The following is a 144179-nucleotide window of genomic DNA, read 5'->3' as shown; positions in this document are numbered from 1 at the left end:
TTGTATTGTAAAGATATCTGATCTAAGGAATAGGATAGTGAGGCTTAATTAGGAGTTAAGAGAAGTTATTCATGGTGATGGTCATAATGATCGACTGCTGGTGTTATTCTAAGTTGTGGTGTTAGTCCTAGTCCTTTTATTTGTCTTAATACAAGTTTATGTTCTAAGGTTGTAGTGGTAGTGTTGCTGTAATTAGAGTTACTCTTGGTTTAGTGTTTGTTTTAGTGATAGTGATAGTGTTGGTATGGTGATAGTTTTGGTCTTTGTGTTAAAGTAAGTTCTGGTCTTTGTTTTAGACTTAGTGCATGTGTTCTAGTTTATTTTATGTTTGTTTTGACAAAAATGAAGGGAGGGGCGGAGAATAGTGGCGGATCCATACTACATCAAAAAAAATAACTCCAGCTCATTTTACGTAAATTTACATTTCTAAACACCTTAGAGGCTAATCCATTGGTAAAATTATATTCTTTAGAAATTAAAAACCAATAGTGCTTTTCTAAATATAATTTGCATTTATAATTGAGGAGCTATAATTTATATTGACCTACACTGTATCTACCACCAGTCGGGTACATTGATGTACTGTATTTTTAACAAAATTTATGCATGGGAGTGGAGGGAAGTATGAACAGATCATTATGAAATTGGTAGAAACACCAGTGTAGCTCTGTTGCGTTTATCAAGTATAAAACTATAAATACTGTATTTGTAGTTAGTCTTAGTATAGTTTGATAATGGTCAAGGATCGTCGTTTTGTTGTAGATAAAAAACTATTTTAGGCATTTGTTTTAAAAATTTTGGACGACAATATCAAAACAGATGAACTTGGTTTAGCAGAAATGAAATGGAGATCAAAATCAAATAATTTACAAAGAAGCTATAGAAATCAAGCTATAAAATTGGATGAAAGAGAAAATGAGAATTGTTGATTTAAAAGTTTATGTAAACAAACAAGGGGGAGATGGGAAGAGACAGAGGAAATTTATAAAAAATAAAACTTTTCTGCAAATATTAACACTGCATGAGTATAAAATGATTAAATTAATGTATAAAAAATCTTTTCGTGCTCTAAATACTCCGAGTTTTTGTTCCTGACGAAGTTTTAGAATTATTAATTGAAAATGAAAAGGATTTTTTCTTTATGCTTATCACGCCAATAAAGAGATAAAGAAAGAAAATATTGAACTTACCAGGGAAAGTTTGAACGCTTAGTCTCTCTTCGTTTGAGTGGTTTCTACAAGAATGAATTTAATCGAGTAAAAATATTATAACAGAAAAGTTTAAAAAAACGCCCATTAATTATTTGGTTGACAAGAATTTCAGGAAATTATTTTGGCATGTTAGTAACCTGTCCTGATATTTTGCCTCGTATGTTGGTATTTGAGTGTTTAGATTTTCCTGACGATATCAATTTCGAAGATATAGTTAAATTCATTGAAATGATATCTCAAATTTTGCAAGTTTACGATGATTGTTTATCAGTGTATCACAAGTCTCTCAATGATTGGTGGAAACCAGATGTCACAGTCTATACTAAACTGACATCAGTTATTTTGGCGTGCTTGTGATAGTAAGTTTCAACGATAAATATTTTTAAAGATGAAAATGAACTCTGCTATGACTAAATATGCTTTGAAGAACGGACTTTATCATATTAATGAATGTGATGAAAACATCGACTTTAGTTGGGCTGTAGATGTTAAAAACGTGCATGCTACGTTAAAAAAGGTACCTGGTTTATCTGCACTCAAGGCTTTGCAAAACCAGTGGAACAAAATATTCAAGAAAAGAGACACTTTGTGGTGTAACCATGGATGGTTTGCTCGTGATACGCGAGAAACAGTAAATGAGAGAGTTAAATTAGAAAGATATAAACCAATTAAAATTGTATAAAACATGTTTAAGGTTGTCTTAAGTTTTAAGTGCAAGAAAAAGGCACAAGAAGTTATTGAAACATTGCTTGGTTTATTTTATGAACGTTGGTTTATTTTGTAAACAAAAAGATAAAATTCGTAGCGAAAATTCCCGTTTTCGGTCCATGCTTCCCGATACCTTCTTAAGCGTAAGGCACTAGAACACCGCATGTTAACGTTTCGGTAAGAGATTTCGGCTCCTCCACGCTATCCTACTTGGGGATGCCAATACGTAGCAAGCTTCCGCCCATCAGACCTCGAGATCACCTGCGATAGGCTTTGCTCGGGGATGTGCAGGGAGAGTGCGGTCGCGACCGAAGTCTGGGCTCCTAAGCCACTGCATACTATATCGCACCAGCTTCAACTGCTAGTTGACATCTACTATATAAAGTTTTTACTTTATGTATATTTATATATATATACTGCGCATGCTCAAGAAGACTACGCAAGAGGAGATGATTTATCTGAAAATTTTTGTTAGAGCGAGCTAATTACTCCATAATCGGTACTAGTACATACAGTTGGTCTTTGCCATAACCATGAACATAAAGAGTTGGTGCAGTAGACTACGCACCAAAGAAGTGAGGTCTGAAATTGTTGCTTATAAATGCGCTTAGCTATTTTCAATCAAATATTTTTGACACGCTGTTTATCTTCTTAAGCTTGTTTTGACAATTACATATCAAAGTCATAAACACTTTGTTACGCCACTCGTTTATATTCTTGACAATGTTAGAAATGTTTTTATTTTCTCTTTAAATTTGCATCTGCATATTTTGTGCATAGACAATGCCTTAATATTTATGACAGATATTATTATTCGTGGATTGAGGCAGAAGAAAAAATTGAAAATGAAACTTCCAGCAGTGAAACAAAATCAAGAGTGACAGAGCAGAAACAAAGACGCCTGGTTATAGATAGCTTGATAAAATTGAAATTAGTTGAAGTACCCAGCGTACATTCGAGAGTTTAGGATGTGGACTCGTGGACCAATGAAAACACGAATAATTCAAAACATGTTGACGACGATAATAGCTCTAACGAGGACAAGGCTCCAATACAAAAACAACCATTAATATCACCGTTTGTTTTAAAGATAAGTTCAAAAGAAATATCGATGAATCACATATACAGTTTTGAATTTCGTTGGTTCAAGTGTTATAAAGTAGTGGAAATAACTACCTGCGTCTTTCCTTTAGGACGAGGAATCTGATTTCGAAAGTGAACAGGAAACATACACCACAAGAGATTTGCTAGAAGATTCAAAGTTCACTGTAATGTCATTATATACTTTCACCATTAGTTTATATTTGATTAAAACTAGTTTTTCGATTTGATAAACTGTAAAACTCGTTTCCAAAAAAATTTTTGGGCGTTCTCTACTAAAATTTTCTTTATTTTTATATATTTAAACATCTTCCGATGTCAAATTGCCCGTATAACATCGATTTTTCAAATCAGCCCACCAATATTGACCAAAAGAAGCTGGTCGTGATCTGATCTAACAAATTCCCCCCTGTGGGACATACCATTGGACGACACCCCCCTTTCTCCGCCTGGTCTATATTGGCGGAATCTCACGATATATATCCCCACGTGGAAATCGGGTGGAAGACAATTCGTAGTAGTTCAAGATGAATTTCCAATATTTCGGACTCGTCTTTTTCCTTTAAAATGGTCTTAACAAAATCGTATCTGCGTTACGTCGAAGCTGGAATATTTGGCGTAGTGGGAAGTGCTAGAGCTAATGTGTGTCTTGTTCAAAGTGGCGAGAAAAGACGTGAAATTTGCCTCGCGATTGTTCCCGCACTAGAAAATGTATATATTTGGGACGCTAGACTTGGCGAAAAAGTATTTGAAGCGAACTGTTGAAACTTTTAAACAATGTTAGATTTTCCACTATTTAAAAATTGTTTTTATGATATGCTTATCTAAATGTCTAGGTGAATGTCTTACAAGGTAACAAGAGCGAAGTGACATGTCTCTGCCTCAGTCCTGACTCTGAACATCTTGCTGTTGGGTGAGTAAAACAACTTATCTAATTAAATAATATAGCATATCATTATGTCTAGTAAATGATGCCGGATATTTACTTCATTGTGGCTAATCATAACTTTCAACAGTAAAAGTATGGTTGTAAGAAACACAAGGTTAGGCAATGGAAGGGGGCTTGACCCCCCTGCTTACAAAAGCCAGATCCTGGGCCTCCTAACTTATAAAAGCCAGATCCTACCCTTCCCCTTGTATTCTGAAAGATTTTGATATCCAGGAAAAAAATGTCAGTCAACCTGTACAGTATGTAATGTTAACAAAAATGAAAATCATTGGTGTACATTCCCCTCGAGCCTAAACTATTTTAATTTCTACATTTTTGTTAGACTTGATAAATTATATCCATTTGACAACAGGTAATAAGATTTGCCCATATAAAATAATTTTCCTTGCTTTTGAAAACTGAACAGCTTTTGATCTTAATGTACATAATAAATTTGCAACTTCTTACAGGGAGAAGAATGTAAAGCTTAACCTGCATACATGCACCTCCACCTGCAGTTTATTTTTAAATTTTAGGTATGGCGATGGTGTCATCAGAATTTGGAATATAAATAATGGTACATCCTCAGTGACATTTAGGTACATTTCCTGTCATGGAATATATTTTTCAATTTAGTCTATGCTCAAGCATTTGTTTACCTTCAGTACTTCTGATTTCCAATTACTAAACGGTCCAAAACTCATTTCAAAATTTTTTTCGATAAACAAACCGTAAATATAACTCAGCATGCTATTATAATATATGTGCTAGGCACATCAACCAAAAATTTTCCAACTTCAAGACCCACAATGCATGCAACAAGGTATAAGAGGTATCCTGGAGAGGGTTACAACTTGTACAGATGTTGCTGATGGTGCATTTTGCCCTATTTATCCTTTTGTTTGCCATTGAAACTTCTGTGTTCCAATCACAAAGCAGTTGAAAACTCACTTAAGAAAATTTGCCAGTAAACAAGTTACTACTTGAAGACATTTTTACACGCTCTCAACCAAGAGGAACAAGGAAAGTTTTCAAATTTCAGTATATAAAATCAATGAAAGATAAATGAACCTTGAATGCCTTGTAAATTTGCACGGCAACTTCTGAAACTATAAGAATAGTCATTACAAACAGTGTTGTCCCTAAAAATATAGTATCGAGCAGTGACATAGTCAATGTCGCACTAATGCATTACTGTGGAGTGAAGTGTAGACTTGTGTTTTTGTGTAAAAATTATTAATTCTGGTAAATGGATGTGTATCAGCACTAATGTTTTCAAAGATGCCAAAGCAACCATCTTCATTAGGCATTTTCTATTCTTGCCATATCTTGAATGAAAGATTAAAAAATTATTTCATCTTTTGTTTCATTGAATTTCTTCTAGTGGTCACAAGACAGCAGTTACAGCTCTTAACTATGATTATACTGGTGTCAAATTGGTGTCTGGATCAAAGGTATTCTTTAATTGTGATTTTTATGACACTTAAATCAATTGCTATAAATGGTGAAGGGTAGTTTATAAAATGTAAACAATTCATTTGTGTTGTTTTCTGCCACTACTATAGGATACAGATGTGATTGTTTGGGATATAATTAATGACTCAGGAATGTTCAGGTATGATTATGATCATTTAATGTTATATGACAAGTTTTTTAAAATAAATATGTTTCAACATCTTATGATGCCATCTTCAGTATAATAAAGAGTATTATGTATGTGATGAATATAAATAAGGAAAATATGATACAGTGATACAATTTATACAATTATGAGTAGATTATATATAAATATTACAATGAAATATTGATTAGAATAAATGATGAGTGTATTTATATGAAGGTGGCATCATGAGATGTTGAAACATTTTTGCTTTAAAAAAACTTGTGGTATTCATTAAATGTGCATTATCAATACTGCTTCAGTTATGATGATTATGTTGATATTCAAAGTAAGGTATTTCTCTTTACATGTTTTTATGTTATTGACTTTCTAAAAGTGTTGGTATGGGTTACTAACAGAGTGGAAGTATGACTTACTAAATAAAGTGGGAGTATGACTTACAAACTGAGAATGGGGGTATGACTTACTAAATAAAAGTGGGAGTATGACTTACAAACTGAGAGTGGGGTATGACTTACTAAATAAAAGTGGGAGTATGACTTACAAACTGAGGTGGGAGTATGACTTACTAAATAAAAGTGGGGTATGACTTACAAACTGAGAGTGGGAAGTATGACTTACTAAATAAAGTGGGGTATGACTTACAAACTGAGAGTGGGAGTATGACTTACTAAATAAAAGTGGGTATGATTACACAAACTGAGAGTGGGGTATGACACTATAAATAAAATGAAGTATGACTTACAAACTTAGAGTGGGAATGACTTACTAAATAAAAGTGGGGTATGACTTACAAACTGAGAGTGGGGAGTATGACTTACTAAATAAAAGTGGAGTATGACTTACTAAATAAAAGTGGAAGTATGACTTACTAAATAAAAGTGGGGTATGACTTACAAAATAAAAGTGAAAGTATGACTTACAAACTGAAAGTGGGGAGTATGACATAAATAAAAGTCATGTAAACTCTTAATATGAACTGAGGTATGACTTACTGACTTACGGTGGAATATTTAAACTGAGGTCTTGCCACCTACATACATACTGTACGTATGTTGTAAAGCTTAGAAGCTACATATCATATGACAGAATTGTCAAAGTTAGCGAGTTCTTTGTTATATAGCAATGTTTGTTAAGAAAGAGATAAATGATGTGTATGTATGTATGACGACAATGTTCTTAAATTTGTTATTTCTTCAGACTTAAAGGTCATAAAGGAATGGTGACTTGTTGTCGGTTTCTTCATTTTCAAAATGTTCTTATAACTAGGTAAATATAGAAGATCTATTTTCATCTTAAATGGCTTTGCTAGTTTATATTTAATGGTTTTGTCTTTCCTAGTTCCAAAGACACTTTCGTGAAATTTTGGGATCTTGATTCACAGCATTGTTTTCTTACCTTGGTTGGTCATAAAACAGAGGTGAATGGAACCTATGAATTTGTTGTTATGATAGGATGTAGGAGTTGTCTACCCTTCACTCTCGTAAAAGAATAAGGATGCATACTTTGCTAGAAACAGGGATTTAGGAACAGTAATAAAGTCACCGTAATGTACATTTTTTTAAGGTTTGGGGCTTTGTCGTCGTCAAGAATGAAACAAAGTTAATTACTGGTTGTGCTGATAGCGAATTGAGAGTTTGGAAAATTGAGTACAAAGATGATAGAACAGAAAGACGCGAAGAAACGAGAAAACGAAAAACAGCAACGCAATCTAGCGAGGATGGTGTAGGGGAAATAGAGGTACATAAGAGGTGTTTGGTGGTCATTTCTCTGCGTTGTCTTGCATGATGCATGAGGGATAATAGTGGATGCTACTTAAATTCAGAAAACCAAAGGGAAAATAAGCGTTTTTAAGATGTTTAGTTACAATGAGGTAGTACTAGGATTGTTGGTGGATATTTGTGGGTGTATTAGGAACGTTGATGGATATTTGTGAGGTCCATTAGGACTATGGGTGAATATTTGTTAGGTATACAGTATTAGGAATGTTGGTTGATATTTGTGCATAGGATTGTTTGTCGATTTTTGTGAATATTACTATGTTAGGTTAAACAAATAAAATTTCTAATAAACTTTGTGTTTATAATTTGGCCATCTGCATTAGACCTGTCGCCACTGCATCAACCATTTAGTCTAGTTTTTAAATTCATATATAAGCATTTAGTTCTAGTTTCAACTCGGATTTCAACTTCTTTATTTCGAATTTCAATAGGAATTGCTTTCGTGTACAATGATTGGCTCTGTCATGAGAAGCTCAACTGATCGCGTAGTGTCGCTGTATTGCGATCTTTCACGAACTTATATTGGTTGTCATGTACGTACGTTATGTAAGAAGTTTTTATTTGGGATTTGGATATTAAAAAATTGCTATGGAGATGATGAACATTATGTGGCTATTGCTCAGCTTTATGTTACAACCTACTATCAACTATAAATGGCTTTTCTGATTGGATTAATCAGACACTAATGATAAACATTAAGTTTTCGTTCTTTATAATTCTATAGCTAATGGTATTTCATTGTACTATTTAAAACCCTTAGACAATAGCAACGCACAGCTTTCTAAGAAATGGGTTTGGTATTCAATTATGGAAAAAAAATATTTCATTTACATATCAATTTTGCTGCGGTCACCGAGAGTCGTGTTGACATCGTGAGGGAATATTCATTATAAAAGCAACTGTCTGAGTGATTTTCGTGTAATTTTTACAAACCCAGCAGAAATTCTTGCAGTAGCAAATATTGCTCAGTTTTCAATGGAAAAACTCCATTCTAATGTCGACCATAGGTTGTCATTATTCATTTCATGATAACCAAGTTGAGAATGTAGTATTTTACGTATGTCAATAACATTCACGGTTATGAATGAATTTTACAAAATATAATCAATATTTCTTGTTTCACGAGAGAACTAAAGAAAAGATGTGGTTATGTGAAGATAATTTTTATTTGTTTAGGGTGCTAATTCTACGTTAGAAATGTTTCGTCTTGCATCAGAAGACGAAATAAAAAAACGCTTGGCAAAAAGACGAAAAAAGATTTTAAAGAAGCAAAGGTTGTTGACTTTGAAATTTTAAAACTATATTCAAGCTTTTTTATTCTCATACATGTGATATTTTTACCATTATTTATTCCTAGATCACAAGGATTGGAAGCCGACGAGCTGACGGTTAGATAATTTTTGTTACGTGAAATTTGTGTGCAAAGAATTTTGACGAATCAAAATATACGTAGTTTACGCTAAGACATCACAATCTTGCCTCGTTTCTGTAACATTGTGATATTTCTCTTTATTTGTGAATAGTTCTTATATATATTATGTCAAAATACTGGAGCATATTTGGTTTTGTTTCTTGAAATGAAATAGATTTTGAAAACGTAGAAACAGAAATACATAGGAAGAATCAAATATGCGTTGTTCCAACATTTTAATTGTGTATTTGCGCACTATTTGTCTTATTTTCGAAACATGTTTTAACATTACTTTTATTTTATCAGGTTTCTGAAAACGTCTTAGCCACCGTCGAAGACGAGATTATAAAATTACCCGATGTTAAAGCGACCTCAAAGATAAGGTAAAATGATGTATGGAGTACAAACATTGTAATTCGCTTGTGGAAGTCAAGCGTTTTGTGTAGAGAGATTTTTCTAGACGTGCTTTTCTCAACGGATGTTTTTTCTTAAATATAATTATTAATCAATGTTGGTTTCTAATACTTTCATACGCAATATTTTTAAGCAGTTTTACAATGTCAATTTTAAAATTGCTTGTTCAAAATGGCTGAATAAAAAGTTATTTTAAACGATATTTATGATGCAAAAGTCGTTTCTAGTCCTCCTCGTACATACGTACTTGGTTCATTCACTTGTCTTGCTTTCCCGCCATTATAAAATACAAATAATTTTTTTATTCTTGTTAGGTCATTTGACTTTGCATTGAATTCAAATAATGATCTAAAGGTATCTCATTATTTTTGTCCGCGATTTTATTTTATATTTGAGAAGTATGGATGTGTTAAATTGATGTTTCTGTATATTTCCAAGTGTTGTTGAATAGTCATTTAGGACGATGAGAAAGAGTCTTTCGTCATTTTTTATCATCTTATTTGATTGTACATGTAAAGAATGCGTAGGATACTGGATACTATGGAATTGGTTGCATCCACTTGAAATAAGAAGTATTTTAAATTTCTACAGATTTCATTATTACTACACAACAACAGCGTAGAGTTTCATGTCTTCAGTGAAGAAAAGAAAGATTCAACTAATATACTTTCCATAAAGACACCTGGTCATCGTAGTGATGTAAGGTATGTGGCTACGTAGATCTCAATAAATCTGGAATATGAGACAATAAGTTAAAGTCTTAAATCTTATGTGCCTTTGAAGCGTCATACTGTAACAGCTCACTTCATCTGATTGACCCCTTAGACAAATGTATTTTTTTTACATGATTCAATGGTTAGAAATAATTGCATTTCAGAAAATGATTAATTTTGTTGTGTTGTTGTTATTTCCTTAATCCGCATTTTGTAGTATTTCACTTTATGAAATCTTGAATAAAATGGATGACGCATTTTTATTTATGAACTTCACCTTGATTTAGTTGATTTGTAGCTAGCTTTGTTACTTTAGGACTTTGTCATTCAATTCTGACGATTCCTGCATCCTCTCTGGTGCAGCTGAAAGTGTTAAATTGTGGAACAGGTACAATAAGCAGATTTTTAAAGTTGTGTATGTGTAATTGCTTGTAATTTCTTTAACTAAAACGTACAATGATTCATATTTTTAAAGTTTTATCAAGTTGTACCAACAGGATAATCATTTTCCTGTTAGGAATAACGTTGGAGTAATTTCGAATAGGGGTGGGAATGAAAAAATCAAAGTTTACTAAAAAACATTATGCAAGAAATTAAAATAGCATCACGGATGTAATATTACCGTAACAGACTTACGTACTCTACGCTATCATTGTTTGTGGGTCGAAAGAGTGACTGTGTCTATGTCAACCTGTGATGATATTTCTAACAAATTTGTAGATCGACTCAGAAATGCATCAGAACAATGTCTTCTGGTTATTGTCTAATTTCGTTTTTTGTCCCTGGTGACAGACACATTGTTGTTGGTACTAAGGTATTCAGGATTAGTGAATGTGACTTGATAAAGTAGTAAGCTATTGTAGGGTCATGTGACAGACCCTTTGTTGTTATTACTAAGGTATACAACATTAGTGAATATGACTTTATAAAGTTGTGAGTTAATGTAAGGTCATGTGACAGAAACGTGGTTGTTGGTACTAAGGTATTCAGCATTAGTGAATATGACTTTTTAAAGTAGTGAGACAATGTAAGGTCATGTGACAGACACGTCATTGTTGGTACTAAGGTATTCAGCATTAGTGAATATGACTTTATAAAGTAGTGAGACAATGTAAGGTCATGTGACAGACACGTTGTTGGTACTATGGTATTCAGGATTAATGAATATGAGACTTTATAGTAGTGAACAATGTAAGGTCATGTGACAGACACGTTGTTATTGGTACTAAGGTATTCAGGATTGATGATGTGACTTTATAAAGTAGTGAGCCAATGTAAGGTCATGTGACAGACACGTTGTTGGTACTAAGGTATTCAGCATTAGTGAATATGACTTTATAAAGTAGTGAGACAATGTAAGGTCATGTGACAGACACGTTGTTGGTACTAAGGTATACAACAATAGTGAATATTTTATAAAGTAGTGAGACAATGTAAGGTCATGTGACAGACACGTTGTTGGTACTAAGGTATTCAGCATTAGTGATATGACTATAAAGTAGTGAGACAATGGTCATGTGACAGACACGTTGTTGGTACTAAGGTATTCAACAATAGTGAAGATGACTTTATAAAGTAGGAGCCAATGTAAGGTCATGTGACAGACACGTTGTTGTTGGTACTAAGGTATACAACATTAGTGAATATGACTTTATAAAGTAGTGAGACAATGTAAGATCATGTGACAGACACCTTGTTGTTGGTACTAAGGTATACAACAATAGTGAAGATGACTTTATAAAGTAGTGAGACAATGTAAATGTTGACCTCTAAATTTCCTTTACAGGCTGGCAAACTCCAAATATTTGACGTTTCGTCTGGTTCATTGCTTGAAAATGTGGACGCACACGATGGTGCTATTTGGTCGTTGTGTTTAGCTCCCGATAATGTAAGGGACTTTACTTCATTTTAAAAACATATTTTTGGTGTGGTCGTTGGAAAGTAACATTTTTTACAAAATTTGTGGACTGCCATGCCTTCTTTTGCTTTCTTTCGATTATTTCTCTAACAGAAATAGCAGAGATCTTTTTGTTGGCAAAGTTATTCTGCTGCTTGTCATTTTGTAACTCCTTGAAGAGACAAGTGACGTATGCTTCACTTTCTCCCACGTCCTCATATATTCTTTCAGTGAATTGTTCAGAGGGAGCTCAAGACTGCGCACATCTAGAAATGATGATTTTATCAATTTCTAGACGCTATTCGCCTCAGGAAGTGGTGACAAGGTGTAAAAGGGAATTTGATTTGATTACGGATGAGAACTATTCAACGACCAGGTATTAAATAATTTGCATGTAAAGCAACGTTTGCACTCAACGTGATTTTCTCACTTTATCATTTAAGACGAAAAATGTCCATTGTCTGTCGGAGAAAAACAACAATGTACTAATTCTGTTGAAGCTTGTGTTGTAAAGTTTTTTCTCTTGTTTTTCTTGTGCATTTTATGATGTTTGTAAAGAAAAGTGGTTAAATGTGACCATCCACTTTTTGTTTGTTCAATCTTTGTTGAAGCTTGTGTTCTAAAGTTTTTTCTCTTGTTTTTCTTGTGCATTTCATGATGTTTGTAAAGAAATGTGGTTAAATGTGACCATCCGTTTTTTGTTTGTTCAATCCTCAGTTTAACATTTTCTAATTGTATGATTCAATATTGTCTAATTGGATTTTGTATTTCATTGTACAATTGAGTGATTCATGTTGTATTATTTTGTTTAGTCAAAGATTAAGTATTTGTCATGCACGAACATTAAAGATGAATGATGACGTAATGTGTATAAAGTTCAGGTTAGTTGTTGATATATTCGTCTGGGGAGGGTATACATTTATGATCTTTCATTTAATCACGAGCCTACCTTCGTTGCAGTCCAAATCAAAGTTTATTGCCGTGGCTTTGTGATTACAATGAAAATTTTCTTCACTGATACATTGAAAGGTAAGTTGTTAAGCGTTGGATGAATTGATGGTTGATGGACGGATGGTGAAGGGATGGGGATGTATGGATTAGTTGATGATATTGGGGTGTGGTATGGACAGGGGCAGTGTTGGGTGTGATTGATGATATTGGATAGCAGTTGATGATATTGGATAGCAGTTGATGATATTGGATAGCAGTTGATGATATATTGGATAACAGCTGATGGTATTGGATAGCAGTTGATGGTATTGGATAGCAGTTAATAGTGTTTGATAGCAGTTGATGTTGGATAGCAGTAGTTAGAATATTTTCATTTGTTGCTGTAGATCACTCTAAAGATGACTCCTTGTACGAAATTCTCCCATTTGTTTTTCTATGAATCACGATAAAAATGCACTTTGAGTTAGAACTGTTTCCTTTTCCTACAAAAAAATTCATTAAAAAAATCCACTCTTGTAAAAAGAAGGCGATATTTTTGACTTTAAGCTAGTTACGTAACATTGGATTAATCTATGCTTTCCATAAACGTTATAATTTGATTTCAGAAGTCTCAAAATTTAACTGAATAAACATTTTCCTGTCCATTTATCCTAATTACTTTTGTATTCATTTTTAAATGTGGTTACTTTTCGTCGTTATTTAGTTCTTCCTATCCCTCTATGGTCATAAATTACCTGTTGTTACCATGGATATATCAACGGTACGTTTTATTCATATGACGTGTGTTTCAAAGTATCAACGTTTGACTGTCGTTTTGATAGTAGTGGATTGTGTTTGTGAGAAGATCATAGCTTACGTCACATCCGTTTTAGCTGTCGCTTAAATTATACTGTTTTTTTCAAGCTTACAGGAACGGCTTTCAACTCTGTTTTGATATCATGTTTTATAATATGTTTTTTATTTTTGGTCGAAAGAACTTTACCACATAAAATGAAGAAAAATACGTATACACAAAGATACATTACCAAGCTGTAAATAAGTCATTTCGCAATAGCTTTTCGATTAGATATTTTCGAAATTAAATTTTAAAGTGAATCAATTTTAAATAATGCATTAATAATTTATGCTACAGTTCAAAAGAATGTAAATTTTGCTGGGTAAGCTTTTCTTCAATGTTGCTTTAAAACCCAAACGAGGAAGTTTAGTTTGTGACGTAAACTAAAATTATAAAATGAGAGATGATTATGAGAATGTAATGAAAATTGATTTGAAACTTTGAAAAGACGTACATAATGTCAACTACGTATGACCGTGTAAATTTTTACCAATCCTCTGTTGTGAAAGTGTAGAGCGTGTAGCGGTCCATCTCTTGACCACTTTGTATTAGTGAACGCTTTTCAATGGCGTCTTTATTTATTTTGAAACTTTTCTCTGTCTTTGGATTCGTATTTTGTCATCCTGATTCATTTTTACAGGATAACGTTCTCCTCGTTTCTGGTGGCGTTGACAAGAACATTAAGATTTGGGGTTTGGATTTTGGTGATTGTCGAAAATCAATATTCGCCCATGATGACAGGTACGCACAATGTAATTTTAAATGACAGATACACAATTTTATGATAGTAATATATGATAGCCTAAACAGTCGATTATATCCCTACTATACACTCGTATCCTATGCATCTTCATTTTACCCTGTAAACCCTCTTACCCTGGTTACATCATTGTTTCGTCATCACCATACCTTGTACGTCTATAACATACTAGTAAACCACGTCCTCAATTGTTTTATACGTAAATTTCCTGTATTTTTACCCATGTTATCAACATTACACTAGCAATACCTACATGTACTTTCATTTTATACCTTATATTTTCATGTTATCAACATTACACCTAGTAATACCTACATGTATATTCCTTCTGTTATATTATATGGCTTTCATCTTCTTTTAGTGTCATGGCCATGCAGTTCATTACTTAAAAACTCATTATTTCTTCAGTGCAAGTAAAGATAAAACGTAAAATATTGGGACGTGACAGATTTCTTCATGTTACGACAGAGGTCATCATTCAAATATGGAGTCTTGCAATCAGCCATGACGGCGAGTGTGTTGTAAGTGTCAAGTATGGAAGGTTTTAGATAATGTCGGGTTTGTTGTAAGTGTCAAGTATGGAAGGTTTTAGATAATGTCGAGTTTGTTGTAAGTTTCAAGTATGGAAGGTTTTAGATAATGTCGAGTTTGTTGTAAGATTTCAAGTATGGAAGGTTTTAGATAATGTCAGAGTTTGTTGTAAGTGTCAAGTATGGAAGGTTTTAGATAATGTCGAGTTTGTTGTAAGTTTCAAGTATGGAAGGTTTTAGATAATGTCGAGTTTGTTGTAAGTGTCAAGTATGGAGTTTTAGATAATGTCGAGTTTGTTGTAAGTTTCAAGTATGGAAGGTTTTAGATAATGTCGAGTTTGTTGTAAGTGTCAAGTATGGAAGGTTTTAGATAATGTCGAGTTTGTTGTAAGTGTCAAGTATGGAAGGTTTAGATAATGTCGAGTTTGTTGTAAGTGTCAAGTATGGAAGGTTTTAGATAATATCGAGTTTGTTGTAAGTGTCAAGTATGGAAGGTTTTAGATAATGTCGAGTTTGTTGTAAGTGTCAAGTATGGAAGGTTTTAGATAATGGCGAGTTTGTTGTAAGTGTCAAGTATGGAAGGTTTTAGATAATGTCGAGTTTGTTGTAAGTATCAAGTATGGAAGGTTTAGATAATGGCGAGTTTGTTGTAAGTGTCAAGTATGGAAGATTTTAGATAATGTCAGTTTGTTGAAAGATCAAACACTTATTCTTAACACTCCAGTTCCACAAGCATTGTATTTTATCTTATAGATCAGTGGGTCACATGATAAATCGTTAAGACTCTGGGAACGAACGGACGAAACGTTGTTTGTCGAGAGGAGAGAAATGGTACTATACATAGATCTGTTGCTGGAGCTGCAAAATATGCATATAGTACCTGTACTTTCAATGTTTATTTTAAGTTTTCTATTTGGGAGAAGCAGCTTACGAAAGCGCCGTAACAGGAGTTGAAAAACATTGTAAGATTCTTTTTACTATGTAACATGAGATATGTGTTCCATCTTGAGCCCAACTACTCTGTATTTGTTGTATACTTTCACTATGGAAAATATCTTGTGGAAGTTGCATTTATTGCACTAAATAAATTCATTTATTTAAACCATGATGTTGTTTAGATTCCAGGTGAACAAGACACAGAAGCTGTTAAAGCTGGCAAGAAAACTATCGAGACGATCAAAGGAGTTAGTTTTGTTGTTGTATTAGCATTGCAAGTTAATTTTATTTGTTTTGTGCCCAGTCCCCCCTGCAGTACCTGAAAGATACCTCAAAATCATACATATATATCGAAAACTGTAGTACACCAAAGACATGTGAAGACTGTGCATATCTGAAGCCATGTGTTTAAGCTGACATTGAGACGGAGTACTTGGAGGATATTATAGTAGAATATAGATACTTGGACGATAATACAGTATGATTGGGATGCTTGGAGGATATTATAGTAGAATATATAGATGTTGGAGGATATTACAGTATGCTTGGGATACTTGGAGGATATTACAGTATAATATATGATATACGCAGTTTACTATGTTGATGTTTGTTCTTTTCATTAGCTGAAAGAATCATGGAGGCCATTGAATTGTATAAAAGAAAGACAGAAAGAACTTGAACACAAAGCGAGTCAAGTGACAAAAGACAAAACGGTTGGTTTGTTATTTCTTGCTCTGCACATCTACAAAATGTTTATGTTATACGTATAGACAATCTTAAATCTTAAATGCAAGGTTTGTTATTTCTTGCTCTGCACACCTACAAAATGTTTATGTTCTATGTATAGACAATCTTAAATCTTAAATGAAAGGTTTGTTATTTCTTTCCCTACACATCTACAAAATGTTTATGTTATACGTATAGACAATCTTAAATCTTAAATGAAAGGTTTGTTATTTCTTGCTCTGCACATCTACAAAATGTTTATATTATACGTATAGACAATCTTAAATCTTAAATGAAAGTTTTGTTATTTCTTGCTCTGTACATCTACAAAATGTTTATGTTATACGTATAGATAATCTTAAATCTTAAATGAACAATCTTAAATAACCATGACCGGCAACATCACAAAACTTTTCTAGACGAAACACCCTAATTGGGGCAACGCCCTACACTGTTATTAAACTCTACATGTGAAACCACCGCCAATATTTTCTTACTCTCTAATTTGGAACACGCCCTGCATCGTTGTTTAACTCTACCAATGAAACCACCAGTAATATTTTCTTACTCTCTAAATGGGGCAACGCCCTACACTGTTATTTAACCTTGCCTGTGAAACCACCGCCAATATTTTCATACTGTTTAATTGGGACCACGCCCTGCATCGTTATTTAGACCTACCCATGTAACCACCAATAATATTTTCTTACTCTCTAATTGGGAAAATGCCCTACACTGTTATTAAACTCTACCAATAAAACCACCATTATTTTCATACTGTCTAATTGGGACCACGCTCTGCACTGACCTACCCATGAAACTACTACCAATATTTCCTCACTCTCTAATTGGAACCACGCTCTTCACCCTTCACTATTGTTTGATTTATACAGAAAATCCCAATTTCGTTTATTACACAAGTTCTTTTTGTTCTCACATACATTTTCTTTTCTTTGAACAGCTTCCAAAGCGCGTCATTCATCCGATTCTTGCTGCCTTTGGTAATGTCAGTGTAAGTTTACTATATTTTCAATGTTTCCATTTAAGAACAGCATGAAGGCCACGTGATACAAGGTGAAAGTCACGTGCATGTTGAACATGATTAATGTAAATATTAATGTAATGGTAAGATTGCAAGATTTACATACGTACGTACGTAGATAAGGGGAAAATGGATGAAATGGCTTTACATTTATAATAACTCTAGAAAAAATGAGAGTTAAATGTTAAATACACAGGATTTGTAATAATGAAATAAAATATTTTGAGCACGAAGATGGAGGCCATAAATATTGTTGTTCTACGATTGAATGCCTGTCTATGTCAACCTCCTTTTCCCGGACCATATACTAACGACGTTTGTAAAATATTTTTTCTTTTCACAGCCTTTACAGTATGTACTTCTAGTGGTGAAAAAAGTAAAGTCAAGGTAAGGTTGAAGTATTATAAAGAGCAGCAAATTATCCCGTGAAGAAACGTTGTTTGTACTAGAAGTTAATTTAGAGCATTTTAAAGATAAAGTATGGCAAAGTGTCTCGTTGAAGTTACTAAAGGAATTAATTCTTAAGTGTTATTAGAATACAGTAGAGAGGTATCTAATGAAGCAAGTGTTTTTCTACAAAACACTTAAATTATTTACTTTCAGTGAACTTGAAGAATCATTGCTTGTGTTACCGTTTGACTATGTTATTGATGTACTGAAACTTCTTCTTGAGTGGATTAAGGTAAAGTGAAATGTATTTTGACTCCTGTGTCCTTACTTCACATGGTACAGGTTTCGTTTTCAAATTTTGCTCATCCCAGATGTACTTGATTGTTTAGAATGGTTGGGAAACAGAGTTAAGTTGTCGATGTCTGTTCTTTCTGCTGCGGTAAGATTAAGACGTAATTTTGTTTTGGTTTCGATCGATATTTTTTCAATACGTCTGTCTTTAAATCATTCCCTAAGAATATCATCACGTTCCTTCAGTATTGCTGAACATTTGATACAATTGGTGAGATACCTGTACAGTGCTGGATATTTTCATTTTTCGTATTTTGTTACGATAGAATACATCACAACAAGATCATATCCACTCCTGAACTACTGCCAGTAATAGACTCTATCAGATCACATTGTCGTAGCCGAGTTCGCGAAATGAAGGTAGGAAGTTGTACGTTCAATAAACCGCAAATATCGCCAAATTTCTCTCGTAATTTTATCCTGCGCTATATGACCGATAATTTATTCGTGTTAAATTTTGTCAACACTTTAATGACTGTAAGCTTAACACGAAAAAGTCATCAATTTTGATTGGTTAAGAGCAACTAAGGCTTTCTTTCACATTACAGTGCCAATGTTAATACAGAGTTTGGCTTTGTATTAAAAAGGTTCATAGAATATTCTTTTGTGTATTAACAACAGAAAAAAGTATGTATTTAGAAACAAAAATATCGTTTGAACTAAACCTTTACAAATCATCTGAACTGAACAAATGACTTTTCAAATCATTTAAACTAAAGAAATATTTTTTCAAATCATCTGAAGTGAACAATAAATTTTCAAATCATTTGAACTGAACAAATGACTTTTCAAATCATTTGAACTGAACAAATGACTTTACAAATCATCTGAACTTTCATAAATGACTTTACTAATCATTTGAACTGAACAAATGACTTTTCAAATCGTATGAACTAAACAAATGGCTCTACAAATCAAATGAATTGAACAAAGTTTCTTGAATTTTTACATCGACGACGATAAAACTATGGCACACATGTAATGAGTGCTTTATCTTTAGGATACTGTTGGATTCAATTTGGCGGGACTACAGTTTATTCAAAGACAGCTTGAAAATCGTGACGTCACATTCTTTGGCGAAACACGCGAGAGACTGGGACAAATACGAAAAAAGAAGAAGACGATTTTGAGGAAATTTCGATGAAGGTTGTTTTGCAGTTTAATACTCTGACAACTAAAACGACTGTCTCCCAAAGTACACAATGGCTGAGGTTTGATGACATTTGTGAACTTCCAGATTTGGTCAGAAGGGATAAAAATATTGATTCAAGTCAAATTTGTTGATTACGAATCTTTGTCGTGGGAATTTGAGATTGACGTTGAAGGAAGCGATTGTGTTTTGTGGAGTTGTCTTTACGGTTGCTGAGACTGGGACGAGAGGATTAAAATGGGATCATAGTGTCGGTCTAAGGAAACTGGGAAGGTTGAAATGGAACTGGGAGCGAAGTGATTATAATGGACCGGGAAATATAAGACTGAAATTCAACAAAAACCACAAGTGAATGGGTTATAATGTATCCTAATGGATATAAGAGAATAGAGGTGTAAATTTAATGTCTAATGTTGTAGATTAAATGTCTTTGACTTTCGTTGACGTGATGAAGAAATATTAAGTTGAGGAGAGAAGTCTATTTTTTATCGTATTCATCTGTTAGCAAATAGTGGAGTGTGCATCGGAAAATTATAAAAAACATGATCAATGGAAAATGATCTACTGTTGATTGCTGTACATAACTATCCTCAAAGATCCCTAACCCAAATTGTATCCTTAGAGGTACAAGTAAAGTCTCCATGTGCCCCTTTGAAATATATGATGCAACAATAAAATGTAACTTTTGCAATCAGCCGACTTTTAAAATTCACATGATTCAGCATTAGTTGATCCTGGAGAAAGCTTAAACGCTACAAAAAGGAATTTCATACTTTGTATTTTTATAATTAATTATTGGGCTAGCCAGACATTGACAGTCAAACGAGACTTTCACTTATATGACGTTGAAATGCGTTTTTTGCGCAACAGATTCTAGCTTGCAGTTACATAAATAATTTACTGCAAAGTGATCTAAAAAAAGTCAAATTTAAATTAAGAATGATATCACCACATTCACCATCAACACGTTAAGTCAATACCTGCATCGAAAGAGAAAATAGAATTGAAATCGGTTTTACATTTAGTCGGATATTTCCCAGTTATAAAAAAGAAGAGTGTCACAAAAATTAAGGAGTAATTGCAACTATAAACAGGAAGAAATAATGAATCGATTAACAATTATCAAGCAATTCGCCATCTACAATACTTATAAACAAAAAATGTATTTTATGAGTTACCAAAATGAATACAGAAAAAACTGCATCTTTATATGGCAAAGTAGTCTTCTGGTCATTTCAGCGTTCAACAAAGGGATGTAAAATTGTCATGGTTCCACTAAGATATGGATTTACTCTCATGAAAATGACCCAACAAACATTCCACTCATTTTAAGGAGCTTTACAACTTCAGACTAGATAGATTGCAAACGTACTAATCTCATATACACTGTAAAAAGTGACAGAACATTGTATTTTATTAAATATTCATTATAATCCATTAGACGGTCGAAAAAGCCTATAAATCTGTAGGAACCTATTTACTTAGTATAAGGGACACTGAGTGGGAACCTAGCACTTGAGGGAAATTATTAAATATGAAAGCGCTGGCTGAAAAATAGAATATAGTTAGAGATTTAGTTTAGTGACCTTATTCAACTGGGTACTAATTACAATTGTTGACGCACCTAGAAACTGACCAATCAAAACAAAACACTTCAACTCAACTTTTGCCATAGATCAAAATTAACACATGTACAGTTTGAGAAGTTGTGATTTAAATCAGTTTCTCAGCTCGTACACTATGGTTATTCGGCAAAATTTGAATATCTCGTTGAAATCAAGTTCGGGTATGTCTTTTGAAGTTTCTTTTAACAGAGAACTTTATCTTTGATCGTAGTGTTAAATGTTTACGGTATTTTGATCTTTATTCATGCAAAATATAAAGTCCAAATTTGTCTTTCCTTAAAGTTTCCTTTTTGGTAACTAATATTTGTTGTTCTAAGCTTGATTTTAGACTTGAACTTATTTCTTTACAACAACAAATGATCATCAAACGCCTTCGAGATACATTGAACAAACCATGGTGGTTTATATTCAAAACGATAGTGGACACGTATAACTTAGTCATTCTTCACAATGAAGATGGATTTAGCTTTTCCTAATAGTTCCCGTGAGGCTAAGCTACATACAATAACGAACAATTTGTGCTATGCAGCTGAAGATTCTGTAATTTTGGTTGAAATTTTACTTCCTTTGATATGCTTGAACACTGAATAAACTTCATAGTAAGTACCTTTTTTCTTCCTTAACATTTTTGTCAGAATTTTTGCGAAAAGTATACATTGTACACTGCATATATTAACTGTGATTGTGCTATTCCTTTTATAAACCCTCTGAACAATAATTAAGAATTGACAATATATTCACTGACAAATTTTAAAGTTCGCGAACGTTTTTGTCATGACAAACTTCGAAAGCAAACACGAAATACTTCACAAGCACAAATGTGTCCCTTAGCTCGATAAAGAATCAACGTTTTTATTTTTTTAAAAAAAAACATTTTGGGCATCTATGTGATTTTACATGCTGGGCATCTGATCAATGTTGCAATTGGCAAAGATACGTCATTCTTCGATAAATTGGTTTTCGAAAGGGTTTCGTCCTCTGTCGTTAAAATTGACAAGGGATTCGCCGAAAACTGTGAGTGTAAATTTGTATTTACGTAGTATAGCCTGCTAACAGGCATTATTTTTAATACATTTTGGGCAAAAAAGCCACTACAAATCCTGGTGTGCAGTATCTTCCACTGTAAGGCTATTTTTTAATGCATAGAAATTTATAAATACACTTTTCTGTAAAATTTTGCACATGCATTTTTAAAAATGGTCTTGTTGAAGAGGTTATAAAAATTTTCTTTCAACTAGGACAACTAATTTGTTTTTTTGGTTTGACATGCATGATTCATTTTTGTACTTTAGTAAGTGTAAACTTTGTATAAACGTGGTTATTGGTCAACTGCGTCTGTTCTATCAGGTTTACCTTTAAAAACATCTGTGTGAATATACTGCTTTAAGGAGCGCGTATTGTCGTAGCCGGTAATTGCCTCACAGAGAAATAGACAGGATCATGATAGCTTAGAATCGGAAATGTAAGTGAAGTTTGGCCAAACGAAGGCAACTTCTACTTGGGGTTAATGGGTACAGATGGTACCTTAGCGTAGAGGATGCAAATTGCATCTGTTAGAAGACATTAGAGGACTGGATCAAACGAGCAAGACCTTTTGAAAACCAACAAAGATTGGGGTTATTGTGGAAAGAAAACTATCTCTCCCCTAAAACGGTAAAAGCATGCAGTCGTTGTAGTTGGCCAATTTCATGAACAGCTTTCTACAGTGACTATTAAGGCACTCCAGCATGGATCCCCAATAATGTATGAGTAGTTCAACCCACAACGGTTGGAGGTCACCCGTGGTTGCTACATACACTAGGTTAGTTTGTTAATGGCATGATGGGTTACCTCCTTCATGGGGCATTTCTTTCAGGCGGAATTCCGGTGTCATGCGCAGGTAGAAACTTTAGAAAGGTTATACATGCGCTGTAGTTGCTGCGAGTAGTTACATGCTACTCTCAAATAACGAGTGTAGGTTAGTACCTTTAAAATTTAAAGGAGGACTCCACTAATACAGAAATGACTTTGGAAGGAAATTTCAATCTAAATTTCAGTCGTTTATACGTCGACAAATTGAAGCTTTAGAATAGTATCAAGTTTGTTAAGACATTTCCAGTTTAAATGTAAAAAGGGTTATGTTGCTTTCTTTTAAGATAACTTCATTCCTGCGGAATTTTAATGCTGCAAGCCACAGCGCAAGTGAGCATAAAAATGAACGATTAGTACAAGTCTAAGTATGCGGAATATCTTCATAAAAACATACAAGCTAAGAAACTTATAGTTTGAATGAAAGTGCATTGTTTTGTTCTTTTTAAATGGTTATTATGAAGATAAACCGCAGACGATATCGCGTAATTTACTCAATAGTTACACAAAGGTTTCTATGTTCACCAGTCGTGATTCTATGAAAGTCATTTATGTGGTTATTGTCAAAGTAAAACATAACATATTAATGCCAGCGGTATTTTGGTTGTTTGATTTTGGTAACCAAATCCAACGTGGGCTTCTTCAAGTGGTTTCTGTCGAAATAGCATTTTCATTTGAATTGTATTTATTTGAAATACATAAAAAATTTGCTGCTAAAAACATTTTTGTTTCTATAAAGCATTGAATGAAACGCACTGAATGAAACGGTGCAAAATAGGGACGTTTAGGTGGCGTTAGGTGCAACTCATTTTAATGTGGATTAGATGAGCAAATCACACGTTTTAAGAAATTCCCTCCAGTCAAACAATTTTCTCGTTCAAAGTAGAAAATTGTCCGGTTCGTGATCGATTTAATTAGGCCTGGCTCAAACGTCGCATTTTACATGCGCCGAATCAAATGCGAATTATGTGCATGTAAAATGCGACGTTTGAATCAATTAAATTCGACGGATTTTAATTTAATCGACTTTAGTCGCATATTCGACTGAGTTAGTCGAATATTCGACGGAAATTCGATGTTGATTCAAACGTCGCATTTTACATGAGCCGAATTTAATGCATAATTTATTTTAAGATATTTCTAAGCAAAAATAAATTATTTCCATGCTAAATGCCATGCACAAAGTTGTAAAAACATGGCGGCGGCGAGTGATGGTAATGGCCCTTGTATTTCGTGCACAAGTTTAACAAAATACACTTGTTTAAAGTGCAAAAAATTTATATGTACAAGGAAAGTTTCCTCGAGATACATGAAATGTTTTTTTGAATCAGAATAAATACTCCAAACTTACTTCCACCAGCCGGAATTTCTATCTTGTCTTCGACATGATCGATAAGGAGGGCTACGTATGAAGGCTTTTTTTTGACCAATTAACGGTAGAAAAACATGGGAAATTTGCAGAAGCTGCCGTCTCGTTTCTAATAGTTTATTGCATAACATGCATCAATATTTGTCTTTTCCTATTAACACGAATCATATTTGAAATGCATAAACTCAACATTTTTCTGTTCGCCATTTTAGGAAATTAGTACAAGAAAATGAATAAACTATGAAAAAGTGGAAGCATAACTATAATAAATGCGACTATTAAATTCGACGTCTGAATCAAACTACGCATAAAACTATTTTAATCGACTAAAACTCAGATTTGATTCGGCGCGTGTAAAATGCGACGTTTGAACCGGGCCTTACGTGTAGTTAAACTGAAATATATGTCAGCTTCAGTTCGTTATTTGTACGTTTAAAATGACGAATGATTACAATATCTAAAATACCTTTGAAAATACTAACAAAGTGTTAGGCTTGGAAGGGTATATGAAAATTTCGCGTTTTTTTTGCTTTTGGCTTTTTGTTTTTGGTTTCTTGGCTCGTTGAAAAAGGAAGTAAAGTTTATTGTTTATACGGGTCCCCTGGCGTGCGGAACTTCGGCTAAAATCCTACTACGGGTCCCGGTTTTTTCCTGTTCAGTATTCTCCAAGTCCCGACTTCGCTCTTAGTTTATACCGTTCAAGTTTTCCGCTGGAATTTTTATTTCGGTTAGGTCTTCAAAAGAAAACAGTGACCTTAGTGTGGAACTAAATTGGTGCTTCATGTGTGTTATATATAAAATCATCCGAACTTAAAATTCAATAAGAGGGAGTAAAAAAACACTTAATAAAGTTTACTATCATTTCGTCGGTCACAGAGCTATATAGTCATTTCTATTCGGTCATTTACAGTAGTTAAGAAGACTTAAAACATTGATGCAATGTATATATTTAACATTTGAAAAGCATAATTTTCATAAAATTTTAGGGGCTAAAATTACAGCTTTTTTAACTATTGTTAGTTAAGACATCAAATCGCACGCTTTTGTAAGGAGCAATATAGTGGTTGCACTAATATTTATTACGTAAAATTTTCACTAAAATTCTTGAAATGCCATCAGAACTGAATTTTACTAGAAAATCGATTATAACGCTCATCTTCGTTTATTTCCCATTATGATGAAGCATCTAAATAAATCAAATGCTAAATCATTAAGAATATTGCAAATGTGTTTAAACTCTCTGAATTATTTATACAACAAGAAAAGTGGGTGAACATCTTTAAGAAGGGTATTTGGTCTTTGGGTCCGATTCCCAATGCACTGGTTTTATAATAAAACTTAGTAAACACTCCATATTTGGAGATCAAATGTTTCAATGGATACAATCTTAATTCTTTACCATTTTGTGAACGAGGAAATCATCTTGATATTTGAAACTGTGTATTTTTATAAGATAATTCATGGTTTTATATAACTTTAAAATAATTATGCTCCCTGCAGTGTTTAATTCATTGATAAATGCATATATATGGTCCTTTTGGAATTTTCATTTCCATAACGTTAGTTTGCTGTTTAGTTACGTCTAATAATAAAAGGTGCATCATTTCTTCTTTTAATTCATGACATTCAAAATGCATGGTTTTAGGAATTTCTTTCTTTTTTAATTTTTCGAAATTTTTTTCGACGACCGCGTTTTTTGTAACTATGAAGAAGTGAAAATATTATTTTCTCTCCATATGATGATAGATATATTATACTGTATATAAACTTTATTAAAATTTGGTGCTCCAAAACATGCACAATTGATTTTCAAAACAATCCTTTAGTGTTAAAGTACTTAGAATTACGACTTGTCCCAAAATGCTATCTTCATTTCCCTCAAGTGCTAGGTTCCCATTCAGTGTCCTTTATAGTAAGTAAATAGGTTCCTACAGAATTATAAGTTTTTTCGACCGTCTCAGGGATTATAATGCAAACTTATTAAAATACAAATTTCTGTCAGCATATGACTTAGTAGTATTTCTTAAATCTATGTACGAGCTATATTCCAATGTAAGCTTGTTGACAGTCAAATATTCCCATTAGATCTTCCCTTCTAATTAAAGGTTTACAATGATGCAATCGCTAATCCTTCAATGATAACGAAGAATACTTCATCAATACTGAATTTATAATGTAATTATATTAATTGCCTACTTTTAAGAGTATTAGTGATGAAATGTCCTAAAAACCAAGGGAGGCTTATGAGCATATCCGTAAGCGCAATCATAAGTCTTCGTAATTTAAAAAAATAACATTTCAAGAAAGTTATCGTTATGTAATATAATAATGTACTTAATATCTTCGCTTCAAATTGCAAGAACTAAACGTATGACTGTACAAACTTTATGAACTTAACAAAGTTTATTGAATTTTTACATCGACACCGATAAAACTATTGCACATGTGATGATTGCTTTATCTTTAGGATACTGTTGATTCAATTTGGCGGGAGTACAGTTTGTTCAAAGACAGCTTGAAAATCGTGACGTCCATTCTTTGCGAAACACGCGAGACAAAGAGGCAAAAACGAAAAAAGAAGGCAATTTTTGTACTCTCCTGTTATACTGTAAACCAAACCCAGATTGTTGTACGTTGTCGCAATATTAACATTGTCAGGCCAAAATTCTTTCGTTTGAATTTCCATCGATTGTATGCAAAAGTGTATGGCTTTTTTGTAGTCTCCTATTTTACTGTAAACCAAACCCAGATTGTTGTACGATGTTGCGATATTAACATGATCAGGTCCAAATGCTTTCGTTTTAATTTCCATCGCTCGTTCGTAAAATTTTGCTTTCGTACTCTCCCATCTATTGGTAAACCAAACCAAGATTGCAGTACGTTGTCGCATTATTAACATGGTCAGGTCCAAAGGCTTTCGTTTGAATTTCCCTTCCTAGTTCGTAAAAATCTTTTGCCTTCTCGTACTCTCCTGTATTTTTGTAAACCAAACCCAGATTGCAGTACGTTGTCATAATATTAACATGGTCAGGACCAAATGCTTTCGTTTCAATTTCCATCGCTCGTTCGTAAAAATCTTTTGCTTTTTCGTACTCTCCCATATCATTGTAAACCGAACCAAGATTGCAGTAAGTTGTCGTAATATTAACATGGTCAGGTCTAAATGTTTTTGTTTCTATTTCCATCGCTTGTTAGTAAAAAACGTTTGCTTTTTCGTACTCTCCCATATGTTTGTAATCCAAACCCAGATTGCAGTAAGTTGTCGTAATATTAACACGGTCAGGTCTAAATGTTTTTGTTTTTATTTCCATCGCTCGTTCGTAAAAGTCTTTTGCTTTCTCGTACTCTCCCATATTTTGTAAACCAAACCCAGATGCAGTACGTTGTCGTAATATTAACATGGTCAGCTCCAAATGCTATTTTTTCAATCTCCATCGCTCGTTCGTAAAAATCTTTTGCTTTTTCGTAGTCTCCCATATCATCGTAAAACGAACCCAGATGGCAGTACATTGTTGCAATGTTAACATGGTCAGGTCCAAATGCTATTGTTTTAATTTCCATCGCTCGTTCGTAAAGTCTTTTGCTCTGTCGTACTCTCCCATATTTTTGTAAACTGAACCCAGATTGCAGTACGTTGTCGCAATATTAACATGGTCACGTCAAATGCTTTTGCTTCAATTTCCATTGCTCGTTCGTAAAAGTCTTTTGCTTTCTCGTACTCTCCCGTATTTTCGTAAATTGAACCCAGATTGCTGTACGTTGTCGCAATATTAACATGGTCAGCTCCAAATGCTATTTTTTCAATCTCCATCGCTCGTTCGTAAAAATCTTTTGCTTTTTGGTACTCTCCCATATTTTTGTAAACCGAACCCAGATTGCAGTACGTTGTCGCAATATTATCATGGTTAGGTCCAAATGCTTTCGTTTTAATTTCCATTGCTCGTTCGTAAAAATCTTTTGCTTTTTCGTAGTCTCCCATATCATCGTAAAACGAACCCAGGTGGCAGTACATTGTTGCAATATTAACATGGTCAGATCAAATGCTATTGTTCTAATTTCCATCGCTCGTTCGTAAAAATCTTTGCTTTCTCGTACTCTCCCATATTTTTGTAAACCGAACCCAGATTGCAGTACGTTGTCGCAATATTAACATGGTCACGTCCAAATGCTTTTGCTTCAATTTCCATTGCTCGTTCGTAAAAGTCTTTTGCTTTCTCGTACTCTCCCGTATTTTCGTAAATTGAACCCAGATTGCTGTACGTTGTCGCAATATTAACATGGTCAGCTCCAAATGCTATTTTTTCAATCTCCATCGCTCGTTCGTAAAAATCTTTTGCTTTTGGTACTCTCCCATATTTTGTAAACCGAACCCAGATGGCAGTACGTTGTCGCAATATTATCATGGTTAGGTCCAAATGCTATTGTTTTAATTTCCATCGCTCGTTCGTAAAAGTCTTTTGCTCTGTCGTACTCTCCCATTATTTTAAACCAGACCCAGATTGCAGTACGTTGTCGCAATATTAACATGGTCACGTCAAATGCTTTTGCTTCAATTTCCATTGCTCGTTCGTAAAGTCTTTGCTTTCTCGTACTCTCCCGTATTTTCGTAAATTGACCCAGATTGCTGTACGTTGTCGCAATATTAACATGGTCAGCTCCAAATGCTATTTTTCAATCTCCATCGCTCGTTCGTAAAATCTTTTGCTTTGGTACTCTCCATAATTTTGTAAACCGAACCCAGATTGCAGTACGTTGTCGCAATATTATCATGGTTAGGTCCAAATGCTTTCGTTTTAATTTCCATTGCTCGTTCGTAAAAATCTTTTGCTTTTTCGTAGTCTCCCATATCATCGTAAAACGAACCCAGGTGGCAGTACATTGTTGCAATATTAACATGGTCAGATCCAAATGCTATTGTTCTAATTTCCATCGCTCGTTCGTAAAATCTTTTGCTTTCTCGTACTCTCCATATTTTTGTAAACCGAACCCAGATTGCAGTACGTTGTCGCAATATTAACATGGTCACGTCCAAATGCTTTTGTTCAATTTCCATTGCTCGTTCGTAAAGTCTTTTGCTTTCTCGTACTCTCCCGTATTTTCGTAAATTGAACCCAGATTGCTGTACGTTGTCGCAATATTAACATGGTCAGCTCAAATGCTATTTTTCAATCTCCATCGCTCGTTCGTAAAATCTTTGCTTTTGGTACTCTCCCATATTTTGTAAACCGAACCCAGATTGCAGTACGTTGTCGCAATATTATCATGGTTAGGTCCAAATGCTTTCGTTTAATTTCCATTGCTCGTTCGTAAAATCTTTTGCCTTCGTACTCTCCATATTTTTGTAAACCGAACCCAGATTGCAGTACGTTGTCGCAATATTAACATGGTCAGCTCCAAATGCTATTTTTTCAATCTCCATCGCTCGTTCGTAAAAATCTTTTGCTTTTTCACACTCTCCCATTTGTTTGTAAACGAAACCCAGATTGCAGTACGTTGTCGCAATATTAACATGGTCAGGTACAAATGCTTTCGTTTCAATTCTAATTGCTCGTTCGTAAAAATCTTTTGCTTTTTCATACTTTCCCATTTGTTTGTAAAGCAAACCCAGTTTGCAGTACGTTGTCGCAATATTAACATGGTCAGCTCCAAATGCTTTCGTTTCAATTTCCTTTGCTCGTTCGTAAAAATCTTTTGCTTTTTCATACTCTCCCATATTTTTGTAAACCGAACCCAGATTGCAGTACGTTGTCGCAATATTAACATGGTCAGGTCCAAATGCTTTCGTTTTAATTTCCATTGCTCGTTCGTAAAAATCTTTTGCTTTTTCGTACTCTCCCATATCATCGTAAAACAAACCCAGTTGGCAGTATATTGTTGCAATATTAACATGGTCAGATCCAAATGCTATTGTTTTAATTTCCATCGCTCGTTCGTAAAAATCTTTTGCTTTCTCGTACTCTCCCATACTTTTGTAAACCAAACCCAGATTGCAGTACGTTGTCGCAATATTAACATGGTCAGGTCCAAATTCTTTCGTTTCAATTTTCATTACTCGTTCGTAAAAATCTTTTGCTTTTGGTACTCTCCCATATTTTGTAAACCGACCCAGATGGCAGTACATTGTTGCAATATTAACATGATCAGGTCCAAATGCTATTGTTTTAATTTCCATCGCTCGTTCGTAAAATCTTTGCTTTCTCGTACTCTCCCATATTTTTGTAAACCGAACCCAGATTGTTGTAAGTTGTCGCAATATTAATATGGTCAGGTCCAAATGCTTTGTTTCAATTTCCATCGCTCGTTCGTAAAGTCTTTCGCCTTCTCGTACTCTCCCATATTTTGTAAACCAAACCAAGATTGCAGTACGTTGTCGATATATTAACATGGTCAGCTCAAATGCTATTTTTCAATCTCTATTGCTCGTTCGTAAAAATCTTTTGCTTTTCGTACTTTCCCATTTGTTTGTAAACGAAAGCCAGATTGTTGTACGTTGTCGCAATATTAACATGGTCAGGTCCAAATGCTTTCGTTTCAATTCTAATTGCCCGTTCGTAAAAATCTTTTGCTTTTTCGTACTCTCCCATTTGTTTGTAAAGCAAACCCAGATTGCTGTACGTTGTCGCAATATTAACATGGTCAGGTCCAAATGCTTTCGTTTCAATTCTAATTGCTCGTTCGTAAAAATCTTTTGCTTTCTCGTACTCCCGCATATTTTTGTAAACCGAACCCAGATTGCAGTACGTTGTCGCAATATCAACATGGTCAGGTCCAAATGCTTTTATTCTAATTTCCATTGCTCGTTCGTAAAAATCTTTTGCTTTTTCGTACTCTCCCATATCATCGTAAAACGAACCCAGATGGCAGTACATTGTTGCAATATTAACATGGTTAGGTCCAAATGCTATTGTTTTAATTTCCATTGCTCGTTCGTAAAAATCTTTTGCTTTCTCGTACTCTCCCATATTTTTGTAAAGCAAACCCAGATTGCAGTACGTTGTCGCAATATTAACATGGTCAGGTCCAAATGCTTTCGTTTCAATTTCCTTTGCTCGTTCGTAAAAATCTTTTGCTTTTTCGTACTCTCCCATATCATCGTAAACCGAACCCAGATTGCAGTACGTTGTCGCAATATTTACATGGTCAGGTCCAAATGCTTTCATTTCTATTTCCATTGCTCGTTTGAAAATCTTTTGCTTTGTCGTACTCTCCCATATATTGGTAAACCAAACCCAGATTGCAGTACGTTGTCGCAATATTAACATGGTCAGGTCCAAATGCTTTCGTTTGAATTTCCCTTCCTAGTTCATAAAAATCTTTTGCCTTCTCGTACTCTCCTATATTTTTGTATACCAAACCCAGATTGCAGTACGTTGTCGCAATATTAACATGGTCAGGTCCAAATTCTTTCGTTTCAATTTCCATCGCTCGTTCATAAAAATCTTTTGCTTTTTTGTACTCTCCCATATCATCGTAAAAAGAACACAGATTGTTGTAAGTTGTTGCAATTTTAATATGGTCAGCTCCAAATGCTTTTGTTTGAATTTTCATCGCTCGTTCATAAATATCTTTTCTTTTCGTACTTTCCCATTTTACTGTAAACTGAACCTAGATTATTGTACGTTGTCGCAATATTAACATGGTTATATCCAAATGCTTTCGTTTCAATTTCCATTGCTTGTTTGTAAAATCTTTTGCTTTTCGTACTCTCCCATATATTCGTAAACCGAACCCAGATTGCAGTACGTTGTCGCAATATTAACATGGTTATAAACATGGTCAGGTCCATGTGCTTTTTTGTAAATTTCTATTATTCGTTCATAAAAATCTTTTGCTTTTCGTACTCTCCCATCTCTGTGAACCAAACCCAGATCATAGTAAGTTGTTGCAATTTAAACATGGTCAGGTCCTAATGCTTTCGCTTGAATTTTCATCGCTCGTTCATAAGAATCTTTTGCTTTTTTGTATTCTCCATTCTTCCAGAGCAACCCACCCAGCTCGTTGTACGAATATGAAACATTTACATGATTGAAACCTAACGCTCTAGTTTGAATTGTTATTATTTCCTCAAGTACATTGATGGCCTGTGTATAGTTGCAAAATTTTTTAATACATTTACAAAGTAATTGGCAATTTTCAAGTTTTGTCATCAAGTTTTGTTTTCTATAGAAAAAAAACGATTTCTTGTTTATTAACTTATTTTGAAAGTGCTTAAATGACGAATTGTTTAGGAATTTAATAAGATGTGGAATTATTTTGATTTGATCTTCTCTGTCTTTAAAATGATAGAGTGCCCAAGCGACTTGACACGCAAGTAGAGACATCTTAGTCGAATTATTTTCTTTTGTTTACTGTAAGAGGTCTGCCAAGATTGATAATTTATGATGGCTTCATGTACAACGCGATGCAGGCGGATGTTGTTGTTTTCCGATTGAAGAATTAACGAACAATGCTTTAATTGAAGGCATATATCTTCTGCAGATATATGTGGATCAGTGCTTTTAATAAATTGTATGATAATATCTTGTGGTAACGGATCGAATGATATTATCGAGAAAAGACTAAAAATTTTTCCCAATAATATGGATTCTTGAGTACTTTTTTGTACTGCCAACTCAACAGTTTTAATGAAGTTGATTTTCCTCCAGAATATGCTGTATTGATCTTTTGTAATGTGGCATCCATGCTCTGTCGCTCTCCTTCATTCAACTTATCGAAATATTGTTCCCACGTGAATTCCAGATTTGCACTTTTTACACTACCTACGTAGTAAGCAGCACTTGCCAGGACCAATGGTTGACGATCTAATTTTTCTGACAAATTTATTAAAAACTCTTCATCATGATTATGAACATCGGTATAGACAGATAGAAGCTGACGACATTCTTTATCATTCATACCATGACTAATTGAAATGTGTTTATTTAGATTTCCATCTGGTGGTATAGCATGTGTTTTGGACAGTTACTATAATTTGTCCATTTTCCATTTATGATCACCAACTTGAGGTAATAATGGATAAATTTTATGAAGTTCAACCACGTTATCTACAACAATCCACCATATTTTCCAAGATTTCAGTTTTTGTGTCAGCAATACATGAAAATGTTTGATTCTGTCTTCGCTGCTTTTTACCTTTTTTAAAATATTTTCAATAAAATGTTCATGGATGTTCAAACGTTGACAAAGCTCATTATAAGTTTTGAAGAGAGAGTCAGTATCTTTTCCTTCGAGTGTCATCACAAATGTAGTTATATTTTCCCAGTCAACAGAGTTAAACATTTCGTCGCAAATTTGTCTGGCTAATTGAGATTTACCACTGCCAGGATTACCAGAAATATAGTAATATGTCAGTTCATTATTGTTAGTACTGCGCAAATTATTGAGATCTGCTGTGATTTGATTAAGTAATGTTGTACGTTTAACAATGCCATGATTGGGTTTACAAGGAAGTACTTGAAAAGATTTAAATTTGTTTCGTTCAATTTTTATTTCATTAATTTCATTGAATGAAAATCCTAGATCTTGAAACGAATTTTCAATATCACAAACCATTTTGTCAAATTCGGTATCAGATACTCTTCCAAAATTATTATGAATAAATTTGTTTCTAACAATACGAAGTGCATCAACTGCAGAACTAACTTTTGTGTTAACTTTTGTTCCTATTGAGTTGGAAAACAATATTGCTGCAAATAGTGTTGTACAATCCCATTTACTGGTGTCACCATCTTGAAAAGTTTGCAGAATATGTTTGTCATGAGGTTTCTTTTTTGTTTTTTCAATATTGAACAACTTCTGACCACTAATGTTTGTATTTTCCCATTCTCCAAGAGATTTTTTGTAATGTTTGTCCCATTCTTGGATAAACAAATCTGCAAGTTTCTTTTTAACGACATTTGTAAGTATTTCTTGTATAAAATAGTTATTCCTTTTTTCTTTTGATTCCATCTATGGATCATAAAATGATCATAAGTTGAGCACTAATTATTTATAAATAGAATTTATGGACAACTGAAATAGTTGATGATTGAGTTGGTGAATTTCCAATTGTACATGAAATTTCTTAATCAAGGTGGCAGCAGAAACGTAGAAAAATATTTTCATGCATTTAGGTATTTATTATGACATTTAAGCAAGTTATTGAAAACCTTTATAAGAACATAATTTTAAGTGTAGCCAAAAGCAATGCAAGCAGTTGGTCTATAGGTGTGTTTTCAAACCGATCTAAGCTCTACCAATTAAATCAATCAATTTAAGGGAATTTGCAGATCAATCAAACTTATGTTAGAGGAAAAATTAAAACGTTTTTTAATTTGCCTGTTCGCATCATTGCATGCAGTAAGTTTTATAAAAACAAAACGAAAGTGTTTGCGCTGGCTTATGCCAAGTTTGGAGAAGTTGTGAGTTCTCCCAAAGGTCTCCATAGTGCAAACCGTAAATTTGTAAAAATCTTTTATAAATTAACTATCTACATGCCATGCAGGTCATTTTATTACTCTACAGGTGTTATCATTAATAAATTTACTTTGTGTAACTCATCATAATAAGACACGTTCAGTTTAATATTACGAAATATGTGTAATATAAGAATAACGTAATATTAAAGAAAACATGACCAGTTTATCCACAACACTATCAATACACGAACATCAACTGAGTTGCATCATCCTAATCATTCCTGAATGCGTTTCAACAAAGACTTTTTATGTAAAGCTGACACAGACTGCGTATAGTCGGTATAAAATAATTACGAATATTTGTTGCAATTAATCATTCCATATAGTTATCTAAAGCAAAACCTTATCGATAATGCAGTTGCACTATACACTATATGAGTGTAAAATTTTGCTTATCTTAAAAAATCAATATAATAATAGTATTTTATTGATTTATATTTACTTGTGCCAAAGGTCTTTAAAACCTGGTTTGTTTTCCGTTGACGATGCAGAATAGGCATCTTCAACATGAGATTTGAATGAGACGTGACAAATGAATAAAAAGGAAATATTTTCACCTTCCATACATTCAGCTAACTCCAAAGACTATAATTCATGCACTAAACTCAGAACATTTAAAACTGTGTAACGAGTGACATGTTATTAATCTTATAGCTTTGCTATATGAATATAATTTAAGATAAACTATTGAAATAAATCGGATAAGATCAGAAGTTTCCATTACTAAATCGTTGCGAACTCAAATTTATTGTAAAATCCCATTAGAATCAACAAATTTTATCCATATAAAACATATACGTAACGCGGAAATGACTTTATCGCAAAGTTTCCTTGACATAAAGAACTAATTGATAAATGAACATAAAATATTAAATCCCAAACTTAAAATACATTATTATAATGACAGGTAAACTTTAAAATCAACATACCTTCACAAATTCAGAAAGATTTAAGACGCAATCAACTACATGATGCCTTTGCTTTGCTTGATAATAAAGAAATTGGAATGTTCACTAAATGTTCAAGTTAAATCACCTGCTGTTTTATTGTAAAAATTGAATTCTTTCATAGCAGCGAAACGATAAAATTGGCAATGCAAATTTTATAGCCAAAGCTGACTTTGCGACACTATATGCATGTAGATAAAACTTGGTATCAAGCCATTTTGCTCAATGGCTATAAAATGATAAAGTAAATTAGCTAGCTTATAGACAATGACCATTAAGATGAAGATAACTGGAACACTACCTTTGAAGCCAAAATTTGCGATAATCTGGACACGCGTGTAATGTTAGGGTAAATAAGATAACGTTCCATTGAGAGATTTTGAGCTTATTTGTCATGCCTTTAAAGAGATATTTCGTGATTTTACTAATATCTTTATCAATCAAAATCATAAAAATGCTGAAAAAAGAGCTCAAAACAAGATTTAATATTAAAGTTAAGTTAAAATTATTGGAGTTAGGAATATAGGATTGTTGAATTAGTTTGTGGTTAGAAGCAGAGTTTGTGAAGGTTATAGGAATTTGGTTATGCGGTAGAACAATTAAGATGTTGTGATCAAAAATAAGTTTGTAGGAATTTAAAATCAAGTTGTGAAGCTTGAATTACAGTTATGACTTTGTATTGTAAAGATATCTAATATAAAGAATAGGACAGTGTGGCTTAAATAGCAAGTAAGAGAAGATTTTCATGGTGATGGTCATAGTGATCGTCTACTAGTGTTAGTCTAAGTTGTGGTGTTAGTCTTCGTCTTTTATTTATCTTAATAAAGTTTCTGTTTTAAGGTTGTAGTGGTAGTGCTGCTGTTATTAGAGTTACTCTTTGTGTAGTGTTAGTTTTAGTGATAGTGATAGTGTTGGTGTTAGAGTAAGTGATGGTCTTTGTTTTAGACTTAGTTCATCTGTTCTAATTTATTTTATACTTGTTTTGATAAAAATGAATGGAGGGAGGGGCAGAGAGTAGTGGCGGATCCAGACTACATAAAACAAAAATACTGCAGCCCATTTTGCGTAAATTTACATTTCTAAACACCTTAGAGGCTAATCCATTGGTAAAATTATATTCTTTAAAATTAAAACCAATAGTGTTTTCTAAATGTAATTTGAATTTATAATTGAGGAGCTATAATTTATATTGATCTACACTGTATCCATTAGTCGGGGTAGTACATTGATGATTCTACTGTATTTTTAACAACAATGATTCATGGGAGTGGAGAAGTATATTGTCTTCGCCTGTCTTCTTCTTTCCTTTTCCCTTTTCCGTGTCTCTTCTCTACTTTCCTTGACTTTCCTTTCCGCTTTCTGTAGGTTTTCTTGTACGAAAGGATCATTATTAAATTGGTAGAAACAACCGTGTAGCTAGCACTGTTGCGTTTATCAAGTATAAAACTATAAATACTGTATTTCTAGTTACTCTTGTATATAGTTTAATAATGTGCAAGGATCATCGATTGTTGTAGATGAAAAATTATTTTATTCATTTGTTTTAGACCCTGGACAACAAATTTAAAACAGATGAACTTGGTTTGGCAGAAATGAAATGGACGTCAAAATCAAATAATTTACAAAGAAGCTAAAGAAATCAAGCTATAAAAATGGACGAAAGATATAATAAGAATTGTTGATTTGAAAGTTTATGTAAACAAACGAGGGGGAGATGGGAACAGACAGAGGAAATTTATAAGAAATGAAACTTTTCTGCAAATATTAACACTGCACGGGTATAAAATGATTAAATTAATGTATAAAAAATCTATTAGAATGGTCCTTGTTTTTTATTTTTTAATACTAAATATAACCATTTTAATTCGTTTATATTAAATAGATCTGCGAAAATATTTGAAAGTTCATTTGAACTTTTCTCGCTCTAAGAACTCGAGTTTTTGTTCCTGACGACGTTTTAAAATTATTAATTGAAAATGTAAAGGATTTTTTCTTTATGCTTATCGCGCCCATAAAGAGACGAAGAAAGAAAATATTGAACTTACCAGGGAAAGTTTGAACGCTTAGTCTCTCTTCGCTTGAGTGGTTTCTACAAGAATGAATTTAATCGAGTAAAAACATTATAACAGAAAAGTTTTAAAGAAAACGCCCAATAATTATTTGGTAGACAAAAATTTCAGGAAATTTATTGGCATGTTAGTAACCTGTCCTGATATCTTGCCTCGTATGTTGGTATTTGAGTGTTTAGATTTTCCTGACGATTTATCTAAAAAATTTGTGTTAGAGCGAGCTAATTACTCCATAATCGGTACTAGTACATACAAAGTGCGGTATTTGAAGTTAAATGAAGATATGGTCTTCGCACTTTGCTGGACAATTTAAGCAATCGTCTCAAGACCTGAAAAATCAGGTGACTCAACGGGATTCGAACCCATGACCTCTGCGGTGCCGATGCAGTGCTCTGACCAACTGAGCTATGAAGTCACACAGTGGTGATCAGGTCAATATTGTTGGGCTGATGTTTTCTCGTGAAAGGAATGTCGTATGAATGTTTTATGAAGTGCGGCCAACAATATTGACCTGCTCACCACTGTGTGACTTCATAGCTCAGTAGGTCAGAGCACTGCACCGGCACCGCAGAGGTCATGGGTTCGAATCCCGTTGAGTCACCTGATTTTTTCAGCAAAGTGCGAAGATCATATCTTCATTTAACTAGTACATACAGTTGGTCGTTGCCATAACCATAAACATAAAGAGTTGATGCAGTAGACTACGCACTAAAGGAGTGAGGTCTGCAATTTTTGCTTATAAATGCGCTTAGCACTTTTCAATCATATATTTTTGACAAGCTGTTTGTCTTCTTAAGCTTGTTTTGACAATTACATATGAAAGTCATAAACACTTTGTTACGCCACTCGTTTATATTCTTGACAATGTTAGAAATGTTTTTATTTTCTTTTTAACTTTGTATCTGCATATTTTGTGCATAAAAATGCCCTAATAATTATGACAGATATTATTATCCGTGGATTGAGGTAGAAGACATACTTGAAAATGAAACTTCCAGCAGTGTAACTAAATCAAGAGCGACAGAGGAGAAACAAAGACGCCTGGTTATAGATAGCTTGATAAAATTGAAATTAGTTGAAGTACCCATCGTACATTCGAGAGTTTTGGACGTTGACTCGTGGACCAATGAAAACACGAATAATTCAAAACATGTTGACGACGATAAAAGCTCTAACGTGGACAAGGTTCCAATACAAAACAACCATTAATATCACCGTTTGTTTTAAAGATAAGTTCGAAAGAAATATCAATGAATCACAAATACAATTTTGAATTTTGTTGGTTCACGTGATATATAGTAGTGAAACTGTTCGTGATGTTGCTGAAGATATGTAAATATAACTACCAGCGTCTTTCCTTTAGGAAGAGGAATCTGTGTTCGAAAGTGAACAGGAAGCAGTCACCACAAGAGATTTGCTCGAAGATTCAAAGTTCACTGTAATGTCATTATATACTTTCACCATTAGTTTATATTTGATTAAAACTAGTTTTCCATTTGATAAACTGTAAAATTCGTTTCCAAAAGATTTTTGTGCGTCTGCTATAAAACGATGTTTACCTATAATCATTAAAAATTTAGACAGATCGTGAAACTACAAGTTTTTTAGGCGTTCTCTACACAAATTTTCTTTATTTTAATATATTTAAACATCTTACAATGTCAAATTTCCCGTATAACATCGATTTTTCAAATCAGCGCACCAATATTGGCCAAAAGAAGCTGGTAGTGATCTGATCTAACAAATTCCCCTCTGTAGGACATACCATTAGACGATACTATTGGACGACACCCCCCTTTCTCCGCCTCGTCTATAATGGAGGAAATCTGACGCCATAAATCCCTACGTGGATATCGGGTGGAAGACAATTTGTTGTAGTTCAAGATGAATTTCCAATATTTAGGACTCTTCTTTTTCCTTTAAAATGGTCTTAACAAAATCTTATCTGCGTTACGTCGAAGCTGGAATCTTTGGCGTAGTGGGAAGTGCTAGAGCTAATGTGTGTCTTGTTCAAAGTGGCGAGAAAAGACGTGAAATTTGCCGCGCGATTGTTCCCGCACTAGAAAATGTATATATTTGGGACGCTAGACTTGGCGAAAAAGTAGTTGAACAGAATTGTTGAAACCTTTAAACAATGCTAGATTTCCACTATTTAAAAATTGTTTTTATGATATGCTTATCTAAATGTCTAGGTGAATGTCTTACAAGGTAACAAGAGCGAAGTGACATGTCTCTGCCTCAGTCCTGACTCTGAACATCTTGCTGTTGGGTGAGTAAAACAACTTATCTAATTAAATAATATAGCATTTCATTATGTCTTGTAAATGATGCCGGATATTTTCTTCATTGTTGCTAATCAACACTTTCAACAGTAAAAGGTATGGTTGTAAGAAACACAAGGTCAGGCAGGGGAAGGCTCAACCCCCTGCTTATAAAAGCCAGATCCTGGGCCTCCTAACTTATAAAAGCCAGATCCTACCTTTCCCCTTGTATTATGAAAGATCTTGATATCCAGGAAAAAAATGTCAGTCAACCTGTACAGTATGTAATGTTAACAAAAATGAAAATCATTGGTGTACATTCCCCACATGTCCCAAACTATTTTAATTTCTACATCTTTGTTAGACTTGATATCCCTTTCACCACAGGTAATAAAATTTGCCTATATAAAATAGTTTTCCTTGCTTTTGAAAACTGAACAGCTTTTGATCTTAATGTACATAATAAATTTGCAGCTGCTTACAGGGGAAGAATGTAAAGCTTAACCTGCATGCATGCACCTCCACCTGCATACATCCACCTCCACCTGCATACATCCACCTCCACCTGCAGTTTATTTTTAAATTTTAGGTATGGCGATGGTGTCATCAGAATTTGGAATATAAATAATGGTACATCCTCAGTGACATTTAGGTACATTTCCTGTCATGGAATATATTTTTCAATTTGGTCTGTGCTCAACCATTTGTTTACCATTGGTACTTCTGATTTCCAATTACAAAACGGTCCAAAACTCATTTCAAAAATTTTAGGTAAACAAACAGTTAATATAACTCAGCACTATTATAATATATGTGCTAGGCACATCAACCAAAATTTTCCAACTTCAAGACCCACAATGCATGCAACAAGGTATAAGAGGTATCCTGGAGAGGGTTACAACTTGTACAGATGTTGCTGATGGTGCATTTTGCCCTATTTAACCTTTTGTTTGCCATTGCAACTTCTGTGTTCCAATCACAAAACAGTTCAAAACTCAATTGAGAAAATTTGCCAGTAAACAAGTTACTACTTGAAGACAATTTACATGCTCTCAACCAAAGGAATGTGGAAAGTTTTCAAATTTCAGTATAAAAATCAATGAAAGATAAATAAACCTTGAATGCCTTGTAAATTTGCACAGCAACTTCTGAAACTATGAGAATAGTAAATACAACCAGTGTCATCCCTAAAAATATATAATTGAGCAGTGATGTAGTCAATGTCGCACTAATGCATTACTGTGGAGTGAAGTGTAGACTTGTGTTTTAGTGTAAAATTATTAATTTTTGTGGATCGATGTGTATCAGTACTAATGTTTTCAAAGACGCCAAAGCAAACATCTTCATTCGGCAATTTCCATTCTTGCCATATCTGGAATTAAAGATTAAAAAATTATTTCATCTTTTGTTTTATTGAATTTCTTCTAGTGGTCACAAGACAGCAGTTACAGCTCTTAACTATGATTATACTGGTGTCAAATTGGTGTCTGGATCAAAGGTATTCTTTAATTGTGATTTTTATGATACTAAATCAATTGCTATAAATTGTGAATGGTAGTTTATAAAATGTAAACAATTCATTTGTGTTGTTTTCTGCCACTACTATAGGATACAGATGTCATTGTTTGGGATATAATTAATGACTCAGGAATGTTCAGGTATGATTATGATCATTTAATGTTATATGACAAGTTTTTTAAAATATACAAGTTTCAACAACTTATGATGACATCTTCAGTATAATAAAGAGTATTATGTATGTGATGAATATAAATAAGAGTAATATGATACAGTGATACAATTTATTTAATTATGAGTAGATTATATATAAATATTACAATGAAATATTGATTTAAATAAATGATGAGTGTATTTATATGAAGGTGGCATCGTGAGATGTAGAAACATGGTTGCTTTAAAAAAACTTGTGGTATTCATTAAATGTGCATTATCAATACTGCTTTTACGCAGTTATGATTATGTTGATATTCCAAAGTAAGGTATTTCTCTTTACATGTTTTTTATGTTATTGACTTTCTAAAAGTGTTGGGGGTATATGGTACCAACTGAGAGTGGGGAATATGATTTACTAACTGAGGGTGGGAGTATGCCTTACAAACCAAGAGTGGGAGTATGACTTACTAAATAAAAGTGGGGTATGACTTACAAACTGAGAGTGGGAGTATGACTTACTAAATAAAAGTTGAAGTATGACTTACAAACTGAGAGAGGGAGTATGACTTACTAAATAAAAGTAGGAGATACAAACTGAGAGTGGGGAGTATGACTTACTAAATAAAAGTGGGAGTATGACTTACAAACTGAGAGTGGGAGTATGACTTACTAAATAAAAGTAGGAGTATGACTTACAAACTGAGAGTGGGGAGTATGACTTACTAAATAAAAGTGGGAGTATGACTTACTAACTGAGAGTGGGGAGTATGACTTACTAACTGAGAGTGGGAGTATGACTTACTAACTGAGAGTGGGGAGTATGACTTACTAAATAAAAGTGGGAGTATGACTTACTAACTGAGAGTCGGGAGTATGACTTACTAAATAAAAGTTGGAGTATGACTTACTAACTGAGAGTGAGGAGTATGACTTACAAACTAAAAGTGGGAGTATGACTTACAAACTGAGAGTGGGGAGTATGACTTACTAAATAAAAGTGGGATTATGACTTACAAACTGAGAGTGGAGAGTATGACTTACTAAATAAAAGTGGGAGTATGACTTATAAACTGAGAGTGAGGAGTATGACTTACTAAATAAAAGTGGGAGTATGACTTACAGACTGAGAGTGAGGAGTATGACTTACTAAATAAAAGTAGGAGTATGACTTACAGACTGAGAGTAAGGAGTATGACTTACTAAATAAAAGTCGGAATATGACTTACAAACTGAGAGTGGGGAGTATGACTTACTAAATAAAAGTCAGGTATGGCTTTCTAAATACTTATGAACTGAGTGTAGAGGTATGACTTACTGACTTACAGTGGAATATTTAAACTGAGGTCTTACCACTTACATACATACTGTACCTATGTTGTAAAGCTTAGAAGCTACGTATCATATGACAGAAATGTCAAAGTTAGCGAGTTCTTTATTATATAGCAATGTTTGTTAAGAAAGAGATAAATGATGTGTATGTATGTATGACCACAATGTTCTTAAATTTGTTATTTCTTCAGACTTAAAGGTCATAAAGGAATGGTGACTTGTTGTCGGTTTCTTCATTTTCAAAATGTTCTTATAACTAGGTAAATGTAGAAGATCTATTTTCATCTTAAATGGCTTTGCTAGTTTATATTTAATGGTTTTGTCTTTCCTAGTTCCAAAGACACTTTCGTGAAATTTTGGGATCTTGATTCACAGCATTGTTTTCTTACCTTGGTTGGTCATAAAACAGAGGTGAATGGAACCTATGAATTTGTTGTTATGATAGGATGTAGGAGTTGTCTACCCTTCACTCTCCGTAAAAGAATAAGGATGAATACTTGGCTAGAAACAGGGATTTAGGAACAGTAATAAAGTCACTGTAATCTACATTTTTTTAAGGTTTGGGGCTTTGTCGTCGTCAAGAATGAAACAAGGTTAATTACTGGTTCTGCTGATAGTGAATTGAGAGTTTGGAAAATTCAGTACAAGGATGATAGAACAGAAAGACGCGAAGAAACGAGAAAACGAAAGACAGCAACGCAATCTAGCGAGGATGGTAAAGGAGAAATAGAGGTACATAAGAGGTGTTTGGTGGTCATTTCTCTGCGTTTTCTTGCATGATGCATGAGGGATAATAGTGGATGGTACTTAAATTCAGAAAACCAAAGGGAAAATAAGCGTTTTTAAGATGTTACAATGAGGTAGTATTAGGATTGTTGGTGGATATTTGTGGGTATATTAGGAACGTTGATGGATATTTGTGAGGTAAATTAGGACTATGGGTGAATATTTGTGAGGTATACAGTATTAGGAATGTTGGTTGATATTTGTGCATAGGATTGTTGTCGATTTTTGTGAATATTACTATGTTAAGTTAAACTAATAAAATTTCTAATAAACTTTTTGTTTATAATTTGGCCATCTGCATTAGACCTGTCACCACTGCATCAAGCATTTAGTCCAGTTTTAAATTCATAAATAAACATTTAGTTCTAGTTTCAACTCGGATTTCAACTTCTATATTTCGAATTTCTATAGGAATTGCTTTCGTGTACAATGATTGGCTCTGTCATGAGAAGCTCAACTGATCGCGTAGTGTCGCTGTATTGCGATCTTTCACGAACTTATATTGGTTGTCATGTACGTACGTTATGTAAGAAGTTTTTATGTGGGATTTGGATTGTAAAAAATTGCTATGGAGATGATGAACATTATGTGGCTACTGCTCAGCTTTATGTTACAACCTAGTATCAACTATAAATGGCTTTTCTGATTGGATTAATGAAACAGTAATGATAAACATTAACTTTTCGTTCTTTATAATTCTATAGCTTATTGTATTTCATTGTACTATTTAAAACCTTAGACAATAGCAACGCACAGCTTTCTAAGAAGTGGGTTTAGTAGTGAGTTATGGAAAACAAAATATTTAATTTACATATCAATTTTGCTGCGGTCGCCGAGAGTCGTGTTGACATCTTGAGGGAATATTCATTATAAAAGCAACTGTCTGAGTAATTTTCGTGCAAATGTTACAAACCCAGCAGAAATTCTTGCAGTAGCAAATATTGCTCAGTTTTCAATGGAAAAACTCCATTCTAATGTGGACCATAGGTTGTCATTATTCATTTCTTCATAACCAAGTTGAGAATGTAGTATTTTACGTATGTCAAAACATTCACGGTTATGAATGAATTTTACAAAATATAATCAATATTTCTTATTTCAACAGAGAACTAAAGAAAAGATGTGGTTATGTGAAGATAATTTTTATTTGTTTAGGGTGCTAATTCTACGTTAGAAATGTTTCGTCTTGCATCAGAAGACGAAATAAAAACGCTTGGCAAAAGACGAAAAAGATTTTAAAGAAGCAAAGGTTGTTGACTTTGAAATTTTAAAACTATATTCAAGCTTTTTTATTCTCATACATGTGATATTTTTTACCATTTTTTATTCCTAGATCACAAGGATTGGAAGCCGACGAGCTGACGGTTAGATAATTTTGTTACGTGAAATTTGTGCAAAGAATTTTGACGAATCAAAATATACGTAATTTTCTGCTAAGACATCACAATCTTGCCTCGTTTCTGTAACATTGTGATATTTCTCTTTATTTGTGAATAGTTCTTGTATATATTAAGTCAAAATCCTGGAGCATATTTGGTTTTGTTGCTCGAAATGAAATAGATTTTGAAAACGTAGAAACAGAAATACGTAGGAAAGAATCATATATCCGTTGTTCCAACATTTTAAATGTGTACTTGCGCACTATTTGTCTTATTTTTGAAACATATTTTAACATTACTTTTATTTTATCAGGTTTCTGAAAACGTCTTAGCCACCGTCGAAGACGAGATTATAAAATTACCCGATGTTAAAGCGACCTCAAAGATAAGGTAAAATGATGTATGGAGTACAAACATTGTAATTCGCTTGTGGAAATCAAGCGTTTTGTGTGAGAAAGTGGATTTTTCTTCACGTGCTTTTCTTAAAGGGATGTTTTTTCTTAAATATAATTAATCAATGTTGGTTTCTAATACTTTCATACATGCAATATTTTTAAGCAGTTTTACAATGTGAATTTTAAAAATTGCTTGTTCAAAATGGCTGAATAAAAAAGTTATTTTTAAACGATATTTATGATGCAAAAGTCGTTTCTAGTCCTCCTCGTACATACGTACTTGGTTCATTCACTTGTCTTGCTTTCCCGCCATTATAAAATACAAACAATTTTTTTATTCTTGTTAGGTCATTTGACTTTGCATTGAATTCAAATAATGATCTAAAGGTATCTCATTATTTTTGTCCGCGATTTTATTTTATATTTGAGAAGTATGGATGTGTTAAATTGATGTTTCTGTATATTTCCAAGTGTTGTTGAATAGTCATTTAGGACGATGAGAAAGAGTCTTTCGTCATTTTTTATCATCTTATTTGATTGTACATGTAAAGAATGCGTAGTATACTGGATACTATGGAATTAGTTGCATCCACTTGAAATAAGAAGTTTTTTAAATTTCTACAGATTTCATTATTACTACACAACAACAGCGTAGAGTTTCATGTCTTCAGTGAAGAAAAGAAAGATTCAACTAATATACTTTCCATAAAGACACCTGGTCATCGTAGTGATGTAAGGTATGTGGCTACGTAGATCTCAATAAATCTGGAATATGAAGACAATAAGTTAAAGTCTTAAATCTCATGTGCCTTTTGAAGCGTCATACTGTAACAGTTCACTTCATCTGATTGACCCCTTAGACCAAATGTATTTTTTTTTTACATAGCGATTCAATGGCTAGAAATAATTGCATTTCAGAAAATGATTAATTTTGTTGTGTTGTTGTTATTTTCGCTTCATCCGCATTTTGTAGTATTTTTCACTTTAGCATGAAATCTTGAATAAAATGGATGGCGCATTTTTTATTTTATGAACTTCACCCTTGATTTAGTTGATTTTTAGCTAGCTTTGTTACTTTAGGACTTTGTCATTCAATTCTGACGATTCCTGCATCCTCTCTGGTGCAGCTGAAAGTGTTAAATTGTGGAACAGGTACAATAAACAGATTTTTAAAGTTGTGTATGTGTATTTGCTTGTAATTTCTTTAACTAGAAAGTACAATGATTCATATTTTTTGAAGTTTTATCAAGTTGTACCAACAGGATAATCATTTTTTCTGTTAGGAATAAGGTTGGAGTAATTTCGAATAGGGGTGGAGGAATGAAAAAAATCAAAGTTTACTAAAAAAAACATTATGCAAGAAATTAAAATAGCATCACGGAGGATGTAAAATTACCGTAACAGACTTACGTACTCTACGCTATCATTGTTTCTGGGTCGAAAGAGTGACTTTGTCTATGTCAACCTGTGATGATTTTTCTAACAAATTTATAGATCGACTCAGAAATGCATCAGAACAATGTCTTCTGGTTATTGTCTAAGTTCGCTTTTTGTACCTGGTGACAGACACGTCATTGTTGGTACTAAGGTATTCAGGATTAGTGAATGTGACTTGATAAAGTAGTGAGACAATGTAAGGTCATGTGACAGACAAGTTGTTGTTGGTACTAAGGTATACAACATTAGTGAATATGACTTTATAAAGTTGTGAGTTAATGTAAGGTCATGTGACAGACACGTGGTTGTTGGTACTAAGGTATTCAGCATTAGTGAATATGGCTTTATAAAGTAGTGAGACAATGTAAGGTCATGTGACAGACAAGTTGTTGTTGGTACTAAGGTATACAACATTAGTGAATATGACTTTATAAAGTAGTGAGACAATGTAAGGTCATGTGACAGACACGTTGTTGGAACTAAGGTATACAACAATAGTGAAGATGACTTTATAAAGTATTGAGACAATGTATGATGTTGACCCTCTAAATTTCCTTTACAGGCAGGCAAACTTCAAATATTTGACGTTTCGTCTGGTTCATTGCTTGAAACTGTGGACGCACACGATGGTGCTATTTGGTCGTTGTGTTTAGCTCCTGATAATGTAAGGGACTTTACTTTATTTTAAAAACATATTTTTAGTCCAGTCGTTGGAAAGTAACATTTTGACGTATGCTTCACTTCTCTCCCCGTCCTCAGAGGGAGCTCCAGACTACGTACGTTCATCTAGAAATGATGATTTTATCAATTTCTAGACGCTATTCGCCTCAGGAAGTGGTGACAAGGTTGTAAAATTTTGGGAATTTGATTTGATTACGGATGAGAACTATTCAACGACCAGGTATTAAATAATTTGAATGTAAAGCAACGTTTGCACTCAACGTGATTTTTAACATTGTATGACGAAAAATGTCCATTGTCTGTCGGAGAAAAAAACAACTTCATGTACTAGTTCTGTTGAAGCTTGTGTTCTAAAGTTTTTTCTCTTGTTTTTCTTGTGCATTTCATGATGTTTGTAAAGAAAGTGGTTGAATGTGACCATCCGCTTTTTGTTTGTTCAGTCTCAGCTTAACATTTTCTAATTGTATACTTCAAAATTGTCTAATTGGATTATGTATTTTGTTGTACAATTGGGTGATTCATTTTATATTATTTTGTTTAGTCAAAGATTAAGTATTTGTCATGCGCGAACATTAAAGATGAATGATGACGTAATGTGTGTAAAGTTCAGGTTAGTTGTTGATGTATTCACCTGAAGGGGAGTATACGTACTTATGATCTTCCATTTAATCACGTGCCAACCTTCGTTGCAGTCCAAATCAAAAGTTTATTGCCGTGGCTTTGCTTGATTTTACAATGAAAATTTTCTTCACAGATACATTGAAGGTAAGTTGTTAAATATTTTTGTACGTAGTTGATGGTATTGGATAGCAGTTGATGGTATTGGATAGCAGTTAATGATATTGGATAGTAGTTGATGATAATGGATAGCAGTTAATGATATTGGATAGAAATTGGTTTTGGATAGCAGTAGTTAGAATATTTTCATTTGTTGCTGTAGATCACTTTAAAGATGACTCCTTGCACGAAATTCTCCCATGTTTTTTCTATGAATCACGATAAAAATGCACTTTGAGTTAGAACTGTTTCCTTTTCTTGCAAAAAATTCACTAAAAAATCCACTCTTGTAAAAAGAAAGCGATATTTTTGACTTTAAGCTAGTTACGTAACATTGGATTAATGTATGCTTTCCATCAACGTTATAATTTGATTTACAGAAGTCTCAAAAATTTAACTGAATAAACATTTTCCTGTCCATTTATCCTAATTACTTTTGTATTCATTCTTTAAATGTGGTTACTTTTCCCGCGTCGTTATTTAGTTCTTCCTATCCCTCTATGGTCATAAATTACCTGTTGTTACCATGGATATATCAACGGTACGTTTTATTCATATGACGTGTGTTTCAAAGTATCCACGTTTGACTGTCGTATACATATACGTATATTGTGTTTACAAGAATCCTTAGCTTACGTCACTTCCGTTTTAGCTGTCGCTTAAATTATACTGTTTTTTTCAAGCTCACAGGAACGGCTTTCAACTCTCTTTTGATATCATGTTTTATAATATGTTTTTTATTTTTGGTCGAAAGAACTTTACCACATAAAATAGAAGAAAAATACGTACACACAAAAGATACATTACCAAGCTGTAAATAAGTCATTTTGCAATAGCTTTTCTAATTAGATATTTTCGAATTAAACATACAAAGTGAATCAATTTTAAATAATGCAATAATGTATTAATGCGACAGTTCAAAAGAATGTAAATTTTGCTGGGTAAGCTTTTCTTCAATGTTGCTTTAAACCCAAACGAGGAAGTTTCAGTTTGTGACGTAAACTAAGGAATTATAAAATGAGAGAGGATTATGAGAATGTAATGAAAATTAATTTGAAACTTTGAAAAAGACGTACATAATGTCAACTACGTATGACCGTGTAAATTTTTACCAATCCTCTGTTGTGAAAGTGTAGAGCGTGTAGCGGTCCATCTCTTGACCACTTTGCATTAGTGAACGCTTTTCAATGGCGTCTTTATTTATTTTTGAAACTTTTCTCTGTCTTTGAATTTGTATTTTTGTCATCCTTGATTCATTTTTTACAGGATAACGTTCTCCTCGTTTCTGGTGGCGTTGACAAGAACATTAAGATTTGGGGTTTGGATTTTGGTGATTGTCGCAAATCAATATTCGCCCATGATGACAGGTACACAATTTTATGATAGTAATATATGATAGCCTAAAACAGTTGATTATATTCCTACTATACACTCGTATCCTATGTACATCTTCATTTTACCCTGTAAACCCTCTTACCCTGGTTCCATCATTGTTTCGTCATTACCATACCTCGTACGTCTATAACATACTAGTAAACCACGTTCTCAATTGTTTTATACATAGATTTCCTGCTTATTTTTTACCCGCATGTTATCAACATTACACCTAGCAATACCTACATGTATATTCGCTATTTATATTATAACGGCTTTCATCTTCTTTTAGTGTCATGGCCGTGCAGTTCGTGCCAAAAACTCATTATTTCTTCAGTGCAAGTAAAGATAAAACGATAAAATATTGGGACGCTGACAGATTTCTTCATGTTACGACCTTAGAAGGTCATCATTCAGAAATATGGAGTCTTGCAATCAGCCATGATGGCGAGTGTGTTGTAAGTGTCAAGTATGGAAGGTTTTAGATAATGTCGAGTTTGTTGTAAGTGTCAAGTATGGAAGGTTTTAGATAATGTCGAGTTTGTTGTAAGTGTCAAGTATGGACGGTTTTAGATAATGTCGAGTTTGTTGTAAGTTTCAAGTATGGAAGGTTTTCGATAATGTCGAGTTTGTTGTAAGTGTCAAGTATGGAAGGTTTTAGATAATGGCGAGTTTGTTATAAGTGTCAAGTATGGAAGGTTTTAGATAATGTCGAGTTTGTTGTAAGTGTCAAGTATGGAAGGTTTTAGATAATGTTGAGTTTGTTGTAAGTGTCAAGTATGGACGGTTTTAGATAATGTCGAGTTTGTTGTAAGTGTCAAGTATGGAAGGTTTTCGATAATGTCGAGTTTGTTGTAAGTGTCAAGTATGGAAGGTTTTAGATAATGGCGAGTTTGTTATAAGTGTCAAGTATGGAAGGTTTTAGATAATGTCGAGTTTGTTGTAAGTGTCAAGTATGGAAGGTTTTAGATAATGGCGAGTTTGTTGTAAGTGTCAAGTATAGAAGGTTTTAGATAATGGCGAGTTTGTTGTAAGTGTCAAGTATGGAAGGTTTTCGATAATGGCGAGTTTGTTGTAAGTGTCAAGTATGGAAGGTTTTAGATAATGGCGAGTTTGTTGTAAGTGTCAAGTATGGAAGGTTTTAGATAATGGCGAGTTTGTTGTAAGTGTCAAGTATGGAAGGTTTTAGATAATGGCGAGTTTGTTATAAGTGTCAAGTATGGAAGGTTTTAGATAATGGCGAGTTTGTTATAAGTGTCAAGTATGGAAGGTTTTAGATAATGTCGAGTTTGTTGTAAGTGTCAAGTATGGAAGGTTTTAGATAATGGCGAGTTTGTTGTAAGTGTCAAGTATGGAAGGTTTTCGATAATGTCGAGTTTGTTGTAAGTGTCAAGTATGGAAGGTTTTAGATAATGGCGAGTTTGTTGTAAGTGTCAAGTATGGAAGGTTTTAGATAATGGCGAGTTTGTTATAAGTGTGAAGTATGGAAGGTTTTAGATAATGTCGAGTTTGTTGTAAGTGTCAAGTATGGAAGGTTTTAGATAATGGCGAGTTTGTTGTAAGTGTCAAGTATGGAAGGTTTTAGATAATGGCGAGTTTGTTATAAGTGTCAAGTATGGAAGGTTTTAGATAATGGCGAGTTTGTTGTAAGTGTCAAGTATGGAAGGTTTTCGATAATGTCGAGTTTGTTGTAAGTGTCAAGTATGGAAGGTTTTAGATAATGGCGAGTTTGTTATAAGTGTCAAGTATGGAAGGTTTTAGATAATGGCGAGTTTGTTATAAGTGTCAAGTATGGAAGGTTTTCGATAATGTCGAGTTTGTTGTAAGTGTCAAGTATGGAAGGTTTTAGATAATGTCGAGTTTGTTGTAAGTGTCAAGTATGGAAGGTTTTAGATAATGTTGAGTTTGTTGTAAGTGTCAAGTATGGAAGGTTTTAGATAATGGCGAGTTTGTTGTAAGTGTCAAGTATGGAAGGTTTTCGATAATGTCGAGTTTGTTGTAAGTGTCAAGTATGGAAGGTTTTCGATAATGTCGAGTTTGTTGTAAGTGTCAAGTATGGAAGGTTTTAGATAATGGCGAGTTTGTTATAAGTGTCAAGTATGGAAGGTTTTAGATAATGTCGAGTTTGTTGTAAGTGTCAAACACTTATTCTTAACACTCCAGTTCCACAAGCATTGTATTTTATCTTATAGATCAGTGGGTCACATGATAAATCGTTAAGACTCTGGGAACGAACGGACGAACCGTTGTTTGTCGAAGAGGAGAGAGAAATGGTACTAAACATAGATCTGTTGCTGGAGCTGCAAAAATATGCATATAGTACCTGTACTTTCAATGTTTATTTTAATTTTCTATTTAGGAGAGGGAAGCAGCTTACGAAGAAAGCGCCGTAACAGGAGTTGAAACAATTGTAAGATTCTTTTTACTATGTAACATGAGATATGTATGTTCCATCTTGAGCCATACTACTCTGTATATGTTATATACTTTCACTATGGAAAATATCTTGTGGAAGTTGCATTTATTGCACTAAATAAATTCATTTATTTAAACCATGATGTTGTTTAGATTCCAGGTGAACAAGACACAGAAGCTGTTAAAGCTGGCAAGAAAACTATCGAGACGATCAAAGGAGTTAGTTTTGTTCTTGTATTAGCATTGCAAGTTAATTTTATTGGTTTTGTGCCCAGTCCCCCCTGTAGTACCTGAAAGATACCTCAAAATTATACAGATATATTGAAAACTGTAGTACACCAAAGACATGTGAAGACTGTGAATATCTGAGACCAAGTGTTTAAGCTTACATTGAGACGGGGTACTTGGAGGATATCATAGTAGAATATAGATATTTGGAAGATTATACAGTATGATTGGGATACTTGGAGGATATTACAGTATAATATACAATATACGCCTGGAGATTACTATGTTGATGTTTGTTCTCTTATCTTTTCATTAGGCTGAAAGAATCATGGAGGCCATTGAATTGTATAAGGAAGAAAGACAGAAAGAACTTGAACATAAAGCGAGTCATGTGACAAAAGACAAAACGGTAGGTTTTTTATTTCTTGCTCTGCACATCTACAAAATGTTTATGTTGTACGTATAGACAATCTTAAATCTTAAATGAAAGGTTTGTTATTTCTTGCTCTGCACATCAACAAAATGTTTATGTTATACGTATAGACAATCTTAAATCTTAAATGAAAGGTTTGTTATTTCTTGCTCTGCACATCTACAAAATGTTTATGTTATACGTATGGACAATCTTAAATCTTAAATGAAAGGTTTGTTATTTCTTGCTCTGCACATCTACAAAATGTTTATGTTATACGTATAGACAATCTTAAATCTTAAATGAAAGGTTTGTTATTTCTTGCTCTGCACATCTACAAAATGTTTATGTTATACGTATAGACAATCTTAAATCTTAAATGAAAGGTTTGTTATTTCTTGCTCTGCACATCAACAAAATGTTTATGTTATACGTATAGACAATCTTAAATCTTAAATGAAAGGTTTGTTATTTCTTGCTCTGCACATCAACAAAATGTTTATGTTATACGTATGGACAATCTTAAATCTTAAATGAACAATGTTAAATAACCATAACCGGCAACATCACAAAACTTTCCACTGTTATTAAAGCCTACCTGTGAAACTAGCACCAATATTTTCTTACTCTTTGATTTGGACCACGCCCTGCATCGTTATTTAACCCTACCCATGAAACCAACAATAATATTTTCCTGCTCTCTAATTGGGACAACGCCCTACACTGTTATTAAACTCTACCAATGAAACCACCATTATTTTCATACTGTCTAATTGGGACCACGCTCTGCACTGACCTACCCATGAAACTACCACCAATATTTCCACACTCCTAATTGGAACCACGCCCTTCACCCTTCACTATTGTCTGATTTATACAGAAAATTCTAGTTTCGTTTTTTACACAAGTTCTTTTTGGTCTCACATACATTTTCTTTCATTTGAACAGCTTCCAAAGCGCGCCATTCATCCGATTCTTGCTGCCTTTGGTAATGTCAGTGTAAGTTTACTATATCTTCAATGTTTCCATTTAAGAACAACATGAAGGCCACGTGATACAAGATGAAAGTCACGTGCATGTTGAACATGATTAATGTAAATATTAATGTAATGTTAAGATTGCAAGATTTATATACCTACGTACGTTGATAAGGAAAAAATGGATGAGATGGCTTTACATTTATAATGACTATATGTTTGTAAATGTAGATCATCCAGGTTGGTATAGTCCTGAGAAGGACTGTTTTTGTTGTTGTTGACTGACGTTTCGACAACCCTAGCGGTAGTCATCTTCAGAGTCGAATGTGGAGTAAACGTCAGGTTAACCGTATTTGTTATCTTGTTCTTACGTAACAATCTGAATAGCCTGTTGTGTGTTTACTTTATTACGATCATTTGGACGACAGAGCGAACAACTTGCTAACGACTACATACGTTTTGCAAGCAACGTCAGACGCATACGGCAACAACTCTGGTTCAACCACCGCTGTAAGTACCCGTTGAACAAACAAGAGGCTATTCAGATTGTTACGTAAGAACCAGATAACAAATGTGGCTAACCTGACGTTTACTCCTCATTTGACTCTGAAGATGACTACCGCTAAGGTTGTCGAAACGTCAGACAACAACAACAAAAACAGTCCTTTTCAAGACTATACCAACCTGGACGATCTACATTTACAAACATGTAACGATACTCCCGGGTTCAAACCATTTACTTTATTTATAATAACTCTAGAAAAAATGAGAGTTAAATGTAAAATACACAGGATTTGTAATAATGAAATAAAATATCTTGACCACGAAGATGGAGGCCATAAATATTGTTGTTCTACGATTGAATGGCTGTCTATGTCAACCTCCTTTTCCCGGACCATATACTTACGACGTTTGTAAAATATATTTTTCTTTTCACAGCCTGTACAGTATGTACTTCTAGTGGTGAAAAAAGTAAAGTCAAGGTAAGGTTGAAGTATTGTAAAGAGCAGCAAATCATCCCATGAAGAATCGTTGTTTGTACTAAAAGTTAATTTAGAGCATTTAAAAAGTAAAGTATGGCAAAGTGTCTCGTTAGAGTTACTAAAAGAATTAAATATTAAGTGTTATTAGAATACAATAGAGAGGTATCTTATGAAGCAAGTGTTTTCTACAATACATTTAAATTATTTAATTTTAGTGAACTTGAAGAATCATTGCTTGTGTTACCGTTTGACTATGTTATTGATGTACTGAAACTTCTTCTTGAGTGGATTAAGGTAAAGTGAAATGTATTTTGACTCCTGTGTCATTACTTCACATGGTACAGGTTTCGTTTTCAAATTTTGCTCATCCCAGATGTACGTGATTGTTTAGAATGGTTGGGAAACAGAGTTAAGTTGTCGATGTTTGTTCTTTCTGCTGCGGTAAGATTAAGACGTAATTCTATTTTTGGTTTCGATCGATATTTTTTTCAATACGTCTGTCTTTAAATCATTTCCTAAGAATTTCATCGTATTCCTTCAGTATTGCTGAATATATGATACAATTGGTGAAACACCTATGTACAGTGCTGGATATTTTTCATTTTTTACATATTTTGTTACGATAGAATACATCACAACAAGATCATATCCACTCCTGAACTACTGCCAGTAATAGACTCTATCAGATCACATTGTCGTAGCCGAGTTCGCGAAATGAAGGTAGGAAGTTGTATGTTTAATAAACCGCAAGTATCGCCAAATTTCTCTCGTAATTTTGCAATGCGCTAAACGACCGTTAATTTATTCGTGGTAAATTTTGTCGACACTTTAATGACTGTAAACTAAACATGTAAAAGTCGTCAATTCTGATTCGTTAAGAGGAATTAAGGCTTTCCTTCACAACACAGTGCCAACCTTAATACCGAGTTTGGCTTTGTATTAAAAAGGTTCATAGAATATTCTTTTGTGTATAACAACAGAAAAAAGTATGTATTTAGAAAGAAAAATATTCAAGAGTAAGAACATTTCATTTTTCTCTAGTTCTTTCAATTTTGCCGAATTATTCGTCTTGAGTTTTTGAATTTTGTACTTCAAACTTCCACAGATGACTTTTTAAATTATATTAACTTAACAAATTACTTTTAAATCAACTGAACTGAACAAATGACTTTTCAAATCATCTGAACTTCCACAAATGACTTTACAAATCATTTGAACTGAACAAATGACTTTTCAAATCATTTGAACTTAACAAATTTTCTTGAATTTTTACGTCGACTTCGATAAAACTATGGCACACTTGTAATGATTGCTTAATCTTTAGGATACTGTTGGATTCAATTTGACGGGACTACAGTTTATTCAAAGACAGCTTGAGAGTCGTGACGTCACATTCTTTGGCGAAACACGCGAGAGACTGGGACAAATACGAAAAAAAAAGAAGACGATTGTGAGGAAATTTCGATGAAGGTTATTTTGTCTTTGATACTTTGACAACTTAAACGATTGTCTTCCAAAATACACAATGGCTGCGGTTGATTTCTGTCTATAGCCATCCTCGAAGATCTCTAACTCAAACTGTACCCCTAGAGGGACACGTAAAATCCCCGTGTGCCCTTTAAATTACAATTTTCGTGATCAGCAGACGTTTAAATTTTGCAAGATTCAGCAGTTATTGATACTGGATCAGGCTTAAAAGCTATAGAAAGGAATTTCGTTCTTGGTTTTTTTATGTCTAAATATTGGGCTTCATCAGACATGGACAATCAAATGAGTCTTTTATTTCTATGACATTGAAATACATTTTTTGTGCGTCTAATTCTAGCTCCCAGCTACATAAATAGTCTTACTGCAAACTGATTTCAGAGAAGTTAAATATAAATGAAAGTGAGATCATGAAATTCAACATCACAACTATCGGTGAATACCTCCATCAAATGAAAATATACAATTAAAATAAGTTATTACATTATTTACAGTACCGCTCGCGTATTTGTTAACATACGCTACGCGTATGATACGAGATCGATGCGCGTATGATGAGCGTATAATGCATGAACGATAAGCGTACGTATGATACGAGGATGAAACGCTGTGATACTTGATAGAACTTTGTTCATCGTAATGAGCGGCACTATACACTTAAGAAATTTTCACCATGAAGGTGTTAAAAGGAACAATAAAGCAAGTTTTTATAAATGATACCATTCTAGTTCATGTAAGTTATGCATCCATAAATTTTGGGTTGCTTTAGTTTCAATGAAATGTGTTTATCTCACGTCGTATCTAAGTATCACTGATCTGATCTGTCTACTATCAGATCAGTGCTAAGTATACATATGACTCATCAATGACGTATATAGTTTGTGACACATCCTATGAAAATGGAAAGTCATTGTGATTAGTTTGTTTTTAGATTCATCCAATGTTGCGTGTGCTATAAACATAACAAACGACACGATAACAATTGCTTTGTAGCACAATGATGACATAAAAAAGTGTCAGTATACTCTTAAGATATTTTATTCACGAAATAGTTTAAAAGCACGATATAGCAAAAGAATTTTTTAATAGATGATCTTATATATACATGTATATGTTATGCATTAATAAATTTTGGATTGCTTTTGCTATAAGCTGCTATTGTCTCACGTCGTATCTAAGTATACATATGACTCATCAATGACATAGCTGAATAGTTTGTGACACATTCTTATATAAAAACGGAAACTAATTGTGATAACATAAGTCATGGTTTTTTGAAAAACTATATTGAAGAAAAACTTCAGCATCTAAAGGGTTAAGTTTAGGACATGGAAGCAACATATCACAAATCGAAAGAAAACTATATTGAAACCATATACGAGAATATTAAGAAAGTAATACGGGTATGACACGAGAACGACATGCGTATAAAATGAAACGATACGCGTGTGATACGAGAAGGACACGCGTATGATACGAGAAGGATACGCGTATGTTACGAGAAGGATACACGTATGATACGAGAACGATACGCGTATGATACGAGAACGATACGCGTATGATACGAGAACGATACGCGTATGATACGAGAACGATACGCGTATGATACGAGAACGATACGCGTATGATACGTGAATAATACGCGTATGATACGAAAACGATACGCGTATGACACGCGTATTATACGCAAAAATTATGTTAACAAATACGCAAGCGGTACTGTAAATTGCATATTTCTCAGTTATCAAAAAGAAGAGTGTCACAAAAATTAAGGGAGTAATTCCAACTATAAACAGGAAGAAATAATGAATCGATTGTCATGGTTCCTCAAAGATATGGATTTACTCTCACGAAAATGACCCAACAAACACTCCACTCATTTTAAGGAGCTTAACAACTTCAGACTAGATAGATTACAAACTTACTAATCTTAAATACACTGCAAAAGTTCCGTAAAAGTTTCTTAGCCTATAGAAATAACTGTTCCAGTAAATAAATGACTACTGAAAACTTGAAAATACAAATGTTTATATTGAATATCGTCAAGAATATATTTAAACTTTTTTATATACAACTGTTGTTGTTTGTGTAAATTTTTTCCTTAATTCACGGAACCACAAATCTATTTCGTTTTTCCTTCTATTTCGTTGTAAATTTTCTCAAACATGGAAAATATTTTGGCAACTAGCGATTTAAAGGTGCAGTGTCAATTACTATAGATGGTTTATTACCAAATGAAGATTGTCGTACATTATTCCAGAATTAACATATCAGGACTTTTGTTTGAAATTGTATTGCTCGTTCATAAAAATGTTTTTTCTTTTTCGTACTCTCCCATATTTTTGTAAACCAAACCCAGATTATTGTACGTTGTCGCAATATTAACATGGTCACGTCCAAATGCTTTCGTTTGAATTTCCATCGCTCGTATGCAAAAATGTTTGGCTTTTTCGTACTCTCTTATTTTACTGTAAACAAAACCCAGATTGTTGTATGTTGTCGCGATATTAACATTGTCAGGTCCAAATTCTTTCGTTTGAATTTCCATCGCTCGTATGCAAAAATGTTTTGCTTTTTCGTACTCTCCTATTTTACTGTAAACAAAACCCAGATTGTTGTACGTTGTCGCAATATTAACATGGTCAGGTCCAAATGCTTTCGTCTGAATTTCCATCGCTCGTATGCAAAAATGTTTGGCTTTTTCTCTATCTCCTAAACAAACAGATTGTTGTACGTTGTCGCAATATTAACATGGTCAGGTCCAAATGCTTTTGTTTTAATTTCCATTGCTCGTTCGTAAAAATCTTTTGCTTTTTCGTACTCTCCCATATTTTTGTAAACCGAACCCAGATTGATGTACGTTATCGCAATATTGACATGGTCAGGTCCAAATGCTTTCGTTTGAATTTCCATCGCTCGTATGCAAAAATGTTTGGCTTTTTCGTACTCTCCTATTTTACTGTAAACCAAACCCAGATTTTTGTACGTTGTCGCGTTATTAACATTGTCAGGTCCAAATGCTTTCGTTTGAATTTCCATCGCTTGTATACAAAAATGTTTGGCTTTTTCGTACTCTCCTATTTTATTGTAAACCAAACCCAGATTTTTGTACGTTGTCGCGTTATTAACATTGTCAGGTCCAAATGCTTTCGTTTGAATTTCCATCGCTCGTATGCAAAAATGTTTGGCTTTTTCGTACTCTCCTATTTTACTGTAAACAAAACCCAGATTGTTGTACGTTGTCGCAATATTAACATGGTCAGGTCCAAATGCTTTTGTTTCAATTTCCATTGCTCGTTCGTAAAAATCTTTTGCCTTTTCGTACTCTCCCATATTTTTGTAAACCGAACCCAGATTAAAGTACGTTGTCGCATTATTAACATGGTCCGGTCCAAATGCTTTCGTTTTAATTTCCATTGCTCGTTCGTAAAAATCTTTTGCCTTTTCGTACTCCCCCATATCTTGGTAAACCAAACCCAGATTGCAGTACGTTGTCGCAACATTAACATGGTCCGGTCCAAATGCTTTTGTTTCAATTTCCATTGCTCGTTCGTAAAAATCTTTTGCTTTTTCGTACTCTCCCATGTTTTCGTAAACCGAACCCAGATTACAGTACGTTGTCGCAATATTAACATGGTCAGGTCCCAATGCTTTTGTTTCAATTTCCATCGCTCGTTCGTAAAAATCTTTTGCTTTTTCGTACTCTCCCATATTTTTGTAAACCAAACCCAGATTATTGTACGTTGTCGCAATATTAACATGGTCACGTCCAAATGCTTTTGTTTCAATTTCCATTGCTCGTTCGTAGAAATGTTTTGCCTTTTCGTACTCTCCCATATCATCGTAAACTGAACCCAGATTGCAGTACGTTGTCGCAATATTAACATGGTCAGGTCCAAATGCTTTTGTTTGAATTTCCATTGCTCGTTCGTAAAATTCTTTTGCTTTTTCGTACTCTCCCATATTTTTGTAAACCAAACCCAGATTATTGTACGTTGTCGCAATATTAACATGGTCACGTCCAAATGCTTTTGTTTCAATTTCCATTGCTCGTTCGTAAAATTCTTTTGCTTTTTCGTACTCTCCCATATCATCGTAAACCGAACCCAGATTGCAGTACGTTGTCGCAATATTGACATGGTCAGGTCCAAATGCTTTTGTTTCAATTTCCATTGCTCGTTCGTAAAAATCTTTTGCTTTTTCGTACTCTCCCATATCATTGTTAACCAAACCCAGATTGTTGTACGTTGTCGCGTTATTAACATGATCTGGTCCAAATGCTTTTATTTGAATTTCCATCGCGCGTTCATAAGAATCTTTTGCTTTTTTGTATTCTCCATTCTTCCAAAGCAACCCACACAGCTCGTTGTACGAATATGAAACATCAACATGATTGACACCTAACACTTTAGTTTTAATTGTTATTATATCCTTAAGTACATTAATGGCCTGTTTATAGTTGCAAAATTTTTCTAACACATTTACAAAGTAAATGGCAATTTTAAAATTTTTTTCATCAATTTTTTGTTTTGATGATTTTACATCGATCAACTTGTTTAGGAAATGTTGAAATGATGAATTTGTTATGAATTTTATTAGATGTGGAATTATTTTGATTTGATCTTCTCTGTCTTCAAAATGATAGAGTGCCCAAGCGACTTGACACGCAAGTATAGACATCTTAGTCGAATTATTGTCTTTTTGTTTACTGCAAGAGGTCTTCCAAGATTGATAATTAATGATGGCTTCATGTACAACGCGATGCAGGCGAATGTCGTTGTTTTTTGATTGAAGAATTAACGAACAATGCTTTAATTGAAGGCATATATCTTCTGCCGACTTATGTGGATCAATGCTTTTAATAAATTGTATGATAATATCTTGTGGTAACGGATCGAAAGATATTATCGAGAAAAGACCAAAAACTTTTTCCATTACTATGGATTCTTGAGTACTTTTTTGTACTGCCAACTCAACAGTTTTCAATAAAGTTGATTCACCTCCAGAATATGCTTTATTGATCTTTTGAAATGTGGCATCCATGCTCTGTCGCTCTCCTTCATTCAACTTATCGAAATATTGCTCCCACGTGAATTCCAGATTTGCACTTTTTACACTACCTACGTAGTAAGCAGCACTTGCCAGGACCAATGGTTGACGATCTAATTTTTCTGACAAATTCTTTAAAAACTCTTCATTATGATTATGAATATCGGTATAGACAGATAGAAGTTGACGACATTCTTTATCATTCATACCATGACTGATTGAAATGTGTTTTTTTAGATTTCCATCTGGTGGTATAGCATCTGTATTTTGGACAGTTATTATAATTTGTCCATTTTTCCAGTTATGATCACCAACTTGAGGTAATAATGGATAAATTTTATCAAGTTCAACCACGTTATCTACAACAATCCACCATATTTTCCAAGATTTCAGTTTTTGTGTCAGCAGGAAATGAAAGTGTTTGATTCTGTCTTCGCTGCTTTTTACCTTTTTTAAAACATTTTCAATCAAATGTTCATGGATATTCAAACGTTGACAAAGTTCATTATAAGTTTTTAAGAGAGAGTCAGCATCTTTTCCTTCGAGTGTCATCACAAATGTAGTTTTATTTTCCCAGTCAACAGAGTTAAACATTTCGTCACAAATTTGTCTAGCTAATTGAGATTTACCACTGCCAGAATTACCAGAAATATAGTAATATGTAAGTTCATTATTGTTAGTACTGCGCAAGTTATTGAGATCTGCTGTGATTTGATTAAGTAATGTTGTACGTTTAACTACATGGTGATTTGGTTTGCAAGGAAGTACTTGAAATGAATCAAATCTGTTTCGTTCACATTTAATTTGATTAATTTCAGTGAATGAAAATCCTACATCTTTAAATGACTTTTCAATATCACCGACCATTTTGTGGAATTCGGTATCAGATACTTTACCTTTATTTACATGGGTGAATTTGTTTCTTACATTACGAATTTCATTTACTGCATCTCTAACTTTTGGGTCAAGTTTTGTTCCAACTGAGTTTGAAAACAATATTGCTGCAAACATTGTTGTACAATCCCACTTACTGGTGTCACCATCTTGAAAAGTGTGCAGAATATGTTTGTCATGAGGTTTCTTTTTTGTTTTTTCAATATTGAACAACTTTTGACCACTAACGTTTGTATTTTCCCATCGTCCAAGAGATTTTATATAATGTTTGTCCCATTCTTGGATAAATAAATCAGCAAGTTTCTTTTCAACGACATTTGTAAGTATTTCTTGTATAAAGTAGTTATTCCTTTTTTCTCTTGACTCCATCTACGGATCATAAAATGATGATAAGATGAGCACTAAATATTTATAAATACAATTTATGGACAACTGAAATAGTTGAAGATTAAGTTGGTAAATTTACAATTGTACATGAAATTGGTTAACCAAGGTGGCAGGGGAAACAGAAAAGTATTTCTGTGGCAGTTGAGCAAGTTGTTAAAAACCTTTATAAAACATAATTTTAAGTGTAGCCAAGAGCAATGCAAGCAGTTGGTCTATAGGTGTGTTTGCAAACCGGTCTGAGCTCTACCAATTAAATCAATTAATCAATTTAATGGAATTTGCAGATCAATCAAATTCATGTTAGAGGAAAAGTTAAAACGTTTTTCTATTTTGCCTGTTTCTTATCATTGAATGCACTATGTTTTTATAAAAAACAAACAAAAGTGTTTGGGCTGGCTTATATCAAGTTTGGAGAAGTTGTGAATTCTCCCAAAGGCCTCAACAGTGCAAATAGTAAATGTGTAAAAATCTTTTATAAATTAACTATCTACATGCCATGCAGGTCATTTTATCACTTCACCGATAATATCATTAATAAATGTACTTTGTGTAACTTACCATAATAAGACACATGACCAGTTCATTACTATGAAATATGTGTAAAGTAAGAATAACGTAATATTAAAGAAAACATGACCAGTTTATCCACAACACTATCAACACACGAACATCGACTGAGTTGCATCATCCTAATCATTCCCGAATGCGTTTCTACAATGAATTTTTATGTAAAGCTGACACAGACTGCGTATAATCGGTATAAAATAATTACGAATATTTGTTGCAATTAATCATTCCATATAGTTATCTAAAGCAAAACTTTATCGATAATGCAGTCGCACCACACAGTATAAGAGTTTAAAAATTTTAGTTATATTAAAAAAAATCAATATAATAATAGTATTTTACATTAATTTATATTTAGCTGTGACAAAGGTCTTTTAAATCTGGTTTGTTTTCCGTTGGCGATGCAGAATATGCATCTTTAACATGAGATTTGAATGAGACGTGACAAATGAATAAAAAAAGTTTCATTCTTTACCTTCCATACAGAAAAACAGTGGGGATCAGAACAATTAAAACTGTGTGACGAGTGACGTGTCACTATTTGAGTAAACATGTTATTAAACTTATAGCTTTGCTATATGAATATTATTTGAGATAAACTATTGAAATAAATCGGAAAATATCAGAAGTTTCCATTACTAAATCGTTACAAACGCAAATTTATTGAAAAATCCCATTAGAATCAACAAATGTTATCCATATAAAACATATACGTAACGCGGAATGGACTTTATCACAAATTTTTCTTGACATAAAGAAATAATTGATAAATGGAGATAAAATATTAAATCCCAAAATTAAAATACATTATTACAATGACAGGTAAACTTTAAAATCAACATACCTTCACAAATTGAGAAGGATTAAAAAGATGCAACCAACTATATGATGTCTTTGCTTTTGCTTGATAATAAAGAAATTGGAATGTTCACTAAATGTTCAATTTTAATCACCTGCTGTTTTTATTGTAAAATTTTGAATACTGTTCATAACAGCGAAGCGATAGAGTGGGCAATGCAAATTTTATAGCTAGATAGCTGACTTCGCGACACTATATGCATGTAGATAAAATTTGGTATCAAACCAATTTGCTTATTGGCTATAAAATGATAAATTAAATTAGCTAGTTTACAGACAATGACCATTAAGATGAAGATAACTGGAACACTACCTTTGAAGCCAAAAATTGCGGGACTATGGACACGCGTGTAATGTTAGGGTAAATAAGATAACGTTCCATTGAGAGATTTTAAACTTATTGGTCATGCCTTTAAAAAGATATTTTGTGATTTTACTATGATAAATTCCTAATCAATCAAGTTCAAGAAAAATGCTGAAAGAAAGAGCTCAAAAATAGATTTAATATTAACGTTAAGTGAAAATTATTGGATTTAGGAATATAGGATTGTTGAATCAGTTTGTAGTTAGAAGCAGAGTTTATGGAGGTTATAGGAATTTGGTTATGCGGTAAAACAATTAAGTTGTTATGATCAAGAATAACTTTGTAAGAATTTGAAATCAAGTTGTGAAGCTTGAATTACAGTTATGACTTTGTGTTGTAAAGATATCTAATATAAGGAATAGGATAGTGGGAGGAAGTCGTTACATGATCACATTCACAGATGACTACTCTCGGTATACTGTGGCATACTTCATCAAAAGCAAAGATGAAGCACTGACAAAATTCAAAGAATTTGTGTCCCATGCTGAAAATCAAAAGGGTCGTAAGTTAAAAATTTTGAGAAGTGATAACGGGGGTGAATATAGGTCGAAGGAGTTCACCAAGTTTTGCGCTGACAAAGGTATAATACAGCAATTTACATGTCCTTATACACCTGAGCAGAATGGTGTAGCCGAGCGTCTAAATCGTACACTCATAGAATCAGCTCCATCAATGATATACCACGCAAATCTTCCATTGCACTTTTGGGCTGAGGCGTGTAGTACTGCAGTGTACATCCACAATCGAAGTCCCACAATGAAGTTGAAGGATAAAACACCTTTCGAGTGTTTGTTCGGAGAAAAACCAGAAGTTTCCAACCTTAGAGTGTTCGGATGCATTTGTCACGTTTTCATTGCTGACAGCAAGAGAAGAAAGTTTGACCCAAAGTCCTATGAGGCTATTTTCGTAGGCTATCCTTTAAACACGAAGGGTTACAAGGCGTATGATCCAAGACAAAATAAATTTGTAGTTAATTGTAAACTTTGTAAAGTTTTCAGAGAAGAGATTCTTTCGTTTTGAGCGATCAGGGGACGAGAATGAAAGAATGACTAACGACACGGAGAATGATCTACACGTGGCTCTTATACAACCCAAGGAGGACACAATCACCGATGCAAATAATCCAGTTGAACGTATCGAGCAGCCAGACGAACCAGTGGGAGAACCAGAAATTCCATCAGCGCCAAGAACATATGAAGAGTTATTGATGGAAAATTTACGCAACTTGTGACCCGTCAGACAGCGTAAGGTTCCTGTTCGGTTTACAGATGACGCATATGCGATGTTTGGATCTATGACGTCAGAAATTGATGAACTAGAGAGCATTCGAGAAGCATTACATGGGAAGCATTCCCAACATTGGAAAGAAGCAATGATTTCTGAATATTCTTCTCTTCAAGACAACCGAACATGGAAATTGGTACCCCCAACTGGAAGCGAAAATGTGGTCGGCTCTCGGTGGATTTTCAAAGTAAAACGTAATGAAAACGGAGCAATTGACCGCTTCAAAGCGAGAGTGGTAGCACAAGGCTATTCGCAAAATAAAGGAACAGATTGCGATGAAGTATTTTCACCCCTAGCCCGGCATACATCATTACGAACATTATTGGCGTTAGCAAACGCGCATGATCCACCAAAATGGACGTTAAAACCGCATTCCTCAACGGAGACATTGATCATGATATTTATATGGCACAACCCGAAGGATTCATCGATCCAGAAAGACCTAAACATTTATGCAAGCTGAATAGAAGCATTTACGGCTTGAAGCAGTCGGCCCGCTGCTGGAACGAAACCCTGGATAAGTTTTTAAAGTCACGAGGATACCGTAGATCCAACGCAGATGGATGTATTTACATCAAATCAAAGAAGCAGAACGAACTCATTAAGTTTGTGATAATTGGTGTCTACGTAGATGACATCGTTCCTATCTCGAACGACATCACCATGCTAAAGGAAGAAAAGGAAGCAATCAGCAAAAGATTCAAGATGGAAGATAAAGGGAATGTTCAATTTCTACTGGGTATGTTGATCCGACGTAACCGAGAAGCTGAGGTTATCACGATTAGCCAGCACATCTACATCGAGAAGATTTTGGATAAATTCGGGATGCAGGATTGTAAACCTATCAGTACACCCCTCGAACCTTCAAAGAAGTTTTTTGAATGCTCGGATGATGAAGAGAAGTTTGACACGCAAACTTATCAACAGGCAATTGGATGTGTCACAATATCTTTCAGTAATTTCGTGACCAGATATGTCAGTTGCAGTAGGAGTCTTATCCCAGTTCATGGCAAAGCCAAGTAAAGAGCACTGGATTGGTGTGAAGCGTATATTACGATACCTAAAGGTAACAACAGATCATGGATTAAAGTTTTCGGCCGAAGGAAACCCTGACCTTTTAGGGTTTTCTGATGCAGATTGGGCTGGAGACATTAATACATGCAAATCAACATCAGGTTACATTTTTCAAATTGGTAATAGCACAGTCAGCTGGTCAAGCCGAAAACAAAGAACGGTTGCAAAGAGCACAACTGAAGAAGAATATGTAGCATTAAGTTACACCACGCAGGAAGCAATTTGGATTCAAAGATTACTTATGGACATTGGATTTAGAATGGAAAGACCAATTACAATCTTTGAGGATAATCAAGGAGCGATTGAACTTGCAAAGAATGCTAAGTACCACAACCGTACTAAGCATATTGACATTTGTCATCATTTTGTCCGGGTTCAGTCGAAAGAAGTCAATATTGTTCACTGCTCAACTGATGAAATGAAAGCCGATATTCTAACAAAAGGATTACCAAAATTTGACTTTGAGAAATTGAGATCTTTGATAGGAGTCATCACAACATGAACAGTATAGTTTAACGATTTATAACTTTTCATTATTTTATTTCGGTTAAGAGTTATCAAGTGGGAGTGTTAACAAGTGATAACTTTCCCGCGTAAAGTTTACTAACAGTAAATGTCTCGAATGTCTCGTTGAAATCAAGTTCGGGTATGTCTTTTGAAGTTTCTTTTAAAGGAGAACTTTATCTTTGATCGTAGTGTTAAATGTTAGCGGCATTTTGATCTTCATTCATGCAAAATATAAAGTCCAAATTCGTTTTTCCTTAAAGTTTCCGTTTTGGTAACTAATACTTGTTGTTCTAAGCTTGATTTTAGACTTAAACTTATTTCTTTACAACAACAAATGATCACCAAACGCCTTCGAGATACATTGAACGAACCATGGTGGTTTATATTTAAAACCATGGTGGACACGTATAACTTGATCATTCTTCACAATTAAGATGGATTTAGCTTTTCCTAATAATTCCCGTGAGGCTGGGCTACATACAATAACGAACAATTTGTGCTATGCAGCTAAAGATTCTGTAATTTTGGTTGAAATTTCACTTCCTTTGAGCTGCTTTAACACTGAATAAAGTGTTCATAGTAAGTACCTTTTTTCTTCCTTAACATTTTTGTCAGAATTTTTGCAAAAAGTATACATTGTACACTGCATTTATTAACTGTGATTGTGCTATTCCTTTACAAATCTTCTGAACAATAAATAAGAATGGACAATACATTCACTGACAAATTTTAATTTCGCCAGCGTTTTTGTCATGACAAACTTCGAAAGCAAACACGAAATACTTCACAAGAACAAATGTGTCCCTTAGCTCGATAACGAATCAACGTTTTTATTTTTTTTAAAAAAAAACATTTTGGGCGTCCATGTGATTTTACGTGCTGGGCATCTGATCAATGTTGCAATTGGCAAAGATACGTCATTCTTCGATAAATTGGTTTTCGTCGAAAGGGTTTCGTCCTCTGTCGTTAAAATTGACAAGGGATTCGCCGAAAACTGTGAGTGTAAATTTGTATTTACGTAGTATAGCCTGCTAACAGGCATTATTTTTAATACATTTTGGGCAAAAAAGCCACTACAAATCCTGGTGTGCAGTATATTCCACTGTAAGGCTATTTTTTAATGCATAGAAATTTATAAATACACTTTTCTGTAAAATTTTGCACATGCATTTTTAAAAATAGTCTTGTTGAAGAGGTTATAAAAATTTTCTTTCAACTAGGACAATTAATTTGTTTTTTTGGTTTGATATGCATGATTCATTTTTGTACTTTAGTAAGTGTAAACTTTGTATAAACGTGGTTATTGGTCAATTGCGTCTGTTCTATCAGGTTTACCTTTAAAAACATCTGTGTGAATATACTGCTTTAAGGAGCGCGTATTGTCGTAGCCGGTAATTGCCTCACAGAGAAATAGACAGGATCATGATAGCTTAGAATCGGAAATGTAAGTGAAGTTTGGCCAAACGAAGGCAACTTCTACTTGGGGTTAATGGGTACAATTGGTACCTTAGCGTAGAGGATGCAAATTGCATCTGTTAGAAGACATTAGAGGACTGGATCAAACGAGCAAGATCTTTTGAAAACCAACAAAGATGGGGGTTATTGTGGAAAGAAAACTATCTCTCCCCTAAAACGGTAAAAGCATGCAGTCGTTGTAGTTGGCCAATTTCATGAACAGCTTTCTACAGTGACTATTAAGGCACTCCAGCATGGATCCCCAATAATGTATGAGTAGTTCAACCCACAACGGTTGGAGGTCACCAGTGGTTGCTACATACACTAGGTTAGGTTACGTTAATGGCATGATGGGTTACCTCCTTCATGGGGCATTTCTTTTCAGGGCGGAATTCCGGTGTCATGCGCAGGTAGAAAGTTTAGAAAGGTCATACATGCGCTGTAGATGCTGCGAGTAGTTATACATGCCACTCTCAAATAACGAGTGTAGGGTTAGTACCTTTAAAAATTTAAAGGAGGACTCCACTAATAAAGAAATGACTTTGGAAGGAAATTTCAATCTAAATTTCAGTCGTTTATACGTCGACAAATTGAAGCTTTAGAATAGTATCAAGTTTGTTAAGACATTTCCAGTTTAAATGTAAAAAGGGTTATGTTGCTTTCTTTTAAAGATAACTTCATTCCTGCGGAATTTTAATGCTGCAAGCCACAGCGCAAGTGAGCATAAAAATGAACGATTAGTACAAGTCTAAGTATGCGGAATATCATCATAAAAACATACAAGCTAAGAAACTTATAGTTTGAATGAAAGTGCATTGTTTTGTTGTTCTTTTTAAATGGTTATTATGAAGATAAACCGCAGAAGATATCGCGTAATTTACTCAATAGTTACACAAAGGTTTCTATGTTCACCAGTCGTGATTCTATGAAAGTCATTTATGTGATTATTGTCAAAGTAAAAAATAACATATTAATGCCAGCGGTATTTTGGTTGTTTGGTTTTGGTAACCAAATCCAACGTGGGCTTCTTCAAGTGGTTTCTGTCGAAATAGCATTTTCATTTGAATTGTAATTATTTGAAATACATAAATAATTTTGCTGCTAAAAACATTTTTGTTTCTATAAAGCACTGAATGAAACGGTGCAAAATAGGGACGTTTAGGTGGCGTTAGGTGCAACTCATTTTAATGTGGATTAGATCAGCAAATCACACGTTTTAAGAAATTCCCTCCAGTTAAACAATTTTCTCGTTCAAAGTAGAAAATTGTCCGGTTCGGTGATCGATTTAATTACGTGTAGTTAACTGAAATATGGCAGCTTCGGTTTGTTATTTGTACGTTTAAAATGGCGAATGATTACAATATCTAAAATACCTTTGAAAATACTAACAAATTGCTAGGCTTGGAAGGGTATATGAAAATTTTGCGTTTTTTTTGCTCTTGGCTTTTTGTTTTTGGTTTCTTGGCTCATTGAAAAAGTAAGTAAAGTTTATTGTTTATACGGGTCCCCTGGCGTGCGGAACTTCGGCTAAAATCCCTAGCGGTTTTTCCTGTTCAGTATTCTCCAAGCCCTTACGACTTCGCTCTTGGTTTATACCGTTCAAGTTTTTCCGCTGGAATTTTTTATTTCGGTTAGGTCTTCAAAAAACAGTGTCCTTAGTGTGGAACTAAATTGGTACTTCACGTGTGTTATATATAAAATCATCAGAAATTAAAATTCAATAAAAGGGTGTAAAAACAATTAAAAAAGTTTACTATCATTTCGTTGGTCACAGAGCTATATGGTCATTTCTATTGGTCATTTCTATTCGGTCATTTACAGTAGTCAAGAAGACTTTAAACATTGGCGCAATTTATATATTTAACATTTGAAAAGCATAATTTTCATGTAATTTTAGGGGCTATAAGTAGAGCTTTTTTAACTATTTTATAGTGACATCAATCGCACGCTTTTGTAAGGAGCAATATAGTGGTTGTACTAATATTTATTACGTCAAACTTTTCACTAAAAATGCTTTTAAACAAGAACATCAGAACTGAATTTTACTAGAAAATCGATTATAGCGCTCTTGCCTTCGTTTCATTCATTAGTCATAAAAAAACCACTTTCTTGGTATTTTTATAACTAAATATTAGGCTAGCCAGACATGGATAATCAAATGAGTCTTTTATTTCTATGACATTGAAATGCATTTTTTGCGTCTCTAAATCTAGCTCCCAGCTACATAAATAATCTTACTGCAAACTGATTTCAGAAAAGTTAAATATAAATGAAAGTGAGATCATCAAATTCAACATCACAACTATCGGTGAATACCTCCATCGAATGAAAATATAGAATTAAAATAAGTTTTTACATTACATAAATTGCAGATTTCCCAGTTATAAAAAAAAAGAGTGTCACAAAATTGTAAACGCTACAAAAAGGAATTTCATGCTTTGTATTTTTATAATTAATTCTCGGGCTAGCCAGACATGGACAGTGAAACGAGCCTTTCACTTATATGACGTTGAAATACGTTTTTTTGCGCAACAGATTCTAGCTTACAGTTACAAAAATAATTTTACTGCAAAGTGATCTAAAAAAAAGTCAAATTTAAATTAAGAATGAGATCACCACATTCACCATCAACACGTTAAGTCAATACCTGCATCGAAATAGAAAATAGAATTGAAATCGGTTTTACATTTAGTCGGATATTTCCCAGTTGTAAAAAAAGAACAGTGTCACAAAAATTAAGGGAGTGATTCCAACTATAAACAGGAAGAAATAATGAATCGATTAACAATTATCAAGCAATTCACCCATCTACAATACTTATAAACAAAAAATGTATTTTATGAGTTAGCCAAATGAATACAGCACAAAGTGCATCCTCATATGGCAAAGTAGTCTTCTGGTCATTTTAGCATTCAACAAAAGAGATGTAAAATTGTTATGGTTCCTCTAAGATATGGATTTACTCTCATGTAATTAACTCAACAAACACTTCCCTCATTTTAAGGAGATTTACAACTTCAGAGTAGATAGATTGAAAACGTACTAATATCATATACACTGTAAAAGTTCCATACTAGTTTCTTAGCTAATAGAAATAACTGTTAAATTAAATGAAATTAAATGAAGATATGACCTTCGCAAATAATTGTTCCAGTAAATAAATGACTATTGAAAACTTGAAAATACAAATGTTTGTATTGAATATTGTTAAGAATATATTTAAACCTTATTTATATACAACTGTTGTTGTTAGGACTTTAGTGTAAATTTTTTCCTTAATTCACGGAACCACAAATCATTTCATCTTTCTTCTATCTCGTTGTAAATTTTCTCAAACACGGAAGCTTTTGTAGCAACTAGCATTAAAAAGCTTCAGTGTTAATTTCTATAGTATTGCTCGTTCATAAAAATCTTTTGTTTTTTCGTACTCTCCCATATCACTGTAAACCAAACCCAGATTGTTATACGTTGTCGCAATATTAACATGGTCAGGTCCAAATGCTCTCGTTTTAATTTCCATCGCTTGTATGTAAAAATGTTTGGCTTTTTCGTGCTCTCCTATTTTACTGTAAACAAAACCCAGATTGTTCTAAGTTGTCGCGGCATTAATATTGTCCGATCCAAATGCTTTCGTTTGAATTTCTATCGCTCGTATTCAAAAATGTTTTGCTTTTTCGTACTCTCCTATATTACTGTAAACAAAACTCTAATTGTTGTACGTTATCGCAAATATTAACATAGTCAGGTCCAAATGCTTTCGTTTCAATTTCCATCGTTCATTCATAAAAATCTTTTGCTTTTTTGTACTCTCCCATATCGCTGTAAATAGAACCTAGATTATAGTAGGTTAGCGCAATATTAACGAGGTCAGGTCCAAATGCTTTCAATTGAATTTCTATCCCTAGTTCATAAAAATCTTTTGCTTTTCGTACTCCCCATATCTTGCTAAAACCCAACCAGATTGTTGTACGTGTTCGCAATATTATCATGGTCAGGTCCAAATGCTCTCGTTTCAATTTCTATCACTCGTTCATAAAAATCTTTTGCTTTTTCGTACTCTCCCATATCTTTGTAAACCAAACCCAGATTGTTGTACGTTGTCGCGATATTAACATTGTCAGGTCCAAATGCTCTCGTTTGAATTTCTACCGCTCGTTCATAAAAATCTTTTGCTTTTTCATACTCTCCCATATTATAGTAAACCAAACCCAGATTGTTGTACGTTGTCGCGATATTAACATGGTCAGGTCCAAATGCTTTCGTTTCAATTTCCATCGCTCGTTCATAAAAATCTTTTGCTTTTTCGTACTCTCCCATATCTTTGTAAACCAAACCCAGATTGTTGCACGTTGTCGCGATATTAACATTGTCAGGTCCAAATGCTCTCGTTTGAATTTCTACCGCTCGTTCATAAAAATCTTTTGCTTTTTCATACTCTCCCATATAACTGTAAACCAAACTCAGATTGCAGTACGTTGTCGCGATATTAGCATGGTCAGGTCCAAATGCTTTAGTTTGAATTTCTATCGCTCGTTCATTAAAATCTTTTGCTTTTTCGTACTCTCCCATATCTTTGTGAACCAAACCCAGATTGTTGTACGTTGTCGCAATATGAACATGGTCAGGTCCAAATGCTCTCGTTTGAATTTCTATCGCTCGTTCATAAAAATCTTTTGCTTTTTCGTACTCTCCCATATCTTTGTAAACCGAACCCAGATTGCAGTACGTTGTCGCGATATTAACATGGTCAGGTCCAAATGCTTTTGTTTGTATTTCCATTGCTTTTTCGTAAAAATCTTTTGCTATTTCGTACTCTCCCATATCATTGTAAACCAAACCCAGATTGTTGCACGTTGTCGCGTTATTAACATGGTCAGGTCCAAATGCTTTTATTTGAATTTTCGTCGCTCGTTCATAAGAATCTTTTGCTTTTTCGTATTCTCCCATATCTTTGTAAACCGAACCCAGATTGCAGTACGTTGTCGCGATATTAACATGGTCAGGTCCAAATGCTTTTGTTTGTATTTCCATGGCTTTTCGTAAAATCTTTTGCTATTTCGTACTCTCCCATATCATTGTAAACCAAACCCAGATTGTTGCACGTTGTCGCGTTATTAACATGGTGAGGTCCAAATGCTTTTATTTGAATTTTCGTCGCTCGTTCATAAGAATCTTTTGCTTTTTCGTATTCTCCCATATCTTTGTAAACCGAACCCAGATTGCAGTACGTTGTCGCGATATTAACATGGTCAGGTCCAAATGCTTTTGTTTGTATTTCCATGGCTTTTTCGTAAAAATCTTTTGCTTTTTCGTACTCTCCCATATCATTGTAAACCAAACCCAGATTGTTGTACGTTGTCGCGTTATTAACATGGTCAGGTCCAAATGCTTCTATTTGAATTTTCATCGCTCGTTCATAAGAATCTTTTGCTTTTTCGTATTCTCCCATATCATTGTAAACCAAACCCAGATTGTTGTACGTTGTCGCGTTATTAACATGGTCAGGTCCAAATGCTTTTATTTGAATTTTCATCGCTCGTTCATAAGAATCTTTTGCTTTTTCGTATTCTCCATTCTTCCAAAGCAACCCACCCAGCTCGTTGTACGAATATGAAACATCAACATGATTGAAACCTAACACTCTAGTTTGAATTGTTATTATATCCTTAAGTACATTGATGGCCTGTTTATAGTTGCAAAATTTTTTTAATACATTTACAAAGTAATTAGCAATTTTCAAATTGCTTTCATCAAGTTCTTGTTTTCTATAGAAAAAAAATAACGATTTCTCGTTTATCAACTTATTTTGAAAGTGCTTAAATGACGAATTGTTTGTGAATTTAATAAGATGTGGAATTATTTTGATTTGATCTTCTCTGTCTTCAAAATGATAGAGTGCCCAAGCGACTTGACACGCAAGTAGAGACATCTTAGTCGAATTATTTTCTTTTTGTTTACTGCAAGAGGTCTGCCAAGATTGATAATTTATGATGGCTTCATGTACAACGCGATGCAGGCGGATGTCGTTGTTTTCCGATTGAAGAATTAACGAACAATGCTTTAATTGAAGGCATATATCTTCTGCTGACTTATGTGGATCAATACTTTTAATAAATTGTATGATAATATCTTGTGGTAACGGATCGAAAGATATTATCGAGAAAAGACTAAAAATTTTTTCCAATAATATAGATTCTTGAGTACTTTTTTGTACTGCCAACTCAACAGTTTTTAATAAAGTTGATTTACCTCCAGAATATGCTGTATTGATCTTTTGAAATTTGGCATCCATGCTCTGTCGCTCTCCTTCATTCAACTTATCGAAATATTGTTCCCACGTGAATTCCAGATTTTCACTTTTACACTACCTACGTAGTAAGCAGCACTTGCCAGGACCAATGGTTGACGATCTAATTTTTCTGACAAATTCGTTAAAAACTCTTCATCCTGATTATGAACATCGGTATAAACAGACAGAAGTTGACGACATTCTTTATCATTCATACCATGACTGATTGAAATGTGTTTGTTTAGATTTCCATCTGGTGTTATAGCATCTGTGTTTTGGACAGTTACAACAATTTGTCCATTTTTCCAGTTATGATCACCAACTTGAGGTAATAATGGATAAATTTTATGAAGTTCAACCACGTTATCCACAACAATCCACCATGTTTGCCATGATTTCAGTTGTTGTGTCAGCAATAATTGAAAATCTTTGATTTTGTCTTCGCTGCTTCTTGCTTCTTTTAAAATATTTTCAATGAATGTTTTATCATTGTTTAATTGTTGACAAAGTTCAGCATAAGTTTTTAAAAGAGAGTCGGTGTCTTTTCCGTCGAGTGTCATCAAAAATGTCGTATTCTTTTCCCAGTCAAACGAGTTATACATTTCTTCGCAAATTTGTCTAGCCAATTGAGATTTACCACTGCCAGGGTTACCAGAAACATAGTAATATGTCAGTTCATTTTTGTTAGTACTGCGCAAGTTATTCAGATCTGCTGTGATTTGATTAAGTAACTCTCTACGTTTAACAATGCTATGATTTGGTTTACAAGGAAGTACTTGAAAAGAATTAAATTTGTTTCGTTGACTTTTTATTTCATTAATTTCATTGAATGAAAATCCTAGATAGTGAAATGACTTTTCAATATCATAGACCATTTTGTGAAATTCGTATTCAGGTATTTTATAACCTTTATATCTATGAATGAAGTTGTTCATTACTTTACGAATTTTATCTACTGCATCTCTAACTCTTGGGTCGATTTTTGTTCCAATTGAGTGGGAATACAGTATTGCTGCAATTAATGTTGTACAATCCCACTTAGTGGTGTCACCATCTTGAAAAGTTTGCAGAATACGTTTGTTAGGAAGTTTCTTTTTTGTTTTTTCAATATTGAACAACTTCTGGCCACTAACGTTTGTATTTTCCCATTGTCCAAGAGATTTTTTGTAATGTATGTCCCATTCTTGCATAAATAAATCAGCAAGTTTCTTTTCAACGACATTTGTAAGTATTTCTTGCATAAAGTAGCTATTCTTTTTTTCTCTTGACTCCATCTACGGATCATAAAATGATCATATGATGAGCACTAATTATTTATAAATACAATTTATGGAAAACTGAAATAGTTGAAGATTGAGTTGGTAAATTTCCAATTGTCCATGAATTTGGTTAACCAAGGTAGTAGCAGAAACGCAGAAAAATATTTTCATGCATTTAGGTATTTTTGTGGCAGTTGAGCAAGTTGTTGAAAACCTTCTTAAAACATAATTTTAAGTAAAGCCAAGAGTAATGCAAGCAGTTGGTCTATAGGGTGTTTGCAAACTAATCTGAGCTTTACCAATTAAATCAATCACTCAATTTGAAGGAATTTGCAGATGAATCAAATTCATGTTAGAGGAAAAGTTAAAACGTTTGTTCTAATTGATCTATTTAGAATCATTGCATGCAGTACGTTTTTATAAAAAAAAAGTGTTTGCGCTGGCTAATGCAAAGTTTGGAGAATTTGTGACATCTCCTAAAGGTCTCCATAGTGCAAACAGTAAATTTGCAAAATTCTTTTAGAAAGCAACTATCTACATGCGATATAGGTTATTTTATTACACCACAGGTGTTATCATTAATAAATGTACTTTGTGTAACTCATCATATTAAGACAAACGACCAGTTTAATATTATGAAATATGTTTAAAATAAGAATAACGTAATGTTAAAGAAAACATGACCAGTTTATCCACAACAATATCAACACATGAATATCAACTGAGTTACATCATCCTAACCATTCCTGAATGCGTTTCAACAAAGACGTTTTATGTAAAGCTGACACAGACTGCGTATAATCGGTATAAAATAATTACGAATATTTGCTGCAATTAATCATTCCATATAGTTATCTAAAGCAAAACTTTATCGATAATGCAGTTGCACTATGCACTATATGAGTGTAAAAATTTGGGTTATATTAAAAAATTCAATATAATAATAGTATTTTACATTGATTTATATTTAGCTGTGACAAAGGTCTTTAAAATCTGGCTTGTTTTCTGTTGGCGATGGAGAACATGCATTTTTAACCTGAGATTTAAATGAGACGTGACAAATGAATAAAGAAAGAAACCTTTTTTACCTTCCATACAAAAAACAGTGGGGACCAGAACATTTATAATTGTGTAACGAGTGACGTGTCACTATTTCACTAAACATGTTATTAATTATATAGCTTTGCTATATTAATATAATTTGAGATAAACTATTGAAATAAGTCGGAACAGATCTGAAGTTTCCATTACTAAATCGTTACAAACGCAAATTTATTGAAAAATCATATTAAAATCAACAAATGTTATCCATATAAAACATATACGTAACGCAAAAATGACTTTATCACAAATTTTTCTTGACATAAAGAACTAATTGATAGATGGACACAAAATATTAAATCCCAAACTTAAAATACATTATTACATTGACGGGTAAACTTTATAATCAACATACCTTGAAAAATTTAGAAAGATTAAAGAAGGCGCTACCATCTACATGATGTCTTTGCTTCTGCTTGATAATAAAGAAATTGGAATGTTCAATAAATGCGTGATTTTAATCACCTGCTGTTTTTATTGTAAAATATTGAATTCTGTTCATACCCAATAGAATATAAAATGCAAATTTTTTATTTTAGCTATGACTGAAGTAAACACAAAGAAGTTTTGACTTGTAAGCTTTATGCCAATAAACCTTTCACATCTTACTATTATTTATTTCAATTATTGAACATCCTGACTTACATGCAAACTAACTGAAATAATCATAAACGAAGACGGGGCAGCCAGCCCTTTACAAGTAAAATAGCTCAAAAATTAAAGATTTATAATTTGGGAAAGTAAGAAAATCCCTAAACAGAGCTTCTATGACATTGTCAGCGTTCCAATTTTGAAACGTGGTCAAGGAAGTTTTGTCATTTTGTCAACTTTTGATCCGGATAAACAAATAATTTGAGCAGGGGCGTGAGAAGCAAGTAAAACTCGGGAGGCTGAAGATTTTAGGGGCAGTCTTTATTTAAAAAGGGAATTTCAGAGTAAATAATCTCGAAGTCTCTAATTTTTATTAATTTTTTCACATCTCAGTAATCAGTATATTTTAAAATTGATAGAGTTTTGACTTAACAGTTCATCATGCAAAATTTTTTCATTTAGTGAACTTTTGACGCAAACAAATATTTTAAATACTCTATCTTACAACAAGTTTAACAATCATAGTCGGGAAAAATCACGTGTACTATCACGTGAAGAAGTGAGCTTTTCACTCCAAGTATGCGCAATTTCTAAAGATGTACCTAGTAAAACGTTTTTATGTCATCATCTGTGTTAGGAATAAGATAATTAGATAGATGACTGTTTGAATGAGGAAAAAAATTCTTGATAAAAGCCATGTTAGATAAAGTTAAAACATTCCGCATTTATGATATGCATAACTGAAATTCTGTGACGTGTCATTATTTTGACATATCCTATTGATATTTTAGACCTGTTGTGTGAATAATATTTAAAATGAACTTTTGGAATATTTGATTAATTACATCGTATTACTAGCGATGATGCTGGAAAGTTCAGTGTTTTCCAACTTTAAATTATCTAAAATTTGTTTGTGGTTGTTTTAAAAACCCCATTAAAATGAACAAATGTTATTCATATAAAAAATGATCGATGACAGAAATAGAGATCATGCAAACCTGTAGCAAATAATTTATCCATAGTTATCTAACTTAAAATTTGCAAAATATAAAGATCTAGATAATAAACTTCATATTCTCTTTCGATGTAAATATTCTTGTCCTATATTCCTTATAATATTAAGGTTGTACGTTGACATACAAATCTAAATTGACCAAAGATTGTTGGAAATAAGAAATAAGAGATAGTCTGAATGAGTGAGTATTATACATGTATGTATGAGATAAACATGTAAGAGAATAAATTTCTTTATTCTTCAGGCTTGAGTTGTTGCATCCATTCGACATAATCAAAGAAATATTGCCCAGGCGACGGGCAAGATTCACAAATTAGGGCACCTCCGACGGGATCAGTTAAACAGTTCGATCAAGAACAAGAATTCGTATTGAAGCGTGTCGAAGCAGAAAGCTGCAAAGCTGCAACTTGAAGCAAAACTCAAGCATATTTTGATCACTTGCGGGAAAACTGAGAGAATTCTTACGTCAGATAATCACGGGAGAATCGAAAGACATCATGATGCGTTAAATGAACTAGTAAAAGAAGCAGATACCGCCAAACGTACAGTTGAAGGGTTGAAAATAGCAAGTGGCTAAAAAGTCGAAAGCATTTCCGAGTGGGAAGAGTTAATAGAAAATACCATCGGTCAAGCTGACAATGCAATGGAAAAATTATGCAAATGGCTTATGGAGGTAGAAGAAAGTAAAAAAGCACATTTAAGAAAGGAACAGTTAAATGTCGAGAAAGAGTTGTATGAAACCAAGCTACACTACAAGACACAATTGGAAGAGTCCAAGAGGGACAAACTAGAAGAGACAGGAGCAATGAGTTCTACAATTAGTGGGAATCTGGAAGCTAAACTACCAAAGCTAGTGATTTCAAAATTTAATGGAAGCTACAAAGATTGGCCAAGATTCTGGAACCAGTTCAGCGAGACCATTGACAAATCAACTATTTCTAATGTAACCAAATTTTCATATTGCAGAGAGTTGCTTGAAAAACATGTCAAGTATTCCATAGAAGCACTACCTTTCACTAGTGAAGGATACAACTAACCGAGCAAAAAGTATACTTCAGTCTAAGTATGGAAAGGAGTCAGAAGTGATTAAATCCTACACCAAAGAAATTCTTGACTTACCCGACATACCAGAGGCCAATGTACAGAAGGTGCATTAATTCTGCGAAAGACTCACCTATTGCGTACAGATCCTATGGGAGAACAAGAGCAGATCAATGGAAGTGTGGCAATGACATTGGACAAATTGTCTGGTATAAGAAGCGACTTGGTTCACAAAGATCCCAACTGGGATGAATGGGATTATCATAAGCTAATAGAAGCCTTAACCTTGTGGACTATGCGAAATCCTATATGTGAAGGAGAAAAGAGGGAAAGTCGAAACCGGCTCCGCGAAAAACTATTCAACATCAATTTGGGTCAGCGTAAATGTCTCTATTGCGATGCAAAGGATCACAAATCAGCCGACTGCTCAAAGGTAACAGATATCAAAGAAAGAAAACAAGTAATGGCAAAAAAGCGCCACGGTTTCAACTGTACCGGAGAAGGGCATAGAGCTGCAGATTGTACCAGTAAAATAACATGTCAACATTGCGAGAGAAGACATCATACTTCTTTGCGTGACCAAGCAGTGGGGAAGAAGACCCTGATGACCGCAACAAAAACAAACGAAGGAGTCTTTCCATTCTTGACAGTGAAAGTTAATGGCATCATGTGTAGAGCATTAATTGATTCTGCAAGGTTGGTAAGTGTCCTTGGCCTAAAAACCTGTTGACATAACAACCAAACAAGTAGACTTGCTCCTGAGTAGTAGTGTAGAATATCTAGAGACCTATGCAACTAAAGTGGAGTCACTCGATGGAGAGTTTGGTATGGAAGTAGATTTAATAAAAGTGGAAAAAGTGAACTTTTATCAGTAAAATACCCCAAATACAGCCATATGATTTCCAAATACTCACACTTAAAAGGGATTGATATCCAAGATGGTGACACGAAGGCTCAGTTTCCAGTACATGTCGTTCTTGGGGGAGGGGAGTATGCCAGAATAAAAACAAAGAACCGTCCCCGACTAGGCAAAGATGGCGAACATATCGCGGAGTTGACCAAGCTGGGATGGTTTGTGATGTCCCTAGGAAGAAATTTGATCACAATCATATGCTACTAACACAAACCACTAAAAAGGATTATGAGAAGTTGTGCCGGTTGAATGTTTTAGGACTTGCTGACAACTCAGAACACGATCAAATCTCAGTGTATGAAGATTTTAAGGAACAATTGGTCAGGAGTTCGGAAGGTTGATATGAGTCTGGTCTACTGTGGCGGGGTAACCATCCTCCCTTACCATCCCACAAGGAAGGAAGTTTGCGACGCCTCAACTTTCTTTTAAAGAGATTAGACCGTGAAGGCATGGCCAGTGAGTATACCAAGACTATCGAGGAACAAGTCAGCAAAGGTGTAGTTGAACTTGTAACCGAGCCCCCAGTTGGTAGGGAGTTCTATTTACCTCATAAGCCCGTGATACGTGACGCTGCACATACAACGAAAATCCGTGTAGTTTTCGATGCATCCGCCCGAGTGACTCCAAGTGCTCCATCCTTGAATGATTGCCTCTACCAAGGCCCGCCGTTACAGAACAAGCTTTGGAGCCTCTTTGTTCATAATTACTCATTTCTAGTTGCACTTTGTGGAGATATAGAAAAGGCATTCCTTCAGATCCGGATAAAAGAACAAGTAAGAGATGCCTTACGGTTACACTGAAAGATTGACAGTAAACCTAAGCCCTTGACATATAGATTCACAAGAGTCTTGGCCTAACCTGCCTTCCATTTCTACTTGGGGGAGTGTTAGAGCAACACCTAGAAACTTGGAAAAGAAAGATGCCAGATATCGTTGAGGAACTGAAGAAGTCTATATATGTAGACGATCTGCTTAGTGGGGAACAAACAGTAGATGAAGCCAAGAAAAATAAAAGGAAATCAATCAATATATTCAACGACTTTAAGTTCAATTTGCATAAGTGGAACTCAAATGCCCATGAGCTTGAAGCGGATGAAAAAGAAAAGGATGATGAAAAGAATCTTTAGCAAAACAACAACTTGGAACAAAAACTGGAGAATCTAACGTTTTGGGACTGTTATAGAAAAAGAAAAGTGACGAGATTTCCATAGTGATTCCATCAGAGAATTTGGCAAAAACGAAACGAGAAGTGGTGAGTAGATTGGTTCAGGTTTATGACCCTTTGGGAATTACATCACTCTTAACTCTAGATGGAAATATGATTTATCGCGATATCTGTAAGGAGAAGCTCTTTTTTTATGGACAGCTAAGTCATTCTTTGAAGTATCGATGGGATTGCTGGAAGAGCAGTCTTCCGTGTGAGGTATGTGTTCCGCGATCATTAGCTGGATTCCGAGAAGCAATCAAGTCGTTAAGCTGCATGCATTCGGGGATGCTAGCACACAAGGTGTAGGAGCTGCAGTGTACTCAGTTATTCGTCAAGAATCGGGAACTACTCAAATTCTAGTTGCTGGTAAAAGTCGTTTGTCTAAAGAGGACCTAACTGCTCCATGGCTAGAACTTGTGTCAGCCCACATGGCAGCGAACCTTCTTGAGAATGTGCGAAACGCTTTGGATCATTTACAACGGCTGCAAAGTTTTGCATGGGTAGACAGCACTGTCGCCTTGCATTAGATCCTTGGACGTGGCCAGTATAAGCAGTTTGTCTGAAACCGTGTCCGTAAGATACACCTACATCCTAAATTAAATGGCAACATGTGCCCACATCCGAAAATCCTGCAGATTTGGCCAGCAGAGGAGGAAAATTAAATTAGACGTGGCTCTACGGTCCAGAATGGTTATCTGATATGAGCAGATGGCCAAGTAATATAACCACAACTCCATCTACTGCAACAGAAGCAGAAGAGACAGTTTCTCAAAAAACTATCGCAATGACAACAAAACAGTACAGTGGTGATGTTCTGGAACAGTTATTAAGAAAATGCTCACTTAAACGGGCACCAAGAGTGTCGTTAAGGCTCTTCAGGATCATTATCCTTACCGAGATTGAAGAGACTAACATGAAATTTGTAAAACAAGCCCAAAAGCAAGGTCAATTACAACCCAAGTACGAGCCCCAATACAAAGAATTTAGTCTTACGCGCAATACAGAAGGGATTCTAGAATGTCGTGGCCGAATTGTGGGTCACTATCCTATCTACCTTCTCACAGATTCCTTGCTCGCATAAAGGGTGGTGGAAGGATTGGATCGTGAAACGTTACATGGAGGTGTTGGGTTGACAATGGCTGCTGTAAGAGAGACGTATTGGGTACCTAAGTTAAGAAGCCTTGTAAAGAAAGTTAGAAAGGAGTGATTTGGTTGCAAAAGATATCGAGCGACATCAGTTCCCACACCCCCTCCTAGAAAGTTACCCGAAGACCGGACTTGTGGCAAAACAGCGTTCGAGGTAATTGGCGTAGATTTTGCGGGACCAATACTTTACAAAAAGAAGTCAAGCAAGGATTGGAAAGCATATATGGCGTTATTTTCATGTAGTTTATTTCGAACAGTGTACTTGGGCATGATGCCAGACCTATCTGCTTCCACGTTCATACCAAGTTTGAAACGGTTCACGGCTTGGAGGGGAAAACCCATAAAGATCTATTCAGACAATGGAGCACCTTCAAAAAAACTAGGAAGTGGTTTGATACTTTACGAAAGGAGGAACGTCTTCAAGGTTATTTGGAGAAATTTGACATTAAATGACCGTTTAACTTGTCCCGAGCACCATGGTGGGGAGAACAGTTCGAGCGGTTGGTAGGAATTGTTAAACAAGCGATGTATAAGGCAATTAGAGGCGCAAATCTGAAGTGGGAAGAACTGTGTGAAGTGATACTTGACGTTGAACTGCAAATCAATAGAAGACCGCTCAGTTATGTTGAAGACAATGTTCAACTGCCGGTGTTGACACCCGAGCTGTTTTTATCCAGAGAGCCAATCATCTGCCAGAACAGAAATTATGGGTTGAAAGTGATTCAGACTTACGTAAGAAGGCAAGATATTTGAAATCTTGCAAACAAGCCTTGTAGAAAAGATGGTCGAAAGAATGCCTTAATGCACTGCGAGAACGACATAATATGAGTCATGGGGCTAAAAAGTTCATTGCAAACGTCGGAGACGCGTGCTGATCAAATCCAATGAAAAGAATAGAGAGAAATGGCCTCTTGAGATGGTTATAGAGACATGTTCTGGAAGAGATGGAGTGATAAGTGGGGTAATGTTGAAAACGCCAAATAGATACCTAGAATGACCAGCTCAATTGCTTTACCCAATGGAATTAGCTTGTGATCGACAGAGCCATGAAGAGAGACCTGATTTTAATCTAGACGCTAAACCATTCAAGCCAAAGCGTAAGGCAGCTGAAAATGCAGCGGGGATCATCAAATCGATTGCTGACGAAGAAAACAAAGAGACTTGAAACGCTCCCTAGATCAGCAATCCATATAGATATACATCTTATCTTCAGATGTTCCGGGGGAGTGTATTGGAAATAAGTTGTTTTATTTGATTGTTCTACTGACAGAGAGACAAAATCTCCTTAATTAATATAATTTTTGTTAACCTATAGACTTTGGAAAATTTTGAGTGATGTTTTGTTATGAATGGGATGAAGATATAGTCTGAGTGAGTGAGCAATATATGTATGAGATAAACAAATGCAAGTGAATAAATTTCGTTATTCATCAGGCTTGAGTTGTTGCATTCATTCTACATAATCAAAGGAATATTGCTTGGGCGACAAGCAAGATTCACAAAAAGATCTTTAAGATTATGTTGACTGTTTTTGGTTGACAATTCAGAATATGCTTACAGAAGATTTGTAATTTGCATAAGACGAAACAAATTAAAAATAAAGTAAAATTTGTACACGTCTTGTTAAAAGCCATGTTACAAAAAGTAAAATTATTTCACATAATGACATGCGTATCTAACATTCTTTGACGTGTCATCATTTTAACTCATCTTTTCAATTTGTAGCTTCTACATACAAATAATATTTAAATAAACTTTTGGAATGTGTAGTTTATGTTAAAATGAGAAAGCTCCGTACTTTCCAATGGTAAAATGTCCAAATAAATTACCGTTTGTTTAAAAATTTCATCAAAATTAATAAATGTTGTACGTATAACACATGCGTAGTACTGAAATTATTGATATAAGTGATTTGTGATAGATTACAACAAAAAAGACCAATACAGATAGAGTTTAAAATCAATATACCTTCACAAATTCAGAACCATTAAAGACAACACAACCAACTACATGATGTCTTTGCTTCTGCTTGATAATAAAGAATTTGGAATGTTTAATGATGCTTGATTTTAATCACCTGCTGTTTTTATTGTAAAATATTGACTTCTGTTCATATCCAATAGAATATGAAATGCAAATTTTTTATTTTAGCTATGACTGAAATAAACACAAAGAAGTTTTGACTAGGAAGCTTTATGCCAATAAACCTTTTACAGTTTAGCAACATTTATTTCAATTATTGAACATCCTGACTTACATTCAAACTAACTGAAATAATCATAAAGAAAGACGGGGCAGCTAGCCTTTTACAAGTGAGATAGCTCAAAAATTAAAGATTTATAATTTAGGAAGTTCAGAAAATCGATAAACAGAGCTCCTTTGAAATTTGTCAGCCTTCCAACTTTGAAACGTGGTCAATGAAGTTTTGTCATTTTGTAAAATTTTCATCCGGATAAACAAAGAATTTGATCAGGGGCGTGAAAAGCAAGTAAAAATTGGGGGGCTCAAGAATTTAGGGGCAGTCTTTATGTAAAAAGGGAAATTCAGAGTAAATAATCTCGAAGTCTGTAATTTTGAATAATTTTGTGTCATCTCAGTAATTAGAGATATTTCAAAATTTATAGCGTTTGGACTTGACAGTTCATCATGCAAAGTTTTGTCATTTTGTGAACTTTTGACGCAAGCAAATATTTTAAATAGTCTATCTTACAACAAGTTTAACAATTATACACGAGAAAAAATCACGTGTACTATCACGTGAAGAAGTGAGCTTTTCACTCTAAGTGGGCGCAATTTTTAGACGTACCTAACAAAACGTTTTTATGTCATCATCTGTGTTAGGAAGTAGATAAATAGATAGATGACTGTATGAATGAGGAAATTCTTTATGATAAAATCCACGTTAGGTAAAATTAAAATTATTGCACATAATGATATGCATAACTGAAATTCTGTGACGTGTCATAATTTTGATTCATTTTGTTGACTTTTTAGCACTGCCGTACGAATGATATTTGAAAAGACTAGTGAAATTAATTGTTGGTGATAATGCAAGAAAGGTCAGTATTTTGAAATGATAAATTATCCAATGTGTTATTGGGAAAATCCCACCAAAATCAACAGACGTATCAATATAAAACATATGAAGTGCGAATTCCTCCACGAAAATGACATTCAGGTTTTTTATGGCAAATACAACAAAGTTCTAGACATAAGAACAAACAATGACACACTGATAGAAGAACTCTATAATCAACATACCTTAACAATATAAGAAAGAATAACGAAGACCCAACCATCTACATGATGTCCTTGCTTTTTCTTGATAATAAAGAAATCGGCATGTTAAATAAATGCTTGATTTTAATCACCTGCTGTTTCTATTGTAAAATATTGAATTCTGTTCATATCCAATAGAATGTGAAATGCAAATGACTGAAATAAACACAAAGAAGTTTTGACTAGGAAGCTTTATGCCGATAAACCTTTCACAGTTTACCATCATTTATTTCAATTATTCAACATCCTGACTTACATGCAAACTAACTGAAATAATCATAAAGAAAGACGTGGCAGCTAGCCTTTTACAAGTATGATAGCTCAAAAATTACAGATTTATAATTTAGGAAGTTAAGAAAATCGATAAACAGAGCTTCTTTGAAATTGTCAGCGTTCCAACTTTGAAACGTGGTCAATGAAGTTTTGTCATTTTGTAAACTTTTCATCCAGATAAACAAAGAATTTGATCTGGGGCATGAGAAGCAAGTAAAAATTGGGGGGCTCAAGAATTTAGGGGCAGTCTTTATTTGAAAAGGGAATTTCAGAGTAATTAATCTCGAAGTCTCTAATTTTGAATAATTTTGTCTCATCTCCGTAATCAGAGATTTATCAAAATTCATAGCGTTTGGACTTGACAGTTCATCATGCAGAGTTTTGTCATTTTGTGAACTTTTGACGCAAACAAATATTTTAAATAGTCTATTTTACAATAAATTTAACGATCATAGACGAGAAAAAGCACATGTACTATCACGCGGAGAAGTGAGCTTTTCACTCTAAGTTGGCGCAAATTCTAAAGACATACCTAACGAAACTTATTTATGTCATGATCTGTGTTAGGAAGTAGATAAATAGATAGATGACTATATGAATGAGGGAAAAAATTCTTCTTGATAAAAGCCATGTTTAATAAAATTAAAATTATTGCACATAATGATATGCATAACTGAAATTCTATGACATGTCATAATTTTTATTCATCTTCTTAATTTTTTAGCCCTGCAGTACCAATGATATTTGAAAAGACTAATGAAATTAATTGTTGGTGATAATGCAAGAAAGGTAAGTATTTTGAAATGATAAATTATCCAATGTGTTATTGGGAAAATCCAACCAAAATCAACAGATGTATCAATATAAAACATATGAAGTGCGAATTCCACCATGAAAATGACATTCAGGTTTTTTATGACAAATATAACAAAATTCTAGACATAAGAACAAACAATGACACTATGATAGGTAAACTTTATAATCAACATACCTTGAAAAACTTAAAAAGATTAAAGAAGACGCAACCACCTACATGATGTCTTTGCCTTTTCTTGATAATAAAGAAATTGGAATGTTCAATAAATGCTTGATTTTAATCACCTGCTGTTTCAATTGTAAAATATTGAATGCTGTTCATACCCATAGAATATGAAATGCAAATTTTTATTTTAGCTATGACTGAAGCAAACACAAAGAAGTTTTTACTTGTAAGCTTTATGCCAATAAACCTTTCACAGTTTACTATTATTTATTTCATTTATTGAACATCTTGACTTACATGCAAACTAACTGAAATAATCATAAATGAAGACAGGGTAGCCAGCTATTTACAAGTAAGATAGCTCAAAGATTAAAGATTTATAATTTAGGAAGCTAAGAAAATCGATAAATGTAGCTTCTCTAAGTCTGTCAGTGTTCCAACTTTGAAACGTGGTCAATGATGTTTTGTCATTTTGTAAACTTTTGATCCGGACAAACAAATAATTTGATCAGGGGCGTGAGAAGCATGTAAAAGTTGGGGAGATCAAGATTTTAGGGGCGGTCTTTATTTAAAAAGAGAATTTCAGAGTAATTAATCTCGAAGTCTCTACTTTCGAATAATTTTGTCACATCTCAGTAATCAGTGATACTTGAAAATTGATGGCGTTTGGACTTGATAGTTCATCATGCAAAGTTTTGTCATTTTGTAAACTTTTGACGCAAGCAAATATTTTAAATAGTCTACCCTACAACAAGTTTAACAATTATAGACGAGAAAAAAATCACGTGCACAATCACGTGAAGAAGAGAGCTTTTCACTCAAAATAGGCGCAATTTCTAAAGACATACTAAGCAAAACGTTTTTATGTCATCTACTGTGTTAGGAATAAGATAAATAGATGGATGACTGTATGAATGAGGGAAAAAATTGTTCTTGATAAAAGCCATGTTACATAAAATTAAAATTATTGCACATACTGATATGCATAACTGAAATTCTTTGACGTGTCATAATTTCGATTCATCTTGTTGATTTTTTAGCCCTGCCGTACCAATGATATTTGAAAAGACTAATAAAATTAATTGTTGGTGATAATGCAAGAAAGGTCAGCATTTTGAAATGATAAATTATTCAATGTGTTATTGGGAAAATCCCACCAAAATCAACAGACGTATTAATATAAAACATATGAAGTGCGAATTCCATCACGAAAATGACATTTAGGTTTTTTATGACAAATTTAACAAAATTCTAGACATAAGAACAAGTATTGACACTATGATAGGTAAACTTTATAATCAACATACCTTAAAAAATTTAGAACCATTAAAGAAGACGCAACCATCTACATGATGTCTTTGCTTTTTCTTGATAATAAAGAAATAGGAATGTTCAATAAGTGCTTGATAATAAAGAAATAGGAATGTTCAATAAGTGCTTGATTTTAATCACCTGCTGTTTCAATTGTAAAATATTTAATTCTGTTCATACCCAACAGAATATGAATTGCAAATTTTTATTTTAGCTATAACTGAAGTAAAACAAAGAAGTTTTTACTTGTAAGCTTTATGCCAATAAACCTTTCACAGTTTACTATTATTTATTTCAATTATTGAACATCCTGACTTACATGTAACTAACTGAAATAATCATAAAGGAAGACAGGGCAGCCAGCTGTTTACAAATAAGATAGCTCGAAAATTAAAGATTCGTACATCAGGAAGTTAAGAAAATCGATAAATATAGCTTCTTTAAAACTGTTAGTGTTCCAACTTTGAAACGTGGTCAGTGAAGTTTTGTCATTTTCTAAACTTTTGATCCGGATAAACAAATAATTTGATCAGGGGCATGAGAAGCATGTAGAAGTTGTAGAGATGAAGATTTTAGGGGGGGTGTCTTTATTTAAAAAGGGAATTTCAGAATAATTAACCTCGAAGTTTTTACTTTCGAATAATTTTCTCACATCTCAGTAATCAGAGATACTTCAAAAGTGATAGCGTTTGGACTTGACAGTTTATCATGCAAAGTTTTGTCATTTTGTGAACTTTTGACGCAAAAAAATATTTTAAATACTCTATATTACAACAAATTTAACAATTATAGACGGGAAAAACGTCACGTGTACTATCACGTGAAGAAGTGAGCTTTTCTCTCAAAGTAGGCGCAATTTCTAAAGACATACCTAGTAAAACGTTTTTATGTCATCATCTGTGTTATGAATAAGATAAATAGATAGATAACTATATGAATGGGGAAAAGATCTTGATAACAGCCATGTTTAGATAAAATTTAAATTATTGCACATAATAATATAAAGTAAATGGTTTGAACCCGGGAGTATCGTTACATGTTTGTAAATGTTGATCGTCCAGGTTGGTCCCGAGAAGGACTGTTTTTGTATTTGTTGATTAATGTTTTGACAACCTTAGCGGTAGTCGTCTTCAGAGTCAAATGAGGAGTAAACGTCAGGTAAGCCGTATTTGTTATCTGCTTCTTACGTCATTGTATTGTGTGTACAGGAAATGTGTGGGTGTGAATTGTGTATTGTATTTGTGATTTAGTGTGAAGTGTAATGTTTTTAGTTGATCGTTTGTTTATATTGTGAATAAGTCGTTAGTAAGGTGCTGGTAATTGCTGTGATCTGTTCAGGAAGGTTTGTTCCAAGTCGGTATACCAACTTTCTAATGCAAGCCATTGTCTATAGTCAGTACTGTAAGTAATGCATTTTTCCGAGTCCCAGTCAATGTTGTGCTTTGTGATTCGGTGATGTTCGGCAATATGATGTGAAATATTGAATTCTTTTCATAGCAGCGAAACCATAAAATGGGGAATGCAAATTTACATGTGCTGGCTATATAGACGACTTGCGTCACTATATATAGATAAAACTTGGTATCAAACCATTTTGCTAGCGAATAGATGATGCCATTGAGATAAATACAACTGGAACGCTACCTTTTTATGAAGCCAAAAACTGCGGGAAATCACCTCTGCGGTGCAATGATAAGGTAAATAAGATAACGTTCCAGTGAGAGATTTTAAGCTTATTGTCATGCCTTTAAGGAAGCTATCTACAGTTCACCCGAGACTTGGGTGTTTCAGGTAGCCTTCACTTACAACATTATTTTTAATAAAACACACTGAATTTTTGGAAATAAGAACTATGTATGATAAGAATGACAATAAAGTCTAAAGATGATTGAATAGGATAACTGTTTGCATTGTTGTGGAAACCATGTCTCATTTTCTTTTACACTTTTATCGTCTAGGTTTTTGAAATTGACGGTATCTTTTCTTCGGTTCAGTCAATATTTCTGATTTTTTGCGTGACGATTGTTATTATTCAAGAAGCATTTTGTTTAACAACAAAGGAGTTCTATCTATTTGAATCTATTTGAATTTCGTTTGCTCACGTGGTATATAGTAGTGGGAACTGTTCATGATGTTGTTGAAGATTGTTAGTTTAAAAACAAACAAACAACAAACAGCACCAAAACTAAAACACTACACTCTAATATTATTAACACCAATCTTATTAACAATACACCAAAACCCATGGCAACGCATTTCACCCCATCCAATCCCATTAATCCACCCACTAATCCAATTAGACGCTCTAAACGTCTCCAAGCTAAAAGCACGTGTAAATAAATATCCTCATTCTGATGAAGGCTCGAAGCAACGAGTCGAAAGCTCAATAAAAATCATTTAAAATCCGGAGAAACTTTTATCTTTTATATATATATATATATACACAAATTCATAGGCTTACGAAAATTATGGTATAATTAACCCTTAAATGCCCCGTGTGACAAATTTGTCACACGTATATTTATAGAGCTAGTGCTTCCATACTGTATTATATTTCGCCTTAAAAATGCGCTTAGTGACACATTTGACCCTTAGTTAATATTATTAATGAGCTGATAATGCTTATTGTGAAGACTGGGCTTGAAAAAAATAATTTCAACATGGCAGTCATTTTTAAAATACGCGAAGTGAAAATCGGGTGAAGAAAATGTGAGAAATACACTGTATAAAAGGTAAGTTACTGTGATATTATATATTGTGAAGAAAATGCGAGAATTACACTGTATAAAAGGTAAGTTACTGTGATATTATATATTGAATCGTTTTAATTGACTCACAAGCTTATGAAATTAGTTTAGACTTTTTTTGATTATATATTTTCTTTCGAAAAAAATACATGGAAATAGTTGTGTGTCAAATTTGTTACAATGGGCATTTGAATGCCATTTTGATTAATGACACATGGAATTACAATTGTTACACCGATGGAATTCTTTATTATTTTTGAATGTTTAGTTAACTAAATTATTAAGAAAATTGTTATTTAATAGAATTAAAAAAAAATTGAACAATATATGTAGGTCTTAAGCTAGAATTTTGAAATACTATTAGTATAATTTTATTATGAATGATTTTGGGTTATGTTTAGTCAACACATTTGCTGGTGTATTTATTTCCCTACATAACTACTTTTTAATTTTTCAATTTCTAGAGTATAAATAAAAAGAGGCAGGTAATAGATGATATCAACACTAGTGAAATTGATTTCAGTGAAGAATCATCTGATGATGAATACCAGCTAATTGCTGATAATGATGGATACATTGATTTGCTTTGTAATTCTGTAACAAGTGCAGATGAAAATGATGATGAAAATACAAGTACATATGGTGATGATTGCATTCCATTGGTTCAAAGAGTCAAGTCTTTGTCTGACAATGAGACAAAAAGGGTGTTTATCGATGGCGAAGACATAGATATGTGCTTGTGCTTATGTTGCTTTTATGTTGCTTTTATTCTTTGCATTCTTTTGTAATTCTTAAATTTCAAACGATTGCAATTGTGAAAATCTCCGTTTACTTACAACTATCGTTATGTTGCTTTTAGACTGCTTTTCAGGCAATCAGGACTATCAGGTTGCAGTATTTTTAGAGCAGGGGCGGATCTAGAGTATGTCAAATCCGTCGCGCGACTGATGTTTGAAACTCAAAAATTACCTATTCATATTAGTTAAAAATTAATTAATTATTCTTACTTTATTATCGCATTTACTTCGTGATAAAAATCCAGCTTTATTTATTATTGAAAACTAATGATTAATCAATGAATATCTCCTTGGTAACCAGATCAGTTGAATTTTAATTGACCTGGAATAACCGACTGATAAGCGGGGTGGCTTGACTGGTTCGACGGATAAAGGAGTCTATGAACGTCAAAAACGCTTATTTTATTGGTCAATAGCCAGATCAGTGGACAGTCTGGAATGGTCTCGACTGATAATAAGGGTGGCCGGACGTATAAGGGAGTCCAATTGCTATCTTACAATTGGTTCATTTGAATTTTTGCTTTATTGTGATTGGTTTGACGGATTTCGACTGATAGCCAACTGAACTAACATAGTCAAGCTCACTGTCTGAATTGAATGTTTGATCGTTTTATAGTAATTTTTATAAGCATGATAGAAACTAAACTACAATCAGATGGAATTTATGGAAATCTTTTGCAAATTCATATATTGACATGAATGCTGCTGTCCAAAATGTGAATTTTTTCAAGAGGGTGGAAATTTATGGATAATATTTAAATGCTTGGCAAAGACGATCTCGCGAGCGACATTTCAATCATTGATGTTCAAAAGAAAGCCAACATTGTTTTGAGTTTTATCAGCAGAAATTTACATCCAAAATCGTAAGTAAAGGACAAGTGAAGTGTATGCATCAATGTAATATATCAAAGTCAATTATGCGAGTGTGTGATGCGATTTATGTCAATATGGCGTATGGTAAGCAGATCGATGCTTCTAAAATTGTTGTTGACGAAGGACTTTTAGCTATGATTTCTTTAGTGCTTGGGGAATCGTGGCCGTTATACGGCAGCGAAATCCTACATTCCTGCAAATATATTTCAATGGACAAAAAATCTGTAGCCATAAGGCGCCATACTATTATTTACTTTATCATAAACAAATGTTTGGGGTTTTTCAGTTTATGATCATTGATCTTTCAATCATTGGACAGTTATACTACATATTGTTTAAGATTTGAGAAAACTAACATTGATTACATGAGAAGCTGTTTACTATAACCTGTGATTTTGAGTCTTCTGATCCATGAAGCTTTTTATTTTGACAATTTGACTGGAATGGTATTAAACCTGAGTATTTCACATACGTGGAATGTTGTCCCATGTCACATATTGTCCCCTTTTCTAACTGAACACCTCATGTAGAGTTGTAAAGGTCTGTCAATCTACGGCTCATACCAGATTGTTTGCCATAAATTCCAAAGGGCTATTGATGTATGAAAAGCATTTTCTATAAAGTAAAAATGCCTTTCTATGTATGCAGATAAACCTTGAAATTTGGCAAAACAGCAAAGTATTTTTCATGATCACTAGGTAATTTTTCTGATGATCATTATAATTTCTAAACTAAATTATATCTGATTTACATTTAAACAAGCTTTGATCATATGAAAAGATATTTATCATAACCAGTAAGCCTGACACATGAACCAATTTTAACATTCATGTAATTATATAATTAAAGACATGTTGGTTACATTCTGTTTGTATTTGCAAATACAATGCTACTAGTGATTGCTATATAGCACACCTTGCATATACTTACAGGAGATAATAGTCTAGTGAAATGCCTAATAAACATGGCATTAAGCTGTCCTTAACTGCAAATTGTCACTCTGATAATTTTTGCTTAACCTTTGGCAGAAAAAAATTTTGAGTTTTTTCTCAAAAGGTGAATTTGCTGGCACTGATTTGGAGATGGGTAAAGGGTTATAACAAACTTGCATGGTTTGAAGTCTGAGCTTGTCTAGATCTATGAACTGTCACTTGTAGTACCAAATTTCTAACTTAACTCATTACATAGAGGTTTGAATGGGGGTCTCTAGGGGGGTCTATGCCTGACAACTTGGTAGAAATTTTTAAAGGCTATATCTGTGTTTGAATATAGCATTATTGTAAAATAAATTTTACGTTCCTAGACATGCTAATGAGCCATATATTTGGCATGATAATGAGCCTAAATATTTGGCAAAACATTCAAGTATTGTTCACTTCATTTTTATTTTTTTTGAAAAAAACGTAAGCAAAATGTTTTGTTTTACGCAAAAACGATGCCCACAAATACATTTTGTATTGCCCTAAAACGCTGAAAATGGCATTTTCAAGGCTCTGAAATTCAAAATTTCTCAGGGGAGAATGCCTCAGACCCCCCCAGGTGCGGAGCGCCTTCGACGTTTTATGACTGATGTTTGAAAAATCCTAGATCCGCCCCTGTTTTAGAGGGCTTACACTTTTTTACAGTGCAATTACAGCTTTTTACAGTGCAATTGCACATTTTCACAGTGCAATTGCAAATAAACTGCACTGGAATCCACCAATCATAGACGAGAAGTATCTCAAGGTATATTATTAAATATAAAATTATTCTTTTCGCTAGACACGTCTAGTCGAACGAATTAATCTTAAAAATCTTTATAGGAATCTTGATAAAGAAAAATTTGATTTTGCAATGTTGATGTTGCTTTTGACTGCGGTGGCCTTACTAAATTTTGCAACCCTTTCATCTTTCCTTATATCTATCTTAAAGTATTTTCATTTTTATTTTCGTTAAGCACAAACACAAATCTTTGGCATAAAAGAAAACTCAAGTAAAAACCACAATCATGAAGTAATTACATGTCCGTTACGTTATTTGTTTTTGAAACGATAGACTATTTATAACAATGGTTTTGCAAACGTGCGTGAGGTTTCCAGAGTAAATTGAAAGGAGTCTCTATCAATTTCCATTAAATTCAACGATTACAAACGTTTCAGTATACCATTGGTATGCGTCGACTAGACAGTACTGTGAAAAACAAAGCAGCTTAAAGGCACCTAAGAATGACGGTCTTGGTCATTGACTTATCGTTTGAATACTCACGATTCTCAATATCTGAAAAACTTACATTGTCACTATCATCATAATCACTACTTTCAAGATTTCACTATCATCATGGTTACTTTGAGTTGTTAGCTAAGAACTGCTAAATTTTTAAACTGTTTCTCGGTAACGTATCTGTACGAATCTACATTGAACGCATCACAGAAGGTTTTCACTGCAGATTGAAGATTGTGTAATGTCTTGTACTTTTTTAAGATTGAATTCATTGAAGATTGAATGGAATCTAGTAATTTATAAAATGTGTTTCATGTCGCCTCTTGTATGTCTGCCTGCTCATCCGTCGCTTGTTCTCCGTCCAATAGTCCTCAAAAACGAGGTGATGCCGACTAGCTTTCGACATCTAACACAAAAACTTCGATAATTTTTTATAGCACGTATGATCTGAATTCTATAAATTGAGCTACTGACCATTTCCATCGCTTTCCTAAAGTCAGCATTTTGGGTCTTCAGACATCAATATCAGATGTTTAATACAATAAATTTTGAGGTTTTCAATCTTTTGAAACAATTGAAACAATTCGTGCATTTTATGGGCCATAATAATGAGGAAAAAAGTGTAATGACATTATTGGCAACACAAGCTGAATCAGTGGACACGACAAGATTTAGCGTATGAGCATAGTAGTGAGCACAAATGATGTGGTTTCCGATTTTCTCTTTCAAAATGGCATGCAAACCATTGTAACATCCGTCATAAGTTAGGGCAACACGCTTTTTAAGTGAAACACCATGCAATTGTAACATTGCAGAAATGGCTGTGTTAAGGTCATGTGCAGTTGTTCTAGTTGCTTTTCGGCAAGACAAAAAGTTCATAACATTGTCTTTACATCCATTTGTTGTAAAATCAAATCATATTGTGTAGCAACATGCATTAACACTTGAACTGTAGTCATGTTAGCTGTGGGTGCAAATTTATCATAATAATCTACGCTCTTAACTTTACTATACCCTTTTGCCACAAATCTAGCCTTGTAGGTCTTATCTTTGCCTGTAATATCCTTGATAGTGTACAACCATTTCCCCCTTGCTTTTCTACCCACTGGTAAGGTGGTTAAACTAAATGTATTATTGTCCTTAAGAGAATTAATTTCATCTAACATTGCTGCTCTCCAGTGCTTAGCATCAGCAGAGTTCATAGCCTCATCATATGATTGTGGAAATTACTTGATCTTCTAACAGTAATCCCTGCTTTGCACAGGCAAGTCCAAATCTGCTAGCTCAGTTGTCTAAGTTTCACGCTCACAGACATTCTTCTGAATGAATTTCAGAACTATTTTTCCTGCAAGCAGGCCTAGCCAGGAATCTTGTTTTAGGGGGTTGGGTGAACTGATAACGTAATCAAGTATCAATCGTTATCTTGAAATAAGGAAATTCCACCGTTTTAGACGTTTTTGAAAGAAATTTTTACAAACCTAGCTCATGTTGATTAAATTAGAAAAACAATTTTTGATTTTTCTAATTTGCAAATTCAAATTTTGTTTTCTTGTTACTAAATAGCAATTTCATGGAAAAAAATTGTATGTGTCATTACTGTCATGAAATATTCATAAACTTGATATCTCTAGATTTTATTGGTTAATTGCAATCTAAAGAAAATTTCCTTTAACTGTAGGAATAATTCTAGTACAATAAAATGCTTGAGCTATACTGTTAACGTACTCAGTGTAGTATTAAAAATGACGTCTTCATGACCTGTCTCTAGGTCCTGTTTTAGTGAACGTAATTGTTACTGACTTTGAGCGTTTTATTGAATCAGAACTTATTCAAGACATCCCTTATATATTTAAAAGAGACTTAACAAATAGATAACATTTGACCTTTGTCTATACAGTTATAGATATACGGATATGACATCAATTGTGATAAAAACTAAAAAAGTGGCAACGAGCCACCGGGGCGAGTTTATATAATAAAATCAAAAAAATTCCCAAATTAAACGGTCAAACAGTTTGTTTTCTTTGTCTCCCAACACTTGGAACATTGAAAAGTCTTGATTTTGCAAATATCACGCTTACGTAATCTATAGGATTGAAGAAATGCTATTGGCTAGCATAAAATGGGATCGGCTAACAAATTAAACAAGCAATGGCTGATCAATTTTGTTGAAATTTTGTTATGAAAGACGAAGTACAAATTAATGTTTGAAAACCGAGTTTTTCATCTTTTTTTGCTTAAATACGTTAACTGCCTTATCTAGGTTCTTGTGAATATCTTTATTTTCTCATTCAGGGAGGCATTGCGATAAATTTTCAAATATATCCGCCATTTGCTTGTTTTTATAAACATGAAATTTTCTGTGACGTCAATTCCGTGCGCATGTTTTCTTATACATCATAGCTCTCGACCAATGAATTTGCTCAAATTTATCTGGTTATTGTATAAACTTTGATTTCGCACTTGTCCTAATTAAAATCAATCATATTTTAAAGGTCCACACCAAATTATATATGTTTGATCCCAATCTAAAACTTAATTACAGCTGACACTTTTTGAAGATGTTGATCTAATATCTATTGTAAACTACAAGCATTTGTTAGTACTCTCATTTCACTCTCATCTTTGAATGTTTTTATTAATTAACCATAAATGTCTTTCTGTCAAGCTCCAAGAACAGGACACACGTATCGTCACAAGTGAAAAGTAAAAAATGATTGGTCAAAACAACCAAAAAAGGTTGCAACAAGGACAACCATGCATTTAAAGTTATTTTAGAGAAAGGTCTTACCAAACATTTACTGGTTATTTTTAGCTTTTATACTTTTTTGTGATTATTTTCTGGTTGAAATAGCTTTTTAATAATAATTGCAATCATTTTTTTTATTTTTGGCAAATATTTTTCTCAAGGTGAACATGCTCTATTCCTTATTAACTCCAATACCATGTAAATTTCACCTCTTTTACTTTACTCTTCTAGAACACGTAATTTCTTATAATTTTCATATTATAAACGCCATTAATATTACTATAACCACAATGCCTTCTTATAAAGTCTAATATAAATGAAAAGAGTTTAGACTAGTTAATAAGTTAGCATGATGACAGTATATGTATTTGAATTTTGTGAAATGTTCCCTTTACTAAAAGTGTAGACGAGAAGGATAAAACAAATTTTTCTTCTGGGAGCACGATCAATAATCTTTGAAACAAGGCAGTGCAGCTATAGATTCTTTTAAAATATATATAATAAGCAGTGCTAATTTTCTTTTTTAAAATATCTTATTCAACAAAATCATCAACTAAATTTCAAATCCTTCCTCTAGTATTTAAATTAAATTTGTGACTTTGAAAATATCTTTTCTGTATAATAGTTGGAAGCGACTGCTCCTTCCAAAATAACATGCAAGTGCGTAATAAAAATATTGATTACAGACAAATTAGTAAAATAGCTGTCGAAGCAGGTTTCATTGTCAATAACAGTTTTTAACATTTCTACTGGTATAACTGAAAGCACAATGGTCTCAATGGATCATCAGTAGGGTTTTATTGTTACTTTACGTTTGTCACAAGTTAACATTTAAATTACACGTCGTATTACCCGACTTTATAATCTTGAATTTCATTCTATATAAGTGAAAACAGAAAACAAAATTCATTTAAAGGAAATGAATTCCCTTATTCAAAGAAATTAGCCTTATACAGCAGTTTTAATTAGTTTTAGTAGAAATTATACTAAATTAGCCTTAACAGCAGTTTTACAATGGGCTTATGTACGTGATAACAGTTTTTGTGGGTAGCCGCTGCGCATGCGCGCCTAACCACTATGCTACACTGAAAAGTGTCCGTCTGTCTTTCTGTCTGTCCGTCGTAATCCTCGGGGATAGTCGGATATACGAACGATGGCGAACAATACCGTTTTGCGCGTTCTTTTCTTTGTAGGAAAAGTATCGTGAGTTTTATTCATTCTACATAAAGACTAAAACAATGAATCCACGCGCATTCAAATATAATATGAATAATGTAATAACACATTTCGAATGCGTGAACTGTGAAGCGTCATTTACAATGCACAACGCAAAGCGTTTACTTTCAAATGTAATCTAATACAAGATATAAGCGTGTTGTGTTTATGGGAATGACGTTCTATGAACGTTATCTTAAACATGTCAGAAAACTTTTTCGAAACACAATTATAGCAAAAATGCTTTTTGGTGAAAAAACTTTAAAAATTCAAGAGAAATCTAAATTACGTTACTTTGCTTGATGCAAGGCTTGAGCACAGTCACCTGACATGAATCTAAGCTAGAGCGTTCGAAAAATGCAGAAAAGGTTAAACAATTAATTGGTCATATAATAATATACTTGACAAGCTACCGACATGTACGCATTGCATGCTTATTTTTCTTTATTTTTTAAAGTCACAGCATTCAACTTGCTATTTGGCAATCGGGATTGTGTGATTACCAAGAAGTTTTTATACTGGAAGTTTCGAGCTCGAATGATCAACTGGAACAAGTATGTTTAGTCACAGTTCTTCGTTTTTGTCTTTCTGTGTTTTACTTGACCAAATCATCAGCAGACGAAAATTTTTCTACTGGTCAGTGAAATGATATAAATAAAGTTCATATGCGATGTTTTTTACTTCTTTGTAGACACCATCAATAATTGTCTATGCGTATTTATCAGGAAATATCAACATGTTTTTTGTAAGAATGTTTTATGAATGTTTTATGAATGTCTTCATTTAATATTTTTTGTAAGTTATATTGATCAATGATTAATTCATTCAGGAACATTAACTTTAAAAAATTGAATTTTGTGTCCATTGAATTCTCTATCTGATATTACAGCGATAGTTCCTGTTTCGTAATGCATATATATCACAGGAGGGACAGTACGATCCTCGCGTATTCTAATCTCTGCGCATTTTTTACCACTCCTTAAATCTAGAGCAGTCAAATAGCCAAATTCATCTATTCCAATGCAGTAAGATTTATAAACAAATAAGACGTCGTTTAAATAATCTCCCTCAGTTGACAAAACAGCGCTCACATTCCCAGTCGAATGCACATCAATAAGACAGAAAAAATAATGAAACACGTTAGGACTTAAAAAAAGGACCGCTTGTTTACTATCATTTGTAAAACTGCAATTATAGCGGAAATCTTCTACAGATATACCAAGGTAAGACTCTACGGGTATTTCTGGTGTTTCTGCAGTGTGCCAAGCTTCAAGGTAAAGTTCGTCGTCTGTGTTTCTCCATTTCCATATTGTAAACTTTGTTTTGTTGACACTTAAAATAACGGAATTATCTGGTGATACAGCTACTCTACAATCAAAACTATCGATAGGAAGACACTTGTTATATTGTATTTCACCGTTGGTAATTCTAACAACTCGAACGACATTTTCTTGGTCAATGCAAACTAAGACGTCACCAAATGTTAAAAAATCTTTTGGTTTGAATCCAATGTATACATATTTAACCTCTGCGTCAGCAAAACAGTTCGATGACATTGATATTTTCTTAAGATAATTAGAACCATCCCACATCCACAGTAAACCATTCGACCACCAACATCCTAAAGTATCCTCCATTTTCGTGGATATAACTTGAACAATGGTATAACGCTCAATGTGCCAAAGAACAATGTTGATGTAATCAGTGCGAACGAAGGCGACCAACAACGATCCATCTGGTGAAAAACAACAACAACTTTTTAACAAAAACGGATGCCTCTCAGGACGTATCCAAAGATGTCTTGAAAGCAAATGTCTCCAAAAATCAAGACTGAAAGTATCAAATATGCTGGAGGTATTAGTGTTGCTGGAGACAGTCGAATAATGAATATTTGTTTCAGTAGTCGAGAATAAATCTTCAAACCAAACAAATTTTCCTTGTTTCAATAAATTCTTTGCTAATAATTTTTTCTCGTCACTAACATCTATTCTATTTGCAATAAATTGTAAATAACATGACCAGGGTGAAAAGATTGAAAATATAAACCTCGTATTTTCATAGCGTGATAATTCCGATAATTCCTGAAGTAAATCCTTACTCAAGAAACCTCGTCTTTCTTTTACAATTACCTGCCACTGGCCAATCATCTCTTTTTCTAATGCTAACGACGCCCAATTCCGTAAAGCTTCAAATCCTTTCATTTTTAAAATCGCAAAAACAATTTTAACATCTGCTGCCCAACTAAAGTCGACATTTTTGCCACATTCTATCATATGATATATCCCATTCTTCAAAGCATATTCAGTCGTAGCAGTGTTCATTTTATCTTCAAAAATGTTTATCGACTTAATGTGATGAAACTCTTTCTCACAAGCACGCCACAATAACTGATGCCCGTTTACTATGGACTGAGAATCAACTGTAAACTCATGTTTTTTATAACCATCTGATTCCAACCAATCGATAAGAGACTTGTGATACACGGTTACACGATCATCGTAAGCTGGCAAAATTTGAGATATCATTTCAAAGATTTTATTGCTATCTTCAAACTTGATATCATCAGGTAAGCCTAAACACTTAAAAACAAACGACTGGGGCAAAAAATCTCGACAGGCCACCAGCACTTCAAGAAACTTCTTAAAATTTTCATCTGCAAAAACAATATTGTTTGTCGATAAACTTATCTCTTTTAATAATGTTTTTACTCGAAGAAATTCATTCTTGTAGAAACCACTTAAGCCAAGAGGAACTAATTGTTTAATAATTTCCTTGGTCAGTTCAACAGCTACCGATTTTAGCTCTTGATGCGCGTAATAAGCATAAAGAAAAGACCCTTCACATTTTTCAACTAGCAATCTTAAAACGTCGTCAGAAACAGAATACTCAGTGTTCCCAGAGCGACAATAGTTTAACTGATATTTCAAATACTGATGCAGATCTTCTTCGTTGTTTTTATCACGAGGTTGAGTTTTTATTTCGACAGGATTCATTTCATTCAATTCATTTTGAACAGGAAGTTCTGGGCGACTAGTGATAAAAATTTTAATCCATTTAGGTAGTCGGCGAAATTCTTTCGCTATCAAGTCTAGTAATTCACTTTTGCCATTAGCTTGACTTTCATCTAATGCATCAATGACCAAAAGCATTGGTTTGTCATTCTCTAAGGAATGCAATGGATCATTTAATAAAACACGGAATGCATCTGCAATCATTATTTTTGAGTGTTTTCTCTTCAATCCTTCATTCAATTGAGATTTAAAACCGGATATTGTATCACACATGTTACTGGCCAATGATTCTATCAACATTCGAGGATTTCTATAATCCGATCGATTATACTTGCAGAAATGGCAAGCAGCAAGTTCCTTTTTTTCGGAATACCGCCGACAAACCTCAGCAGAAAACACACTTTTACCAACACCTGGTCCAGCGATCAAAACCATGACATTAGAAACATCTTCATCGTTGAACCAAGTGTCGAGTTTTTCAAATAACCATTGTCTAGTACCTTGTAACAATTTCTTACTAAGATCTTCTTTCAGACCATCGAAATCGCACTTTCCAAGCTTTTCGAGATCTGAAGAAGTTTTTTCACGAGACCTTATTTCTGCTACATCAGCTTTTATTTCCGCTACATCAGCTTTTGTCTCCATCACTTCTTCTTTTATGTCAGCTACATAATTTTTTATCACTTTGACATCTTCCTGGTTTTTTTCAACTTTCTTATTTGTATCAAAAGCAATCTTTTTGATTTCCCCAGCCGACTCGATCAATGTTTCATCTTTCTTATGCCAGTCTTTCAACATTTCAATGTAATTCGCCTCATCAAGACTGAGAGGAGCTTCCTTCAATTCATCTACTTCAGTTTGTTGAATACCCAAACCAACCAATGCTGTTGAAATTTCCTGCCACAAGTCCTTAAACTCAATGTCATCTACACTAGTTTTGGTGATGTGACCGTACACTTTGTTTCGATAATACTTTATTCTTGCAATATTTGCTGAAACTGAGGTATCTGAGTGAGAGGGAAAATTATCCCATCCACCAGCTGGTGCTGTTAGACCACATATATTTCGCAATAAGACCGTCAACAATGAAATATCAAAGTTTCCAATGTCTGGTGAAGCAGTTGACGGGTAAAGAAGATCCCATTGATCTTTGCCAATCACTTTGAATTTTATTGATTTCAATATTCTCTTTTTACAAGGATCATTTAGTGTAGCAGATAAATTTGATGGTTTTAATAAAGATTGCAATGTATCTTTCAAGGCTTGCGCTCCTTTGTTTATTAAAAGTTTGCTCAAACGAGTTCCGTTTTCCTCCTCAGTAAGATTTAAATGTGAAGCCATTTCTTGAAATTAAAACTAAAATTGGTATACAAAATTATGATTAACTTACGTATAAATTAATAGTTTCCTGAAAACTTAAAAATGTGAAAAACTAAAATCAAATAAAGTTATGTTAAAAACATTGCGATATTTGTGCATGGTATGATAAATGTGATTGGTTCAATCGTAGTCACATGACTTGAGACAAACGTATTGTTTCCCATTAGGGCAACACAACATTAAAAAAATTGATTTTCGTTATAACAAATAAAACTGTGTGTCGTCTGTGTTTTGTTTTGCGGATATATTAAGACTCGATGGGAAACAAAGCTCTTTTATTTCCTTCGGATGCATGTAGTAAGAATTGGCAATTTTTGTTTGATTTAAGCTAGCTAGACATTTTCAAAAATAACCATGTCACTTTTAAATTAAGATATGTTTAAAAAAATGAAATGAAAGTAAATTTTTAAACAACATCCATTGATGATGCAAACTTTGTTTATTGATGACAATAGGTATAAGGAAGTACTTGACTAAGTATTTGGGTTTGCACGAAAATTAATTTATATTTCAGATTGCTATACAAGTTTTATATAACAAGTCATTTGTATTTTTTTCTATATACGTTTATTTATTGTAAAATGGTAGAGCAATTTTAAAATAATTACTTGGGTAAAAGAAAACTTACAATGAAAGGTCAGTTTATCTAATTCTAATACCAAATTAACATTTTTATTCTCGGAAGCACCAAGATAAATCGCACTAAACTTTTTTTTTCTTAATTCAAAGTCCACTGATCTGGTCAACTGAAGTACATTGAAATTGGACCATAAAAATGACTGGAGGAAAATAATCTATATAAGATAACAAGACTGACTGTGTCAGATGGAACAGATCATTTTAAATAAAGAAATTCAGAACAACGAGGGATCTGTATTTTGCATAGCTCTATAAGGCTTTTTCCTTTAGTAATCTTATTAAGTAAATTAAACGTTGATTTGCATTCATTTGTGAAATTTGTCACAATGTCACAAATCCATGAACACTGTTATACAATCTTTAATGTTTTCTAATAACGTCGTAGTTGTAAGGTTGTATTACAGTTTTGTTCACTTGCTTGCAAACGGGTATTATGTAAATCTTATTATACCAATGAACTTATTTATTATTATTATTATTATTATTAGTATTATTATTATTATTGTTATTATATATTATTATTAGACAATATGACAAAGCTGCATTGTTTTCAAACACAGAGTTTACATGAACATATCAAATTTCGAAATAAATTCGCCATGCCAAACAGTCATATATAAGAATTTAGTCGTTGGGCCGATATCTACGTATGCACGTAAATTCATTTTAATACAAACACGTTATCAATAACTTACCGTTTTTATGGAAGAAGATAGATATTTTCGTTTTGTTTTTACATTTTACATTGCGTAGAAAATTAATGTACACCTTTATTGTCGATACGTTGGTTTATAGAAATATTTTGGTTTACAAGGAATTTAAATAATCACGAGATTAGATTGTTATGTAAATCAAAGATACACCGTATGATTTTGTTGTTGTTATCATGTTAATCTTGGTATTTTTGATGTGTAATGTAAGCAAATTTAAAAAAAGATATAAGAACTTAAATTTGGCCATAGACACAAACATAATATGCTTGCTTTAAATTTTTACAAAACATTTTTCCTATTCTCAAGTACTTCTATATTCATATGTTTTTATTTAAAACTTAATTATACAACACAGCAAGATTAAACTTACCAGTAATCAAAGCATTTTCAATCATCTAATATCAATTTGATTAAATTTGTGAAAAGAACACATTGACTGTTCTTAATAAGTATCAACAACTTATGGGTGAAGCGAAAGTTTTATAGAATTTTTATAAAGTATGACGAGAATAGTCCAAACAATGTATGGATTCATCTGCATGTAAGAAACAAGAAGCTTAACTCAAAACTCTATAAAAAGACGTACATCTGAAATTTACAACATCATTTAATATTATGTGATCAAGTCTGCATCTTAATAATTTCTACGAAAAGACGATAAGCAGTTTCGATAAGCAATTTCTACGAAAAGACGATAAGCAGACGATATGCGATCTTATGAATAAGCAGTTTCATTATAGTGCAGCTGTTAATGACAAAAATACCATCTAACCCTTCACTTTGATAATACAAGTATGAAACTTTCTCACATTCTTACTATGCCTAAAAACACAAAATTTTGATATAGGGCCTGCCCATATTTTACATTTAAAACGAGTTCTGAGAATGTCGAGTTTGATGACGTCGTCGGTAAAAATAAAGTTCAGAGAAATCTGCAATTTCCTTGTATATTCTTATACAACAGCTAAAGACGATAGAAAAACTATATTACAACTTTTGCTTTTGAGCAATACATTGTGAAATATTCTACATTAAAAGTGTTTTAAAAGTGCTGACTCGGCACTTTTGTTTACTGTTGTTGCTCTTTCTTAAATATATTGGAAAAGCGCCTAACCAAGAACAGTAATATTAAAATGATTTTAATGCCTCATGTTATTGACAATCATCCCCAATTATACAAACGAGTACAAACTAAGTGTGCTTTGACGCATTTATAACGACTAGAAAGTTGAATGTTAGCATTTCGTGAAAGTTGACAATGGAGAAGCTAAAGAATTCCACATTTGGAAAAAAGATATGTCAAAAGATCATCCACAGTTTCTGTATTGGACCAGAGTTTTGGAAATAGAATTACTCTGCTTACAACTAGTGCGATCATTTAGAGAAGCTAATTTTACCTTAAACTTCTAGTCAATTAAGCAACTTGTTCCGTGGATGTTTACTTTGGACAATGTTAATTATGCAAGATGGCTTTCTGTCCATATCCGTGATATGTCGGAGCTTCCATTCAAACTTCCTGACGTCTTTAAGCAGTTCTCCAAGGGCTCGTTTGTGGTGCATAAAACGAAGAAACAGTATTCAGCTATAGCATTAGATCATGCTCACGAGAAAATTAATGCAGTGGTAAAGGGAGAAGGTGGTGCTGTGGAACTAACCGAAAACCATTTAGCTTTAAGGAGATGGATGATTGCAGGTCCAGAAATTGCATGAATAATTAGGGAATTCGAGATGAGTACACATGTGAACAATCAGCTACACCATGAGCAAACTCCATCTATTCAAAGTAAATTTCATAAAGATCTCTCAAACGTCGTCTCCAATTTTCAAACGATGGGAAATCCTTTTGTACAAGAGAGCGAAGACCTATTTGCCATCCACACAAATGACGTGATGAACAGTTCCGTGGTTGATACGGTGAAGAATGTTGTAACCCTTGGAGAAGAACAATATCAAGCATTTGTTAACGAAAGATTTGTCGAGAGAAGTAAGAGTATTACTGAAACGTTGAAAAAGGATAATCTGCCAACGTTTAAAACAGGAAGAAAAAGTGTTTCGTCAAAAGATAAAGTAAAAGTATAAACTCTGAAACTAGACTGTGCTTTAATTTCAAGATTGCATATTGCCAGTCAAAATCGAAATGGGGATCCCGATGATTTCTTTAAATATTAGAACCAACCATGGCCACCATCTCTCTCACAAGCAGGAAGTTTGCGCACTGGTAATAAAGCAGACTTGACAAAGTTTATCAAGCCGACTACCAAAATTCAGTCACCAACTCCCGATGTTATTATTTTAGACGGGGCTGTTGTTGTTCAAATGATTTCACCTCAAAACTTGGTAAACGTTTGAAGAGTACGCACAGTTTGCTTTCATTCCTTTTGTATTAAAGCAATTTCAATCAGCTAAAAGAATTGATTTAGTGTGGGATGTATACAAAGAGGATTCGCTGAAAATAACCACACGGGAGAAGAGAGGCTTTGGTCAACGCCGCAAGGTTTCATCGAAAGTACGTATCCTTACTGATAAGAAGGGATTCCTGCGCGTAGATGCCAACAAAATGGATCGGTTCAATTTCTTGGCGCGGAAAGTTATTTTCCAGCCGAGTCCAGAAGAAAGAGAAATTTACAGCACATTTGAAGAAAAGGTCTTGGGCTTCCCTAAAAGAACCGAGGTATCAATGTTGGAGCCATGTAATCATGAAGAGGCTGACACACGATTGATGGTGCACGTGTTAGATGCAAGTGACTGCGGCCACCAGAGGATTGTTGTAAGAACAAATGATACTGACGTATTGATACTGGCCATTTCAATTGCCAATCAAAGCAGAAGAATTATGGATTCTTTATGGTACATAAAAGCACTCGCGTTATATATCCGCGCATACAATTGCATCGATTAACGGACCTGACAAGACATCTGTTCTACCGTTGTTTAACGCTTTTACGGGGTGTGATACTGTTTCCTTTCTTGGAGGTCGGGGAAAGAAAACTGCATGGGATGTATGGAATCTATTTCCAGAGCTAGCTTTAGCGTTGCAAGAGCTAAATTTGTTGCCAGAAAGGATCGATTGTTCGTCCTTGCAGGTAATTCAGAAACCGCCAAAGGCATAAATTATCTATCAAATAAGGTCTCTATTATGATTCATATAATGTTTTGCAGGTGATTGAGCGATATGAGGTCCTCTTATATAATCGTCCAAGCAGGGGCGGATCTAGGGGTAGGCACCATAGGCAAGTGCCTATGGTGAAATTACCAAAATATACTTCGACTTAGATTCGATACGAATTTATCGAATTATGAAACTATGAATAGCACTTTATCGCAGTCAAATCATCTGACTTTTGTTGTTTAGAAATGTTGTGCAATTAAATGACGTAATTTTGATATGAATCGTAGTCCAGATGCGTATGATTATCTAAAAAGCTCCGTGTCGTTAGGCAAAGCAGCCATTTTGCCTAAGTCAAGAAGGCGATCTAGCCATTTGATTGGTTGTTAGCAATTTGCCTAAACAAGATGAATTTGCCTAACTTGACATCGTGTATAGGTATTCTGATTGGGCAATTTTTTGCAACCGTATGCTTTCATTGGTCAATTTTTTTTGCCTAACTTGAGCAATTCCAACCAATCATTGCTGTTGATAAGCATAGTTGAGCTAGGCAAATTAGGCAATTGAAAATTAACATACACTCGTATTGTTTCTGAACAGCCTCTGTGCTCAGTTTACGGTTTTGTGATATTTTATAATGTCTTCATTGTGTTGTGGTAATTTATACGAGACTGCTCAGTCTGCGTTGGCCAAAACGATTTAAAATGCCTTAATGAGCTTTTTCTCGTTTATTGGTCGACGTTCGACCTATGTTTACTAACGAGCAGCTGTTAGATAGAATTTATGACCCCGACCATACTCTGTGTCGAAATTTTGGAGCTGAAATATATGTGCCAAAGCACGCTCATGACGGAAAGACTTGTACTGCAATAAGGTAAATATATTATAATTATATATATCGTATTGTAGTATTTATATATACGTGTAAAATGGTTAAATCTCAATTTCGCTAGGCTATATCTTTGTCTACAGTCAGCAATTCATTCATACAATGCAATCAATCTACCAAACAAAATATTAATTTCTTTTCTTGAATATTTTTTAAGATCTGAAGCTTCTGGCAATTGCCTCTACAGTTCAGCTTCCCTAGTTCTGGTAGGTAACAATGCATTGGTCCCTACTTTGCGAATTTTAACATCGCTTGAGCTATTTATTCATGCTGCTTTTATGCTCAACACCCATGCTTTTGTCTGTTATAAGTGAGCACAGTGATTACTTTGCCCAAAGCTTAAACAATCTTTTGCCTTTGTCAGTGTCTAAAGAATGTTTAGACACTGGATATACAACAGATGAACTGGTAAAACAGGAGGCTATTTTAAATTGTAATGACCAGAAATGGTCATCTTTTCTTTGTATTTTGGGCCTATCTTCTGTTTTAGGTAGAAAAATTCATACTTTTATCCTGATTCTGGTGAAAGTAGATATAAATTGTTATTTAATCGTATTGTTCAGCCCCGGTTATTAAGCCAAAGAGGTTTGGATGCTATTAATATTTTGTTTTGTCATGAAGGATCTGTACAACCAGGTGAGACTTTTCAGTCTAATCATTTTGTGCCTCTCATTTTCCATGCCCACAGGTTGAAGCGAAAATTGTCTAATTCCTGTACACAGTCTAATTCTAGCAGCTCAACAACAGAGAAACGAAAATTTGTCAAAATTTTTCCAAATATTGCACCAAAAAACAGTTGACATTTCAAATTTTTTTTACTTCAACTAATAGGCCTGCTGCCCAACCAACTTTTAAAAGGATGCCCAATGAGAGTTTTTCTTCTGCTGCAGCTCTTGCTCAGACATTAAATAAAGCCAATAGTCTTTTGCTTCACACATCATCCCAGGAACTATTGCCTGGTATTCCAACTTCTGGTGATATGCAACCTGCTGTTTTAACCCATAATTTTGATGTTTCCTTGTATAGGGAGAAAGTTAAGGGTATGGATAATTCTGAAATATGTCATTTGATAAAAAATGTATATAAACCAGATAAAAAGTATCATTTTCCTAAATCTAATGGCAGATCATTTAGGCATGATTGGCTAGACCAGCATGAATGGCTTTGCTATTCACCTTCACAAAATGGTGCGTATTGTCTATCGTGTGTGTTGTTTGGCAATAGATTCCCAGGCAAGGCCAGTAAAGTAAAAAAGTTGTTTACTGAACCTCTTCAAGATTGGAAGAATGCTAAATGCTCTTTCACTCAACATGCTGGAAAAAGTAAAGGGAAGTCGGTTTGCATGCATCCACATCACCAATTTTGATGCTTTGCGTTCCCAAATATCAGGTACTCTGCAGCCTATCGAGATGATCATGGATGCTGGTATCAAGAAAGAAATAGAACAGAATAGGGAAATACTATCTCCAATTATTGATTCTGTCATTTTTTGTGGACGTCTAGGTTTACCTCTTCGTGGGCATCGTGATGATTCCAAGTATCACCCTACTGTTGGTTGTTATTCATCTGGAGGGGTTGGTAATTTCATTGAAACACTCAATTATGGAGTTAGGAGAGGGGATAAAGTTTTAGAAAATCATTTAAAGAATTGTGGTAAGAATAGAAGTTATATTTCTAAAACAAGTCAAAATAAAATCATTAAATGTTGTGGCCAGGTAATCAGTAATCAGATTATTTCTGATATCAAAAAGTAAGTTTTTTCTGTTATTGCTGATGAAGCATCTGATTCTTCACATAAAGAACAAATGTCTCTTGTTTTGCGCTTTGTTGATACCGATATGAATATCAGGGAAGAATTCATTTCATTTCTTTTTGTAAGTGGGGACTAAGTGGTGCTCAACTTGCCAAGCTACTTTTAGAGGCTCTAAAGGAACTGACTTTATCAATAGATGATTGTAGGGGGCAAGGTTATGATGGGGCTGGTTCAGTTGCTGGTTGCACTAATGGTCTAGCAGCTCAAATTTTAAAGCTTAACCCAAAGGCTCTTTATACACACTGCTATAGTCATAGGTTAAACTTATCCATTTGCGATTCTTTGAGTATACGTGTTGTCAATGATATGTTGAAACATGTTAACAATGCCACTAATTTTATTAAAATTTCCCAAACTCGCAATATTCCCTTTGAAAAACATATACGTAATTCAGAAACAAACTCGAAGAAGACTAGATTAACAGACGTTTGCAAAACTAGATGGGTAGAACGTATCGAAGGTTTAGATACATTCCAAGAGCTTTTTGTACCTGTATACACCACCCTTAACGATATGTCTGAAAATCTAGATGGTGAGTTCAAACCGTTGCTTCAGTCTGATGCCTCATTTTTGTTTCAACTTATCGACAGGTTTGATTTCGTCGTTGCTTTAGTTATCACGAGAAATATTCTTGATTCAACTCTTCCAGTAACACAGTTATTACAGGGTAAGAGTATCGATATAATGGATGGTATTCATTTAATTTCAACTTTGAAAACTGAGGTGGTGAACATGAGGAATTCCTCTGATTTTTATCATGACACCTGGTATGACGAAGCGCTTGAACTGGCAGCAAAAGTTGGCATTGAAGAATGGAAACCAAGAACAGTGCGCAAACAAACGACCAGGGAAAATATTCCCCACACAACCATTTCTGAGTATTATAAACGTGCAATTACTCTTCCTCTACTAGATCATTTGCAATCTTCTTTAGAATCACGATTCGACCTTGAGAGTGTGAATGTCTATAAAGGCCTTAGCATTGTACCGACGAAAATGATGTCCATGACAAGAGATGGGGTGGATTGGAAAGAGCCATTCAAAACTGTGGCTAACTTTTATTATGATGATTTGCCAAATCCTTTGGCCTTAGATGCTGAACTTAGGTTGTGGTACACTTATTGGGAGACCCACTGCGGCCTCCTTCCTGATAACATTGCCCAGACTTTAAAATCTGTTCATTTCGCCGGATTTGAAAACATTAAAATTTTACTACGTATTTTAGGAACGCTCCCCATTACCTCTTGTGAATGTGAACGATCTATTTCTTCCCTTAGGACACTTAAAAACTATCAGCGAAGTACCATGGTTGGGGAACGCTTAAATGGTTTGGCCTTGATGCAAATTGATCAGGAAATTGTACCAGATATTAGTGAGGTTATTAATACTTTTGCTGTTGGAAATACAAGGCTAAAATTTGCATGAATTTATTCATATCCTAGTTTTTTATTTTGTTGAAATGTCCATATGTTAACCATTTATTGTGCGTTGTACACAATACTAACGTCAATAGAATTTGCATCAAACTAATAGCTCGCCCGATAAAGTTTTTTTTTCCCTATATACATTCCAATCTTAAAACTGCTGAGTACGTGTATGGTACTCGGCCGTTGTCGACATAAATTCACTTTCACAAAAATTGTTAAGCATAAATAGAATAATTTTTCCTTACACCAAATTTTAGTCTTCACAAAGACTCTTTATACAAAGCTCTATTTTGACTATTACATTACATTTACATTCTGCTCATTTGTTGGCAAATGAGAGTGCACATTTTAGGTGGGGGGTAAAGGGTTGGAATTGACTGGGATGGTGTAAGAAACTGAGCAATCTTACATCCATGAAATGTCCCACATAGTCACCCATTTCTAACCAAACTCCTTTTGCTATTTGCTAAAGGTGTGAAAGGCGAGTTTCTGGCGCCTTCAAAAACCAGAGTGCTCATTTTTAGGTGGGGGGTAAAGGGTTGGAATTGACTGGGATGGTGTGAAAAATTGAGCAATATCACATCCATGAAATATCCCATATAGTCACCCATTTCTAACCAAACTCCTTTTTCAAAGGTGTGTAGGCGAACTTCTGGCGCCATAACCAGTCTGCTTAATTCGGCTCTCACAGGGCTGATGAGCCCTGATATGGGGCGAAACAGTCTTGTGTGCATTCAATATTCTGAATAGTGAAAATCAACGACCTTGTGATATGTAAGTATAAATATACAATGTTTTTATGTATTTATACGATTGAGATCTACAAGATTCTGCATAGCTGAATGATTAGACTGTTTGATTTAAACAATTTATCGAAAGCATAAATAGTGTAGTATGTTTTGCAAAGTATGACGTCATAGGCTTAGCACTGAATGACGTCATAATGTTTTGCCTATGGTATCCAAAATCCTAGATCCGCCCCTGCGTCCAAGGAATTTCACCAGAGTCAATAAAGCTAGACAAGAGTTGTTTGCCAAAAAGTCCAGAACACTGACCCAAGAAGCGTTGCTTCAGCACACCAAGCTTGCATTGTTGCACGGTGCATTTTTCTGGGGGCAGTGCTGCTTAAAAGAGAAGGCTATTCCCACTCTGTCAGGTTGGGGCTGGTACCGTGATGAAAATTCTTGGTTACCAAAGTGGTCAAGTCTCTCTCAAGTTAAAGATGCCTGTTATGAACTTATTTGTTGCGGATGCAAAAGTTCATGTTCTAGTCGTTGTAAACGCGTCAAAGCACACTTTGTTTGTACTCGTTTGTGTAATTGTGGGGGTGATTGTCAATAACATGATGGCATTAAAATCATTTTAATATTACTGTTCTTGGTTAGGTGCTTTTCCAATGTATTTAAGAAAGAGTAATAACACTAAACAAAAATGCTGAGTCAGTAATTTTAAAACACTTTTGATGTAGAATATTTCAGAATGTATTGCTCAAAAGCAAAAGTTGTAATATAGTTTTTCTATCGTCTTTAGCTGTTGTATAAGAACATACAGAGAAAGTGCGATGACTCCGTACTTTTGTTTTTTTTACTACTGAAAACGTCATCAAACACGACATGCGCAGAACGCGTTGTAAATGTAAAATATGAGCTGGCCCTATATCAAAATTTTGTCTTTTGAGGCATGGTAAGACTATAAGATAGTTTTAACCTTGTATCATTTAAGTGAAGAATTTTGTCATTAACAGCTGTACTATAATCGGTATAAAATAATTACGATTATTATTCACTATGTGAGAATACCGGCTGTGATTGGTCAACTACCTGCAGATTATTCTCGATATTTGCAGGTTATGACGTCATAACCTACAGATAATAGTTTCCACAAATATGGCCGCCATTAAATGCCGGTTTTGAAAATAAATCAAACAACAGCGATGTTTGCTACAGTTCCTAAAAACGATGTGAAAGGTTTTAAAGGAAAAGGATGCGGAAAACACTAAAAGAGCGACGAAGCTGGCTTTGAACACATTTACAACATATTTAAACGACACGGATTTGAATAAACCGTCTGACAAAAACAAATTAGCGAAGGTTTGAAAAATGTTTTATATGGATATGTTCTGATAATACTTCGGTGAATAATAAAACAATTATTGCATTCGTGTTTCACATGATATCAAGAATCGGTCTGAATGATTCTTGATATAATGCTCAACCTCATCATTCCATACAGTAATCATTCCATATAGTTATCTAAAGCAAAACTTTATCGATAATGCAGTTGCACTATACACTATGGGTGTAAAAATTTTAGTTATATTAAAAAAAATCAATATATTAATAGTATTTTGCATTGATTTATATTTAGCCGTGGCAAAGGTCTTTAAAATATGGCTTGTTTTCTGTTGGCGATGTAGAATATGCATCTTCAACATGAGATTTGAATGATACGTGACAAATGAATAAAAAAAGAAACATTTTTCACCTTACACACAGGGGGCGGTTGTATAAAAACGTAGTTAACTTTAACATTAGTTAACGCTTACTACCGTAGTTAACTCCGTAACCGTAGTACCTTAACTGCGTTGCACAAAACGTAGTTTGTCGGATAGTTAAGTAACTGCGTAGTTATCTCGCGTGGTAATTTCGTGGAGTGTTGTTTACATAAAATGACATAAAGTTTAATCAATCTTTGCTTTGTAATGGCGGGCAAGTGTGTTAGGTTATGCTCTCATGTGATGTGTATATGTGTATCTTGTAAAGTGTGTGTTAACTTCCTACATGTTTAATTATAGAAATGATTGTAAACGTAATCGATATTATTTGTAACAAGAGCTGAGGAAATAAACTGACCAATCATAGTTTAGCGTCACGTATGTAAATAGCTGTATCATTCTGTGCATCAGTTAGTTGTCGTGTGCTAGTCTTTCTTCTATGTGTGGGAATAAATGTAATAAAACCTCCAGACATCAGTGTGATTATTTATCATGGCCACTGCATCAAACCCAACAAAGTGAACTATAAAATGACTTTAAAATGAAGAAAAATCTCTTGGCTTATGTAAAAATCTTAAAATATGGCAAACTATTGTCGTTTTTACGGATGTTGATGATGCGAAAAGAAAATTTAATAAACAATTCACGGTGACATGGTAACAGGATTAAATTGTAGCATATACTTTGGACTTTTCTCAAGAAAATCGACCCTTATCTTCTGTGTAATACAGTACGATGTTGATGAATGATGAGTCTCGGCAAGGACTGCTTTATTTTATGTACCAATTGTATATAATGGACTTGGGCAAACGAAACAATGAACTCTTCTCAAATTGATTCATATTGTGTTTTATGTGCAAGGATTTAAATATTTAAATGGCCTTGCTTTTATAGAATTTAAAACTGAGAGATTGAGGGTAACAAAAGAAAAGGTCGTTTCGTTTCTCTTTATAACAGCTGAGTAAAATGCTTGAAAGAAATGTGTCTGTACTGACATAAGTCACACATATTTGTAAAAGATGACTGTGATGGACTTTTTTATTATTAGAAAATATTTCTTTGAGTCATCATAGTTAGTAACCATGTAATCCAGCAACTATCTTTTCTCTGCTTGTGACATGTTATATTCACAGCTATACACAAAATACTTATTTGCTCTTAATTCTGCCTTGCAAAAACTGAGTTATAAAAACTATTGGGTATATTTGTTAATGAGCCTTAGCTATGAAACTTTTATTTATGCCTTTGTGATTTATTAGCCTATTTTTGTCTAAAGCTTGGGAGTTTTATTCATTTTTTTCTACTTTTTAAATCATCAAACAGTAGCTAGATCTTTATAGCTGGCAAGATTGTATGCACATTAAAAATAAAAATTTTTATATAGGAAATATATTATGAAATATCAATAAAACCCACTAATTGACTGTCATGTATATTTTCTGCTTGTGTAATAAACAATATGCAATGGATAATGTACATATATTGAGAAACATCGACCTTCACCATGCATGCTAATGAAATGTTTTATGTGTTTAAAAAACTAACATCATTGTATCTCATGCAGCTGATACACAAACGACTAGTCATGAATAAAAACTGTTGTAAAGCTCATGTATCTATATGTGTTATCATTGGTATACTTAGAAAAACATTTATACTGTAGTAACTCTTCGTTTTAACATAATCTAGCTTATTTTCCATAGAGCAAAGAGTTTATATGATGCATATGATATTCAATCAAGCAAAATGCAAAGGGAAAAACCCGCAATTCGAATATTTGATACATCCAAGGCTATAGGATTCATTGCTCGAATAACATTCTTTCTTTTTTTTTGTCATTGAACGAATTGTACGTATTTGTAAGACAATGTCAGCGAGTTATGTGCACTAATCTTAGAGAAGTGGCTCTATCTCAATTGAGAGTCTCGTTTATGAGTTGCAAAGAGCTACCGGACGCAAGAAAGATAATACAAAATGCAATTGCTCTTGTGTAAAAAGGATTTGTTAGATGGATAAATTGTTGGCTGTTTTTCATCAACAAAATATGGGATGTTTACAGCACTGACGAATGTAGTACACCGTCGATAAACCTCTTATTCTAAAAGCCTTTGCCATGGAAGATACATATGTGATTAAAAACTCAAGATAAAACGTTGTTGAACAACAACATCTCGCCCATAATTGTCTTTGAGAAGCTAAGCCGCCATATTTAACTGTGTTTTGAAAAGTTAACTATGCTCCATAGCATAGTTAATTTTAACTACCTTTTAACTGCATTTAGCGCTAACTACCTTTTTATACAACCGACTTAATCGCGTGGTTAAATTTAACTACTTTTTCACTGCAAAAAGTGTAGTTAAAAAGTAGTTAAGGGCTTTATACAACCGGCCCCAGAAAAACAGTAGAGATCAGAACATTTAAAGTGCTACTGAAGTGAAATTTTGGGTATCGATTTTTTTCTATAATCAAATAGTTCTATCTTTCCTGATCACTTTGGTATAATTTTTATGCATATTGAAGCACGGGATCATCAATAAATTTTTGCTCAAAGTTGGGTTACGCGTGCGAATTTTTACCACTGAAATATTATACGGATGTGACGTATAAAAAGGACGGAAGTCGAAGTATGAGCATTGATTTACTAGTATTTTGTTAGATTTTTAACACATATACACAATAAAATATGAGTTCTTCAAGCAGTGAAAGCGAACGCAGTTCGGATACTGAAAACTCAGATATGGCAAATGAAAATTTACTTTCAAATTCCGGCGATGAGGATACAATTGTGGCTAATTCAGTGGTAAATCCTTACGAAAATGAACCTCTTGCGAACGCAGTCGGAGAGAATTTTGTGTCGGTCGAAGAAGACGCAGATGGCTTAGAACCTCGAACATTGGAAGCGAGGTTCGAAGGAACCTTTCAGTTAGATAAGTGGTAAGTTGATAAATGTTACTAGAACTCTAGAAGAAATTAAACCATGAATTAAACATGTTATTTTGTCCTTATGTCGTGGTGCATAAATATGATAACAAACCACTTTTTTATAGGTGTGCATGTAGCTTGGGTCGTACTCAACTGCTGACAGATGCCATTGAATACCGTTGTTGTCAATAGGTTGGGCCTACTTTACATAAACTGGTATTCGATGGTAGCATTGAAAAAATTAGCTGTGTTACTCTTCACGAAGAGTACACGATTATGACACATGCTACAGTCTTGAAGAATGTTGGCTCACTTCTAAGAGACCAAGATGGAAGGTCATACAAGCGTCGTAGAATACATGAAAATGAGTTAGTACATTTTTGATTTCTAATTTTGTTTTGTAACGAATGATTAATATCTTGCCATGTATCTCTACTTTTTACCTTTATGTGGTTCATTATTGTGCTGTGATGCTTCACAATTTTGTTGTGTGAAGTCAAAATAATTAATCAAATAAGAACATTTTTTGTAGCATAGTATATTATTTTATAACTAACTTTAAAGTTGGCCTGCTAAGAATATTTGTCAAGTAATTCTTGTGGACAATGACCTTTGGATGTCCTTTCATTGGCTGTCCACAATTTTGCATAAGCGCATTTTTTTTGGATCTGAAGGACCTGTTGAAGCAGCTTGTTTTTCTTTGTCTAAACCTTTTGCTTGCAGTACATCTTGCTGTTGATCTATAAATAACAATTTAATTTGTTTACTTTTAGAATGCACTGGCCATATTTATTATACATGGTAGCATGAACAACTTACATGTGGGAAACAATGGTGTTGAAGATAGTTGTTTCCTATCCAAATGCCGTTGGATTGCCTCAGTTTTGGAAATTTGATCCGAGAAAGTTTTGTTTAAGGCTTCTGGGACTTTTTCCTTATACTTCTTAAATATGTTGTCCATGGATTCCTCACAACTAAGAACCATGACATTTTTGATTTCATTAACATAGTCTGGAAAAATGACAAGTGGTTAGATGTGTAAGTCAAGAGTACCAATGCATACATGCTAAACTTACAATATGATGGTGCTGAAGAAACAGTTCTTACTACTTCATCCCCTGATATAAATTTTGGGTATGTCACAGAATAATATGGTGTTCCATTTTTTGTTTTTTTTGGCTGTCTGTGAAGGTTTTCATTGAAATGAAGTACTGCCAGTACGTGCCTAAACAGAACAAACCATTTATTATGTAATTTTTTTTTTTGACTAGGAACAAGTAAAAAAGGCTTGGCAGATAGAGAACAGTGATTACAAGTTACCTGCAATATGTACCAAGCCAAGAAAAGTGGGTCATCTTTGGATGCCAACCATTTAATGTTGAATGAAAACCGAGACAACTAGTTTGTGCTTCTGAAGATAGTTTTTTGACATCTTTGAGAACAGATTTTTTCAACAGAATGGAGGAAAGTCGCTGATATGATTTAGTTCCTTAAAAAGAATACAATCCCATCTGAAAAGTGGTAAATAACATTTTAGACATTTTAACAATCTCAATTCTGTCTTGCTGCCTAAATGTGTGCATGCTCATACCAACTTGAAGCCATAGACGTTCATCTAGCTCTCCATGAGCACATTTAGGAAACAACTCATCTGGATGGTTTTCATGCTTGTTTGTAATGTGCCTAGCAATGGATTTCCATTTCGCAATCGTCGTCTCATGTTTAGCGATTTTGCAACTGTTGCGTTCACGGTGAATGCAGAATCTGCGAAATGCATTGAACATAGCACAGAGTACTGCTGAGGAACGAATTTTGGCCTATGTCTCCTAACAAATTTCGTCCATTTATTCAGCCTCTCCTTGTCATTCATGGGGAAACGATGTACTGAGACACCCTCTGTGTGTTGACTGTTTGTACAACTTTTTCCGTTGGGCCAACCAGCAACACAATATTGTCCTCCTCGACGATTTTTTGCAGAATTTTGCCTACTCGCCATATTTTAACTTGCGGTGTATCGTTACGTTTGACTAACTTAATAAAAAATTATTCTCCTTATATTATGTGCGTTGTGATAATATTGCATGGGTTTTAAAACCACAGACTACGTCAAGGATGCGACACCCATATGATAAGAATGATAAGTCTAATCCAGAAGTTTATAAAAGTAGTATACATTGGATGATTGGAAATAAGCGCGTTACAGTTAGTTTCTGATAACATTGCGTGTGTGTTAAAACCGCAGACTTCGTCAAGCATGCGGCACCCAGTTTATTGAGAAATATAAGTTAATTCAAGAAGTTTATAAAACTCTAATCGATTGTAAATGTTGCTTACCTATGCGTGTTGCTCATTTGTCACTAAATATACGCAATTTTTGCGAAGAGAAGTTATAAAATATGTAAAATTCCAGGTGGAAATATGCTTGTTCATATATAATTTTTATATACTAAGAGCTTTAAAATTGAACTTCCGTCCTTTATATGACGTCACGCACTCAAAGTAAAATTCGCATCAAAACAAGCAAATATGCCATGTTTGAACACAAAGTTCGATGCGTTCCCATCGATTAAATTCAGTGGGCGATAGCTCAAAATGATCAGTAAAATACAGAGAAAACGTTTGTATCGAAAAACGAAATATGAAAATTTCACTTCAGTAGCACTTTAAGACTGTGTGAAGAATGACGTGTCACTATTTGATTAATCTTATAGCTTTGCTATAATTTGAGGTAAACTATTGAAATAAATCGGAAAAGATCAGAAGTCTCCATTACTAAATCGTTGCGAACTCAAATTTATTGAAAAATCCCATTAGAATCAACAAATGTTATCCATAAAAAACATTTACGTAACGCGGAAATGACTTTATCGCAAATTTTTCTTGACATAAAGAAATAATTGATTAATGGACATAAAATATTAAATCCCGAACTTAAAATACATTATTGCAGTGACAGGTAAACTTTAAAATCAACATACCTTCACAAATTCAGAAGGATTAAAGACGCAACCAACTACATGATGCCTTTGCTTTTGATTGATAATAAAGAAATACACCACTTTGGCGGTTTTCATATATGTGGAAACACGTGTTTCAGCACGTGTTTCACTCAGACAAACATGGCGGAGTAATTTTATTAACAATGGTTACGACGAAGAGGTGCGCTTGGGGAACCTGCAAAAGCGATTCGCGGTATCCTGATCGTTTAAAACGAGACGCAAGTAGAAGCAAAGTATTTTTTTTACATTTTCCTGGGGAGAAATATCAAAGCGAGTAGCGAGAGCGCTGGATTCGTGCGTGTCATCGAGGTGACAGATTTGTGTGTACGAAAGACAGTTATATTTGTAGTCATAAATGAATTCTATCATACATGACATGTAACGAAAACCCAATGACGAGTGTCTTCAAAGCCAATCTCAATGGCTCTTGAAAAATGACCAGGACCAAGTGTTTAAACCTAAATAATGAACATCTTAAAACTTATGCGACTGAGTCATTTGTTAACACCAGCAGTATACAGAAATGCATGTTTTTAGAAAATGTGGTTAATGATTCAGCGCATTATACAGGTATAAAATTTCATTTTTTACTATGTTGATTACAACGGGATATAATTGCTTATGTTCGAAGCTATTGGAAATAAAAAAGGGCTTTGTGAGCTACTCTGAATTAATTTATCTGTAGGCCTACCAGGTGAAATGTTGAAAATATTTTTCACTTTTTGAGTTCGTGAAAGCAAAGGCTTCCAGGCTTATCAAATGGAAAGGGAAGAAAACAGCAAAATATAAACAAGAAAAAAAGAGCAGTGCTAGGGTACAGTAATATATAATCATACACATTGCTCAAGTAAATACTCAAGTTAATAGTTGTGTAATGCAGTTAATAGCTACCTACAGGCGCGGATCCAGCTCCTTAGCTGACCGATGCATTGCGAGCGCCGAAGGCGCGAGTCACCGCTAGGGGGGTCTGGGGGCATGCTCCCCCAGAAAAATTTTGAATTTTCACTATCCGAGAAGCATTTTCCAGCGATTTGGGAAAGGTGACAGAAAAATCTTAAGCGTAAATTTTATCGAAAAAATAACATGAGCCGTCTTTTGTAAGATAACAGCATTGATAAAAGCAATGTTCAAAGGTGGTCTTCTTCCAACGGTAAAAAAGATGAAAAGTTTAATAAAAGCAATGTTCAAAGATGGTCTTCTTCTAACGGCAGCAAAGATGACAACAATTATAAAAGAGATGTTGAAAGATCGTCTTCTTCCAACCACAGCAAAGATGAAATGTTTAAGAAAATCAATGTTTAAACGTGGTCTTCGTCCTCTCAATAACGGCTGAAAACAAGATAACTCTCAAAGAAAATGTAGGTTGTTTATCAGCATTAAGAATTTCTCATGGAGCTCATCGTCAAGCATCTGTTTCTTTATCCTCCAGGATATCAAGAAATTGCATCCTCGTTGGGTTTTGTCTAGCAAAGATATTAATCACTTCTTCGACATCACACTTAATATCATCATTAATATGCACTTGGGCTAATCCATTTAACCTTTCGTTGATCATTGTGCTACGTAACCAAGTTTTCATTCGACGAAGGGCAGAAACGGATCTTTCACACTCACATGTAGTGACTGGCACAACAGCGAGTATCTTAAGCGCTGTAAATATATTTGGAAACGCAAGTTTGTTACAAGTTCGAAGCGTGTCGGCAATTGAATCGTACTTAACTTTCTCAAAGCCCCCTTTCCAATTTGTTTCCCACAATCCTAATTCAGCATGTATTTTCCGAAAGTGTGGCATATCCTCTTTATATGCAACAGCAAACTTCATAAACTCTTCCTTCCAATTAACGTCCTTGCAATTGAGAAAAATACTAGGTATAATATAGAATCCACGATAAATATCGCACACCTCTGAAGAAAACCGAAATTCCATCTGTTCAATCAAGTGATCAAGAAGAGGGATGGTTAGTTTCATGCGGTAGTATTCACGTGCTGAAGTCATAAGTATTGGAAGAAGGAATACAGTCATTACATTTTTAATGTAATCCATACAATACATAAACTAAAATGCAACTAAAATCGCACCTACCCCTGCATATTACAGTTTGTATTATATTACATATGAATACAAGTATAAGTGCTGCATAAGTAATATGACATCGTGTATATTTTATGATGATTGTTCGTCGTTATCTACACGACTACACTCTGAGTCTGAAATGAGTACACTATTTACATTTAAAACATGCAAGCATAAAGGTAAATTTACTTACTTTAAAGCTCTTAGTTCTCCACTTTGCCAATGAACTGTCAAGTGCTTAGGTATTAACATTTCACTTGACATATCTCTCCCATTTTTACCCTTTGAAAAGGGATTCCAAGGAGAGGATTTTGAAATAAAAGTAGCAGCTCTCGTTTCATAGGTTCGACGCACTCCATTAATATCAAATGACTTCTCTTCTCGAAGCAGAGTACACAGATCGTGTTTGATATTCTCGACAGCCATGACTTCGATCGATGATTGCGAGTTATATCAAGTGATCAAATAACAATGCATTCAACTTTGAAGTTCAAAGTTGAATGCATCGGTGCCATGTGCCCACAATCACAAAATTATGGAAAATGCATCGCTCAGCGGCAAAATCTACCGTGACGTGAGGCCCTAAAACAATAGTTTTGCTGATGTCACAGTAGATTTCACGTGGAAAAGGACTCGGGACCGATGCATCGACCGATGCATCGCAAATCTACTGTGACGTAGCGATGCCTCTTCCATCTACCGTGACGTGCTGGCAGAATACTATTAAATTACTTACTAATTATGTATTCACGACAAAATTTCGCTAAATTTTATCGACTTTTCTTTCGCTATTTGTGTCATGGAATACGACAAAATTATCGGAGAACACAAATGTTATTTCTAGAACAAATTTTAGCTTAAAACTGCTAAATCTATAAGTTAACTAAACAATATATCACTGTCAAATGTGCGTTTTAAATAATTCGAAAATAATATTTGCTATTTATTTCATTAAAATGCAAACTCGCAGATTTTAATATCTAAATATTTTGACCGATGCATTCGCATCGGTTGCATCGGTCTAGATCCGCCCCTGGCTACCTATGTGTAATGAATGATAAGCACTTAATCATTTTTATAGATCCACAAAACTTCTACATGGGCTAAACTTTCAGTTTATGAGCAATTTATATTCACATTGGTCAGGATCAAAAGATTCCCTAGTCTCAAGATGTTATGTGATTTATTTGGAGTGTCAGAAACTGTTGGTAGCAGCATATTCTTGACATGGGTGAAGTTTCTTGAGAAGCAATTAAAGTTATTTATTCCATTTACCACTTTGAAAGACATGGAAGGAAGAACCCGGCCTAAAGTTTACGAATCTAGTCCATGTCTTCGTGCAATAATTGATTGCACAGAATTCTATATACAAAAACCTTCTCTTCCTTCAAGTCAATGTCGGACACATAGTAACTACAAAGGCAGAAACACCTTCAAACTATTTATTTCCATGTCACCGCTTCTACATATTAACTATATCTCTACATTGTTCAGTGGTTGCATAAGCGACAAGGAAATCATCAAGAGATGTGGATTGTTGGAAGAGTTAGCTGCAGGGGATGGCTGACAAAGGATTTAATATCCAGGATTTACTTGCCCTTCGACATGTCCGTTTAATTTCACCTCCAATTAAGCATAAAGGTAATGTTGACACTGGTGCAACAACAATGACAAGGAGAGTGGCTACAAAGAGGATTCACATTGAAAGAATTATTCAACAACTGAAGTCATTTAATATATTACAAGGTGTAATCCCATTCACAATGAAACCATATATTGATTCTGTTGCGTCTATCTGTGCAGCATTGGTTAATTTGCAACCACAGATTATTGCATCACCTTAAAAACATTGTATATAGAAGTTTTAAAAAATATACAATAAAATATTCCTTTGTGTTGATAAACTTAGATCAATGCAGAGTAAACAATGTGTGCAAAGTTCAGTGCCATTTATTTCTTTCCATTGTGGCATCCTTGTTACTGAACCATTTATGTTCCATGACAATGAAATCATTGGGACATTTCTCATATTTTTCAATATTCTAAAATATGTTGCGAGATTGAAAAAGTAAGCACTCTTCCCTATGTTATTGCATTGAGTATATCTTTCCTATTATTAAGCTCTAACTTGAAGAAACATGTAGTTTCCATAATTACCTTCAAAAAGTATTTAAAAAAAAGTGATACAAAAACAACACAGAGATTTGAAGAGATTTCCTGCCGTGGGACCTACCAAATAATGCATATAGCAAGATTTATTTGCACAATATATTTATTGGTGGTATGATAAGAACTCACTTTTAACAGATGAATGAGAATCTTGATCTTCGAAGCCATTGACACTCCTTACTTGCAGATCATCAAGAGAATACAAAGCAGATGATACATGCTTACATCCACCATCTCTACCAACAAGACAACAGCAATACGCATCAAGCACACTGCCGCGATTAGACCCGTTTCCTTCCAATATAAACCATAAATCGTTAACGTCTTTACCATCTTTAGTCATTTCTTTCATTGTAGGCTTAACTTTGCCTATATAAACATGGACCCCAGCATCTTGCCTGTATGCTGTTAGCAAAGACTCAACATATCCATCGTAAAACAAACGATAGTTCTCGAACGACTTTTAGGCTGCAAGACCCTGCTTGTCGTATTCCGATGAATGTTATATAAGATGATTAAATATGTTTGTAAATGATGATCGTCCAGGTTAATAAAGGAAGGAAGGAAGAGCTTTGTTTATAATATTCCAGTCGAGAGAGAATAGATTATTCTTTAAACTTTATGATATTTTTGTTACTTCATTCGATGACTTCCTTTCTTCCTTTGTTCGCTTTTTGATTGCGCTGCGTAATAGTCGTCTGCGTATCGCAAAGCTATCTTGGTTGTTGACATTTGGTAGTGGAAAGCAGAGAAACTTTGGATAAACGCCGAGTGAAAGACAATCTTTAAGAAACTTAACATCTAATTCTGCTTTCCGTTGTTTGGTTTGAAGCTTTTCAAACTGCCGCAATTCTGATAAGGAAACCTTTCCTTCGTATTTTTGTGCTATGTCGTAAATAATGTTTCCATAATTTCGTAAAAGCACTATTGCCAATACACATTTAATATAAACGACAACTTTTTTGAAAATAGACATGTTTCGACATCTCATGATGCCATCTTCAGTATGAATGAAATAATAGGTGATACAGGGTTTATATAAAAGTAATATGATACATAAATTTGAACAGTAAAAAGGAAATAAGATAATATAATGAGGAGCGTCCGAGCGATTGCCACACACCGGAAAAAACTAAGTAATCTCACAAGGAACAGAACCCTACCATTCACACACAACGAGACGATAACCAATCTATCATCACACCAATTAAAAGACGAAGAACTAGAACTCCTGAAAAATGGCCTTGGCTTCAGCATTAAACCACTGCGACTCAACTCAACCGACATTCTGGCAACATTCGAAAAAATTCACCAAACTATAAAACACAACATTCGCAATCAAGAAGACTACACGCATCTCAAAACAGAGCTGGCACACATCGCTCACTCGTACATCTCATCTTATCACCCGACACCAGCTGACTTCAAAAAACATCACATCCTTAAAAACATTCGAAACAATCCAAACATTATCATTCTCAAACCGGACAAAGGCAACGGCGTTGTAATCATGGATCGTCAAATGTACCGTAACTCCTGCCTTAAAATCATTAAAAATACAGCAAAGTTTACCCCACTCAAAGAAGACGTCACACTACCACGTGAAGCCAAACTACAACGACTATTAAAGAAGCTTCTAAAGAAAGGCTCTATTAGCAACAAAGTTTATAATGATATCTTCCCCAGAGGTTCTCAACCCTCACGCTTCTATGGCTTACCGAAACTTCACAAGAAACGAGAACCAGAACAATCGCCTCCACTACGACCGATAGTTTCATCAATCAACGCATACAATTATAATTTAGCTAAGTATCTTAGCTCTCTACTAACACCACTCATACCAGATGACCACTCCACTAAAGATTCTTTCACTTTCCTCGACGACTTCTCATCTTTCAACTCATCAACTTCTTGTCACAAATTCTTCATCTCCTACGACGTTGAAAGCCTATTTACAAACATACCACTTACTGAAACCATCAACCTAGCAGTCGACTTAATATTCACTCACAACCCCACGTTCAGTATAAACAGGACCGACCTCACACAACTGTTTTTAATAGCAACAGCACAGACGCATTTTTTATTTAATGGAAAATTTTATGACCAGACGGACGGTGTTGCGATGGGCTCTCCCTTAGCACCCATACTTGCTAACATTTTCATGGGCTCACATGAACGAAACTGGCTAAACAAGTACCACGACATTAAACCACTATTTTACCGCAGATACGTTGACGATATTTTTTGTGTTTTTACTAACGAAACTGAGGCCATGAAGTTTTATAATTACATTAACACACAGCACGCAAACATTAGATTTTCTTTTGAAACTGAACAACAAGATCAACTGCCATTTCTTGACATTTTACTAACAAAATCTCACGACAGCTGTACAACATCTACATACCACAAACCAACGTACACAGGACTTCTGACGCACTATTTTAGTTTCACACCACTTTCATACAAGACCGGATTTATACACACACTAATCGACAGAGCATACAAACTTAACAATACGAACAATGGCTTTCAACGAGACATAAAAAACATCACATCCACTCTTTTACGAAACTCTTTCCCACTTCACTTTATTAGCAGAACCGTAAAACGATATCTCGACAACAAACATAGCAAGAACCTCAACCTAGACACCGAAACTCCTGACACGACGATCACAACCAACACAAATGAAAATTCCAAAATAACAACTCTATACTTCAAACTACCATACATCGGACATTACTCACGACACACACAACGCCGACTTACAAACATTATGAAACGCTTCTGTACAGATATTGACATTCGACTAATTTTCATTCAAAATCAAAAACCTTTTCTCATTCAAAGACCCAATCCCTGATTCAATTAAATCTATGGTGGTATATGAATTCAATTGCGCGGGATGTAATTCCCGATACATTGGCGAAACTTCGCGCCATTTATCCACCAGAATCAGGGAACATACCACAACAGACAAAAACTCTCACATCTACCGACACCTTCTTAAATCTCACTCATGCAAAATCAACTATTCACCCTCTTGTTTCAAAATCATCGACACTGCCGACACCTCATTCACCCTTAAGATCAAAGAAGCACTCCACATTAACAAAACTAACCCTGACCTCAATGTTCAAGTTTTTAAATTCAATACAATATTTAGTTTATAAAACGCTCGGACGCTCCTCATTATATTATCTTATTTCCTTTTTATTGTTCTAATTTATGTATCATATTACTTTTATATAAACCCTGTATCACCTATTATTTCATTCATACTGAAGATGGCATCATGAGATGTCGAAACATGTCTATTTTCAAAAAAGTTGTCGTTTAGATCATAGATATAATAGTCCAATTATATCTATGATTGGGATGTCCACTAAATATCATATTTCAATCCCCTGCTGTTTATATTGTGAAATATCGAATTCTTGGTTGGTCATAAAACAGAGGTGAATGGAACCTATTAATTTGTTGTTGTGATAGGATGTAGGAGTTGTCTACCCTTCACTCTCCGTAAAACAATAGGGATGAATACTTGGCTAGAAACAGGGATTTAGGAACAGTAATAAAGTCACTGTAATGTACATTTTTTTAAGGTTTGGGGCTTTGTTGTCGTCAAGAATGAAACAAGATTAATTACTGGTTGTGCTGATAGTGAATTGAGAGTTTGGAAAATTCAGTACAAGGATGATAGAACAGAAAGACGCGAAGAAACGAGAAAACGAAAGACAGCAACGCAATCTAGTCAGGATGATGTAGGGGAAATAGAGGTACATAAGAGGTGTTTTTTGGTCATTTCTCTGCCTTGTCTTGCATGATGCATAAGGAATAATAGTGGATGATACTTAAATTCAGAAAACCAAAGGGAAAATAAGCGTTTTTCAGATCTTTAGTTACAATGCGTGTATGAGGTAATATTAGGATTTTTTTGGATGTTTGTGTGTGTATTAGGAATGTTGATGGATATTTGTGAGGTAAATTAGGACTATTGGTGAACATTTGTGAGGTATACAGTATTTGGAATGTTGGTCGATATTTGTGCATAGGATTGTTGACGATTTTTGTGTATATTACTATGTTAGGTTAAACTAATAAAATCTCTAATAAACTTTGTTTTTATAATTTGACCATCTGCATTAGACCTGTAACCACTGTATCAAGCATTTAGTCTAGTTTTAAATTCATAAATAAGCATTTAGTTCTAGTTTCAACTCGGATTTCAACTTCTCTATTTCGAATTTCAATAGGAATGGCTTTCGTGTACAATGATTGGCTCTGTCATGAGAAGCTCAACTGATCGCGTACTGTCGCTGTATTGCGATCTTTCACGAACTTATATTGGTTGTCATGTACGTACGTTATGTAAGAAGTTTTTATGTGGGATTTGGATTGTAAAAAATTGTTATGGAGATGATGAACATTATGTGACTACTGCTCAGCTTTATGTTACAACCTAGTATCAACTATAAATGGCTTTTCTGATTGGATTAATCAAACATTAATGATAAACATTAAGTTTTCGTTCTTTATAATTCTATAGCTTATTGTATTTCATTGTACTATTTAAAACCCTAGACAATAGCAACGCACAGCTTTCTAAGAAGTGGGTTTGGTAGTCAGTTATGGAGAAGAAAATATTTAATTTAAATATGAATTTTGCTTCGGTCACCGAGAGTCGTGTTGACATCGTGAGGAAATATTCATTATAAAAGCAACTGTCTGAGTAATTTTCGTGCAATTTTTACAAACCCAGCAGAAATTCTTGCAGTAGCAAATATTGCTCAGTTTTCAATGGAAAAACTCTATTCTAATGTCAACCATAGGTTGTCATTATTCATTTCTTCATAACCAAGTTGAGAATGTAGTATTTTACGTATGTCGAAAAACATTCACGGTTATGAATGAATTTTACAAAATATAATCAGTATTTCTTATTTCACGAGAGGACTAAAGAAAAGATGTGGTTATGTGAAGATAATTTTTATTTGTTTAGGGTGCTAATTCTACGTTAGAAATGTTTCGTCTTGCATCAGAAGACGAAAAAAAAAACGCTTGGCAAAAAGACGAAAAAAGATTTTAAAGAAGCAAAGGTTGTTGACTTTGAAATTTTAAAACTATATTCAAGCTTTTTTATTCTCATACATGTGATATTTTTTTCCATTATTTATTCCTAGATCTCAAGGATTGGAAGCCGACGAGCTGACAGTTAGATAATTTTTGTTACGTGAAATTTGTGTGCAAAGAATTTTGACGAATCAAAATATACGTAGTTTACGCTAAGACATCACAATCTTGCCTCGTTTCTGTAACATTGTGATCTTTCTCTTTATTTGTGAATACTTCTTATATATATTATGTCAAAATCCTGGAGCATATTTGGTTTTGTTGTTTGAAATGAAATGAAATTTTGAATACGTAGAAACAGAAATACGTAGGAAAGAATCATATATCCGTTCTTCCAACATTTTAATTGTGTATTTGTCCATGATTTGTCTTATTTTTGAAACATGTTTTAACATTACTTTTATTTTATCAGATTTCTGAAAACGTCTTAGCCACCGTCGAAGACGAGATTATAAAATTACCCGATGTTAAAGCGACCTCAAAGATAAGGTAAAATGATGTATGGAGTACAAACATTGTAATTCGCTTGTGGAAGTCAAGCGTTTTGTGTGAGAGAGAGAATTTTTCTAGACGTGCTTTTCTCATCGGATGTTTTTTCTTAAATATAACACAGAAAAAGTTTATCGTTATTTGAAATGAATGAATGTTGCTTTCTAACATTTTCATACATGCAATATTTTTAAGCAGTTTTACAATGTCAATTTTAAAAATTGCTTCTTTAAAAAGCCTGAATAAAAAAGTTATTTTTAAACGATAGTTATGATTCAAAAGTCGTTTCTTGTCCTCCTCGTACATGCGTACAAACGTCGTTCATTCACTTGTCTTGCTTTCCCGCCATTATAAAATACAAACAATGTTTTTTTTCTTATTAGGTCGTTTGACTTTGCATTGAATTCAAATAATGATCTAAAGGTATCTTTTTTTTTCTTCCGCGATTTTATTTTATTTGAGAAGTATGGATGTGTTAAATTGATGTTTCTGTATAATTCCAACTGTTGTCAAATAGTCATTTTGAACGATGAAAAATAGTCTTTCGTCATTTTTTATCATCTTATTTGATTGTACATGTAAAGAATGCGTAGTATAGTGGATACTATGGAATTAGTTGCATCCACTTGAAATAAGAAGTTTTATAAATTTCTACAGATTTCATTATTACTACACAACAACAGCGTAGAGTTTCATGTCTTCAGTGACGAAAAGAAAGATTCGACTAATATACTTTCCATAAAGACACCTGGTCATCGTAGTGATGTAAGGTATGTGGCTACGTAGATCTCACTAAATCTGGAATGTGATGACAATAAGTTAGTCTTAAATCTCATGTGCCTTTTGAAGCGTCATACTGTAACAGCTCACTTCATCTGATTGACTCCTAAGAGCAAATGTATTTTTATTTTACACAGCGATTCAATGGTTAGAAATAATTGCATGTGAGAAAATGATTAATTTTGTTGTGTTGTTGTTATTTTCGCTTCATCCGCATTTTGTAGTATTTTTCACTTTAGCATGAAATCTTGAATAAAATGGATGGCGCATTTTTTATTTTATGAACTTCACCCTTGATTTAGTTGATTTTTAGCTAGCTTTGTTACTTTAGGACTTTGTCATTCAATTCTGACGATTCCTGCATCCTCTCTGGCGCAGCTGAAAGTGTTAAATTGTGGAACAGGTACAATAAACAGATTTTTAAAGTTGTGTATGTGTATTTGCTTGTAATTTCTTTAACTAAAACATACAATGATGCATATTTTTTAAAGTTTTATCAAGTTGTACCAACAGGATAATCATTCTTTCTCTCTTAGGGGAATAAGGTTCGAGTAATTTCAAATTGTGGGGGGGGGGTGAACAAATTCAAAGTTTACTAAAAAAACATTATGCAAGGATTGAAATTTATCCTGAAGGATGTAAAATTACCGAAACAGACTTACATACTCTACGCTCTCATTGTTTCTGGTCGAAAGAGTGACTGTATCTATATCAACCTGTGATGATATCTCTAACAAATTTATAGATCGACTCAGAAATGCATCAGAACAATGTCTTCTGGTTATTGTCTAAGTGCGTTTTTTGTACCTGGTGACAGACACGTTGTTGTTGGTACTAAGGTATTCAGCATTAGTGAATATGACTTTGTAAAGTAGTGAGACATTGTAAGGTCATGCGACAGGCACGTTGTTGGTACTAAGGTTTACAACATTAGTGAATATGATTATATAAAGTAGTGTGACAATGTAAGGTCATGTGACAGACACGTTATTGTTGGTACTAAGGTATACAACATTAGTGAATGTGACTTTATAAAGTAGTGAGACAATATAAGGTCATGTGACAGACACATTGTTGTTGGTACTAAGGTATTCAGCATTAGTAAATATGACTTTATAAAGTAGTGAGATAATGTAAGGTCATGTGACAGACACGTTGTTGTTGGTACTAAGGTATTCAGCATTAGTGAATATGACTTTATAAAGCAGTGAGACAATGTAAGGTCATGTGACAGACACGTTGTTGTTGGTACTAAGATATTCAGCATTAATGAATATGACTTTATAAAGTAGTGAGTTAATGTAAGGTCATGTGACAGACACGTTGTTGTTGGTACTAAGGTATTCAGCATTAGTGAATATGACTTTGTAAAGTAGTGAGACATTGTAAGGTCATGTGACAGGCACGTTGTTGGTACTAAGGTTTACAACATTAGTGAATGTGACTTTATAAAGTAGTGAGACAATGTAAGATCATGTGACAGACACGTTGTTGTTAGTACTAAGGTATTCAGCATTAGTGAATATGACTTTATAAAGTAGTGAGACAATGTAAGATCATGTGACAGACACGTTGTTGTTAGTACTAAGGTATTCAGCATTAGTGAATATGACTTTATAAAGTAGTGAGACAATGTAAGATCATGTGACAGACACGTTGTTGTTGGTACTAAGGTATTCAGCATTAATGAATATGACTTTATAAAGTAGTGAGACAATGTAAGGTCATGTGACAGACACGTTATTGTTGGTACTAAGGTATACAACATTAGTGAATGTGACTTTATAAAGTAGTGAGACAATATAAGGTCATGTGACAGACACATTGTTGTTGGTACTAAGGTATTCAGCATTAGTAAATATGAATTTATAAAGTAGTGAGATAATTTAAGGTCATGTGACAGACACGTTGTTGTTGGTACTAAGGTATTCAGCATTAGTGAATATGACTTTATAAAGTAGTGAGACAATGTAAGATCATGTGACAGACACGTTGTTGTTGGTACTAAGGTATTCAGCATTAATGAATATGACTTTATAAAGTAGTGAGTTAATGTAAGGTCATGTGACAGACACGTTGTTGTTAGTACTAAGGTATTCAGCATTAGTGAATATGACTTTGTAAAGTAGTGAGACATTGTAAGGTCATGTGACAGGCACGTTGTTGGTACTAAGGTTTACAACATTAGTGAATATGATTTTATAAAGTAGTGTGACATGGTAAGGTCATGTGACAGACACGTTATTGTTGGTACTAAGGTATACAACATTAGTGAATGTGACTTTATAAAGTAGTGAGACAATATAAGGTCATGTGACAGACACATTGTTGTTGGTACTAAGGTATTCAGCATTAGTAAATATGAATTTATAAAGTAGTGAGATAATTTAAGGTCATGTGACAGACACGTTGTTGTTGGTACTAAGGTATTCAGCATTAGTGAATATGACTTTATAAAGCAGTGAGACAATGTAAGGTCATGTGACAGACACGTTGTTGTTGGTACTAAGGTATTCAGCATTAATGAATATGACTTTATAAAGTAGTGAGTTAATGTAAGGTCATGTGACAGACACGTTGTTGTTGGTATTAAGGTATTCAGCATTAGTGAATATGACTTTATAAAGCAGTGAGACAATGTAAGATCATATGACAGACACGTTGTTGTTGGTACTAAGGTATACAACAATAGTGAAGATGACTTAATAAAGTAGTGAGACAATGTAAGATGTTGACCCTCTAAATTTCCTTTACAGGCTGGCAAACTCCAAATATTTGACGTTTCGTCTGGTTCATTGCTTGAAACTGTGGACGCACACGATGGTGCTATTTGGTCGTTGTGTTTAGCTCCTGATAATGTAAGGGACTTTACTTTATTTAAAAAACATATTTTAGGTCCAGTCGTTGGAAAGTAACATTTTGACAAAATTTGTGGACTGCCATGCCCTTCTTAATATGCTTTCTTTCGATTATTTCTCTAACATAAATAGTAGCGATCTTTTTGTTGGCAAACTTAAGTTATTCTGCTGCTTGTCATTTTGTAACTCCTTGAAGAGACAAGTGACGTATGCTTTACTTCAACCCACCCCCCGTCCTCATATATTCCCTTTTTTCAGTGAATCGTTCAGAGGGAGCTTAAGACTACATTAATCTAGAAATGATGAATTTATCAATTTCTAGACGCTATTCGCCTCAGGAAGTGGTGACAAGGATGTAAAATTTTGGGAATTTGATTTGATTACGGATGAGAACTATTCAACGACCAGGTAATAAATAATTTGCATGTAAAGCAACGTTTGCACTCAACGTGATTTTTCTCACTCTTTTTGCATTGTAAGACGAAAAATGTCCTTTGTCTGTCGGAGAAAAAACAACTTTATGTACTAATTCTGTTGAAGCTTGTGTTGTAAAGTTTTTTCTCTTTTTTTTCTTGTGCATTTCATGTTTGTAATGAAAAGTGGTTAAATGTGATCATCCGCTTTTTGTTTGTTCAATCTTTGTTGAAGCTTGTATTCTAGAGTTTTTTCTCTTGTTTTTCTTGTGCATTTCATGATATTTGTAAAGAAAAGTGGTTAAATGTGACCATCCTCTTTTTATTTGTTCAATCTTCGTTGAAGCTTGTGTTCTAAAGTTTTTTCTCTTTTTTTTCTTGTGCATTTCATGATGTTTGTAAAGAAAAGTGGTTAAATGTGACCATCCGCTTTTGGTTTGTTCAATCTCAGCTTAACATTTTCTAGTTGTATGATTCAATATTGTCTAATTAGATTATGTATTTCGTTGTACAATTGGGGTGATTCATGTTGTATTATTTTGTTTAGTCAAAGATTAAGTATTTGTCATGCACGAACATTAAAGATGAATGATGGCGTTATGTGTGTAAAGTTCAGGTTAGTTGTTGATATATTCACCTTGGGGAGGGTATACGTACTTACGATCTTCCATTTAATCACGTGCCAACCTTCGTTGCAGTCCAAATCAAAAGTTTATTGCCGTGGCTTTGCTTGATTTTACAATGAAGATTTTCTTCACATATACATTGAAGGTAAGTTGTTAAATATATTTGTACGTAGTTGATGATATTCGATAGCAATTGATGGTATTGGATAGCAGTTGATAGTATTTGATAGCAGTTGATTATATTGGATAGCAGTTGATGTTGGATAGCAGTTGATGTTGGATAGCAGTTGATGTTGGATAGTAGTTGATGTTGGATAGCAGTTGATGTTGGATAGCAGTTGATGTTGGATAGCAGTTGATGTTGGATAGCAGTTGTTGTTGGATAGCAGCTGATGATATTGTATAGCAGTTGATGTTTGATAGCAGTTCATGATATTGGATAGCAGTTGATGTTTGATAGCAGTTGATTTTGGATAGTAGTTGATATTGGATATTAGTAGATGTTGGATAGCAGTTGGTGATATTGGATAGAAGTTGATGTTGGATAGCAGTTGATGTTGGATAGCAGTTGTTATAATATTTTCATTTGTTGCTGTAGATCACTTTAAAGATGACTCCTTGTACGAAATTCTCCCATATGTTTTTCTATGAATCACAATAAAAATACACTTTGAGTTAGAACTGTTTCCTTTTCCTACAAAAAATTCACTTAAAAATCCACTCTTGTAAAAAGAAGGCGATATTTTTTACTTTAATCTAGTTACGTAACATTGCATTAGTGTATGCTTTCCATCAACTTTATAATTTGATTTACAGAAGTCTCAAAAATTTAAATGAATAAACATTTTCCTGCCCATTTATCCTAATTACTTTTGTATTCATTCTTTAAATGTGGTTACTTTTCCCGCGTCGTTATTTAGTTCTTCCTATCCCTCTATGGTCATAAATTACCTGTTGTTACCATGGATATATCAACGGTACGTTTTATTCATATGACGTGTGTTTCAAAGTATCCACGTTTGACTGTTGTATGCAAACGTGTATTGTGTTTACGAGAAGAATCCTTAGCTTACGTCATGGGCGCATACATTTTGTATACGTCACATCCGTTTTAGCTGTCGCATAAATTATACTGTTTTTCAAGCTCACAGGAACGGCTTCCAAGTCTGTTTTGATATCATGTTTTATAATATGTTTTTTATTTTTAGTCGAAAGAACTTTAGGACATAAAATACAAGAAAAATACGTATACACAAAAGATACATTACCAAGCTGTAAATAAGTCATTTCGCAAAAGCTTTTCGTATTAGATATTTTCGAAATAAAATTACAAAGTGAATCAATTTTAAATAATGCATTAATAATTTATGCATCAGTTCAAAAGAATGTAAATTTTTCTGCGTAAGCTTTTCTTCAATGTTGCTTTAAACCCAAACGAGGAAGTTTAGGTTTGTGACGTAAACTAAGGAATTATAAAATGAGCGATGATTATGAGAATGTAATGAAAATTGATTTAAAACTTTGAAAAAGACGTACATAATGTCAACTACGTATGACCGTGCAAATTTTTACCAATCCTCTGTTGTGAAAGTGTAGAGCGTGTAGCGGTCCATCTCTTGACTACTTTGTATTAGTGAACGCTTTTCAATGGCGTCTTTATTTATTTTTGAAACTTTTGTCTGTCTTTCGATTCGTATATTTGTCATCCTTGATTCATTTTTTACAGGATAACGTTCTCCTCGTTTCTGGTGGCGTTGACAAGAACATTAAGATTTGGGGTTTGGATTTTGGTGATTGTCGAAAATCAATATTCGCCCATGATGACAGGTGCGGACAATGTAATTTTAAATGACAGATACGCAATTTTATGATAGTAATATATGATAGCCTGAAACAGTCGATTATATCCCTACTATACACTCGTATCCTATGTACATCTTCATTTTACCCTGTAAACCCTCTTACCCTGGTTACATCATTGTTTCGTCATCACCATACCTCGTACGTCTATAACATACTAGTAAACCACGTCCTCAATTGTTTTATACGTAGATTTTCTTCATATTTTTTTCCCTCATGTAATCAACATTGCACCCCACAATACCTACTTGTACTTTCATTGTATACTTTATATTCTCATGGTATCAACATTACACCTAGTAATACCTACATATACTTTCATTGTGTACCTTATATTCTCATGTTATCAACATTACACCTAGTAATACCTACATGTACTTTCATTGTATACCTTATATTCTCATGTTATCATTATTTCACCTAGTAATACCTACATGTACTTACATTGTGTACCTTATATTCTCATGTTATCAACATTACACCTAGTAATACGTACATGTATATTCGCTATTTATATTATAACAGCTTTAATCTTCTTTTAGTGTCATGGCGGTGCAGTTCGTGCCAAAAACTCATTATTTCTTCAGTGCAAGTAAAGATAAAACGATAAAATATTGGGACGCTGACAGATTTCTTCATGAAGGTCATCATTCAGAAATATGGAGTCTTGCAATAAGCCATGACGGCGAGTCTGTTGTAAGTATCAAGTATGGACGGTTTTAGATAATGTCGAGTTTGTTGTAATTGTCAAGTATGGAAGGTTTTTGATAATGTCGAGTTTGTTGTAAGTGTCAAGTATGGACGGTTTTAGATAATGTCGAGTTTGTTGTAAGTGTCAAGTATGGAAGGTTTTAGATAATGTCGAGTTTGTTGTAAGTGTCAAGTATGGACGGTTTTAGATAATGTCGAGTTTGTTGTAATTGTCAAGTATGGAAGGTTTTTGATAATGTCGAGTTTGTTGTAAGTGTCAAGTATGGAAGGTTTTAGATAATGTCGAGTTTGTTGTAATTGTCAAGTATAGAAGGTTTTAGATAATGGCGAGTTTGTTGTAAGTGTCAAGTATGGACGGTTTTAGATAATGTCGAGTTTGTTGTAATTGTCAAGTATAGAAGGTTTTAGATAATGGCGAGTTTGTTGTAAGTGTCAAGTATGGAAGGTTTTGGATGATGTTAAATATACGTTTGCTTGATTTGAATGAAAGAATGAGCGAAAAACGTTTACTCAAAGATCAACCCTTATTCTTACTACTCCAGTTTCACATGCATTGTTTTATATCTTACAGATCAGTGGGTCACATGATAAATCGTTAAGACTCTGGGAACGAACGGACGAACCGTTGTTTGTCGAGGAGGAGAGAGAAATGGTACTATACATAAATCTGTGGCTGGAGCTGCAAAAATATGCATATAGTACCTGTACTTTCAATGTTTATTTTAATTTTTCTATTTAGGAGAGGGAAGCAGCTTACGAAGAAAGCGCCGTAACAGGAGTTGAAACAATTGTAAGATTCTTTTTACTATGTAACATGAGATATGTATGTCCCATCTTCAGCCCAACTACTCTGTATTTGTTATATACTTTCACTATGGAAAATATCTTGTGGAAGTTGCATTTATTGCACTAAATAAATTCATTTATTTAAACCATGATGTTGTTTAGATTCCAGGTGAACAAGACACAGAAGCTGTTAAAGCTGGCAAGAAAACTATCGAGACGATCAAAGGAGTTAGTTTTGTTGTTGTATTAGCATTGCAAGTTAATTTTATTGGTTTTGTGCCCAGTCCCCCCTGTAGTACCTGAAAGATACCTCAAAATCATACAGATATATCGAAAACTGTGGTACACCAAAGACATGTGAAGACTGTGCATATCTGAGGTCAAATGTTTAAACTTACATTGAGACTGGGTACTTGGAGTATATTATAGTAGAATATAGATACTTGGAAGATAGTACAGTATGATTAGGATACTTGGAGGGTATTACAGTATAATATATAATATACGCCTGGAGATTACTATGTTGATGTTTGTTCTCTTATCTTTTCATTAGGCTGAAAGAATCATGGAGGCCATTGAATTGTATAAGGAAGAAAGACAGAAAGAACTTGAACATAAAGCGAGTCAAGTGACAAAAGACAAAACGGTAGGTTTGTTATTTCTTGCTCTGCACATCTACAAAATGTTTATGTTATACGTATAGACAATCTTAAATCTTAAATGAAAGGTTTGTTATTTCTTGCTCTGCACATCTACAAAATGTTTATGTTATACGTATAGACAATCTTAAATCTTAAATGAAAGGTTTGTTATTTCTTGCTCTGCACATCTACAAAATGTTTATGTTATACGTATAGACAATCTTAAATCTTAAATAAAATGTTTGTTGTTTCTTGCCCTGCACATCTACAAAATGTTTTGTTGTACGTATAGACAATCTTAAATCTTAAATGAAAGGTTTGTTATTTCTTGCTCTGCATATCTACAAAATGTTTATGTTATACGTATAGACAATCTTAAATCTTAAATGAAAGGTTTGTTATTTCTTGCTCTGCACATCTACAAAATGTTTATGTTATACGTATAGACAATCTTAAATCTTAAATAAAATGTTTGTTGTTTCTTGCTCTGCACATTTACAAAATGTTTATGTTGTACGTATGGACAATCTTAAATCTTAAATGAAAGGTTTGTTATTTCTTGCTCTGCACATCAACAAAATGTTTATGTTATACGTATAGACAATCTTATATCTTAAATGAAAGGTTTGTTATTTCTTGCTCTGCACATCAACAAAATGTTTATGTTATACGTATAGACAATCTTAAATCTTAAATGAAAGGTTTGTTATTTCTTGCTCTGCACATCTACAAAATGTTTATGTTATACGTACAGACAATCTTAAATCTTAAAAGAACAATTTTAAATAACCATGACCGGCAACATCACAAAACTTTCTTGACTAAACACCCTAATTGGGATCACGCCCTGCATCGTTATTTAACTCTACCCATGAAACCACCAATAATATTTTCTTAATCTCTAATTAGGGCAACGCCCTACATAGTTATTAAAGCCTACCTGTGAAACAAGCGTCAGTATTTTCCTACTCTCTAATTAGGGCAATGCCCTACACTGTTATTAAACCCTACCTGTGAAACCACCACCAATATTTTCTTATTCTCTAATTGAGACCACGCCCTGCATCGTTATTTTACCCTACCCATGAAACCACCAATAATATTTTATTGCTCTCTAATTGGAGCAACGCCTTACACTGTTATTAAACTCTACCAATAAAACCACCATTATTTTCATACTGTCTAATTGGGACCACGCTCTGCATTGACCTAACCATGAGACTACCACCATTATTTCCACACTCTCTAATTGGAACCACGCCCTTCACCCTTCACTATTGTCTGATTTATACAGAAAATCCCAGTTTCGTTTTTTACACAAGTTCTGTTTGTTCTCACATACATTTTCTTTCCTTTGAGCAGCTTCCAAAGCGCGTCGTTCATCCGATTCTTTCTGCCTTTGGTAATGTCAGTGTAAGTTTACTATATCTTCAATGTTTCCATTTAAGAACAACATGAAGGCCACGTGATACAAGATGAAAGCCACGTGCATGTTGAACATGATTAATGTAAATATTAATGTAATGGTAAGATTGCAAGATTTACATACGTACGTATTTAGATAAGGAAAAAATGGATGAGATGGCTTTACATTTATAATGACTATATGTTTGTAAATGTAGATCATCCAGGTTGGTATAGTCCTGAGAAGGACTGTTTTTGTTGTTGTTGACTGACGTTTCGACAACCCTAGCGGTAGTCATCTTCAGAGTCGAATGTGGAGTAAACGTCAGGTTAACCGTATTTGTTATCTGGTTCTTACGTAACAATCTGAACAGCCTGTTGTGTGTTTACTTTATTACGATCATTTGGACGACAGAGCGAACAACTTGCTAACGACTACATACGTTTTGCAAGCAACGTCAGACGCATACGCACAACAACAATGGTTCAACTACCGCTGCAAGGATTTTGGTCTTGTTCCGGCAGGACTTAGAATTAAGTACTCGTTGAACACACAAGAGGCTATTCAGATTGTTACGTAAGAACCAGATAACAAATGTGGCTAACCTGACGTTTACTCTTCATTTGACTCTGAAGATGACTGCCGCTAAGGTTGTCGAGACGTCAGTCAACAACACCATCAACAGTCCTTCTCAGGACTGTACCAACCCTGACGATCTACATTTACAAACATGTAAAGATACTCCCGGGTTCAAACCATTTACTTTATTTATAATAACTCTAGAAAAAATGAGAGTTGAATGTAAAATACACAGGATTTGTAATAATGAAATAAAATATCTTGACCTCGAAGATGGAGGCCATAAATATTGTTGTTCTACGATTGAATGTCTGTCTATGTCAACCTGCTTTTCCCGGACCATATACTTACGACGTTTTTAAAAAATTTTTTCTTCTCACAGCCTGTGCAGTATGTACTTCTAGTGGTGAAAAAAGTAAAGTCAAGGTAAGGTTGAAGTATTATAAAGAGCAGCAAATTATCCCGTGAAGAATCGTTGTTTGTACTAGAAGTTAATTTAGAGCATTTTAAAAGTAAAGTATGGCAAAGTGTCTCGTTGGAGTTACTAAAGGAATTAAATATTAAGTGTTATTAGAATAAAGTAGAGAGGTATCTTATGAAGCAAGTGTTTTTCTACAAAACATTTAAATTATTTAATTTCAGCGAACTTGAAGAATCATTGCTTGTGTTACCGTTTGACTATGTTATTGATGTACTGAAACTTCTTCTTGAGTGGATTAAGGTAAAGTTAAATGTATTTTGACTCCTGTGTCCTTACTTCACATGGTACAGGTTTCGTTTTCAAGTTTTGCTCATCCCAGATGTACGTGATTGTTTAGAATGGTTGGGAAACAGAGTTAAGTTGTCGATGTCTGTTCTTTCTGCTGCGGTTGGATTAAGACCTAGTTTATTTTTGGTTTCGATCGATATTTTTTTCAATACGTCTGTCTTTAAATCATTTCCTAAGAATTTCATCACGTTCCATCAGTATTTCTTAATATATGATACAATTGGTGAGATACCTAGGTACAATGCTGGATACTTTTTACTTTTTTTCATATTTTGTTACAATAGAATACATCACAACAAGATCATATCCACTCCTAGACTACTGCCAGTAATAGACTCTATCAGATCACATTGTCGTAGCCGAGTTCGCGAAATGAAGGTAGGAAGTTGTACGTTTATGAAACCGCAAGTATCGCCAAATTTCTCCCGTAATTTTACCATGCGCTGCACGACCGTTAATTTATTCGTGGTAAATTTTGTCGACACTTTAATGACTGTAAACTAAACATGAAAAAGTCGTCAATTCTGATTGGTTAAAAGCAATTAAGGCTTTCTTTCACAATACAGTGCCAATGTTAATACAGAGTTTAACTTTGTATTAAAAAGGTTCATAGAATATTGTTTTGTGTATTAACAACAGAAAAAAGTATGTATTTAGAAAAAAAAATTTTCAAGAGTATGAAGATTTCATTTTTCTCTAGTTCTTTAAATTTTGCTAAATTAATCGTCATGAGTTTTTGAATTTTTTTCTTCAAACTTCCACAGATGACTTTTTAAATCATTTGAACTAAACAAATGACTTTTCAAAACATTTGAACTAAACAAATGACTTTATAAATTATATGAACTGAACAAATTTTCTTGAATATTTACATCGACGCCAATAAAACTATTGCACACTTGTAATGATTGCTTTATCTTTAGGATACTGTTGGATTCAATTTTGCGGGACTACAGTTTATTCAGAGACAGCTTGAGAATCGTGACGTTACATTCTTTGGTGAAACACGCAAAGAGACTGGGACAAATACGAAAAAGAAGAAGACGATTGTGAGGAAATTTCGATGAAGGTTATTTTGTTGTTGATACTCTGACAACTAAAACGATTGTCTTCGAAAGTACACAATGGCTGAGGTTGATTGCTGTCTATAGCCATCCTCGAAGATCCCTAACCCAAACTGTACCCCTAGAGGCACACGCAAAATCCCCTTGTGCCCTTCAAATTACAATTTACGTGATCAGCAGACGTTTACATTTTGCGTGATTTAACAGTTATTGATATTGGATCAGGCTTAAAAGCTATAGAAAAGAATTTCGTTTTTGTTTATTTTATAACTAAATATTGGGCTAGCCTGACATGGACAATCAAATGAGTCTTTTATTTCTATGACATTGAAATACATTTTTTGCGCCTCTAATTCTAGCTCCCAGCTACATAAATAATCTTAGTGCAAACTGATTTCAGAAAAGTTAAATATAAATGAAAGTGAGATCATCAAATTCAACATCACAACTATCGGTGAATACCTCCATCGAATAAAAATATAGAATTAAAATAAGTTATTACATTACGTAAATTGCATATTTCCCAGTTATAAAAAAGAAGAGTTTCAAAAAAATTAAGGAGTAATTCCAACTATAAACAGGAAGAAATATTGAATCTATTAACAATTATCAAGCAATTCACCCATCTACAATA

The 144179-nt window shown here is 34.0% G+C and overlaps 5 protein-coding genes, 2 long non-coding RNA genes and 2 pseudogenes across 8 annotated transcripts; 6 read left to right on the top strand and 3 right to left on the bottom strand.

Annotated features, from left to right (window-relative positions):
- The first annotated feature begins 3530 nt into the window (after positions 1–3530).
- On the top strand, positions 3531–20147 carry LOC124443196 (annotated as a pseudogene).
- Positions 20148–39600: 19453 nt separating this feature from the next.
- Positions 39601–56793, top strand: LOC124443236 (annotated as a pseudogene).
- Positions 56794–61737: 4944 nt separating this feature from the next.
- On the bottom strand, positions 61738–89276 carry LOC124443232 (the record flags this gene model as incomplete). The annotated part of the gene is made up of 6 exons (XM_046993767.1): positions 89206–89276; positions 87908–87967; positions 86626–86685; positions 85333–85392; positions 77808–77867; positions 61738–62676 (listed from the first exon to the last, which is right to left on the bottom strand). A coding segment is annotated over exon 6 (939 nt), but the record flags the coding sequence as incomplete, so codon positions are not given.
- A 9812-nt stretch (positions 89277–99088) lies between these two features.
- On the bottom strand, positions 99089–121220 carry LOC124443228. Of its 2 annotated transcripts, XM_046993762.1 has the most exons (3): positions 121162–121220; positions 100580–104156; positions 99089–100529 (listed from the first exon to the last, which is right to left on the bottom strand). In XM_046993762.1, the coding sequence occupies exon 2, from the start codon at positions 104139–104141 to the stop codon at positions 100611–100613; it is 3531 nt and encodes a 1176-aa protein (XP_046849718.1). In that variant the 5' UTR covers positions 104142–104156; positions 121162–121220; the 3' UTR covers positions 99089–100529; positions 100580–100610. The 2 variants fall into 2 exon arrangements, with proteins under 2 accessions (XP_046849718.1, XP_046849717.1); XM_046993761.1 differs by having other exon boundaries at positions 99089–104156.
- LOC124443195 (52 kDa repressor of the inhibitor of the protein kinase-like) lies at positions 109833–112765 on the top strand. Its single transcript, XM_046993730.1, has 3 exons — positions 109833–110714; positions 110917–111277; positions 111487–112765. The coding sequence occupies exons 1-3, from the start codon at positions 110387–110389 to the stop codon at positions 112763–112765; spliced, it is 1968 nt and encodes a 655-aa protein (XP_046849686.1). The 5' UTR covers positions 109833–110386.
- LOC124443234 lies at positions 117875–118685 on the top strand. Its single transcript, XM_046993768.1, has 2 exons — positions 117875–118195; positions 118309–118685. Exons 1-2 carry the CDS (start codon positions 117945–117947, stop codon positions 118373–118375), a joined length of 318 nt encoding a protein of 105 aa, XP_046849724.1. The 5' UTR covers positions 117875–117944; the 3' UTR covers positions 118376–118685.
- On the top strand, positions 119172–119567 carry LOC124443241. The gene is made up of 2 exons (XR_006947552.1): positions 119172–119317; positions 119455–119567. It is a non-coding gene; the product is annotated as an uncharacterized LOC124443241 (long non-coding RNA).
- Positions 121221–121642: 422 nt separating the features above from the next.
- On the top strand, positions 121643–143548 carry LOC124443194 (WD repeat-containing protein 3-like). Its single transcript, XM_046993729.1, has 27 exons — positions 121643–121752; positions 129037–129210; positions 129688–129789; positions 130445–130530; positions 130615–130645; positions 130977–131053; positions 131437–131476; positions 131711–131823; positions 132165–132236; positions 132579–132672; positions 134590–134691; positions 135014–135099; positions 135652–135720; positions 135803–135875; positions 136651–136707; positions 137457–137557; positions 138133–138286; positions 138873–138953; positions 139041–139091; positions 139250–139315; positions 139641–139733; positions 141091–141141; positions 142095–142138; positions 142355–142433; positions 142531–142580; positions 142766–142859; positions 143405–143548. The coding sequence occupies exons 1-27, from the start codon at positions 121723–121725 to the stop codon at positions 143546–143548; spliced, it is 2214 nt and encodes a 737-aa protein (XP_046849685.1). The 5' UTR covers positions 121643–121722.
- On the bottom strand, positions 125017–125482 carry LOC124443237. Its single transcript, XR_006947549.1, has 2 exons — positions 125414–125482; positions 125017–125298 (listed from the first exon to the last, which is right to left on the bottom strand). It is a non-coding gene; the product is annotated as an uncharacterized LOC124443237 (long non-coding RNA).
- Positions 143549–144179: the final 631 nt, after the last annotated feature.

This window comes from Xenia sp. Carnegie-2017, unplaced genomic scaffold (genome assembly GCF_021976095.1).
Source record: "Xenia sp. Carnegie-2017 unplaced genomic scaffold, XeniaSp_v1 HiC_scaffold_20, whole genome shotgun sequence".
Classification (NCBI taxonomy): domain Eukaryota; kingdom Metazoa; phylum Cnidaria; class Anthozoa; order Malacalcyonacea; family Xeniidae; genus Xenia; species Xenia sp. Carnegie-2017.
Note: the sequence above shows the minus strand (reverse complement) of the source record. Positions and strands in the feature narration are given on the sequence as shown.

Coding starts and splice junctions, on each gene's coding strand:
- LOC124443228 (XM_046993761.1), bottom strand. CDS start 104,141: ATGGCTTCACATTTAAATCTTACTGAGGAGGAAAACGGAACTCGTTTG.
- LOC124443195 (XM_046993730.1), top strand. CDS start 110,387: ATGCCCAATGAGAGTTTTTCTTCTGCTGCAGCTCTTGCTCAGACATTA. Junction 110,715..110,916: donor CTATTCACCTTCACAAAATG/GTGCGTATTGTC, acceptor CCCAAATATCAG/GTACTCTGCAGCCTATCGAG. Junction 111,278..111,486: donor ATTATTTCTGATATCAAAAA/GTAAGTTTTTTC, acceptor AGATGATTGTAG/GGGGCAAGGTTATGATGGGG.
- LOC124443234 (XM_046993768.1), top strand. CDS start 117,945: ATGAGTTCTTCAAGCAGTGAAAGCGAACGCAGTTCGGATACTGAAAAC. Junction 118,196..118,308: donor ACCTTTCAGTTAGATAAGTG/GTAAGTTGATAA, acceptor ACTTTTTTATAG/GTGTGCATGTAGCTTGGGTC.
- LOC124443194 (XM_046993729.1), top strand. CDS start 121,723: ATGTGGTTAATGATTCAGCGCATTATACAG. Junction 130,531..130,614: donor AAGATTTTAAAGAAGCAAAG/GTTGTTGACTTT, acceptor ATTTATTCCTAG/ATCTCAAGGATTGGAAGCCG. Junction 137,558..138,132: donor ATATTCGCCCATGATGACAG/GTGCGGACAATG, acceptor ATCTTCTTTTAG/TGTCATGGCGGTGCAGTTCG.